We start from the raw sequence: 125,965 nt of genomic DNA on the forward strand, positions 1-125,965 counted from the left end.
AGTATGGCATATAGTAGTTACAGTTATAGATATTTATTAGGTGAATGGACAAATGGACACTACACTCGATATGCTGAATAGGACCACTGTATACGTATAGTGTTAAATATTTCAAACCTACATTTCTTAATCATTAAATAACGTGAATATGTTCATGCCCTCTAAAGAGAACAGAACTCTGCACATATTAATGTACAATTACTGTTTTATTTGTTGAATTTAACATATTGGAAGAAAAATAAAACAAAGTGTGGCCTGTGCAAAAGTTATGGCACGTTTAGTATTTCAGGTTGTATTTAAACTCAGCAAATAAATAGAATTTGTGCACTAAAATTTGCAGTAAAATGGCATATTTATCTTTGTATCTCTGTAGAGGTTTCTCTGTAGAGGTTGTGTTAAGTTATTTTCACATAGAAAATCAACATAACATGTTATTTAACAGAGATGTTCAAACTTTTGCTGAGTCTTTTGCAGTCTGAGTGCCTCTCTATTATACAGCACAGTTTACAGCCATAAGTGCATGTATATGTATGTGTATGGTCGAGTGACTAAAGCCAATCTCTCTGTCTTCCTGTGCCCACGGTAGAGAAGAGCACATCGTGGCCTTGCTGGCTGTTCGGGGCGATGCCACTCGTGATATGAGGCAGATGATCGTTGAGACGCTGAGCCAGAGTAAGCCTTCTGCCTTCAGCAACTCCACACCGGTCTTCAGAGACATCACCGTTCCAACCATCACAGCCATGACTGCCATGAGTGTACCTAAACTGCTGAAATAACCCACGCCAGGACTGATCTAGACCTCTGGGAATTTACCAGATTAACAGTAAGAGAGATGAGAGCTCATGGTCTTCAGGATGCACCGTGGTCTACTCTTGAAGGGACAGCTGCTTATGAGGGCGACAGGACAGGGTTTACAATTATAGGTTACTGTACTTGATGTACAGAAAACTCCTAGCGGTCTTTGTTTGTTGTATTTTAAACACTAAAATCATGCCTCGCCTTCCTTACTTCAACGTTCTCCCGCTTCTCCTAACATTGGGAATCATGTGATTGAATGATGGTTTCCTTGGCATTTCACTGCTTCTGTTTGATTCATTAAAAAAAGAATCAAATTGCAGCCACTTAGTGTAATGGTTGCAGAACCACTGCTTGTTTAGATGCTTCACTCAATGATTTATTCATTAATTCACCAATCACATCCACTGATGAGTATCACACTCATACTCAGCGTGAGCAGTTCCCAAATGAGAGGAAAACACTGCAATTCAAGTCAGAGCTTTGTCAACAGAATAAGAGCAATCATTTCAGGTCAATTCAGATGAATTAAAGGAAGATAATATTACAAGACTGATCCATCGTTGGTTCTACTTTTATATTAATGGTACAAACACATCACTCATGCAGAGGCTGCTAATACACAGCTGCAGCGCTGAATGTCTCTGCGGCACTGTCCGTAAAGCCGGGCTGGGTTATGTGACCCATCGGCTGAGCTCTGGCCACTCCCACCCCTCTACGGTGGCTTTAAAGCGATAGTTTGGTCAGGAAATTAACACAGTATTCCCCTTAGCCTAAATGTAAATGATCAGCCAAGACATGTTTAGTGTCTGATGTATGCTTCTTTAGTTTTGCTCTAGAGGCTAATGCAGCTAACAAATAATGGAATCTTATAGCTACCAATAAGTACCATGCCTAAATTGTCAGACCCTCGCCTCAAACTGAGTAGAGAAAAAGGATAGATTGTTTTTATACCAAAATACCAAAGAGTGCAGTTCTGGGATCAGAAGAGTTGTAATTTTGATTATTACCTGTGTTTTTAAGAATGTCTTAAATTATAAGTAGGGAAAAGTATGTGAACTGCCTGTAGATGCGTTAGACCAATAAGAACAAACCAAACACGCATGTGCTGTGACAACACAATCGCAGCTAACTAGCAAAGTGGTGCATATATAATTGCAGTTTAAATCGCAGTCAGAAATATTTACCAAAAAACTGCAGTTTAGTGTTTTCCCCAAATAGCTCAGCCCTACTGTACTAATATCATAGACTTGATTACATCATTTCTGACACTGTATGACACTGTTATCTATAAACATGGACAAAAGGGATTAGAACTGAGATTAATAATTCAAACAGGTCTATTTGAGCTTTGTTAATAATTAATAATAATAATCAGTTTGAGAAGTATGTGATGACTAAGGCATACAGTTTGCACGATGATAACTGGTGGCTTTAAGCTTCCATTAGCCTCATAGCTCGAGTGCAAAACTGAAGAAGCTTCAGCTGCTGAAAATGCAGAAACCAAACATATCCTGGCTGATTCTATTTAGGTTAAGGATAAAATGCGGTAAGTATGATTTTTGTGAACTATCGCTTTAATTAGAGGTGTGAGCAGAGAGGAGGCAGAGCTCTGCAGTTTTAGGTCACCCAGTGCGACTTCAGTAACAGTTAGGTGTGAGTGCAGCAGGATGGGGGGGGGTGGGGTTATAAATGGGAGGATGAGATTAGAGGAGAGAGAGAGTTGGGGGGGTGGGGGGTAGGTGTGCCTGCGTGTGTGGCAGGGCATCACTTCGCTCTCATAGGTTCACGTTTCATGTGTGTGACAGCGAGGCCGTGCTGCATGCTCTGAGTGGGATGCAGGGCAGCAGCTGATTCCTGCACGCAAACCACACACACACGCACACGTCAGCGGCTGTAACCCCGGGATTACACACACGCTATGGGGCGGAGCCTCTGCTCCTGGTTTGTGAAACTTCCGCCCACCCAGCACAGCCTGTTGGAGATGAAATGCGCATTCTCTCTCTCTCACACTCCCAGCAGTCACGCACCACACTGGGGTTGGACAGCACAGTTTGCAGTTCTGCATCATTTAGTTATTCTTTCAACATGTCAAAATATGACAATCTCAGCTATAAAACATTAAAGGGGAAGTCTACCCATCTTTCAAAATTACTGCCTAATGTATTGATTAAAATGTAGTCATTCAGAGTGGTTTGATGTGAAATGCTACAGAGTCAGAATTCACAGTGGCACTAATAGCAACCATTCATCTGAAGTGTTTAATGCCTCTAAAATCTGCCTCACAGAAGGTTACTGCATAAGGTATTATATGTTGCCCAGTGGCTGAGATATTGTTTTATAATAGTCTTGAGGTTTTGGCCTAAAACATGTTTTTAAAATCCATTCATGGCAGAGAGGTCCCCCTCAAAGAAAAACAAATTCATCACTACTTTACCGAGATCAACATTACATATAAAAACTCAGTAGACTTGTAACTTTATTGCTTTTTTTGGGTAGAGAATAAAATGGTTACATTTGCTCTGTATACACCATAACCTCTGGTTCCCATCACCACTACTGTAAACACCACATCACATCACTCTGAATGAAACTGAAATCTCAGGGAATGTAGAATTTTAGAATAATGGGTGGAATTCTCCTTTTAATCAAACAATTTTCCACTGAGACTAAAATATAGATACAACTATACTCACCTATGGCTTTGTACACACATGCTTGTAATATTACGCAAATATTGGTCTGATGGTCATCTGTGTTACCCTTTCTGGCTATATAATTGGAAACCCCTCCCTTGCTGGTTAGTTAAACTGTAGCCCATCTGTTGATTGGTATTGGCCATCTTTAGGTCACACAGTGACGCCGATGTGTGTAAAAACCTCAGCAACACCACTGTGTCTGATACAGCTGTACCAGCAACACACACACACACACACAACCAACCATATTAGTGTCACTGCTGTGCTGAGAATGATTCACCACATGTATGATATCTGGTCAAAAGTGGTCCTCTGGTCAGAAACTGACCAGCGATGAATGGGTGGCTGATAAATTGTGCGACACTGTAACCAGTGAGTGGAAGTACAAAGAGAGTGTTTGTATTAAAATGGATGCTAAGTGTACAGTGGACGCCTTTGTTTGTAGGTCAGTTACAGTTCAAGTCCTTTTAGCCTGTTTAACACTGCCACCTACTGGCCAGAAAGTATAAAGCAGCAGTGCAACTGAGGGTTTGTTTTTTTTTTTCAACATTTATTGCTAATAACTTGACAGAGAAAATGCTCAATTTGCTTAAAATGCAAATATGATCAGAGATAAACTGTCACCTCTCCAGTACATATCAACATTTACATATGAAATACTGTAAACAAACTCTGAGGCCTAAATAAAAAAGACTCTTTTATACAGTACAGCATCTTAAACCTTTACGATTCTAAAAACTCAACTAATCCAAGTGGCAGGTTTCTGGGTTCAGCCTATAGACTCCAAACAGCTTTGGACAAGCCGTACAGCAATAGGGCCAGAATGACAACAATTCAGCACATGCAGAAGAAATTAAAGGATTATCTATGGCAATGCCCGGCGTAAAAACAAACAGGCCAAGCATTTGCCATATCGCAAATTCTGGATGTGCTGTAACAAGTTAAAGGCCTCCATTTCTTAGTCTTCTTTCTACTGAACATCAAAATAAAAAATTAAACTTTTCTTTTAATCAGAATCAGTACAAAACATGCCAAATTTCTCCATACAAAAGGGGTTTCTCACTGCTCCTTTGGCAATTTTCAGAAATCTTTTAGAAATAATAACCTAGACATTGTATAGTCGCTCTTACACAATCGAAGACTGTTCAAGAATAGTCAAAATGTTCCAAGCTGTGTGTGGCCATAGGCACAAAGAACTGCCACATCTTCTGGAATTAGAAAACGTTTTCAATAAGCAAGCGGGGGTCATTTTCAACATCTGGAGTTTGCCCTTATTTCCACAAAAGGTAACAAATAAAACAAAAAGGTTCTTCTCTCTATTCAGAGACCTGGTCTCTCTTCCTCACTCCCAGCGTCCAACGTCCTCAACAGTCTTTGTGACGTTTCTGTTCATAAGGCTTGAGAAAGGCTCTACAGACCAGTGACCTTGTTTGAAATCGAAATACTTCAAATGCACAGCGTTGTCTGCTCAGATGTGATGTGCGCCTGCTTATTTTTGTGCTGCATGTTTTTTTTCCTCCATGCTGCTGTTGGTGAAATTCAGCTTGAACTCATGCACACACAGCATGCAGCGGCACCCCCTGGTGGCGAAAGGCGGCGTAGGTTCCACACAACTGGAGGCAGTGAGCAGCCGGCAAAAGTCTGCTATACATCAGTGCACTTAGACACCTGGCACCCACCCACACACACACACACACACACATATATATTCACACATACAGGCTTCTTCTGAGAACATTACTAGTAGTGCATCATGTCTGAACGAAAGAAAACAAAAGCAAATCAGCAGCATATAAACAGAATGACCAAAGTATAATGTTCAACTCAGACCAGTTCACAGTATATCTGACTAGTGTAGTTATACAGTTTACATTCAAAACACTCACATTGAAAAAGAAAAAGTGTAATTATGTATTTCTTACCAAAAAAATTAATCTTCTGTAACTATCAGAAAAGAAAATGGTCTCCAAAAAAAGAAAACAAAAATATGTAAATGAAATAAACAGTAAATACAGTTTGTTTTTGTTTTTTTTTAGCTCTTATTAGCTGCTCGTAGCAAGTATAAAAATTTCTGAAACTCTTCCTTGGGCCTCTATAAAATGTGTCCATTTCAAAAAGTAGAGGCTACTAAATACTCAAGTTAAGATTCACAATAACTCCTCCCTCCTATTCTTGGCTGAAACGTGAGAATTTCAGTTGAAATATGATCATATATGGATAAATAAGATATGGAAGCATACAACAAACTGCTCTTGGCATCCAACCTATTCAGTCACATTAAAATTAAATCATTCAGTCTTCATACAGAAGCCCTAGTGTCCTTTTGTTTATGCCTTCATGAATGACTGAAACTACACTGAAAAGCTTTTGAGGGAAAAACAAACAAATAAATTTGCCTTAGTTTGGGGCCGGTTTTTCCACAATCTCTAACTCAAGAATCTTATAAAGATGCCTAATACAAATAACACAAAAATCACATCGCTTTTAACAAGGGGGTTCTGGCCTCTTTACTACAGGGAACAGCTGGAAAGTGAAACAGAGTGCTTCCATGGTCCTCTGCTGTCAATCAGCTTTGTCTAGTGCTTCCGACGAGTGTGGGGCAACGTACTTAAGCCGGAAGCCACCTGAAACACACACACACAAAAACATGCACAAGCACAAACACAGACACACATACGGAGGGGTAGTCAGTGTAACGGCTCAGAGGAACATCAGTGTGCCTTCAGAGAGCACAGATTTGCTGATCTCTGAATGCTCCTTGGCAGAATGCGAAAAACATCCTTTATATATTATAATATTATTGAATATTATAATAATATTCAGTAAAGTACACACTAGAGGTGGGCAATATTACTATATTTTGCTATTTCAGACCACATAGTCAAAATATGATGGTAGTTATAGAAGAGACTGTATGACTGTAGGAAGGGTTTGGGCATTCTGGGCAGCTTCTACTTTAAGCTAGAAGGCCGGACCAACACTTTGATCAACACAGGACTCGGATGACTGAGGAACAGGGAGGAGATGTGGTGCTGGTGGCTGTGACACAAAAGGGTGCTGGACTGGAATAAGGAGGAGCTTCAGTCAGGATCCCTCACGTGAATTATTTCATTACTCTGCTTACTGCTATTATAATAAATGACATCACAATATGCTTCTTCTGAGCATAATGTGGATATCGTCAGTTTGAGTGAGTTGAGAGAAAAGTTTTGGGGATGTATTTACAGTAAAGATTTGGGTGACTATTGACTCAGTTTTTTTTTTTTTAGCATCTGACAGCACTACAGCTGAACAAAGCTGAAAAATGATCAGCTACATCTGGGTTAAGTGGAAACTTCTAACTTCGAATTTTCTCAAACCACTCCTTTAAAGGACACAGACCAACTGCATGTTTCATTACAAAGACAGCGTAATTAGTCCTGTTTAACTGGATTTAGAGCAGTGCAGACAGTTAAGCGTTAAATAAATAAATAATAAAAATTAATAAAAATTACTGTATTCTGTTTTTGATTGTATTTTACAAAACGTGGCACTATTAGTGTTACAATTACCAAAACAGAGAAAAATAGAGAGATACATACATCTTTAAATATTGTGATGCTATATTCTCACCATATTGCTCACCCCTACTATGCTCTAATTTTTTGGCCAATATTTAGTCACTGATATCAATTATGGAAAAATTTGTTTCATTAATTTACTCAAATGCTCATATGACACAAATGGTCATTCCAATAGACTGTAAAGCACTACACTGTTCTGTTGCACAATGAAAGAACGTGCTTGCATAAATGAAACTGAATGATGGCAGCGATGTGATGGGCAAAGTGGGAAGAAAAAACAGAAGGTCGATTAGTAATAAACTGCCGATTAATCAACTAATTGTTGATCACTTAATCAGTTAAAGAAATAATCGTTAGCTGCAGCCCAAACTCGCCCTAAATCATTTCCTAATAGACTGTAATTTTATTTAATCAAATCATTGCCTTCAGAGATTTACAGCCCAACTTGTTCCCACACAAACACTGCATGGAAATGATTTGTATATTTTGCAAGACCTGTGCTGCTCCAATGCACCCTTGGCTAAAACACTGACTAAATCACCGTCTGACCCTGCCGTTACCTGGCTGCCCAGCATCCATGGACGGCTGCTTGCAGTCCTGTGCGTAGTGGCCACTCATGCCGCAGTTATAGCAGGACACTGTTCCGCCCTTCTTCAGCCCCGCCCCTCCGGGCACCACGCCCACCGGGGGAAAGAGGGGTGGGTAGAGGCGGCCGAACGCCCCCACCTGGGGCAGGGCATATCCCGGCTGAGCGGCCAGCAGGTGGTCTGAGTGGGCATGGAGTAGGGCAGAGCCTGCAAAGGCTGCGGTGGGTGAGGCATGGGCATAGAAGGGCAGGGGAGGCGTCCCGTTGTTCTGGTGGGCCTGGCTGGGGAAGGCGGCGGTGCTGCACAACGATGGAGCAAGGTGGAAAAATGGAGGAGGTGGGCCGAACACCTGGCGGGCTCCGTGGGGTGGCAGGAAGAAGTTGTGTGACTGATTGGCTGACTGGTGGGCTCCGCTGCCTCCACAGCTGCCACGACAACCACAGGCATTGCAGCCCGTCTGCTGCTGCTGGACGGTGGGTTGTGTCTGCGGCTGCGTGTGTGAGTGGGTCTGAGCTGGGAGGGGAGTGCAGGGACCAGTGCAGGCGCTGCTGGAAGATAAACAGACAAACATATTGATATAGATAAACGGATAGACAGATATATAGATAAAAGAAAGTTCAAAAAAATCAAACCATGAATTTTTAGAAAATTAGCTGGAGCTGCTTTCCAACATGACATGTTCTCATATTGAGAAACCATGACTTGTCTGAACTCTACCAGATGGCAGTGAAGAACCTGTGTCTTTGATTTTGGACAGGGTTTTTTTCATCGATGTACTCCAAAAAAAGGAAGCACAAAAAGACTACTGCATCTGGCTGATGCAGGTCAGAGTAATGTAGTACAGTTCTAATAGGATTTTCAGCTAATGGCATGTATGCGTGAGTTCAGTACGACAACAAAGCAAACTCTGTCACTCATGAACCTGTTCACTACTCAGCAGACTGTTCAGTTCAGTCATCCTGGCTCATCACATTGATTTGTCAAGTCTACTCAAGCTTTAGCAGGAACTTCAGAGGTTTTAAAGAAGCTATTTTTTTTAGTTACATCTCTACAGATCATAAGCGGATTTTATTAAATATTTAATAAAAAAGCATTAAATGGTGTTTCTTTTGAATATTTTTTTTTATTTAGTGGGTAAGAATTCTAAAAGTATTCTCTTAAAAATGTAATAGATACTAGACGCGCCATTTCACAAATCCCTCAGGGAAGCAGTCTTGGGCAAAGTGTATAATCCCCATGTTAGTGACGTTCTAACATGCTTTTTTGGAAATATTGTGTATGCATGCATACATGCCATGCAAGCATATAGATGCTCCAGAATATATTCATAATTTCTGTTATTTCTATTCTCAAGTAACTCTTCATCTTGATTAAAATCACAAGAAAGTCTGTAACTGCCAGCCCCACAGAAGACAAATAATCCACACACTCGCAGTACTACAGCATTTGCATATTGGAAATATGTTAGTGTGCATTGAGCAAAACCACAAACCACAAGTGTGGACTTTAGCACAGGTCATTTGAATGATGTCAGTGCTATGTTGCTAGCATAATGGTTTGGCTAGTCAATTAATCAAATAATAGCTCCTGCCGTGCTGGATAGAATATATACATGACAAATACACATAACTATGCATATTTACACGTACACACTGTTAATGTAAGACGAAGGTGTCTCGCTCTGAGCCGTGCTGTGGGTGAGGGACGCAGGAAGTAGTGGTCCGGGACCAGTCGTTTGGTTGGACGAGGCGTGGTGGGGCAGGGGCTGGCCAGCGACCCTGGCCTTCGCTGCAGGAGAAGCGATGGTGGATGGAACCTGAGACTGGTGTTGGGCCGCTTCTGGGCAGGCTGGCTGCAAGGGGCACTGGGTGGGTGAGAGCACACTGATGGCACCCATGGGGAGCTGCTGTGGCTGGGGGGTGGCAGGGGTCTCCACTGGGCCCCCAGAGGCTTGCCGGGTGTACCTGCGGTCCTGCTTGGTCAGGGGAATGGTGATGGTTAGTTTGCTCTCTCCAGGTTTTCCTACATCTCTGTGTGCAGGGCTGTACTGCAGGGCGTAGGGGAGGCAGGAGCTCAGGGCCAGCTCCACCACAGCCGAGGAGCGTGGGACGTCCGGGCACGGCCGGTCCGGCTCTGCCACCAGTGGGTTCACCATGGCAACTGCCTTCCGTCCTGCAGCCTTGGGAAGGTGGGATTTGTCTGCCAGATCCTGGGCAGAGTTATCCGACTGACTCTCTGTGTCTGCAAAGAGAGGAAATCGCCACACACAAGCCTTTAGCCTCGTCAAGTTATCTGAAACGTACTTGGTTCTCTGGTTATCGATTAAAAAAAGGACAAGAAAACGGCTGCTTTTGTTGTTTTTAGCTGTGTCACATTCTTTTGTCCATCTTTACAGATAACAGTGTGTCATATAGTTTCAGAAACCACACGCAAGTCTATTTGAGATCAGGAAACACCTTGATGTGGCTTAAGACAAGTGTGTTTTGATTTAGGCATGCAGTTTGTATGTTGCTAATTGGTATCCAAAACCAAATGCTACTTTAATCTAGCGTTAAGTTATGAGGCTAACATTGCTAACAAACACTAGAAGTCAAAGGAAATCACCTAAATCTTTTCCATAAAAATATCTCCAAAACTTCTCTCAACCTGCTCAAACTGCATCCAGCTCTTCACTGATGTCGTGCAGACATATTGATGTGGTTTAAGATACAGTATGACATATTGTGAGCTATAAAAATGAACAAAACTCCACCATGTAGCTCAACAACATCAGGTGTTTCAGAAATCAGGTGTTGTGCCAAATTTAGACCCCATCCCCACCCACCACATGCACAGACGCTAGCATACGGACGCTACAGGTTACGCTCTGAACTTCTGTTGTATATGTTTTTAAATTACTGTTCATCTTGTTTTTTTTAACTGAAGATATGTTTATAAATAGACACGACAGAAGCTGTTGTGATTTGCGTGCACGCGAGGAGGAGCTGGAATCTGTAGGCGAGGTGCAATTCAGCACAACACCTGTTGTCTGTTGTTGACGACAGCAAACACCTACATGGTAACGTATCATTCATTTTTATAGTGCACAGTAAGTCATACTGTGCTCTAAACCACAAAAGCGAGTCTGTGTGAACCTAAGACCTGAATGTGGTTGAGAGAAGTTTTGGGAAAAGATCTGGATGACTATTGACTGCTAGTACTTGTTAGCAACGTTAGCCCGGTAGCTTTGTTAGCCAAATATGTCTGGTGTAAATTTGATTTTTCACCAAACCATTCCTTTAATCTCAGCGTCCAAATGTATATTTACTAGCTTCACAGCTCCATCAGTTGTGGTAGTTTAAGACAGATTGCATACAGCAAACACAGTATTATAAAGGATGTAATGTCAAAGAGTTGACCTTGGGTCTCCAGGCTGCGCTGGTGATGAACAGGGCTAGACGGCACAGAGTTGGAGCTTTCTGATGATGTTTCTCCATAAGTGTCCCTGCCTGTGGCTTCAATGAATCACAACAATGCGCACACACACACACACACACACACACACACACACACACACACAAACACACAGGCTTACATAATACATCCCCAACCAGTTGTACTCATGCTGCACCAGTTCCTTACAAAACAAACACAGCTCCTCATCCAGTGATGACAGACGCATTACATTAGCATACATATAAACCGATTCATCCTCACCAGACAGCATTACAGCTCTACATATATTCTCAGTTAACTTACGATACAATCTATATGCCATCAATAATCTGACTTACACAAATAGCCACCCACACTCTTACCCTTACACACGGCCTGGGTCATCATCTGAACAGCAGGCGCTCGCTGAATCCCATTGGCTACAGAGCTTTTCACAGCTGTGCCTCTCCTGCCTCTTTCCCTGAAAAACACACACCTTTAGTGCTTAAAGCCACACTGTAGAAAAGCTAGTTGGACCTAACCAGTAGTACCTAAAGCTCTGTGCTTTAAATACTCCAAAATATGACTGTTCATGACAGATTTGTGCTTGTTTCTTTTTTCAATTAACAATTCAATGAAACAACCTAACAGCTCACTTCTAACCTACCAAAAATAGCTGAAAATACTGATTTCAGTGGTTATAAAGACAGCTTGTGATTGTGATTCAGTTTGCTTAGTACTACTGAACATAATACATAACTTGTCCGGGCTTTTTGGCTGTCATTTTACATCAGGATTTGTTTGTTTATTTGTTTGTGCTGTATTGTGTGTGGTCTGTGGGTTTGTTCCCACTGCCAACCGAGAACCAGCCACAGTAATGGAGTCTGACGTTTAACTGGGCCCCTGAATGAATGACTTAACAGTGCAGCAAAGGAGTTTGCCTGGGCCGCTGGCCGGGGAGCTTTATACCACAGTGAAAAATATGTCTGCGCTGCCAGAGATGTTTGTGTGTTTTGATTGCGGCTGATTTGTTTTAATAGTGAAGCATTCTTGGTTTTGAGAAAGATGCTATACAAATGAAACTAATTATGATAATCTTTTAGCATCAGTACTGGTGTTGTAGTACTCAAGTCTCGAGATCATAAATTAGTCTCGGTCTTAGACTCATCTCAGTATTGGGTTAAGGTGGACTCTTATAAAATAATACTATTTATTAATGTACATAATATATAATGAGTGATATTGACCATCCAATAAACTACAAATAAATTTCAGCATTTTCAGCACTTGATCTCCACTTTCAGTGAACTAAATCCTTTGCAGTAGCTCTAAGCAGCTTAACCTCCAGATTTACGTTGAGATGGGCTCTTTTCTGCTCTGCTTACAGACTCTACAGAGTGTGGGGGTGTAACGGCACACTAACACTACAAAATGTGCCAGCCCCACACTCAATGGCCACCTGCCGTATCCAACAACACAGCGGTCAGCCAAACATGTCCTGCCTTGCAGTGTGAAAATGGACACCAATCCTGCATTTTTCTCTGCACTATCTAACTGTGATGGAGCATTACGAGCAGTATTAAGACAAGTGACTGGCAAAACATTCAAGTCACCTATGTTGAAGAGAGTGTCAATATATTTTCCTCCCTCACAGCAATGATCCAACATCTAGTATAAAGTCTTCCCAGAAGAGTAGAGGCAGGTAGTTGAGGTGGAAAACTCTCCGTAAATATCAGTAAATAGTGCATTTCTTATGTATTGTTTTTCTTTTATAATTAAAATATGTCACCTTACACAATCACCTCTCATGAGCAATCACATATGCTGAGGCATACAGATTTTAAATTAAACAAAACAAGAGCACTGCTAACTGTTATGAGACTGGTCCTCGGTAGGATCTCCTGAGTACAGGTATAAGGAATCAGTATCAAAGAAAAAGAATGCCTGTTGCATCCTTAGTGGTTTGTAATTCATCCCTAGTGATCTGCAATGAACATGTACCATTTAGTACTGCATTAAAATGTGTCTCATCTCTCCAGAGAACAGCATATTAAACCCACCATCATCTCTTCGGTGGAGTAGTGAAAAAGCTCTTTGTAGCTATATATAGCCCAGTTCACACACAAACTCCAATAAGTTTAGCTCTCAAGAGGCTGAAAATGGGGCTGGGAGGGGAAGATGCTGTTCTGTGGGGAACACAGTTTTCCACTGTGCTACATTTCACTCTCCACCTCTCAACAAGCAAAACAATTACTTTGAAACGGAGGGCGAAAAAAAAACAGTCAGCACTTTCAACTTGATCAAAAAGAAAATACAACATAGCTAAAATGTAAGAGGTTGAGATAAAGCATGGACTGTGTGTATGAGTGTGTGTGGGTACCTTTTGCCTGGCGGCCTCCCTTTGTTCTTCATTGCGTTCCTCTCCTCTGAGCAGTTCTGAGTGGACACACAAACTGCTGGGTTCTCACGCTCCTGCAGTATAAAGCAAAACAGAGACAATGCAAAAAATTAACACTCCCCCAATACTCAGGTTCAAGCAAGTACAGCAGAGACAGAAGTGTGTGTGTACTGTGTAAAAAGGGATGACCAAGGCTGTATAGTACAACAGTTTTAATCAAATTTGCGATTAAAATTAGATATTTCATAAATATAAACATAAAATATTTGGTGCAAAGGTAAGCATTCATTCATTCACATGCATGCTATCATTTGCATTGCTATCATTGAGTTCTGCTTACTTAGCGAGATAAACAAACATGACCCATGTGCTACTAATTGAAGCTGCAACAGGAGACAATATTCTGTTAAACTTATTGTATGTTTCTACTCTGCTATGAAGCATGAGAGTCTTAATGCTAGCTCATTGCTAAGGTTGTGCTGTCAAGAAAGCTTTCTCACAGACGTGCTGTCAAGGAAGCGCCTGAGGTAGTTGGGTTGTTTCTCTAGCAAAGCTAACGGCAATAGGTGAAGTTAAACAGAGTAAAAAACAGTGAAAAGATATTTTTTTCAGTTTTAAATGTTACTTTGAGAAGCCAACATCTTGGCATGTCATCCACTGAAGAGGAGAAACCCCATTTAGGGGACAATGAGTCACCCTCAGCATTTAATATTTCACAATGGGTAAAGGATTTCCCTTCACTTTTTAAGACCGAGCCAACAGTGAATTGTTAGTCAGTACTCTCAAGCAACAGGCAAGGCAAGACGCCCTACATAACCGGCAATCCAATTTTCAAACGCGATAGTGCTCACAGGCACGGCCTGTCAAAAAGACATATCGTATGTGTAGATGTCCATCTTCCAGAGACTCTGCAAGACACTGTAAGACTCAGCACTGCTGTTGTAAACTGGCAAAAAAGTAGGATGAAATATGTTCTTCTGGGGAGAAAAGAAGGCCTGAAGACTCTTACCTGCTGTGGCTCCGCCCCACTCTGCTGGGAGCTTCGCCTCCTCCCTTTCACCTCTCCATTCATCTCACTGTGGACACTCCTTCTGCTGCACTCCCACTGGCTGACCTCTGGCTGCTGCTTACTAGAGAGAGAGAGAGAGAGAGAGAGAGAGAGAGAGAGAGAGAGAGAGAGAGAGTGAGAGAGTGAGAGAGTGAGAGAGTGTGTAAGAGTGAGTGAGTGAGTAAGAGTGAGTGAGTGAGTGACTCTATAGTACATCTCAATGTGTATGAAACTCACCTGTGTCCTGTATTTCTGACACTGTGTGTAAGGTTCCTCGAGCAGGAGACTCCAAAGGCATCAACATCTGGACACAAGAAAAAGTTTCAATACACAAAATCAAATCAGCAACAGCCAGCTAAACAGCTGCCATCATCTGACTGGGTCTCTCTTTCCCAAATGACGAAGACAAACCTGAGCTTTTAGCGAAGGCAAGCATCTGTTAGCCCATATGAGATTTCAATATAGCAGATGTGAGCAGTGAATGCATGTGGGGGTGTTTGTTTTCATACGTTTCCCAGGCAAATAAATTAGTCAGTGTTAGCAGTGTTCTTTCTTTTTTTTCTTTTTTAAATAATAGTCAAATATATGTGCAATTCTTATTATATACAGACACTCGCATAAACTGTATTGTGCAGAATTCAGAGACCACCTTTTCATTTATTTAATTTCCAGTCAAAACAACCATTAATTATAAGTTATTCGATTTTGACATCTGAAAAACTGCAAAAATTTTTTACAGAATATTACACAGTAGCCTCAACATCTAAATACAATATTTTTTTCAGTATTTAGTGTGTCACCTCCATTTGACTTTATTACAGCTTCCATTCTTTTTGTGAGACTTGCTTTCAATTTTTCAAAGAAACCTGCAGGGATTTCTTTTCCAGTTCAGTCTTAAAGTTACAATTTTTGCTTCTCACAATCCAAGTAATCCCAAACAAACACATTCAGTGATGTTTTGGTCTGGGCTACGATGTTTAGTAATCCCAATGACAGTAACAGGGGTGACTGATCAAAGCCTGGTACAGATGAAGAATCTCTTCATGTCACTGGTTTGATAATAAAAACAATAGAGTGGGCGTGGAGGACCTGTGGCAAAAAGCATCACTTTTTTTGAAGATGTTTTTTTTGGTACTGAAGCATGTTTCTGAATTGTAAATACAATGCACATATGATAAACATTTTTTGAATAATTCTTGCCACAAATTCTTAATTTTGGCTGCAAGATTCATTGGCTTGGTGGCCTGAGTGGGAAGTGCAGACTTTTATATAAGCCTACCTTGGCATTATTACTACCTTAAATACATTTATGACAAATATGTACATATTGATACTTGTATAATACATATATGGGAAATATCACTATTAAATACAGATACTTAAACATATTCAGTCGTATTCAAAGGAACACCCCTGGACAAATACATGAAACACAGGAAATCTTAAATATGGGATTCGTTTGCAAGTCTCCTTGGGAAAAACAAAAAACATAAAATTGAATTAAAATAAAACACAATGTCAGGATAAAACATTTTGCGCAAACCAGATTGCCCTAATGTGCTAAATTCAGTAAATAAGCAATAATTGTGCATTAAAATGTAAAGAAGATTTCTCTGTAGAGGATGTGTACTTTTTTAGGCACTTAGAATGGGACCTACAAATGACTGCACAACCTGACACAGTATAAAAATAAGAGTGTATGTGTGTTTGTGTGAGAGAGTGTGTATATCTCACCCTCCTCCAGGCTGGAGGTCTCTGAGCAGTCCTCTGAGAAGCGAGGAGCTGGCTGTCGCATTCTGGCTCCAGGTGCGCTGTTGCCTACAGACAGGAACCCATAGTTAGATATTACACCTCCCTCAGGACACACACACACACAGAACACCTGTCACACTGTACCACATACAGTACGTCTGCATACTGTATAGATTCACTGCACCACAGGCAACAGCCAAACCTAATAATACCCTGCTAGGCCCTGCTGGCAATATTCAAATATAATTCATGTCATAAACTGCCTTGTGAGCAAAGCAGTATGTAGGAATGTGCATGATTTAAACAACACCATGACTGTCAGCCCTTGTGCAATAGCAGACTGATGTCACTGTAGTTACACATTTCCCCCTCTAGATGCAGGTCTGATCTGTGTACAAGAGTGCCAACTACAACACAGCAGAATCAAGGCACCAGGGTATTCTATGAAGTCAGCCTGCCCTACGATAAATAGCTCAAATATGTTCAGTGTTTTAATTCAGTATAAAAAGGATCCATTGTAAATGTACTGAATAAAAATTAAGTGGCTTTTTGGATTGCCAGGACTAAACCTGCTAAGACAACGTTATATCAGTACTGAAGTACTACTATATAGTACCATCCTACTCATATAAAAGATTTTCTTCATGTTTATTACTTCTTTCATCTTTCAACATTTCACAGTAATATACATCACCAAACATTTTTTGCCTAGGGAAGAAAAACATCAAGCCTTTATATGATGTCTTTAGGATAATAAAAAAGAAATTCATTCAGGTGTGTCCAGACTTTACTACTTTCTCCTGTACAATGTCAGGAATACCAGATTTTGAAATTGCTAGTATATCATCTACATACTACCCTAGTTTTACAGAGAGATAACATTGGTTCTTTCTTCCCAAACCCATGAAAAAACTGCATCACTCCATGCTTTGCTATTTTCAAAGCTAGGAACCCTGTAATTCACAGATGCAAAGTACAGGCTCTGCTTGAATGTCTTGGCAGGCGGAGGCTGAATTTTTATGGTGGAATGATGTGCTTGTTGCTGCTGCTGAAGCAAATGTAAGGGGGACTTACAGTGGCTGCAGTGCAGGGAAGACACATCAGGCGGGAAAAACCCAGAAACCTGGCACATCTGAAGAAACTCCTGCGGCACGGACAAAAACATCTCCCTGCACAAGACACAGGCGAAGATAGAATCAGCCAGGGTGAGAAAGTGAGACAACAGGAACAAGTGTAAATGAAGAGCTAAGAAGAAAAATGAGAGCTAAAAAGAGGGAGAGTGAGAGAGAACAGAGGGAGGGAGCGACTGATTGAAGTAGATTATTCAATATTCACCAGGATTCAATATTGTCAATAGGGCTGTATACGATAAACAAAAAAGAAAATTAAATCATTAATCGCAATTATCTATATGAGTTAATCATCAGCTAAAATTTCATGATCGTGACAGCTTTAGTAACAATTCTACATCCTGGTACTGCAGACTAAATAGCTCAGATGAGCTATTTAGCTTCCTAGCTGTTGTTACTGTGTAGCCAACACAAGGTCACACTGACATGAAATGATATACAGCACTGTAGTGCCCACAAGCACAATCACACGTTTCTACAGTTAGACTCGTGTACAGTTTAACCAAAGCTTACATGTTTTTTCTTGAGACTTCAAAATTGCACTGGCTGACTTTTACGAGTTGTAAACATGTGAACATATGTTACAGCGCCAGTTTATAAACTTGTGTTATTTCTCTAAGACAAATAACTTGTCTCAGTGAAAGTGTCTCCTGCTTTCTTTTATTTAGCTGAGCTGATGAAAACACATCCATCTCATATTCTGCATGTGATTTGAAACGGAAAGTAACTGTGGAATATAACCACTGGCCAGCTCAAATAACTGTGATGATCTCAAATAACTGCGATCAGGCAATATCATGGTTAAAGCAAAGAGGGGAAACAAGTATATTGTTCCTCCGTTATTTGATATACCTTCACGTCATGCATCAACTTCAAATTTATACACATAATGTCTTTTGACTTTGTATTCATAAATACGAACAAAAAAGCATGTATTCATAAGCAACATTGTACATAAATGCATCAATCTGCAGGTGGTGATTCAAAGGCTTGTAATAATATTCAATAAAGCATGCACTTTTTAATATAATGCACCTATAATACCTTACTGCAGCTATTACCAATATCAATAACCAACAGCGTTAAGGTAGCTGCTCAAAAAAAGCTATTTATTACAAATTACTAATTGCTTCTCTCAAACTGTGATGGGAAAAAGTAATCTCACTATTTAGTACTTTACCTCTAAGTTACTCTCTAAAACCCATAGTATTTTCCCTATAATTTCCAATTGGCACAGATATGCATAATGCAAATGATACAAATGAATGAAACAAATAATACAAATCTGTAGCAACTCAGAAATACAAGAGAAAAAACAATAGCAGTACAAAAACAGCTGCGTCAAACAAAGATAATATCTTAATGAATAAAATGTAAAGCTTGCAAAGAATTAAAATTGTGTTTTTTGTTTAGGTAAGGTTGTGGTTTTCTCTTGTTTAGCATAGAGATTTTTAGCCATAAGTTTAACATTAGCATAACTAGATGCTTCGACAGATTGCTTGAAAATCTGTAATATAATTAGAAGAATTTAAACTGTAATATGTTACACAAAGGAAAAAGTCATCACATTACTGTAAAGTTACTTTGTACGACATCAGAATTCAGATTATCGGTGTTGGGTGTAACGGTGGATCACTGAATAATTTTAAATAATCAGACATGGCAACTATTGTAAACCTCTTTTTCAGTGATGTGCAATGATGTCGGCTCAGCCATCTTGGTGCATACCTACTTATTTTATATAAATATTATACATTATTAAACTCTTATCCAGAGCTGTTCATACCAGCAGGTTACTGTAACATTAGGTTTCTTGTCCAACGACGCTTTTTGTGAATATGAAAGAATGTGAACTGGATTTGAGATTTCACAATGCAATGAATCGTTTCACCAAGACGTGTAAATGAAGCGCATTACTGTCAGAGATTGGCAGCACTTGTAATAAAAAGCTACATGAGGCAATATTTCAGCTGCCTCTTCAGTTCTGCCTGCACTCACAGTGTGCAAGCCACTCAGAGAGGATCCTGCAGGCTTCTCTTCACTGTTTGTGTTTCTGGCCAGACCGGGCAAAAGCGGTCACATTTCAAACACGCCACAGGAAGAAGAATCCCCCGCGGTACTGACATCAGGCCTGCTGACCTAAATATTGCAGCTTGCCTTTAAGCTCTGAAAGGACACTTTCCATTTCATGCAAAAAGCTCCCATCCTAAAATGATTCCAAACCTTCACACCCACTTGAAATACCCACTGCTTTGCACAGATGGCAAGGACAAGAATCATCACTCTCCAAACCTATGTTTAAGCTCCCGAGGGGTTTTAAGAAAACTGAAATCACTTATTCGGCACACTGTCTTCCGGTCAATATCAGCACTGTAGATTACACAGTTGTGTGATATGAATTGCAAGCAGTCAGTGCAGAAATATAAATAAATGCTGCATTCTACCAGATTTTCACTCAATTTTTTTCACGCTGTGTGTGAAAGAGCTCAGGAGAAGCTGCTTCAGCCGTATTAGGATAATCTGCACAGCATAAATATATGCCAGAAGCATCAGTATAAGAGGTCGATGAACACTACTTCTAACAAGTGAGGCAAGCTGTTATTTGGAACTGGTATGAATTTGTGGGTTATACAAAGCCATGTTACAAGCCAAGTTACAGTATTGAAAAGAAGAGTGAGGATGAAAAGGCAGGAGTGCAGAACCCACTCACCTGAGCATTCTCTCCAGGTCTCTGTGCTCACCCTCAGCCTGATTCAGTAAACCCACAATGCTCTGCTCCAAGCCAGTTGAGCCTTGCTCCTTATTCAGCTACAGAAACAGAGAGAAACAGATTGAAAAAGACAAACGGACTTACAGTGATGGTTCAACCAAAAATCACATTCACACAATTCCCCTTTCCCCAGATTTAATTAGTCAATCAGCCAGGGCAGGTTTTGGTGTCTGAAGTTTGCATTTTGGAGTTACACTATATGGACAAAAGTATTGAGACACACCTCTTAATACACAGAATTCAGGTGTTTCATTCCGTTCCATTGCCACAGATGTATAAAATCAAGCACCTAGTAATACAATCTGCCTTTGCAAACATTTGTGTAAGAACGGGTCGTTCTAAAGAGCTCACTGAATTTGAGCATGGTACTGTAATCAGATTTGTGAAGTCGGTTCGTGAAATTTCTTCCCTCCTAGATATTCCACAATCAACTATGATTGGTATTATTGAAAAGCAGAAACGTTCAGGAACCACAGCAACGAAGTGACAGACCACATAAACTTACAGAGCGGGGTCATAGTGCATAAAAGTGGCCAACACTCTGCTGACTTAGTAACTGCCGAGTTCCAAACCTCCTCTGGCTTTAACATCAGCACAAAAACTGTGTGCCAGGAGCTTCATGAAATGGGTTTTCATGTCTGAGCAGCTGCAAGCCTTACATCACCAAGCACAATGCCAAGCATCAGATGCAGTGATGTAAAGCACACCACCACTGGATTCTGGAGCAGTGGAAACATATTCTGTGGAGGGATGAATCATCCTTCTCTATCTGGCAGTCTGATGGACGAGTCTGGGTTTGGCAAATGCCAGGAGAACATTACCTGCCTGACTGCATTGTGCCAACTGTAAAGTTTGGTGGAGGAGGGATAATGCTATGGGGTTGTGTTTCAGGGGTTGGCCTATTGGCCCCTTAGTTCAAGTGAAGGGAAATCTTAATGCTTCAGCACCAAGACATTTTGGACAACTGTATGCTTCCAACTTTGTAGGAACAGTTTAGGGAAGACCCTTTTCTGTTCCAGCATGACTGTGTCCCAGTGCACAAAGCAAGGTCCATAAAGGCATGGTTGGGTGAGTTTGGTGTGGAAGACTGACCCACACAGAGCCTGTTCTTCAGAATCAGACCAAACGGGCTGCAGCTCACATATTATGTTATAAAAGTTATCTAATGTATGCACTTTCAGTTTTTTATGTACTACAGTAGAAATTTAGTAATAGCATAAAGCCAGTCATGACTTGTCATCCAGTGCACAGCTGAATGACCAATTAATAAATAAATAAATAAATAAATAAATAAATAAATAAATAAATAAGAGCACGAGCAGAATGCTTCTCAACTAATCAGATTGTAGGGGCAAAACTAACTTAACACAGTTTAAGGCAAGTAAGCAAGCATGCATTTTGCATGATGCTAACATGTGGGTACAAGCTCCCCATTACATGTTAGCTACAGTATCTTTGTAGCTAATGTGTGAAACAAAATAAATAAACCTTTGATACAAAACATGGCTGACTGACTTTTTTTGTGCAAGAAGAAAATTTTGTGCAAATCTGTCGGAAACTTCACTTTAACCACGTCTAAAAGCTTAGGTTAAGCAGGTGTAAGGCATCCTATCCCATGACATTAGGCACTTTGCTTTATTCAATGCATTTACTTCTATTTAAAATAGCATCTACTGCCCACTGTTGGTAGACTGAAAAGTGAATGGTTCTATTTTATTATATAACCATGAGGACATGAAGGCCATGCTTTGCTTTCAAAGAAGAAAAAAAATGCACTTTAAGGAAGGCTGATACAATTCAAATGAAATGCACCTGCCGTCCACAAACTGACCACTGCAATAGCAGGAATTGAACAGCACAAATACCTTCGACAGAAAGTCCTGTAATTCACGGTGACTTTTGGTCACAGCAGTAGACGAGGAGTCTGACCAATTCACCTGGAAAGAGAGAGACGGGGTTAGACTTACAGGAAAGTGTTACTCTAAACCGAGACAGATGCAAGGTTTCCTTTCAGCAGGACAGTATTTCACCTGACATGACTAACTTCCCTCCTTATGGTCAGCTTGCATAACTTCTGCCTCCCTACCATTTACTGCTTTATAGTGCTTCATCGTTTCATGCACTATCAAAAGCCAATTTAAAAAGTTTTCTACCACTATGTCATCCCTTTTAAAAGTTAAGTACAGGCTATATAAAGGTCATGGCAAAATTTAGGCCCATTTCCTAAAACAATCTGGCCAGGTCTGACGTATGAGAAACTACAAGCATCAAGACAATGACATCAGCTATGAAGCATGTGCCCAGAATGTTTCAGAATTCCAGTGCGGTTACACCAGCTCATTACAGTTTTACCACAACATTCCTCTACTGTGCTCTTTTTTTGGTGAACAACCAAAACTGCTGCAGTGCCACAGTATCTAGTGTGCCAGACTAGGAAAACCACCTTCTGATGATATACAGCTGTATGCAAGAGTTACGCCATTGCTAGCTTGACTGTAGTTATTTGTCCACAGATCAGTCACTAGGCTAGCCAGCAGCCAGGACTGGGTGACACAAATGGTTGCATGATGTATTTGTGTAATGCATGCTGGGTAGTGTAGTGAGAGAACACTGATGAAGAAAACACTGAAGCCATATAAAACCGTAACTCCAGATGAAGCTTAAGGATATTATAATATAATTAACTCTACTTTTAACCAGGAATGTACCTTTAACTAATCTAGAACATTTACAGTCTTTAGACTTTTCAAAAATGGTTCTTTAAAGAAGCATCCATCAAAAGGTTCTTTAGGAAGCTAAAAGCTTTCAAAGAACCCTCTTTGGTACCTTTATTTTTAAGTGTATAGCTTTGTGCTGTACATACAGGGTTTATTTAAAAAAAGCTGCTTTGTAATGGCAAACCTAATATTCTATACTGGCCTCAATTCTTTCATGCAAAGGCCTATAATGTGCTACATTTAGAACAAAGGAAACAGCTAATAGGCATGCTGTTCCAGAGACTGGAGGCTCCATCACTAAAGCAGATCTAAACTAGATTAGACTGAGGGTAGATTGGATGAGAGAAATATTGTTCCCTTCAGCCACTAAATATGTACACCTTGTCCAAGTCCAAATAGGTGGACAGCTTCGGAGCTCACTGGAAACAAATTAATATATGGGAGTTCAGTACAAAACCCCCTGCTCATTCAGAGCATGGTGAGTCATCTCAGAAGCTTCCAGAATGTTCCAGAACACACGCTAGAGGTTGGACGATGAGGCAAATCAGCATGTATTTCTGGAAACAGCGCATTAACTGCTGACCTTCTGATCAGTGGATAATAATAAAATGTTGCCACACTCGAACAATGTTTGTGGGTTTACAGTGAGGTTGGGTGGCGGAGTGGGGAACTGATGATGAGCTCAAACAAACGGCGGGAAATAAGCGTGGTGATTGTGAAATTTTCTGGCAGATCCCTGTGAAGCGAGAGTCGATAAGAGGATGGCTGTAATTACAGCAATTCATCATTCCCCAGACGCCAACGAAAGGGTGTCGAAGTGTTTATCTGCGACTCTAAATCGGCCTCTTTCAACAGCGAGGCGGCCCATAGCGCAGAGTAAACATCTCGCTCTTAATAAGGGCCAGCAGGCTGTTTTGTCTGGATCCCCACTTGCCAGCAGACTGTTTGTAAGGCCCCCACAAGCTCCGAGTGAATACTGATGTCTTAATAGCAGGCTAACATGCAGCACAATCCTCAGCAGTCTACACATAGGAAGGCGGTGTCAGAGCTTTTTTTCCCCCCATCCTAAATGGTGTATTTTTCATTTTTGTGGTCCTCATTTGCAAGGGCTGTACAGTAGGGGTGGGCGATATGGTAAAAATATAACAAGATTAAGATACTTCAAGACTTTACCTCGATACTCGATATGCATGTAAGATTTAGTGCATTTAAGCATACTGTGATGTAACTTTTCACTATAATGATAAATATTGTCATATTGCCCACTCCCACTGTAAAGGAGCCATATTTGGTGCTCACAAACACCCTCTATACAGCCTTTTGCAAAGCCCACATCACTGTGGTCACAGCTGTGGCCCCTTATTTAAAATTTCCTGACCAACATGACACAAAATATACATATTCACATGCGAATGCATTTCATTAACTTACTGCGCTGCGTTATGCCACTGCAGACAAACATAATAGCTAGTATTAAAAGAAACCAATATGGTTGACAACTTCCCCAAGTACCATACATGCAACCAATATATATAACCAACTTACAAGTTTGTCCCAAATGCCTCCTTCAACGACTCTTGCTCTATATACATAGATGACATCTATATACATAGATGACATCACCAAAGAGATGATTTGGGAGGCCAAATGCAGAGCTTTGCCATGTTGGACAGGCCACCTGTTTGCATTTAACATCAGCAGAAGCCTCAGTTTGAAATTTGAAATGTGAGTTAAGCCCTCCTCAAACTGGATTAGGATTACCTGGGGAGGTACTGTGATTTGAGTGATTACTGACGAGATTTGTGAGTTTAATTCAATATGAATCTGCCACGTACGTAGTCTTCACAGATCTGCTAATTGAGAATTCTGAAGCTCATTACCTTTTATAATTCCCAAAACTCGGAGCTCCTTCGGTAATAGTAGCCCTGCTAGAATTAACCTTACTGTAATGTAATAACATATCCTGATTTTAAACATCAGTTTTGGTAGTTTGGCAGTTTTTCACATCAGGTTGTTTGCAATCGGGAGACAAGGCTACCTGCTAAAATGGAGCTCTTGGCACAGTTCCTTTACCCTCAAGTTTAAAACAGCACTACAGTAAACTAAAATATTTTTAGTGACAGGCTAACTAGAAGGAGAATGAAATTAAACATCTGACAGTACCTCTCCGAAGGGAGAGCGATTTCTGTCCTGTTGTGGAAAATCTGTTAAGTTAAATGAGCCCACTTTACTAGCCTAATGCTACTCTGGTACTAACTGGAAATTCTAATCTGAACACTGAAGTAAACGGCTAGGTTATCCGGGGTAATTTGGGAAAATTACAGAGATACTTTATCCCATAGCAATCAGCCAGTCGAATCCCTTACAAATTACGTCACCAGACCTCTTCTGGTTAAACAAATCCAGCTTGAATAGGATCTATGATGTCTTTGCTCTTCAATAACTGTATTTCTACACCACTTTATGTGTTAGGCTATTTGTGATATGCAGCTAAAGATTTCAAAATTTTCAAATGACAAGTGGCCATGTTTATTATAGCTATCTGGCGAGTGTTAGTTTACTGCACACCAAAGCATGATTCAATGACACAAGGTACTACGTTGTCATATAAAAATCTGGGTTCAAGACAGTGAAGAACATGATGTATAGTATAAAGCCAATTTCACGGTGCGACACAGAACTGGAACCACTCCTTAAAGTTTGTTATTTCACACTGGACGCAACTGCAAGTTTGCTGTTTGTGTGGCGTTCTCATGTAATATAAACATCTGTATTGTCCATTTATTACTCATATAAGCTTTATGTAGATGACAAACAGATCAACAATAAAATCTTGACTAGCGGCCTTGTCCGTTGCTGGCTTTCTCACCAGGTGATGTAGCGCCATATGAAGATGACTGCATGTTCACACCATTAACCTACTCAAGGGATTTCAGTCAAACCTGTAAAACTAGATTTTGTTGATTTGTTTATTAGCCCAGATTGTACATTATAGCACAGACATTGCATTTCTTTACTGTTTCTGTGTAGAAACTGCTGGCATGTCGCACGCGTCAGAAATAAGACCCAAAGTTTCACGCGCTTAACCGTCACGGTGCCACATGGTGCGCATAGCCCGTCTGAAAAGCTACATTGATTAACATAGAAGTGTACTGCGCGTGGCACTGCACGGTGCGTTCTGCAGCATGGTTACCACGTCTGGTGTGAAACGGGCTTAAGAATATAGTGCACTGCGCCTGAACTGAAACACAGGACTAGTGTGGCTAGCATGGGAGAGGTTAGGGAGTTAGAACTCCACTGGCAGTGATGTATGGGCATCTCTGTTTGAAATGCAGCTGGGTGTTTGGATGGGAAAAGTGAGAAAGCCAAGAGCGAGAGGAGATTGCTTCCTGCTTTTTTTTAAGCAAGTAGTGGACCATGCTGCCCTTTCCACCACCCTCTTTGGACAAATGGGAAACAAAGTATTAGCTCAAGAATCTCTACTTGGCAAACCAAGCCAAAAGAACAACTCATCCACTTCAGTGTGAGGCACTTGGCCATCTCCTGCTTGCAGCAATCCTGCAGATTAATGCAGCTAGACTTGAACAGCGTGAGGCTTGACAAGAGGAAGCTATTTGAGACCGTTACCCGGATTATGTAATAGTAGGCTATGTTATCAGACTACATTACTTATGACTAATGCATTCCTATCACACCTGTCAGCCACCGTTTCCTGTTCTTTCGCAAGAAATACAGCCATAGAACATGGAACATATTATCAGTGAATAACTGTATTCAAAGGAAACTGAAAACATCACATATTGCAGGTAGAGCTGGGCGATATGGCCAAAAATGTTATCACGATAAACAAAATTTATATCGTTCGATATCGATACATATCGCGATAAATGTCAAATCTGTTGACAGGTTTGAAGGCTGATTTTTGCTCCTGGGTGGTTAATTGCTGTTTTAAACTATGCTTTATGGTCAGAACACAACAAACACTCACCAAACAGTGGAACATTTCACTAATCTGTCGTGGGAGAGTGGGAGAAAGTGTCTGGTGACCTGTTTTTACCAGCTGGAAAAGCATGGCTATTTTGCGCTTGGCTACCCCATTACAAATGACATCACAGTATTCAGACACCAGCTAGCGACGACTGGATATTTAATTGTAGTAGTTTAAGGGGTGAACCGCAAAATATCAACACCAGACAAACAGAGTCCTGCTTTTAGGTACATGTAAACTGAAAGTGGTGCTTTTGTGTCTTGTTTGATCTACAGTATCATTAATTCGCTGTGTCGTGCGAGTGACAAAGCGCTGCTTCAAGTTAGCCAGCTGCTAAAAAGAGCTAGCCTGGAAAGATAGCGCTCTCCCGCTTTCCAATGCCTCACAGCTTCCTCAGTTTACTGTCGTTTAAATCAGGGCTGTAACTGCATGAACCCACTTCTTTCTTTCACTTTTTTTGCTTTGGAATGCAATTTAAATATGACTGAGCGCTGTAACAGCGCTGTAGTTGTGAGGATTGTGATTTAACGCTGCTAAAGCTGTTAGGATGTACAGAAAGAGGTGAGTTCACTGTAGGACAATATAGTTACACCACTGACCTCGTCACTCACACTCGGTCACAGGAGAACAGATCGCCGGTCGCTCCACTCAAACAGGGAATGTATAACTCTGCGCTTCAGCCGTTGCTAAAGACTCATCTTACTCGTGGCCCCCTCCCTCTCTAATCATGTAGAAAAACTCGGAAGTGCGCCCTCTCCTGGCGACAGCACAGAAGTGTCGCTTTCCTTGCAGTAGAAAACGCCACCAAGGCTTTCGCTGAACGTGGAAGTGCGAGAATGGTGTATTATATCGAACATTTATCGAACATGTCGTATCGCTCTATCGAGGAAAAGTTATATTGCGATAATTATCGTTATCGTTTTATCGCCCAGCCCTAATTGCAGGTAACAATAGCTTAAAGCTGATGCCCCAATTTAGGGCCTACCTGATGCTACACTAATTAGTATATGTTCTCTGTAAAAATCACATTATCATCAACAACATATGAGTAGAGGATAGTGGGGCAAAACCTAATGTAACATGGTGTTTTATTTAATTAAACAGGTCAAAGAAGAAAGTGCTTTTAGTTATGCTATCTTATTGCCATAGCAACATCATCTGCAAATTTTGACGACAGTAAGACAAATATTTCTCATGGTTCTTGACTCTTGACTGTTTTTTTATCATGAAAGGAACCCTTTTCGATTTTAAGGTTTTTTTTTTGTTACTGGGCTACTGAGTTGTGTGTAAATAACTTACTGTGAGAGGCATCCAGGCTAAAGTACAGCCTCCACATGGCAGGGTTAGTTGTAACGCAGTGTTGCAAAGAAGCCTTGAGAAAAGCCCATAAACTCCATCAGATAATTCAAATAGCATACTATAGAGATCACGTAAATAAAATATATTTCATTTTTAGTGTGTCAATATTTGTAGTTCCACTTTGTGGTCAAAAACAAATTAGTCTTTTCACTAATCATATTTGTTTTAATGTACATATTTTTATGTATTTAGGCTGAGAAGCTCATCTAGTTCAAAGAGCATTATAGTGTATGGAATTAATTATGTTTTGTATCAATCTAACAGACAGGAGGGTGAAGGCTAGCACGTTTCCTCTAAGACACGTGAAGCACCACCACATCTTTTCAAATTGCCACTAATGCAGCATTACTGGACAACTCCACACACTTGAAGGAGAATTCTCACTTCTGTTACATTAGCTAACAGACATTCACATTGGCTAGCATCAGGTTGAGTGATGTGGGGGAGAGGAAGGACCATCCTACTGACCTAGAAAGAGAGGCCCAATTTAACAAAATGTGATTTTATACTAATTAGTACAAAAAAAATCCACTATTTACCATGATAAATGCACAGGTAGAATAAAAAAAGCATTTCTCAGCACTTTTCACAAAACAACTGTGTATGGTATTCCATTTTTTGATCATCATTCATGCTTTACTGTAAGAAAACAAAAACCAGCAGGGTTCAGCATTGCCTGATCCAGGGCAAGTAAAACATGGACTCAGGACAGTGGTGGTGAACCCCACCTGCAATGACATTCAGTAGTGGGACAGTTTTTACTTCTTTCAGTGACAGAAATCGCCTTCGTTCTCTTTCATATGCAAACACCCCTGTGCTTATTTATAGTTAAGAAAAAATGTTTTTAAAAGCAAAAAACTGTTCAGGACAGAGAACTTTTTGGAAGAGTTAAGTGTCGAACCGTTGATCAGTATTAACAATGGTATGAATTAGAACAGGCATACTGACGACGAGCATCAGTGACAGCCCAGACATTTAAAATCAGCAGAGCTGAGGGTAATAGACCATACTGACAGGTGGAAACCTTTTGATAAGGCTAAAGACCTATATAATCACCAGAAAATTAGCTAATTTGAACAGACAGTGGTCTATTACTGACTGGTTTTACTAACAGTTTTTGCCATTCAGGCCCAACGACTCCTGTTCAGTTTGTGAGCATGCAGCTTAGCCTGAGCTAAGGAAGATGGATGTTCTGGCAAAAGCACACTCCCACAAGCAGATGGTACTGCACAGCAAGCACTCCCTTTTACAGGCTGCCCTATATGCGTGCATGTGTGAGTGTGTCCAGGCAGAGCTAGCTAGGCCTTTAAAGTAATAACTCAGCAAAATATTAACATGACCCCAAATGTAGTCAATTGACCAAGACATGCTTGGCACTCAAAATTTGCTTTTTTTCTGTTGGAGCTAGAGAACTAATGTAGTGAATAGGTACTGAACACCTATATAAAACTAGACAAAAGCACAGAAATTCAGCCTTCAAAAAGATCGCTATTACCGTTTAGTAGTTATATATGCGGCATATACATGCTGGAGTTTTTAAACACCTCAGTGTCACTGCTGGACTGAGAACAGCCAACAGCGTCCTGTGACCACTGATGAAGGACTAGAGGCTGACCAACACAAACTGTGCAGCAGCAGATGAGCTATCGTCTCTGACTTTACATCTACAAGGTGGACTAACAAGGTAGGAGTGCCTAATAGAGTGGACAGTGAGTGGACACAGTGTTTAAAAACTCCAGCAGCACTGCTGAGTCTGATCCACTCGTACCAGCACAATACACACTAACACACCACCATAACGTCAGTGTTACTGCAGTGCTGAGAATGATCCACCACCCAAATAGTACCTGCTCTGTGAGGGTCCATGGGGGTCCTGACCACTGAAGAATAGAGTAAAAGGGGGCTGATAAAATGGACAATAAGCATAGAAACAAGGAGGTGGTCATAATGTTATGCCTGATCGGTGTATGTACATTAGACACTTTTAGAAACCACAAACAAGTCTGATTACGTAACAACTAGTTCTGGTATGAGGGTAGTGTGTGATAGTTTAGAGATGCAGTTTGCACAGTGCTATTTGGTGAGCTACAAGTTTCCATTATTTGTTACTGACACTAGGCTCACAGGTCTAGCTCAAAATTTAAGAAGTAAAATTCAGACACCAGATATACCCTCAGCAGATCGACTACAATTAAGGTAAGGGGAGGCTGTGTAAATCAGACTTTTTTTTTCCAAGCTATTGACCTAAACCAACTGCAGCACTGGCTATGAATTGGGTCCTAAAAATGAATTCAAGCAAGCCACTCTTACCACCAGACAAGGTAAAACAACAAGAGCCAGGTCTATTTACTCCTGACTGAATAGATCTTATTTTGCTCACGGCATGGGCTGAACTGATTTTCTGCCATTCTGTGTTGCCACACAGTGAACTAATAATGACAAAGAGTGGCGTTCAAGAACACTTCCACCGTAAGCAGTGTCAGAGCTACTCCCATCACTACTCGCTGGTGTTGGCTGAAGCCGGAGGAGGCGGGAGAAAGGCTAGTCACATCCTCACAAGTGTCCTCAATATGTCTCATACACGCCTCCAGCCTCTGAGGAACTGTCGCCAGAAGGATACACTCTTCCCTTTCAGGGGGAAGAAAAGCCAGAGAGAGATATTCTTTTGATCAGAGTCATGGGCTGGATATTTCAAGGAACAACAAATCCAATCCTGCCTCTTTGATATAAAGCTTGTAGCTTCTATATGCAGGACTAAATGCTTCTTAGAAGCTGACGACGGCCTTTTTTGGGGTAAATACATCATCAGAAACAAGAGTTAATTGGCACTTGGGAGGAAAAAAAGAAGAATGTGTGAATTCTGTTTAGCATGGAAATAAAGCTGCTCTGTAATGACCTTTCCCAAAGCCTAACTAAAGCACTAAAAAGCTGGAACGGCAAAAAACGCTGGAAAGCAGATAACACCTCAGACTTTCACCTTCTGATTTCTTTTTTTACAATCTAGGACACTATGATAGAGCTAATGTCTGTTCACCACAAGGTGACATCTTACACACAGTAGGGCTGGGATGTATACCAGTATGTAAGTGAATACCAACATCCCATAATTTTGATTTTACCATATTGTAGGTATTGTGATAAGCTCAAAAATGGTCTAAAAACAGCTTTGCCCCAGTGGTGTAGTCTAGTCCAGTGGTTTGCAAGAACCCCCAGACGGTCCACATTTTTGCTCTATCCCTATGCAATGCAAGTTGGGTCAGGGCAAAAATGTGAACTGTCTGGGGGGTCCCTGAGGACCAATTTGAGAACCACTGGTCGAGTCTAAAGTAGTGGGCATACTATGACTAGCAGCTAGAAAGACTAACTACACCAATTACTGTATGGTATAGTGGGTTAAACTTGCCTGCTATTCCATCGAGAGTTCTTTGGGCAAGACTCCTAATGCTACATCTGCCTACATCTGTAACGTGACTAAAACATTGTAAGTTGCTCTAGATAGCTCGATAGCTGAGTCAACCACCTTTCCTAGTGGGTATACATGCATTTCATGTAGACAGCACCTCTGCTCCACCCCACAAGTTTAAGGCAACTGTCTCACAGATTTAGAGTTAACTAGTTCACCAATGCCCTCATGTTGACTCAAAAAAGCAATAAAGCAAGTTGCCTTAAAATTTCAAGTTGACCCAACTGTTCTCAAACCAGTCATCAGAACCCCCAATCAGTCCATATTCTTGCTCTTCCCCAGCTCCCAACACACTTAAGGGAAGCCATTAAAAACACTGAATACCTGGTATATGTGCACTGGGAGCTGTGTTACAGCAAAAGCATATTCGGGCTATTTATTTATTTATTTACTTATTTCTAATTTTCAACAATAATACTAATAATTTCCTTTTTATTTTTAGCACATTGTGATATACAATTTTCCTGATTAAAACCTGTGTAAAACATATTGTGGTGTCAATTTGATTTTGTATCGCCCACCCCTTATGCCAAGTTATTCCTACAGGGTAACACAGTGCTATTTTTTCCCCCCAAGTTTCAACACTTCTGACTTGATGGCTGGATAATTAGTTGTTGAGTTGAATCTGGCAGGTCACAACCAAGAAAACACTGAACTGTCCTGTGGTCCCCCAGGACCCACAGTGACAAATGTGAGTGACTCATTTCTGGACAACAGCTTTAATGATTTCCAAATGCTGTTTTTGTTGTCGTTTTTAATTTTTCTCTTAAATCAAAACGTACCCACTGTCCTCATGTTTAAAAGTCACACTTCCACTGAACACTAGCAGAGAAAACAGTATCTCTAAGAATTGCTGGGAATCCCTTCCCCTCTATCAGAGCCCAGCAGGAAGCGAGACTGTGTGTGTAAGTGTGTAAGGTGGGACGAGGGGGAGGGGGGGTCTTCCTGGCTAAACTTGCTCACTTTCCCCCCAAGAACCACAACAGTCACCCTGAAACAATGACAGAAGCCATTAGAGAGCCAAAAGTAAAGCCAACACACAAAACACAGGCTCCTTTCCTTTCACTCTCTCTTCCCTCCTCCCTCTTCCTTCAGCAGGCCACAGAGTGTGTGTGTGTGTGTGTGTGTGTGTGTGTGTGTGTGTGTGTGTGTGTGTTTGTGTCTGGCACTGAGCCATCCTCTCTCTCTCTCACTCTCTCGCTCTGAGCCAGGCCAGAGGCTGTCCACTCTGTCAACAACCGGATGTTTACAGCTCAGCCTGTGCATCCCTCTTCACCCAACTGCAGGGAGATGTAAAAGCTATCCCTATTGTGTGTTGCACAGAACTTAAAAACGCAGTTCTAACCTGAAGAAACCCCACTACGTTTGTTACGGTTAATCAGGGTTCATGAACGTCTGCACAGCACAGGTCAAGTTTGAATTTGCATGTTCGAAACTTTCAAGTTTCTCATAGCCCACTCACAGTACGCTGTAGTTATTTGTGTTGGCTATGAGGCCAACATTACAAAATGCTACGCTTTAACTATTTTGCTATGAAATAGTATTATCCCAAAAAAAACATGATTTACATTATAATTGTGGTTTAGGCATACGCGAGTTAACGCCAACAGAAAACAGTATAATAAATCGCAGACAGATTACATCTACCATGATTGCAAATTTTTTTAGTGCTTGCTAATCAGATAAAATTGTGTTGCAGGCACACAAAGCCTTCCCTTGCAAAACATGAATGGTGACTTATTAAATTATTTTGATGTTGTGATTACATAAAGTGATTAAAAGCAAAGTAAAAGACAATGCATGTTATTGTTATTGATAACCTAACAATAATAGGCTGCAGTAACAGTAACCTATAGTCTACTTTCACATGGTAATACTAGCCATTTTATGATTTTTGGAAGTGATTTATGGCCTTTAAACGCATGACTTCTTAAACCTACAGCAAGAACTATCAAAATACAGCAATAACAAAGCTATCCTAAAAGTTCATGATCTGAAAAATGAGCATGTGTTTTTTTTTCTCTGCAGTTCAAGCAGTCTTCTCTGTGCCGTTACCACACCACCTCACATGCTGAAACAGGTTACTGGAGAAAGGTTTTCCATTAAAAAGATCTGCAGTCTAAGTCAGTTGCAGCACCTCAGAGACTATTTGAATTTTTCTTCTCCTGAACACACACCTACACGGTGTGCTGTCGGCATGTCATAGTGGCTCTTTTTTGGAAAGCAGCTCCATCTTGCCAGCCACCATGAACCCCCACATCCCCCCCACAACACAACCTTTCAATCGCAATGACTACAGACCGCAATCGGGCAATAGTATATTGCACATGATCTCACAAGGCTAATTTAGAAAACTACTGGCTGACCTGACCAATAACTTGAGATGAATGTCACTATATTTAAATAACCATGCAAATCTGCAAATCTGTATTCGGAATGTTGAGTGTCATTCAGTCTCTAGTTTTGGAGGCCAGGTTTGATCAGGTTGGACAGAAACTTGCCAGGCTACATTTGGATTTAAATTCAAATCTTGGTGCTGTGTGTCAGCTGGATATGCAGGTATAGAAGGTACTCATGCTGTGTTCAGATTCAGTTCGAAATTTCAGCTCTATAACCCTGTACAGCACTCAGGTTGAGCCTGCGGCTGCAGCACCCATTTTTGGGCCCTTCTGAGTCCCATGTATTATGCAAATGGAACAAGCACAGATGAAGCACGGCGTGAGACTTGAGCGCCAACAGGCATGAGGGACGAGAGTCAGAGTGCCTCTGCATGGTAAAATGGATTTTGATGCTATTTGGAAAAGTACACACAGCATAACATGCTCATTTACGCAGGAAATCAGGCATAACACCTCAAATGACACCTTACAAGGTGTCTGTGAGAGCTGTGAACACATCCTTAACAATATATAAGTGAAGAAACAGAGCCTGATGGACATCAGAGATGTGCACAGGTACTCAAGTACTCTTAAATGCTGGAGGTGCCAGTATTTGAATACTGAAATCAGTACTCGAGTATTCGTTCTGTTGTATTACAGGAAGATGAATAAAACACACAGACCCACAATTTAGTGAAATGCAGATTTTAGGTTTTATCACAATTGTAAAATATGAAAGTTTTGCTTGTCTGTGTATGTTACACTTTGCTACTCCGCAATATGTGTGCCTTAATGTAAACATATTGTTCAAAAAGCGATGTTAAACACGAGACTGAGAAGGCTGAGATAACAAGGCTTTTATCGTTAAACAGGCTAGGCTGATGTTGGATACAGAAATGTTCAAAATATTTTCTCTGACAAACTAACATGACAAGTGTATTCAGCTTCCCGTGTTACTGATTAGCTGTACTTTGCTTGCTTGCTTGTTTTGCTATAGTAAGTGGACCTGATAAAACAAAGAGTGTATTACAAGATGTTCTTCATAAAGTGGTCAGCCAGTGTATACAAAGTACAAATATTATATTTAGGCATGCACAATGATATTGGAATCATATCAATACTGGCAGATAACTAGTTTAAAAAAAACACCAGCATCAGAAAGATTTGACATTTCACACCAATTTATGGTAATATACATATACAGTACCCTGTAAGAGTAGAATGTTTGGCAACACTGGGCCACTGAAAATGTCTGCATTGTATTCATTGTATTGCTTTTGTAGCCCTACAGAAATAATGTGATATTGTCCACAATGCTAATCCAGGTAGATGTAGTAATATTTATGTACCGGCATCACATTTTTTTATCTTCTAAAAGTGGGTTAATCCACAACAAATCCTGTGTCGCTTCACGTCAGCACAACTGTTGCTAAATGCCCACACCCTTTTTCAGCCACTGAATGAATATGAAAGCTTGTAGACAGTGCAGCGAACATACCTCAAAACAGTACTGTCTGCAGTCCCCTCCTAGAGAGATCTCCTTAAGTATGATCTTCTCAATGTGCAACACTGCAACATCAAAGAACAGAAGTATCAGAATTTTGCTGTGAGTTCTGTACTGTTAAGTGCAGCTGCACAATATTGACAAAATTCAATGCTGAGATTATATTACTGGCCCTTCATGAGTCAACAGTATTTCTGTGGGTTTTAAATATATTGTGCCAACTGACTGGCCGGCATTATTTTGGCCACAATTATTTGTTTGTTGGGTCAAGTGAATGCCTTGATCCATCAAAACAAACATAGAAATGACCACATGGAGGGCATTTTCAGGTTGCTCAAAACACAAAAAACATCTCATGATTTCTTAAAGAACTAATTTGCATATTGAACCTTTTTGCAATATCAGAATTGCCAAGGTCAAAACTGCAATAGCAATCATTAACCAACTCATAGACCTACTTCTACAGAACGGTAATGTCAGCTGAATAGCTTTGGTAGAGGCCACCCTGAAAAAGGAACAAGCCATTTTAAAAGTACTGTACCTTGCCTCTGAGGCATGCCGCTGAGGTGCTGGACTGGACCAGGACATGGTGACCACATTCTGCTCCCCTCAGTGTGTGAACAGAGGTAGTCCGGCCGAGAAAACTCGTTCTGCTAAAGCAGCAGAGAAAAGACAATCACTCAGTGGGTTCAGCAATACTACAAACAAACTGTGTACAATGCATGTTCCCACCACATCTGGAGGTTGTGTGCTACTGTCAATGAGATTAGGGAATGAGTAGGCAAATTTAGGTAATATGACTCTGTAACTGCCACCTATTGTGTGAAATGGTCCACATAAAAGTAAACTGAGATCGGAATTGCCAACAAAGCTGATAAAGGATGTAAGTAACCACCAATTTGCATAATGCAAATATGACTGTGCTACAACTTTCATTCACCATTAGCCAGGAAAGCATTTTTGCTTGAACTAGGTTAGACCTTTAAAAGCCACAGTACACTGACCTAATATTCCTGAACAAACACCAACACTAACACTGGCAGTTCTAAAATAAGAACAATATGCCAAAAGAACCAGGGAATATTAGAACATTCTAAATCGGTGTGCCTGAGGATAACTTTCTAAAACACTGTAACTTGCGGAAAACTTTCTAGAAGCATGTAAATGGAAAGAACATTCTGTACCGGTGTAAATGGGGGGGGGACATTCTGGAACACTGAAAATGGGGACAACATTCAAGAAGAGTGTAAATGGGTGGAGAACTTTCTAGAACAGTGTAAATGATGGAAGAACATTTTAGAACAGTACAAAAGAAAGAAGAACATTCCAGGAGAAAACAGGAAGGATATTAGTAATACACTGACCTAACCAATATTTTAAACATTTATCCACTTTACTACATTGGTAACCCTACAGCAATTAATTTATTTCCCTATATAATGCTAATCCAGACAGAGTCTCAATTTCTAAATTTTATAAATGTCTATGTATCATCATTGGCAGATATGTAAATGAAAAATATAGGTTAATGGCATTGGCTGTCAGTTTGCATATCGAAGCATCCTTAGTGAACATTCTACAACCGTGTAAAAGAGGGGAGGACATTCGAGTACAGTGTGAATACAGAAGACAATCTAGAACAGGGTCAATGGGGGAGAGAACATTCTAAAGAAGTGTGAACGGGGGGAAGATTCTAGAGACACCAGACAGGTACGGCACACCAACTCAATATCTGAGTTTGTTGGAGAACGCTGGTTGCACCAATAAAGTCATCAAGAAAAGTAAGCACTATACTCACACTCATTATAACCAGCACGGATGGATCTGTTGCGGAAACAACACAACAATCGCTGGATGGGTGGTTTAAGTGTGTGTGTACCAGAACACATAGGCTAACATCCAAAGGCATTTCCTTTCTATGACCTCAATGGTTTATCCACCATGTCATGGCAAATCGGGCCTGACAGTCACACCAGCTAAAGGTCAGAGTGAAAGCCATGACATCAGTGGGGTTATTCTGAACTCCAGCCATGAATTGGAAAAGCAGCCCACTTGTAAAGAAAGTGACACAAGACCCATGGCATTAAAGGGACGTTGGTGTTATGACAGGTGACTAAAGGCTGAACATTTCTCATTTCAAAACTCTTTGCTACCAAACCAAACTTGTTTGTTAAAATGTGATAGGGAATTGTATTTGCTGTTCCATGAATGGTTTGAGGAAAAATGTTCCACTTTTCTACTCCAGATGTAGTCGATCAGCCAAGACATGTATGGTGTCCAAATTTTGTTTCTTTAGTTTAACACTAGAGCTACAAGGCTAATGTTGCCAACAAACATTAGAAGTCAGCAACCACTCCAGGCCTTCAACATTGTCACAGAGACTTGTTGATGTGGTTTAGGACACAAAATCATTTACTGCAAACTATGAAGATGAACAAAACCTCACTGTGTAGCTGAAAGCAGGGCCAGCCATTTTAGACAACAGGTGTTGTGCTTCTTCTGACTCCCCTTATCACAGAAGCATACGTACGCTATAGATAACATTCATTGTTTCTATCTATAAAAAACTGTTAATCTAGCATCCATAAAAGGGGAGAACTTATAGAACAGCATGAGTGAGGGAGAACATTCTAGAACAGGAATGAGGGTATTTGCAGTAAAAGCCTAAAACATCAGAGATATTACAGATATTATCATAAACATGACAGATATTTTAAATCAATACTGTTTTGATGTGTTTATTGTACTCAGGAAGGGCAGAACGTATAGGTGATGCTGGGTGTATACATGTGAACGGGAGTCAGATTGTGTAGGGGGGTCAGAATTCCGCACAACCCCTGTCGAATAAAGTGGCAGCTTTTATCTACACGCATCAATTTGGCTCATTTTTATAGCTCACCCTAATGAAGACCTGTATGTGGTCTGGGTAGGCTAATTGAAGCTTTGGCCATGTATATAAAGGAAAGATGTAGATAACTACTGACTTGTTTTCTGACTACATCTGGTGGAAGTGTAAAAATATGTAAACTAGATTTTTCATCAAATTATTCCTGTAAGTGTAAGCTTTGCTGTGGACTGAAATAGGATCCATCTTTTCCATTGAACTGGTTGGTTGGAACAGGTCCCGTCTTCATTCTGGCGTTTGATTATTCAGACAGTTTTAGTACCGTCTGCTTGAGTCCTGACCTCGAATGCCTCTTTTCATAGATGAATCCAATGATGGTTAGTGACAGCAGTCTCACTCACAATTAATCCGCATGACCAAGTTTTCCCTCTGTCATATCACTCACAATTCCACAAGCACACAGTTGAGTTACTCTAATGGCATGCTGAAAATTAAACTGCATTAGGCATCTGAATTCAAGTCACTGCATACACAAACAGCGTCTGATAATAGGCACAACACCACAGCAGCAATAAAGACAGAAGCACAGAGCACTCCTAGATAGACCGAGTCATTCCGGAGGCTGTATTGAAACTAAACAGTTAGGGAAGCCCCGTCGGGCAGGCAGCCTGGCCTATTCTAGAGCTGTGCACGGCTCCACGGCCTAGGCCACACAATGCCAAGGCCACAATACAGCCATTCAGCCGAGACGCCCGATGGCTCTGATCAAAAGCATGCACAGAGAATAGCAGCAGACACAGCCAGCACATCACGGCCTGAATGCATGCCTAGGGCTGATAAGCAAGCCATCATCAGGACGATGCTAAGTTAGATGAGTTCAGGAGGACGCTAATGCCTGGAAGTTTGCGTTTTGTTGCACATTCCTCTTTGTTTCTGGAATGAAAGCTTGGAGAGATTTCAAAAGACAAGCCTGTAGAGAACAGTGCTATCAGGAGAGTGCAAGTCTTCTCTTCAAGAGAACACCACAAAAGCCACCACAAATTTTCATAGACTCCCTTGTTCCTTCAGAAGTGCATATCTAAAAAGACAGCATGGCAGAAATGAGCCATAGGCTTCATGTTCACAAATTCCACGAATATAGACAGGACATGTGAGCCACATGACATGGAAAGAAAATGATGGCGTTTATGAAACAAGTGGATAATGGGGAGTCTCTATATATTTCACTTGATAGCTAATCCACAGTGCATCTGCTGTGATAACCCACTAACTTCACAAAATAATATTTGCTCATACTAAGAGTGTAACGATTTCAATACATTATCAAAAAATGTTAGGAAACTGTACCAACCATACTCCCCTCACTCTCTTGAGCATTACTCATTTGCCATCTTTCATGAAAAACACTGGCAATGACCAAAACTAGGTATCTGGGTGCATCCTATCAGAGTAAAGTGGGCAGGAAGGTGCAGAGCTTCTGAAGTTCCTTCTAAATTTTAGGGGTTGGGATTTTTGGGGCTTATTATGTTGGAGGGCTGGACAGCTAAACCAATTTTGGCCAAATCAAACTGGGTAGTTTATTATTAGACCTCTGTAGAATCAAGACATTTGAACAAATAAACTATTGGAAATTTAATCAAATACTGAACTTAGAATCAGTATCAAAACTGAATATTGTACAAATGTACTGCTATACCCTTAACTCATAGCGAAAACAAAGACCTACTACCTTGTTATTAGTAACTAACATCTGTACGGCATACTAAGGGTGGGCAACATGACAATATTTTATGATAAATGACAATATGTTATGATAAATTATATATTATAAATGTGCTCTTCTGGGCTTAAAAACACTGACCAACTGCATGTTTCGATAAAAAAATAGAGCATGATTAGTGCAATGCAGTATATGAACCGCTGAATAAAAATCCCAGTACTCATAACTTAACAATAATTTATATATGTGGCACTGCTGGGCCATTCGGTCTGTCCAAACCTCAGATAAACAAAATATTGTAATAAGTATGGTCTATTGTATAAATGTCTTCTTCAAGTATCACGATACTTTATTTCTGCCATATTTCCCAGTCCTACCTCATACTTCATAACTAGTTATTATGTATTGCAGCATTCAACTCTCAAGCCAGATTCACAGCTGGTACATATCTGTAATCAGTTATGCTTGAATAAATGTCCTCAACACATGGCCACTACCAAAGGCCTCCAAACTGCTGACCTGAAGCTCATTCTTCCTAAACCCATGGGATTTCCCCAGGTATTTCCTATTCACTTATCTGACCAGTAGGCAGCCTCGGGTCGGCCGAGGCCCCGCCCACTCCAGAGGGAGCGCGACTGCTACTGGCCGCCATATGAATGAACGCGCGCTGACCAGCTGTCAGTCATGTGAAACTCTTTAAATCAGTCATCTGATAAAAGAGAGCATGATTCATCAAGAAAGGGCAACGGAGGGGATATGGGCGATTTAAATTCAATGGAGTACACGATGTTTTGCTACTTTCTGTGGCTGTTTTAACCCCAAACAGCACCAGTGAACCAGCCTCAAAAAGTAGATCATGTCTGTAGCTGCAAGTAGGAATTAGAGTTGAGTGATGTGTTTTGGTCAGTCAGCATGCCATGTTACTAGTATGAGGCTACCAGCTTTTCAGTTTTGGGGGGCACCGTGGCTTGTCCTCCACTCTTGATAGAGCACGATTCATCAAGAAAACACAACCTAGAGAATATGAGTGGTTAAAAATGGAGGGAATATAAACGAGTAAACTACGTTCGGCTACTTTCTATGGCTATTTTAAACCCCAAATCCTCGTAAACCAGCCCCAAAAGGGGCCCAAACATTAATTATGTGCGTGGTGGGTAGAAGCAGAAATAAGAGCTGATGTGTTTTGTCACTCAGCTGGCTAATCAGCATGCTAAGTTAATAGTATGGGACTACCAGTGTTTGAGTTTTGGAGCCTCCATGGTTCGCCCTCCTCTCCTCCATTAACGCCTCCACGCGTTCCAGTTGAGCTCTGACAACCTCCCGCTGGTGGAAAGTGAACGCCGGGTGTAAGGAGGCCATGGTGAAGAGCAAAGCCAGCTGCTCCAGAGTCACCGGCTCCGCTGCCTCCTCCAGTCCGGCCTCACAGCTGGGCTGGCCGGGGTGGAGCCCCGAGTAAGGCACCCCACAGCTCCCTATATGCAACACGTCCATATGGCTCAACGTCCGGTACAGTATCCCCGCACACTCCCTGTTCTTGGAGCCCAGCAGGGACAGGCAGACCAGCAGCCTGGAAAACACGACGGGGTCGGCCACGTCCGTCAGCAGCGCCAGGTCGGCGGGGCTGTTCGCCCGCGCCTCGAAGTCCCGCAGGACGTGGAAGTCTTTTCGGGCCAAGTCCTCCAGACAAGAGCCCAGGAAGCGGAGTTCGAGCGGCTGGCACATATGGAGGAGACCGCACATGAACTCCACTCGCTTGGCCGGGCTCAGGCGCAGACCGAACCACTCGAACACCGCCTCCTTGTCGAGTTCGAGCTGCAGCGGGCGGCTCCGTCTCCTGCTGCTCGGCTCCTCGGACCCGTTACAAGCGGCGGAGCTAAAAGCGGAACCGAACGGGCAGTTCGTGCCACACTCGCCGCTTTCCCGTCGCTCCCCGTCGGCCGTGTCGCCCCCCTCCTCCGCCGCTCTCACCGGCAGCCTCATCTTAAGCATTATCCACTCCGTAAGGCGATCTGTTGAACGAGCATCGGTGATATAAGTCTGCAGATACCGCCTTCCCGCCGATTTTTAGACATTCGAGAAGAAATAGTGGCCGAACTGGAACGGAATTCGCGAAAAAAATAAATCTTAGGTTTCTCTCGTCGGGATAGGCGGTGTGGTTGTGGTCAGTTTGCCAGATTACTCGCTCCGCCGTGCCTCCAGAAAATCCTGCCAATCATTTTTGGACTCCTCCCCCCCTCGCCCTGCGAACTGCTGGGTCCTAAACTTCCACTTCTGAAGAAACGAAACTGCATTTGCAACCTGTTTCCATAAAAACGAGACGACAGTATCCTGAAGTCACCGTTAACTAACGTTAGCCATATAAACCGTTACAAATAACGGCCCTCTGCTTGAGAATTCACCATCCGAATTCTAAACACGCGACACTTTGCAAAGCCTCGCGATGATTTAAACTATAGGCTGTCAACCATCCGTCGTTGCCATGACAACGTGCGAATGAAAATTCGATGAATGTTCGCTTTTTCATTTCATATTTTAATTTACAGACATGTGAAGTAATTCTGACATAAATGGACCGGTTCGCTATTATAACCGGGCTGTTGCCATCTAGTGGAAGTCCTTCATTCAACTCTCATTCTTTCCACTAGAGGGCGATGCTTCATCACAGCTGAGCCTGAAAACGCCTGTAATCCTTTGAACAAAACCCAAATCACTCTGTGGCATGTATATGAGGCTCCTCTCGTTCTCCATAATTTCTCATTTCAAAGCTCACAGTGGGTAGAGAAGCCTAAAAACACAAGTAAACACATATGTTGCTACTTCAATGAGTTGGCCTGTTTGATTTGGCCTGCCAGAAAGTTACCCCTCACACAACCAGAGAACAAACATGTTTTTATACTCAATTCAAATGATTAAACTCTCTTTTCTATATTTAAAAAAAATATTTTTGCAACCAAATATTGTAATGTGAAAAAAATATATATAAATTCGTTTTTTTAAATATATTCACCTTCTTCATTTATACTTGTTTTGTCTTTTTGGCCCTCAGCCCACCACAAATATTGCACTTCGGTATTGCACTTTGCGCACCCCTACTGTAGATTTACACTGGAACTTTTTAGCATAGTTTTCTTGCCTTTATTCTTCTCATTTTGTAAATATGAAGGATGAAAGTGGAACTCAGTAAAAAGTAGATTCATTTCCTGAAAAATATACTACAGTAGAATTCAAAAATTCCCAGAAAAATACGAACTCATCGAAATTTAACTGAGGAAGTCTAACCTTGGTCAAAGTTCATACTCTTCCTGTGATGCCACAGCCATCTGTAGCCAGGAGTTCAAGAGAACAATATTGGCCTCGCTGTGTCTGGGTGGGTGGGATGACCCTCTGTCTCGTACTATTACTGAGCACAATGCTAGTCAACACAGGCGTCTGTTACTTAACATAACAGAATTGCCAGTTATCATTCTTGAGCTGTCCAATGATGTTGCATTAGCAACAGGTTGAAAAGATGCGCCGGCTGGCCTGACATGTCTCAGTGGAAGCAGATGCTCAAGGGAGGCCTAGCTAGCAAGTGGAATAGGCAAAGACTAAACTGGGGAGAAAACTGGATAAAAATCACTAAAAGGTTTTAGTCTTTAGTCAGATGGTTTTGCAAGTGTTTTTAGAGCCCATAATCTTGACAACATTGCAGTAGAAATCATTCGACCCTTTTAAAAACTTTGGAAAGATGTGTCAGTGGCACAATAGTAACTTTCCTCATTTCAAGCTGTTCTGCATTTTTACATAATAACTTTGATAATAAATACTTTAGCTTTATTCTGTTCCCCATCCTTGCCACATGCCCTACAGATATAGACAGACCACCCCTACTTGCAGACCTTGAAAGACTTTATATACTTTTATATACATATAATTCATGTTATGTTATGTCCTGCCCTGTTTGAGCTGCCAGGTCTTCTGCTACGGTACCTGAACTGTTTGGGAAAGGGTACGCTGTTGGTAAGCCCACCTTTGATTCAAAATAGCTGTGCTAATATAAAGGTTTGTTTGAACAGAGGATTTGCGTCCCGGGTCTGCGGGAATAAAAATAAACACAGGGGGCCGTTTAAAAAAAGGTACTTCACAGTTTCAGATGGCACCTCTGCCTCATGTGGTTTAAGATGACATTTTTATCCAGATCCATCCTGTCTGCCCCTTATCCTGTAAACATACCTTTTTATTCAGAAACTGTCCAGCTGAGAACGCGGCGGAGGTGGTTATTTCATTGGACGCCTACCTTCAGTAAATGAGAGTAGTAGCCGACACATCTGTGTTAATGTATTCAGCCTTAACTTTTGCAAATATTTTGATGGAAATCAACTGTGTCTGGAGAACACCACAGAGATTGTTTTACTTCTGCACACTCTTAAAAAAGGTGGTTCTTCAAGGGTTCTTTAGTAAAGAAAATGGTGATGAACACTCAAAGAAAACTTTTTGCATGATTAAAGGGTTTTTTGCATCATGAAAGGGTTCTTCAGACTGCAGATTGCAGAGTGCTGTAGATGGTTCTTTTTAGATTCTTTTTGAAAAGGGTTATAGATAGCACCAAAAAGGTTCTTCTATTGTGATTACACTCTTCTATTGTTACGATGTCAAGCCTGTAACAATAGAAGAACCTTTTTTGGTTGTATATAGAACCCTTTTCAAAAAGATTCTATATTGAACCACTTACATTTACAGCATTTAACAGACGCTCTTATCCAGAGCAACTTACAAAAAGTGCTTTGTCCATCTAGAGAAAGTATCTTTGCTAGTTACAAATAGGTTAGAGAGAAAACTAGTCCTGAACCATCTACAGCACATTCTCAATCAATCTAATGATTTTAATGACCATTTAATGATGCAAAGAACCTGTTAATCATGCAAAGGGTTCTTTGAGTGTTCATAGTCCTATACAGTCCTATATTTTCCTTACTAAACAACCCTTGAAGAACCATTTTTTATTGTGTATGTCAAGCCTGTAACAATAGAAGAACCCTTTTCAACAAGGTTCCATATGGAACCATCTACAGCACATACTCCATCAATATAAAAAACCTTTTCACAATGTAAAGAATCCCTTAATCATGCAAAGGTTTCTTTGAGTGTTCATGTTCTATGTAGAACCATTTTCTTTACTAAAGAACCCTTGAAGAACCATCCTTTTTTAGGTGTGTATATCAAGCCTGTAACAATAGAAGAACCCTTTTTGGTGTTATATAGAACCCTTTTCAAAAAGGTTCTATATAGAAACATCCACAGTACATTCTCCATCAGTCTGAGGAACCATTTAATGATGCAAAGAACCTGTTAATCATGCCAAGGGTTCTTTGAGTCTTCATGGTTCTATATAGAACCATTTTCTTTAACAAAGGACCCTATCTTAAGTCTGTAGCATAAACCACATTACACCCTGAGTGTTAGCCTTAAAGGGGAATTCCACCACATGTTTCATTCACTGAGATGTAATCAAAGTCTTTCAGAGTGGTTTGATGTGAAATTGTGCACTGTAGAGAAATGTATCTCTTTACAGTGGTGAAGACAGGAACCAGGGGTTGTGATGTCTGCAGTGCAAATATTACCATTTTATTTACAGTGCAAAATGACCAGTTGACCTACATGTGTCTTGTGAGTTTTTATATGTAATGCTGATGGTACAATAGTAATACATTTGAAACAAAAAAAAAATAGAGTTTTTGTGACTATTTTGCTTTACAATGCACTGCAGGCACCTCTGCACCATGAATGGACCTCTACACTATGAAATGATTGGATGCATTTTAGGCCAAAACCCATAGCAAAAATATCCCAGGCATCAGGCAACATATCTGTAACCGTTTCATGTAACAGCTTGCTGTGAGAAAGCTTTTAGAGCTATTTCAGACGTCTGGTTCCTATCACCACCACTGTGAACAATTCTGACTTGGTAAGTTTCTCTAGAACGGCTCATTTCACATCAAACCACTCTGAATGACTATGTTTACATCTTAACCATTTAATTATGTAGAAATTTTGAAAACTCAGTGGAATTCTCATTTAATGTTTGCGCAACGTCAATAAACTGTACCATATAACAAATGTTTGACAGCAGGAGGTGTAGTGTCAGCTACTCTATTTGTGTCAGTCAGTGGAATAGGCCCAGGCCCCGAAAGCTTGGAGCCTTTTTGGTTTGATTTTCTTTGAAGGTGGTTTTGTGGAGGGGCTGAACCCACACTCCTCCCTTCCTCTCTCTCTCTTTCTCTCTCTCTCTCTGAGCCCTCTCACCCTCTCATTCAGAGCACTGAGGTTATACGTCACTGTCTGTGTAGCTATAAACACAAGCTGCATCTATCCATTCAGCTGTACTTGGGCACACAGGCTTGTGTCAATGATGAGCAGAGTTGGTCCTCTTTCTTAGTTATTCAGCTACTTTTTGAAACTAGCTTAGCAATTCCGGAGCCCATCTGACAAGAGGTGAGTAATCTATTTAACTTTAAGCTTTCTGAATTTATCTTAAGACAAATGAACCAATAGAAGTGGTTCAGGATTACTTGGAGTTAGAATAGTTACATTAACATTACATCACAGTGTTACATTGACTTACATTAAAATCCTTTTCCTTAAGGCTTCTATGAGGTTGTTCTGGCTGCACTGGTATCTTTTGTATATTTATTGGCAGGAATAGGCTTGCAGTGCTAGTTACTTCTCAAAGTAGATGATCTTCATAGGCATATTAGTTTATACTTCAGTCAAGCTGAGTTAGGATGCTGCAAAAAACCCCTTGTTGCTCTGACACATCAGCCTCAGACTGTCTATTCTATTGAATACATAGATACAGTACTGTGCAAAAGTCAGAGACCACCCATCATTTATTTCTTTTCCAGTCGAAATGGCCTTTAAGTACAAGTTCTTCATTTTTCAGTGTTTGGAAAAAAAAGCAGAAAAGATATATTTAACAGAAAATTACACTGAATGTAGAGTGTCTACTCTTTACCTTTATCACACCTTCCATTCTTTTCGGGAGACTCACTTTCACTTTTTTTTTCTCCAAAGTTCAGTCTTAGAAGTTGGTTGCAATTTCTGCTTCTAATGATTCAAGTAATCCCAAACACATTCGGTGATGTTGAGGTCTCCATTCGTTCTGACACTAGCAGCTTCTTTGTTTGATTTGTGATTGTTCCTCTCTTTTATTTATTTCCTTTTCTCAATAAGGGCTTTTTGATAGCTACACATCCTCTTAGACCCCTAGCATTGAGTGGTCTTCTCACAGTGGAAGGATGGACAGAAACACCTGTGGATTTTTTAGATTTTCTCAAAGGTGAAAGCTTTAAGTGCTGTTTACCTGATGGTGGTAGTTTTGGTGGTCTACCAGGTCTTGCATAGTTGTTAGGAGTCCCATTTTAATAATTTCTTGAAACCTTTGGATTATCTTATACTTTCTGAGAATTGTCACCTGAAAAATGGATAACTTGTACTTAATAGGTGTTTTACCTGTTTTGTTGTATGTTCACCTGGCTATTATGAGCAGATAATCACCAAACATGAATAATGTTTTACATACAGGAATTCTTGGATACAGTTTTAATGCCCAGTAGACCTATAATGAGGAAATGGATGCTGGGATTGCTAACGGTCTGTCTTTTCCTGACACACACCAGAGGACAGGATCAGAAGGACACCCAAGCTGGTTTGTTGCCATATTATTTTCCTCTGCTGAAATTTTGTAATAACCACCACCTGATGCACTGTAGCTGTGATGTCCTGAATTATGTTCTCATTACAGTCATATTCTGATATTTTGAAGTGTTACGTTGATGCCCTGATGTACTGTTGACTCAAAACTTATATTTGTTTGATTGAATTGTCGTGAATTTCTCTAGAAACCTATTCCACTCACCGTCCACTTTCTTAGAAACACCTGTCTTGTACGTCCTCTCAAAGGTCACTTTACAAACTACCTACCATATCTACACACCCTACCTAACTTATAGGTAAATACAGAAGTCTACAATTATAGACTGTAGCCCCTCTGTTACTGCACAATTTATCATCCGCCCTCTACTCCATTCATCATTGGTCAATTTTTGACCACAGGACTGCTCCTGGCCAGATATTATTTGGGTGGTGGGCCATTCTTAGCACAGCGCTGACCCTGACATGGTAGTGTGTGTGGATTGTTGCTGGAGTTTTTATACACGTCAGTGTCACTGCTAGGTTAAGAGTGGTCCAACATGTAAAAATATCCAGCTAAAAGAGACTCTGCGGTCAGAAACTGACCACTGATGAAGGGCTAGAGGATGGCTAACACAAACTGTGCATCCACAAATGGTCTACACCATGTAACTGTACACCAAGTTTCTAATCAAGTGGCCGGTGAGTGTAGACCTGTCGGCAAACGCTTTCCTGGACTTGCAGGTTGTAGAACCACTCCAAATGACTTGGTGTACATCATTGATGGCTCTTCAAGTCTGGGGCTTGCGGACTTCGACACGGCCAAGCGTTGGCTCATCAACATCACCAGCAGCTTTGACGTGAGTTCCCGACACACGCAGGTGGCCGTGGTCCAGTACAGCGACACTCCACGACTAGAGATCCCTCTGGGGAAGCACCAGAGCACTCAGGAACTTCTCAGAGACATTGCTTCCATCTCCTACCTGGGGGGCAAGACCCAGACCGGCCGTGCCATTAAGTTCGCCACTGACCATGTCTTCTCCACACCAAACTACACTAAGAAGGCCACAAGAAACCGCATTGCTGTGGTTCTAACTGATGGCCGCTCGCAAGATGATGTGGTGGACTCAGCAATGGAGGCCAAAGCCCAGAACATTGTCTTGTTCGCTGTTGGTGTGGGCAATGAGATCACGAACGCTGAGCTGGTGTCCATGGCCAACAAACCTTCGTCCACTTATGTGCTTCACGTGGAGGACTACACCTCCATTGGGAATATAAGGGACAGGATGGAGCAGAAACTCTGCGAGGGTGAGTTAAGCTCCACTTTTTTGGGCGAGGCATCCCACAGTTCTGGGCTTGGAGGGTGACAGAGGCCCAACACCATCTAATCCTGAGGATGATCTCTGATTTGGAAATGATGGTAGCCATCTTTGAACTCTGTTTAGTAACCCATTTGAGATGTATGTTTGGAAGGAGAGCAGGATGAAAGACAGTTGGATCCTCTGCCAGAGGGACTAATGATTTAATACTGTGCTCTTTCACTGACACGTTTCTCCACATTTATGTTAAGTGCCTTAATTACCTCATTCATTTTAAAGGGCCCAAATCATGGAAAACTGGATTTTCCTCACTTTTTAGAAGTAAAAGAGCTATTTATAGTACTTATACATTGTTAGAGTTTCTAAATGAAGTGTTCACTTGCCAGTTCATACAGCCCATATATGGAAACTAGGCCAATTATGAATTCACTGTTTTTGTGAAGTCACAAATATGAATGTATTCGCATATATCCAGAAGTTTAGCACCACCTATTCACGATGAAGCTATAAGGAGTGTCTCAGCTCAGACTGTCTTTTGGTCAGCCAATCAGAACAGAGATCGTTTACATATATCAGTCTTCAAAGCACAGTACTCGAAACAGGTAAGGGACAAAGCAAGGTGGTTATGTTAAAATGAATTTTTAAAATTAATTTCATTTTGTTTTTGGTACATAAGAACACCCAAATAAGTAGGCCTCAAAGGAAAAAAAAAATACATGAAAAATGTAGGATATGGGCCCTTTAAGAGATGTATAAGACAGTAGCCGAAAGTCAAAAGGAATAGCTCAGTCCAAAATGCTAATGTTGCTAACAGTGAAGAAACTGTGTAGCCAACAATATCTTGCTAATTGATGGTAAGCTGTCAGTCATCGTAAGCCAGGTTAGCATTTTTGGTCAAGCTATTACTTTATGTTTAGTTCCTCCTCTGTCTGCAAGGACAGTGGATTTAATTTAATTCCATTTTTTTGTATTATTTATTCCTATTTATATGCCAATTTTAGATTATTTAATCATTTGAGCTTAAATGCAGTAAAACATTGACTGACTTGTCACATGATGTCATTCCTCAGAATCGGTGTGTCCTTTGAGGATCACTGGTACGGTGAACAGGCAGAAGGGCTTTGACCTGATGAGTCTGATGGACATTGAGGTGGTGGCTAAAAAGGTCCAGGGATCTCTCATTTCAGAAGGCGCTTACCTGCTGAACCCTCGCTTGGACCTCACCCGCAGCACCAGGTAGCTTCTTTAGAAACATTAGTGTCAAAAATACAACCACTACACTGGACATCAGGTGCATTTGGTGTCTTTATGGCTCTTTAATTGATCGAGGCCACTGTTCAAGCTCATACACTCTTAAAATAAAGCTTTCTAAATAGTTCTTGGCTTGGTCAAATTATGTGTTTTGTTGATTTTCTAAGTAAAAATAAGTTAACACCTCTACAGAGAACACATTTTAATGCACAAATCCTGTTTATTCGCTGAATTTAGCATACTGGGAAAAAAATACAAAATGTGGCCTGTGCAAGAGTTATGGCATGTTTTATATTTTATATTGTATGTTTTTTTCTCCCAACATGTTTTAGAACATTTACATTGCACATGCCAAAGAAACTTTATGGCATAGAGTATATTGCTTGTATTGAGAGTGATGATTTGCTTCAAACAGACATTAACCTTCATTTTCACTAAAGTGGCATAACTACCTGAGTGTGGGGGTCTGCAGGGTGACATTCACATTGGGGTACATTGTGATGAGATAAAATCCTTATCACACAATAACTCACACACTCATGACTCACAGAAAGATCCAGTTTCTTACAGTATCTCACCAGTTAGCTTCCATCAACATTACACAGACAGACTTGATGTTTATTTATCTCCATCTTATTTATAATAAATCTCACATATGGTAACTGTTTGCAAACACATCTTTCACAAAATGTTTGCATAATTAAATCATGTAAATAAATATTTAAATAAGATGTAAATAATGTTATTCAGAGTGGTTTGATGTGAAATGCTCCATTTTAGAGAAACTGACCAAGTCAGAACTGTTCACAGTGATGGTGATGGGAACCAGACATCTGACGAGTTTAATGTCTCTTAAAGCTCCTTCACAGAAAGTTATTATATAAAAGTATTACAAATAATGCTGCCTGACGCCTTAGATATTGTTTTATGATAGTTTTGCGATAAGATTTTGGCCTAAAATATACATTTTTTAATACATTTATGGCAGAGAGGTACATGTAGTGTGTTGTAAGGCAAAATAGTCCCCAAAGAATTTTTTTTCAAAATTTACCACTATTTTATCATTACTAACATTACATATTAAAACCTCAGAAGACACATGCAGGTTCACTTGGATCATAAATAAAATGGCTATATTTGTGCTGTAGACCCCTGTTTTCTATCACCACCACTGTAAAGAAATCTGAGTCTGTAAGTTTTCTTACAATGAACCATTTCACAGCAAACCACTCTAAATAGCTGTGTTTATTTAGAGTGGTTTGATGATTACTTAGATCATTACAATCAATGAATATATGAAAATATGTATTTTATCAAAAGTATGCATGCTGCTCAGCAGAGGTTCTCTGGAATCTATGTAACCTTCTTATTTGGCTTGTGGCGTGTCAGACAGATAAATATGACATATAATTATTGTGATCCAAATAGATGGAATCTTTAGTTTAATGTTAGATGCTAGTGGGTGGAGTGGTGTACCTTGAGAGCATTAACTTGTTTGAGACATAATCATGGCGAATAAACAAGCAAATTACAGTCTCATTTTTTTATTCATTGCACTGGGGCCTATAAGATACACTGTTTAAACATACTGATACACTTCACAGAGAGATCTTTCCAGAAGGCCTCCCTCCTTCATACGTGTTTGTGGCCACTCTGCGTGTGAAGAACCCAGCACACCGTATGAAGTTTGACCTCTGGAGGGTGCTGTCTGAGGATGGGATCAAGCAGGTTGCTGTGACCTTTAACGGAGCTGAGAAATCGGTGACCTTCACCAGCACCAGCACAGCGAAGAATGAACAGACAGTCATATTCAATGACCGAGGCATTAAGGTCTGTCAGATCTTTTAAACACATTATTCCTGCCAATTCCTAACGAGGTTAGAATTGCAGTTGTTGTATACTTCAGAGTTTAACACATAGTAAATTACTTTGTATTCTGTATTCTGCTGCTTGGCTTGGATGAGATACAGATATTAGGATATAACTTGCAGGCTGTTTGCTTCCGAGTGTTCAGTTTTTATGTGGTATTTGTTCACTTTTGGGGAAAATAATTTATTTTTAAATTTCTTTGGATAATCTATTTTTAAATTTAAAGATGCACATAATTAGATGCCGCATACATCATGGATCAGATCAGTGTGTGGCAGAGGCGTGCTGGTTTGTACCGAAGTAGCAGCGTAGTCTTCTAGCATCTAACATAGCAGGCCTCAATCACAGAATGTTATTAAAAGATTTTCTTCTGTGTTGTGCTCTTGAAAAGGGAATAATAAAAGAAGTGAAACTAAAACATGGTGTTTCACTTTTGCCATTTGCTCGATGAGTAAAACCAGCAAGAACTTTCTCTTCTGGATAACTGCAGATCTTTAGCAATCAACTTCTTACAGCCTTCTTCTTGCCTTAAATGCAGATCTATTTATGCTTTTTTACCATTGCTGTTTGCTGCTGAGCAAAGTCAAAGAAAGTGTGCTTAGTTCTAAGTTGTTTTGTCTGATTAAATGTCTCTCAGTCATTCTGAAACAACTGTCTGTACAGCCAAGTGAAGACAGCAAGAACAGCCATGCTGTAAGCATAAACAGTGCAGAGCTTCAGAAGACATGAGACTGTAAATTCATAATGAGTCAGTGAAAAAGCCCAGTTGTTAGTGTTAAAATATGTGTCTATTAAATTGAACCAGATGATAAACTGCCAGTTAAACATTGCTATTAATTCCTAAGAGACTCACTTTACCTTTTTTACATGTTATATTTTATTTGCCTTTACTAGCAGGCTGAACAGCAGCAGAAAGCTTTGCTGGCTAACAGACTAACACTACATAAAAGACAGACTTCAGGTTTAAGCTTTTAAATAAAGCGTTACTTAAAAAAAGGAGACATACAAAGTAAATAATGTTACTTACATGCCTGTTAGGCCCAAAAAAAAAAGAGGAAACACTGGTTTTTAAATATGTCTATTGTGTTTAACCTGCATTGCATCATTTTGTGTGTCTTTTTTGTGGCTCCTCGTGCTCCTCATGAGGAAAATGCATATTAATTCCTCTATTCTGTTATTCTGTTTCTCCAAAGAGGCTTTTTGATACAGACTGGCACCAGCTGAAGCTGTTGGTGAAGCCCAAACGCATCACTTGTTACCTAGATGATGTGTATGTGGAGGAGCAGCTCCTGGACCCAGTGGTTCCTATTTACGTCAACGGCAAGACACAGGTGGCCAAAAAAGTCAACATAGAAACCACTGTCCCAGTAAGTGGTTCCACCATTTCATTATTCTGTCCTCAATGCAATCCCACGGCACATTTAGTAAGCCACTCTGCCCTATATGCTAACCCAGCTGTTTGTCTAAACTGGGCTACTTTTATTTTCTACTAGTTTTTTTGCTAGCAAATTTCATTTTACTGTGACTTACTGTGACTTATTGTTATTGTTTTATCAGTTGCTTGATGAGAGATTTTTTTTCTGTAACATGTTTTGTTCCCTGTGAGAAAAAACCAGCAGAAACCAACGAAAGCAAGTTGTGTTTTGGATGCTAATATGCTAGCCAGCATAAATCAGCATAAATTCAATGCTAAGTGACCAGCAAGAACCAGCACAAACTAGTTTGGGTTTGGCTGTTGGTTTAAATGAACTAATATTAATTGAATAAAAAAACAGCTTATATCAGTGTGATGAATTCATGTTTTTTTTCCACAGAGTTAGGTTAGTTAGCTAATATTCTCCCTGCTTGAAAAACTAGCACAGACCAGTATGGCTGGTCACCAGCAAAACCAAGATGTGCTGTGTTTCTGATGCTGGCATGGTGGTCATCACCAGCAAAACCAGCATATTTTGTGTTTTGGATGCAAGTATGCTGGTCAACCAGCATGACCATGCTGAGTGACCAGCTTTCCCAGCACTCCTTCCTGCATGCTGGTCTGCACTGTTTTTTTTTCAGCATGGCAGCCAAACCAAAAGTGCTAATGCTGAATGAAATTTAGCAGAGCCTGTTAAAAGAATGAACAAGCTTATGCGTACTCATGTTCTCATGCCCTGTTTTCGTTCCTTGTTAGCCATATTAGCCTTTTGACTAAGCATTTAAATGCTCTGTTCTGTTCAGATCATCCTGCAGAAGCTGCGGCTTTATTGTGATCCGCTCCAGAGTGAGAGAGAAACAGCTTGTGAGATATACTCTGTGGTAAGACTGTTAACTGTTTACCTACATCATATGCCACTTACAATGTCCTTCATTTTCTAACTTCTCCTTATGTCTCTTCAACACAGGAGGATGACAGGGTAAGTTTTCAGCCTACCTATGGATTTCTGCAGCAGCCTTTTTCGTTCCATGTCATGTCATGCGTCATCTGATTTTTTATGTGTTACATCATCAGTGTCCTGCAGATCGTGCTCTTGCTGTGGAGGGATGCGAGTGCCCCAGTGGCAAACCTGGTCCACCTGGCCTACCTGGTCCTATGGTAAGCCATTTATTTATGCTAGCCCTCTGACAACTGAAGGTGTCACAGTTTATAAACTCTCATCTCTATTTCATAGGAATCTAGTTATATACAGGCTTTTAAATGTTCACACATGAAAGAATACTGTTCTAATATTTTTACAGATTTAGGAAAAATAAATGTTGAACTTTTTGGAATGGCAATTGATGCGATATTGGTATCCCATCGATGTGCCTAAGTTGTGAGAAAAAAACACACAAATGGCTTAAAGCATGTATAGTTTGTGGATAGGTGAGCAATATTAGCAAAAAGTGTTGTTCTATTAATCTGTGTACATCAGAAAATGTGGTTTAATTGATATTGCTCCAGCACTAACTCTGTGGTAAATGCAGGGGTTCAGGGGAGAAAAGGGGCGAGAGGGACCCCCCGGCCCAGATGGAAAGCCTGTGAGTCAAAGTTTCTGCGTTCTGTCATTGAGATGTAAACAAAGTCATTTAGAGTGGGTTGCTGTGAAATAGTTATTGTAAAGAAACGTATGAACTTGTGATTTCTTTACAATGGTGGTGATAGGAACCAGGGGTCATGTGTACAGCTCAAACATAACCATTTTATTTACAATCCCAATGACCAATGAGTCTACATGTGTCGTCTGAGGTTTTATATATAATTTTGCTAATGGTTACATGGTAGTAAATGGAAAAAATGTTTTCTTTGGATACTATTTTGCTTTATAACACCTTGTATGTACCTTTCCACCTTGAATTCATTAAACCGTATATGTTTTAGGCCAGAATCTTAAACCTATTGTAAAATAGTATCTCAGGCATCATGTATTTATAACCATTTCATGCAATAACTTTCTGTGGCATTGCTTGTAGAGGCATTAAATGCTTCGGATGTCTGGATCCTGTCACCACCACTGTGAACAGTTCCGAATCTGTAAGCTTCTCGTGAACAGAGCATTTCACATCCTAACACTCTCGATGACTCTGTTTACGTCTTAATCAAATCATACAGCCATTTTGAAAAATCTGTGGAATTCCTCTTTAATGTCTTGGTTATCAATATCAGTAGTGCTTGTGTCCTTAATTTAGTCCAATAGCATATTAGGAAAAATATGAATCTGCATTTCTTGATCTTTCCTTGATAAGGGGAAGCCTGGAGAAAGAGGGACACCTGGGGAGCCTGGAAGAAATGGGGAGAAAGTGAGTGAAATAATCTTTTAAATAAAGAAGATGACATATTTCTTTGATCGTGAGGCCTAAGGCACTAGTTCACTCACAGATTTGCCCATAATGAATAAAGGGTGCTAGTTAGAATTACACAAATGAGATTATGTTATAATTTATTGTAAGCCTGTTTGTTTTTCTCCCTTCTTCCTCCTCTGTTTCCAGGGTGAGGCAGGTCAGCCAGGACAAAAAGGAGAGAGAGGACTGACTGGTGCCAAAGTAAGTCATATAATCATACCTTAAAGTTAGCAAAAGCTGCCCACATTAGTCATTTTAAGAAGCAGTTACACCTTTCACTTTGCAGTGTATCCCTACATTTTTCATATAAAGAATAGACACATTATAGGTTAGACTGGCTTTTCTGTCAGTACATTTCTAACACACCATTGATAATTTGTCTATACTTTGTCATGCTTTGCAGACATATTACTGATTGTGACATATGCACACTCTTCACAGGGGGATATGGGAATACCAGGACCACCAGGAAGACCTGGCCCCCCAGGACCAACAGTAAGACAAATGTTAAATCAATAATTCAACCAAGAATCAAGTGCAGAAAGTTTTCTCCTTAACCCAGCTGTTCAGCTTGTTTGATGTGTGAAGTGTGCTTGCTTAGTTTTGGACTGGAGCAATGAGGCTAATGAAGCTAATAGTTTAGCACAGTGCTAACTGCATGATTAAATCATCACATACTTGCCCCAAAACATGGTTTCTGACACTGTATGATTTACTGTTATCTATAAAAATGAACAAAAGTATCTTGCATAGTTAAAAACAGTAGTAGCAATCAAACAGTGACGTTCCTTCTTCTTTAGGGCCCCGGACTGTCTACATGGGATGATTCTGGAGTAGAAGGAAGCAAGGTAAAAATATCTTATGTCTAAAACACACAGATCACATTAATGTGTAGAACATCCCAGTGTTCTGCCATTACGCCTCGCCTCACTGATCTGAATGTGTTTATTCTAAAGGAAATCTCAGGACAGCCAGGGGAAATGGGACCTCCAGGAAAACCTGGACCAATGGTGAGGCATTGTATGATCTTGTAGCATTGCTTCTGGTCTTGCAGTATGTTTATGAAGTGCAGCTTTATTGGTGGGGACAGTGCCAAAAGACAAAGTAGAATTGACCAAGATGACACAGAAATTACATACTGATAAGGAAAGAGACAAATGTGGATCATTACTGCTTAAGAAATACATACAATACAAAAACAGGCAAGGATCTGCCTCTGAAAAAGTCTACTTACAAAAGCTTTCCCAACTTCCCATATGTTTGTAATTTTCCGTTAGTTTTCCTCACATTTTTTCCGAAGTGGCAAATTCAGTCAATGAATGAACCCACATTTGGTGTTGCCTTCCAACATCTGAAGTTCTTTTGCTTTTGCTGCTGTGACTGTTCTGTTCTAATATTTCAGTGCGGCCCCTAAAATATATAATTTTGGTGGGACTGGAAGCTCATAATCAAACCAAAGTCCAAGATTTTAGTACTGTCCCTTCCAGGCATGATCATTGTGCATTCCCATTGCGTATGAATATGTGTATCAGTTTCTGACTTGTAAAGCTCCTGTTGACTGACACATTCATTTAGGCTTGAAATTACAGACTGGTGCAAGTCATACCATTTTGGAAGCTTTTTGGAAGATGTTCGGTTAACACTTTATTCTGATGTAGATGCTCAGCTTGTCTTTAGCTTGCATTCGACTAAAAGAGAATTTCACAGATTTTTCCAAAGTGAATGCATAATTAAGCTGTTGAGATGTAAACAAAGTCGTTCAGAGTGGTCGGAGGTGAAAGGTTTCATTGTAGAGAAACTTACATACTCAGATTTGCTTACAGTAGTGGTGATAGGAACCAGGAGTCACATGTCTACAATGCAAATATAGCCAGTTCATTTATTATTATTTATTTATTATCCAAAACTGATTTTCAAAAATAGACTTTAGGCCAAAACATCATCTCAAAACTATCAGAAAACTATGTTTCAGGCATCAGGCAGTGTATTCATAAAAAAATCATGTAATAACTTTCTGCAAGGGAGCTTTCAGAGGTATTAAACTCTTCAGACGTCTGGTTCCTATCACCACCACTGTGAAGAATTCTGAGTGTTAATCTCTCCTGAATGGAGCATTTTACATCAAAGCACTCTGAATGACTTTTAAAATGACATTTAAAAATGACATTTAAAAGATTGAATTATGCAGAAATTTGGCAAAATGCTGGAATTCCCCTCAAATTTTCCCCTAACATACACTCTAACCCAACCCTCAACCCAAAAGCTACATCTAACCCCAATTCTCACCATAACATTACAGATGATCTACAGGGAACCATCCACATAAAGTAGGACTAGTGTTTGCAAGCAGACAAAACGCTGTAATATTTTTGCAGTGGTTCAGAGAGTAACCTGTTATTTAACACTATATTTTCTCTATAGGGCGAGCCTGGTATACCTGGAAAAGATGGACTCCCTGGGCCCGCTGGACCAAAGGTACAGTAATACCTATAATTGCAGATTACAACTGGCTTTTTTTTCACTCATAGCAATTACTATTCCACACCTATCCCTGCTGCTTCAGAAGGCCGTGCCATGAAACAGTGCCAAGTATGCTGATCTGTTACTGCAACCAAAAGACACACATTGACAGACTATTTTGAAGCTAGTCAAAGCCAGCTAATGTCAGAATTTCTCGAGGTCCTGTTAGCTCACATGGGAAAAGTCTATGCAGAGCTATTTTTAAGAGCTCAGGGGCATATTTGTGGTTGGGCCCTTTTTCATCCTCCTCTTAGACATTTTTTGCTGTTTGCCAACATGAAGCAGACATCTTCCCTCAACCCAGCTAAATAAAGCAGCTGTGACGCCCAGATTGTGATGAGTAGATGACACAGTCTTGTGTTTCAGGGCTAGTTCACTGTACATTGGAATGTAAGGCGGGGGGACTGTTTAGAGTCAAAACATTGACGGAAGGTATTTGCTCATTTCTTGGGGTCTGGCAAAGACATTTCTTTGGTCAAGAGTTTTTAAAGTTATGCAACTGAGTGAAAAGAAAAGTGTTGACTAAAGGATGACCGTCAGTAAACGGCTGTTTGAGAGCCTTATTGATTTTCTTTAGATGCAGCACATGGTTATTTTGCATGAGTAGTTGCAAATGGCCATTATTATTATTAGTTGGCAAAGGTGGGCGATACGGCAGAAATATAATATTCCAAAATTTTGTGATATTTATGATAAACGATATGTATCTCATAGAGATGCCACTGATTCAGTACTAGGCATCCGTATCAAGTCTATATTAGGAGAAAATGCTGGTTTGGATATTGGAGGGAATAAAAGAATGTATCCAATCGATTCCTATACCAAATCTAGTCAGAAATAACATGCAGTATTTGAATAGTTTGAGCATAATAGTCTACTTTTAGGTGCACATATTAAAATGAGTTTCAATTAAAAATAGCTCATTTGAAAGCTTTTTTTATTTTATTTATTTTTTTTTGTCAGATAGGAATCAGTATCGGCAGATATTCACAATTTCAGTATTGGAAGTCAGTATCACAAAAGAAAAAGTGGTATTGTGCCACCTCTAGCACCACAGTGTTTTGATTTGAATTGTGAGAACAATGGATGAAATGCACCAGTAAAACAGTTTACAAAAGGCTATGAAAAAACAATACAATACATACTCAAAATACAAAGTACAATTCATTTTTAAGGAAAAAAATCAAACAATTGGTAGATAATGTCATGATAGACTGACATCTAATCTGCTACTATATTACTAATTTATAGAGATGTATGATCATATTTGCATCATATCAGTATCTGCATGTAATAGTTTACATAAATGATCAGCAACAGGTGATCACTTATGTAAACGATTATTTCAAATCGATATTTGATTAATTTATTGTATTCCTGAATAGCAGATTGTTTAAGCGCCGCTGGGTTACTGTGCTTAAATGTCTCTATTTTATTCATTTTGCTGTGTTTTTAACCCTCTACAAATAAAACTTATATGTCTCCATAGTGTTAATCCGGGTAGATATAGTCCCGATTTTTACATTTTATGAATGTGTATATATTTGCATCAGCGTTGACAGATATATGTGTGAAAAATATTGGAAGCCTGCATCAATCAGCAGACAATTCCTACATCAGTGCACCCCCTAATAATTTATGTAGCTACTGTACACTGGTTGCTGTTGTTGTTGTTTTTGTTGCTGTTGTCGTTTACAGTCTTTCTATAAATTATCTAAATTCTGTCTTTTTTATGATTGTAGAAGTACTGGCGTTACGAATGTTTTGGTCATACCCAAGATATACTCAAAAAAGTGTATTGTGGCACAATAATGATAAGATATCGCCACATTGCCACCCCTATTAGCATTTCTTGCAGAGTGAATTTGAGTGTAATTTTATGCATTGCGTAATAACTAAGAAAATTAGCTTGATTTGCTACAGTCTGACCTTTCACTCAGTAGAGTGTGAGTAGAGGGGTAGTGTGTTCACAGTTTGTTTCTTTAACTGAGGCTTTTCCATCATCACTAGGAGCACTTGGGCGTCTTTCACCCAAACCTATTTTGAGCCCTCTGCATCTGTCCCAGCATCTGTGTTGGCTACTGCCCAGGGGGGAGAAACACTCTCTCTCTCTCTCTCCTTGACACCCTCCCTCCTGTGCACTTACAGTTAGTGACATTCTTCCATTTACTGCCCCATTAAGCTATGCACACTTACCAGCAAACAGCTTTGATAAAACCTCTTGGCAGAGTTCAGCGTTTGCTCATTTCTGATAATTGGATGCAGGTCTGTTTGGAAGATGTGACATTTAGAGATGCTGTTTAAATCCAGTGCTTGACTAATTGACTCTCTTAATGAGGAATTTTTCAAAATTTCATGCATAATTCAATTCTTGATACATAAACAAAGTCATTGAGTATATTTTGATATCAAATTGTGCAAAAAGAGAAACTTACCTACTCAGATTTCTTTACAGTAGTGGTGATTGTGAACCAGAGGTAACACATCCATTGCTATTTTATTTACTACTTCAAACCACAAATGAACCTACACAGGTCTTCTTTCTGTGGGAACTATTTTACCTTACAACACCCTGCTTGTACTCTCCACCAGGAATGGGTCTAAAATATTGTTTTAATGCAAAGGCTTATCCAAAATTATTGCAAAACAATTAGGCAGATTTTTTTACAAAACTGATGCAATTCTTATTTCAAGGAATAGCTTGACCTAGCTTAAAGAGGAACTCCACTGACTTTTCAAAATGTCTGTATAGGTCAATCGTTGAGATGTAAACAGAGTCATTTAGAGTGGTTCACAGCAGTTCTGATAGGAACCAGACGTCTGAAGAGTTTATTGCCTGTAAAAGCTCCCTCACAGAAAACTTTACAAGAAATGGTTATGAAGACACCGCTGATGTCTAAGACATTGTTTCATGATAGTTTTGCAACAGTCTTTTGGCTTTAGACATATCACTTTTTATACATTCACGGCGGAGAGAAACTCTGTGAGACATAAAAGTCCTCAAAATAAATCATATATTTTTCCATCATCACTGTTACATTCATATGCTCAGAAAACACAGGTAGATTCACTGGTTGTTTTGGACAGTAAATAAAATCATTAAAGTTGCACTGCAAACATTGAAACTCCTGGTTCCTATCACCACCACTGTAAAGAAATCCAAGTCAGTAACTTTTTCTACAATAAAACAATACAAAATAAACCACTCTGAATGACTTTGTTAACATCTCGACGACTAAGCTTTGCAGAAGGTTTAAAAAAATGGTGGAATTCCCCTTCAACATGCTAACAACGAAAGGAAACTAGCAGCTACAAATTATCTTGACTGCATTTCCAGAAGTACTAATTGGTGGCTACAGAACAAAGCTCTCCATACAGACGTACCGTGAGCTAAAGCATATTTTTGGACTGTATATTTTAAGTTCACCTAATTAGAAATGGTTATCTAAACATTATATATTTTTCCTGAGTTCCTTGACTTGTCTAAATGACTGGTCTATTTTAGCCAACATACACTCTCAGGCAAAATGGAAAATGGGTGAAGCGTCAGTTCAGACTCACTGCCTTAAATGTAGTCAGTGAGCCAAGATGCTAGCTAACAAGAAATGAAAGTTTACCCCAACAATTAGCACCATGCTTACTGTATGCCTAAACCATCACACACTTGCTTCAAACCACTTTGAGTTGGTAAGTAATCTCAAACAGACTTGTTTTTGTGGTTTCTGACACTGTATGGCATACTGACATCTGTAAACATGGACAGAAGTCATAGCATAGCTAAAAACAGCAGCAATCTTAAAATCTGAATTTTGTCTGTACTTTTGTCCATTTTAATAGATAATGCTGTCATACTGTCTATTTGAGATTACTTCACTTGAGTTTTGAGGCAAGTGTACATGTAGTTTTCACAGTACTAATTTTTGCAGGTATAAACCTCCATTACCTGCTGGCTACATTAGCCTTGAAGCTCTAAAAGTAAACTTCAGACACCAAACAGGTTTTGGCTGGTTCCAAACTATTATTAAGCTTATAATGATGTTTCTCTTGGTGAACATTGACCTGTGCTATGTAATTATGTAGAATTTTCAAGGAGAATGTTAAAGTAATAGTCTTTTCTTTGGTGCTGTGAGATGTAGAGTAAAAAGTAAACTACTAGGGACAGGTTTGGGTAGGATAATGTTCTTTTCTGTCCACATCAGTCTTATTGGAGTATTCTCCACCCTCTCCAAGCATCCTCCCATTTTGGCCTCCACCCCGAGATCAGAAAGCCCAGGTCGCGCCCCCCCTGGCTCCCCGTCCCCAGAATGCTGGCTACAGTGGGTGATTAGCTAACCGAGGCGTGGTTTGATGTGGCCCAGTGGATAAAAGCCTGATCGGGGTGGGTTTGCCACGGTACAGCCGGCACAGCCGTCCTGCTGGAAAAGCTCTGTAATCACAGGGTTTGGGAGCATGTGCGGCATGGCTGTAAAACCAACCGCCCTGCTGGTCCTGTGCCCATACGTTACTGGACCCATTGACATGTCAAAGGTTTGTGTTTTCACAAACTAATCTCTATCTGATACATCAGGAGAGTACGATAGATTACCACAGACAAACATGTTTTCCTGGTACTTGTTAAAAGAACAGAAACCCATTGACTCGAAACTCACTTATAATAGAAGCCAGTGGGCAGCTGCTGAAGGAACGGCCCATTGGTGTCTATTTTAAGTGTATTTTGAGTCAAAGAGTTTTCTGTTCCTTTTTCAGTTGACAGTGTTAAATGTGTGTAGACTGAACGATACAAATCTGGCAAATAGAGATTAGGTTGAAAAACACCAAATTCCTTTAAATAGAAGGAGTGCTAACATACAGTAAAATGCAATGGACTTCATCTTCGCTTAAAAAATTCCCCTCAAAATAGCTGTAAGACTAAAACTACGGTGCAGTCTCATAAAACAGCGTAATTGGTGCCCTGGAGTCCGCTCGTGGAAATGATTTTAGAGGGAAGGCAGGGTATAGGCTGCAATTATTGTTGTTCTGCTTTAGGAATACTATATGCTTTGTGTGAGGTCTCTGCATTATCAAAGGCTTAAGGCCATGATATGCTTGCAGCGTTTTTGCGGCAATGAAAGAGGGTTAGATAACACTGTCTGTAGCAGTGATGGACATGACCAGTGAGGGATGCGCTGGGAAAAGGTGACACATGTCATTATTAAAGAACAACTCCTTGTAGTAACAGGCCTGCATACACTCTCACTCTTAGCAAAAAGGATTCAATATAGTACCAAAAAGGTTCTGTAAAGGCTTTTGGATGCTGTATATTCTTTAAGGAACCACATAGAACAGGTTTTCCATCATAGAGAAGAACCATTTAACAATGCAAAGAACTGTTTATGTATTCAAATGGTTCTTTGAGTCTTCAAAGTTCTATATATGACCCCTGCTTTTACTAAAGAACCCTTGAATTGGCTTTTTTATAGGTGATGATGGAATCCATAGAACCATTTGAATACATAAATGGTTCTTTGCATTGTTAAATGGTTCTTGACCTGTTGTATATGGTTCTTTAAAGAATATACAGCATCCAAAAGCCTTCACAGGACCTTTTTGGTGCTATATTAAATCCTTTTTGCTAAGAGTGAGAGTGTATGCAGGAGAGTGTATAGGATTGAGAGTGTATGCAGGCCTTTTACTATATTCAGAATTGGTTTATTTACATCAACATGTACAGTATATATTATTTGGCCCTTGGCTATGCAGCCAACACTTGTATTGCACGCCCCTGCATGCCTACATGTAATTTCTCAGAATCACCCATGGTCTGTAATTGAATTTTTATCAGGTATATGTATGTATTTACTCCTCATGTGGGACTGTAGCACATTGCATGCACATGTAACCAGAAATACCCACGCTATTTTGGAATATATATAATAGGTGACCACAGGCCGCCTAAGGAGGGTCCTCTAGAAACCTTCCCCAAGGTTTTAGCATAAATGTGACTTGTAATTTGGCATTTGGGAAAAGAGTAAAAATGTAGAATCTCTCTCTCTCTAGATATCTCTTTTGGGCGTAGCATATTTTAGATCTTAATAACAGGCTGCCTGAAAGTTCATACTAGCTTTCCAATTAGAATGTGTGCATGCTACCCTTGTACATGTAATTTCTCAAGCAACATTTTTCTTTCATTTACAGTATGTAAAAATGCAACCTAAGTGGCAACTTTCCAAGTTTAGCTTTTACCTAATTATATCCTGCTTAATTTGAGTGTGTATGTTTTTATAGCTCCGTCAGATCCATATCTTCTCACAGGAAAACATAGTATATTTGAGCCTCCAGATGGGCTTGGAAGAGGACAAAAAGCCAGGGTTAGACTTCTATGAACATCCTGACTGAGCAAGGAAAAAATGTTAAGATTGTCATTGCTGAGATTATGGTCAGTAGCCTAGTTTTATTTGGCCAGTTTAGTTCATTAGCACATAGCACTTGCACAATACCACTCCGGTCTTTTAGATACTGAGACCAATACTGAAACTTCAAGTACTGAAACCTGCCTGATACTGATACAATTTTTTAATTGAAGCACTTCACTTAAGATTAAAAATACTTGATAAAAAAAATGCCATGTAAAAATAACTGCAGGAAGAAATACACAATAATTCTAGTAAAGTACCCTGTTATGTCTGGTTGTTCTTAAGGTTTGGGTATATGTGGCAGCTGTTGTTATCACATGATCTACTTCACTTTATGTTATAATATGGAACAAGCAAATCTGATATTTCATGATCTGATCTTTCTTAACTGATTTTTCAATCTAACCCAGTGTTTTCTGCTGCCATTTCTGTTAGCTCAACCTGATTTTGACCCTTACGAGGCAAAAAATAAAAACAAAAAACAAAAAAAACAGTAGTAGTAGTATAAGAAACTATAAGATTTCTGGGGCTCCAGAGTAGGGTCACAGTCAGGAGCGTACCTATGTTCCCAGGGCCCAATGTTTCCAAGATCTTTTGCTCCCAGGGCCTGTGTTCCCAGGGCCCAATGCTCCCAGGGCCTATGTTCCCAGAATCCTATGTTCATAGGGTCTTATGTCCCCAGAATATGGAAGGACTTTACTGAAGATCTTTCAAGGAAACATAGGGCCATTGGAACTCAGAGCTGCTTGGACATTTCTGTAAGCAAATAAAGCACCTTGGGAACGATTCTACAGCCACCTATGCCTGGGAGCCCAACGCAGCATAATTCGCCTCACTCTTTCTGGGTCTTTCCTCTCTCTCAATCACTCAGTGTGATACCAGCCAATACAGACATCTGTTACAGTAACAGCATTTCTTCTCCAAGCACGTTGAGCTATCTAATGATAATTTCACTTTTTGTGTCTCAGAGAAAGCATGCGCTAGCCTTCACCCTCCCAGCTTGGAAGTATCACATAATAAGGAAGACCTAGCTAGTGGGTAAAATTGGCAATAACTAGAATGGGAAGAAAATTTAAAAAAACATAGAAAAAAAAAAATGAACTGCAGAATTTCTATAGTGCCGTATAGTGCTTCAATAATATTCTAGAAAGCTTTGAACTCATATTCCTGAAATACATCTTTATAGTAGTCTGTATTTGTCTTGTAATAGACTAAAATAATTGTCTAAATTTACTATAATATGCTCGTAGAAAGCCTGTAATATTACTATAAATCTTTTTTTTTTTTTAAAGAGACAAAGTCTCAGTTCTCATCAGCTCTCACACTGCGCTGTGGTCAGACTTCTCAGATCACAGTTGAAAATGTGTCTTCCTTAATATTTACAACTATTACCGCCTACTTTTAAGAGTCGCTACCACCTTCTTATTTTCCAAATGACAGGGTTAAACGCTTGGGTGCTTGTCAGAAGTTGAAGCCAGGTTTGGCACTTCAAACAGCACACAGGCAAGTGGCAAACCTCAAGAAGGGCCCACTCTTTTGTTTATTGCTGAAGGTGACACATGTCATCTGTGGTGAGTGTGTGTGGTTGCTGATGGCATGTGTTTTAGTTCTTAGATGCTTCCAGACCCGCTTATCATAACAGATCAAGATTTTTGCAAGTTGTACCTTGCACATTTAATCGAAACTAACACATCGAGTCAGTGCCCGTTTGGTTGGGGAAGTCACGTAAAAACACAAATAACTGTGTATGCTTGAGTTATGATGTTAAATGTAATTGTGCTTCCATTGTGTCATAAAACAACCCTATTTCCAAAACTGTTAGGACACTGTGCAAAATGTAAATAAAAACAGAATGTAATGATGTGCAAACTCTATTTTTAATTGAAAATAGTACAACATATCAAATGTTGAAATAGAAATTTTACTGTTTTTTATAATATATAACTATTTTGAATTTGATGCCAGCAACAACAATATTTCAAAAAAGTTTTGCAAAAGGGGCAACAAGACTGATAAAGTTGTGTATAAAACACCTGGTGGAGCATTATTTAGTTCATTGGCACCAGGTCAGTAACATGATTGGGTATAAAAAGAGCATCACAGAGAGGCTGAGTCTTTCAGAAGTAAAGATGAGTTCACCAAATCCCTGTATGCAAGGGACAAGGCCAAAAACCAGTATTGGATAGCCATAATCTTCGGTCCCTCAGGCAGCATTTCATTAAAAACAGACACAGTTCTGTACTGGAAATAACTGCATGGGCTCAAGAACACTTCTGAAAACCACTGTCTATGAAAACAGTTTGTTGCTGCATCCACAAATGCAAGTTAAGACTCTACTATGCAAAGAAGGGACCATATATTAACAGGATCCAGAAAAGCTGTCGCGTTCTCTGGGCCCGAACTCACATAAGAAGGACTGAGGCAAAGTGGAAAAGTGTCCTGTAGTCCAATGAATCAAAATTTGAAATTCTTTTTGGAAATCATGTCCTGTCTTCTGGGCTAAAGAGGATGGGATGGCATCCCATCAGCACATCTGTGAAGGCACTATTAATGCTGAACGATATATATACAGTTTTCGGAGCGACACATGCTGCCATCCAGACGTCATCTTTTTTAGGGAAGGCCTTGCTTATTTCAGCAAGACAATGCCAAACCACATTCTGCACATATTACAACAGCATGGCTCCATAGTAGAAGAGTCCAGGTGCTAAACTGACCTGCCTGCAGTCCAGACTTGTCACCCATTGAAAACATTTGTCGCATTATGAAATGAAAAATATGACAAAGGAGACCCCACACTGCTGAGCAGCTGAAATCCTATATCAAGAATCTCACTTTCAAATATAGCAGTTGGTCTTCATAGTTCCCAAACACTTAGACTTAGTGTTGTTAAAAGAAGAGGTGATGAAACACAGTGGTAAATATGCTCCTGTCCAAACTTTTTTGAAATGTGTTGCTGCCATCAAATTCAAAATGGGCATATATTTTTCAAAAAACAAACATAAAAAAACAAACATAAAATATTTTCAGTTTCAACGTTTGATATGTTGTCTTTGTACTGTTTTCAATTAAATATAGTGTTTAAATGATTAGCACATCATTACATTCTATTTTTATTTACATTTTGCACAGTGTTCCAACTTTTTTGGGAATGGCGTTGTATATGCATAAGCTTCTTAAGGTATTTTGAGAATGTATTTGCTGCAAAGGAGAACTGAAAAAAAGAGAGACAGCTAGAACTCCAAAGAATCTCATGAATACTAGTGGTTTGTTGTAGACAGCACTTCATCATTTTACTCTGGTGGTAAAAAGACACAAAATGACCCTCCCTGAAACCCAAAAGGAATATTAAAAGAAACTGCTTAAGCAAATATGCTAACACAGCTAGCAGTGAGGCAGATAATTAGCATGTGAGGCCAATTTGCATGTAGTCATTTGTGTAATGCTAACTGGTATCATATCTTTAAGTAGTATATTTGTAGTATATAGAACAGAAATTCCACCAATTTCTTACAATTTCTGCAGAATTCAGTTGTTGAAATGTAAACAGAGTGATTCAGACCGTTTTCATGTGAAATGGCTCACTGTGGGCAAACTTGCTGAATTTGATTTTTTTTATAGCGGTGGTGATAGGATCCAGGGTTTGCAATATCTAGTTTATTTACTATCCAAAGCCAGTACCATCTAGTGACTACATGTAGCTTCAATTTAATACCTTTCTATGATGTAGCTTTTTAAGGCATTAAACTCTTCCAATGTCTGGTTTCCGTCACCACCACTGTGAGCAATTCTGACTAGGTAGGTTTCTCTAGAACAGGGCATTTCACATCAGACCTCTCTGAATGGCTTTGTTTATGTCTTAACAAGTAAATAATGCAGATATTTTGCAAAATCTGGAATTTCCGTCTGTTGTGGCTAACAGTATTAGCCAATATGACTACTGTCTGTCTTAGTCAACCAAATGCTCAGCATTTTCTGTTCCTCCTTCAACAAGATGTTGAAATCAGGTTGTTTGGTCTATGTTCCCTTTGTCCCTGTATGAAGATCAATAAGTCATGGATTTGATTTTTTTATAGAAAGTTTATGTTTTTTACCACAGGGTGAAAAAGGGGATGCTGGTTTTCCTGGAGCAGATGGACAGAACGGGATTCCAGTAAGTTGATGCTTCGGTTATTTTTCTTCTTAACAACTTAGGCCAGTAATAGCAATCATCATTATTGTCATCATCATTACCATCTCATCAACCAGGCTATCGTTTTCTTTTTATCCCTTTTTCTCCAAAGTCCTTATTACTATTTTCATTTCAGAACAACATACATTAGAACCATGCCTGAAGCCATGTGAGCATCATTAAAGTCTTTTAAGTTGCTGTAGTTCCTCTGTTTGACATTATTCCACTCCAAATATGGAGACAGTGTGGCCACAGTGTTTACTGTCTCCCAGAATGGACAGCTTGGTGGCAGAGCAGTACTTCTGCAGACACATGAGGAAACTGAGTGCCTTTAGACCTCATGACAAACTCAGGTCACATGCTATTAATCAGCTTTCAGCAACCTCTACGGTTACCACATAAATACGCAAGATGATCCGCAAGATTTTAAACAGATTAATGACATTAACAACACAGCTGGCTGAGGTGACCCAAGCCAAAATCAGCTTGCATCAGAGAGCAAGACCTAACCTCACTTGTTTATCATAGAAGTTAGCACCTTTTAAAGCAAGATGAAAAAAACATGAAAGGAAATTTGCAAAAAAGGCATATGTCAGCGAGATTTGCATTCGCGAACCTCCTATTTACAATCAGGTGTGGTTTCACTATGAATATAAAGTGTTGAGCCCTTATACTGATGGCTTATTATTCAGTTACCGATCATAAGACTTAATAGTGAAGTACAATGATCCAGTCTCTCCTAATTATTTAGTGAGTTAGATATGTCACTTGAGAAGTCCAGCGATGAAAGTCATCCATCTGATGCCTGTCAATACTAATCTAGAGTTCACCTGTTGGGTTTTAGTTACTTAGGCCTACACTCTTAAAAATGGTTCTGAAAGGGTTCTTTAGTAAAGGGAATGGTTCTATTTAAAACCATGTGTTCTGTATAGAATCATTTCAGGCTTAAATGGTACTTTGCATGGTGAAATAGTTCTTCAGATTGATGGAGAATGTGTTGTATATAGTTCTATATGGCACCAAAAAGGGTTCTGCTATTGTTACGAATTTTACATCGTAATAATACAAGAATCCTTTTTGGTGCTGTATAGAACCATTTTTAAAAAACATTCTATGTAGAATACATAGAATATGCAACACATTTGAGGAACCATTTCATCATGCAAAGAACCATACCCATAAAATTGTTCTATATAGAACTCTTGGTTTTATATAGAACCATTCCCTTTTACTAAAGAACTCTTAAAGAATCATCTTTTTTAAGAGTGTACCTGCTAGATAAGAGAGTTTAGTAATTCCTTACAGGGGAGTAAGGAAGGAGTTTTCGAAAAAGAATCCATCATTGTAAACATACAGTTGCACTGAATTTAAAGTGGCAGTACATTTAAAGTGGCAGCGATTTTAAGGTGGCAGTAGATTTAGAGAGGAAAGAATTTAAGCTGGTAGTGAATTTAAGTTATCAGGAAATTTAGGGTGGCAGTGGATTTAAGATATCAGTAAATTTAAGGTGACAGTGAATTTAAGGTATAGGTAGCAATGAATTTGCATTAGATTTAAGGTATCAGCATTAAGTGAGCAGTGGTTTTAAGGCAGCAGTGTATTTAAGGTATCAACAGAGGTAGCAGGGGATTTAGGTTGCAGTGAATTTAAGGTGGCAGTAGATTTAAGGTAGCAATGAATTTAAGGTAGCAGTGAACTTAAGGTGTAAACAAAGTCATTTGGAGTTGTTTGATGTGAAATTGTGCTTTGTAGAGAAACTTAACGGCTTCTTTACAATGTTAGTAATAGGAATGGCAATTTGCTTTACAAAGGTCTGCATGTACCTCTCTGAGAACAGATTTAAAAAAAAAAAAAAATACAGTTTATGCCAAAATCGAATCTCTAAACTATCATTAAAAATGTCTCAGGCGTCAGGCAGTGTATTCATATCCATTTCGAGTAATAATTTTCTGTAAGTTAGCTTTTAGAGGCATTAATCTCTTCAGATGTCTGTTTCTCATCACCACCACATGCTGACAAAGCTTCTCTAGAACAGCACATTGCACATCAAACCACACTGAATGGCTTACGTCTTAACCATTTTATTGTTCAAGAATTTCAGTGGAATTCCCTTTTACACCGCAGACGTCTTATTCAGCTGTTGATCTTATTATACAGTAAGTACTACGAATAAATTGAAAATAGTATGTGAGCTATATACGTTATATAGTCATGAGAGTAAGGAGCTGAAGTGCCCTTGCAGTTTTAGGGTTAAGTCCTCTTAGCTGCGTTCAACGTTTATTCATTCTGGCAGCAGGCTCTTGCGGAGAGCTGTTGGCTGGAGAGAGATTTTTGCTTCTCGTTGAAAGCTGTTAGCCTATATGGAATCTTTTAGGTAGATGCCTAGATGACTGCTTTGTGTCGTGCTTCTGGGCACTATTTTAAGTATGTCTTTGTGATTAATCTGGTGGTTAATACAGACTCTGCTGTGGTGAACCTCTGGACATTCTATCCCTTTTGCATGTGGACCTTTACTGGGCCAAAACAAATCTCAGCAGGTGAAGACAGATATTTCTAGAAGCTAATTCTGAAATGTCAATAAATGTGCCCTACCTCGCCCACCTCAGGCCACCAAGTCCATCTGTGCCCCCTTTCTCTCAACCACGACTCTTTCACTGCTTAGCCAAAAGAAGTTGAAGTCATAGGCAAAGTAACATATTGCAGTTTTCTGCATACTGCAGCATGCTTTGCTATATAATTCTTGATGTGACAATTCTGTGATGGTTAAACACTGGCCTGCATTAGTTTGACCAAAATTACTCATGTTTATTAGATCTCGTGAATGTGGAACATCTGGGACTTGTCAACATGTTCATGGAACACAATCCAATGCTAGAGTTTTTTTTTTTTTTCCTACACATTTATTTTCAAGATCCACTATTGACATTAATAAGTTAATTTATAGACAGTTAAGTTATATAAGAAGAATTCATCTTTTACTACAGTATAGAAAATAATATAAGAATGCTGTTAATAGCACCTTAAACCAAACCTAAATAATGTTTGGTCTTTCAAATGTATGAATAATAGTGTTGCATTTAATTATTGCTTAGCTGGAAGAAAGGTAGGAATTTTTCTGTGAACCTCCAGAAGAGGGAGCTCTCTTAGGTTTCCTTGTTAATAAAAGGACAAAGATGCTTCAGTTTCATGTGTTTTATGATGTCCTATTGAGGGGTAACTCAGCAGAGGTATCAAGAAATTCTCTGATAAGTCTACCGTGGTTTGGACACTAGAAGACTAGAGATAAGTTAGAAGCTGCTCCTCTGGCACAAGCCAGCTCGTCTCTGCTACGCACTGCAATATCACACTGTTGTATCAATGAGCGGATCTGTGCAAGATTTGGTATCTGAGTTTAGTGCATGTTTACATTTGGGTTGGGTTAGATTGGGTATTCAATTTTCGCTACACACTTAAAAAAGATTGTTCTTCAAGGGTTCTTTAGTAAAGGCAATGGTTCTATTTTGAACCATGAGTACTCTATAGTACCATTTTCATGCTAAATGGTTCTACAAGGTGTAATGAGTCTTCAGATTGATGAAGTTGTATATGGCACTATATAGGACACTTTTGAAAATGGTTCTATATGATACCGAAAAGGGTTCTTCTATTTATACAAGCTTGACATCATAACAATAGCAGAACCCTTTTTGGTCCTACATAGAACTATTTTCAAAAAGGTTCTATATAAAACAATGTACAACACATTCTCTGTCAATCTGAAAAACTATTTCACCATTTAGCATGCAGATGGTTCTATGTAGAACTCATGGGTCTAATAGAACCATTGGCTTTTCTAAAGAAGAACCATCTTTTTCATCTGTATAACACAGAGAACCCTGAATGCTAGGAAGCAAATGTTCCTGCAGTACATGCCAGATACATTCGTGTTGGTAAATGACTTAAATCTGTCATTAATGTGAACAAACATGCGTCCTGAAACAACCAGCATGCATGAGTCCTAATCAATAATGTCACATGAATGAACCACGAAAACAACAAGCTAATCCAGTGGAACAAGGCAGAGACAACTGCAAAAACAGCTCTCTTCTGTTTATTATTTGTGTAAGACAAAGACAAAAAACAGTCAGATCCATTGCTTTTGCACTGATTACTTGCACTGAGTTCAGGTTAGGCACTGCCGCCACGTTAACGCTGAATGATGGCGCATGCACAGTGAAAAAAAACAACACAAATTCCAATCTGAGCACTCTCATTAAAGTCGTGTGGCCATGAATCAGAAATGTATCCGGTATGAAATCACATATGAAGTGGATCTGACTTGTATGTTCACACAGCTCTGCAAAACTCACATTAATGCAAAAAAATCAGATTAGAGCCACTTCTGTCTGGTAATGTGAGCACAGACCTAATGTCTGAATCTCGTCCAAGCTGGACGGCACATGCGCTTGCCTGGGTGCCCCGTTGTGTCATCATTCTGTACTCAGCATCATGCCCATATTAGGAAATCAGGACAGTTTTCCTCTGAACGTTTTCAGATCCTCCGAATTATGAGGTTTTCAGGAGCCTAAATACGACTATTGTGTCCTTTCAGTAAACAGGACTGCTGGCTTGCTTGTAGCATGTAAGAAGCATTGTTTGTATTTTGACTGCTAACAGCCTTGTAGTCATAGAGAAATCTGCTTAAACCCAGAGTTCCTAATACGGGCATGACACTGACTACAGAATGACGCAAAACTTCAGATTTCCTTTGTAGGGGAAGTGCTGCAATAAGATGTTTGGTAAGACTCCTTTGCATTATTTGTCTTCTGCAATATCAGTATTGCAAATGTTGCCATAATGATTAGCAAACAGCATATTGCTTATACAGTGATATTGTGTCGTCTGTCACAGGCCGTGCTACAGAACTTGGGAGCTGTGGCTATGCAAAGCGGCTTTTGAGGGGCTCCATGCTCCCATGTTTGGAAAGATACTGATGTTGCTGTTGTTGTTGTTATTAGTGTAGTTGTGTTGTTTGGAGTACTTGTGAAACGAGGAGAATTGATTTACAGTGTGTTGAAATGTCCACCCACCATGGATGTTGTGTCGTCTTGCATTACCTCTCCCTGGGTTTCGTGTTGGTCTAGTGCTGGTCTCGGCATTTCTTGCTGCCTGTTGAAAATATAAGACCATTCGATTGATACACTATGTTTTCTGCGTCTTCTGCTACACCGACACCACAATATACAACTGTGTACATGCCCAGCTCCCACCCACCAACATGCACATACACACCCTCCTCATTTGGATCCGGCACCAGCTAACAGAAATACTGGACTGAGGAAATTTTCTACTTGATTGTTGAAGACTCCTGCACTCATTCACTTGGGTGGTGCTTCCTGTTTATGATAAACAAAGCTGGTTCATTTGAAAGAAAAATCTTTAGCAATCGAGTGTTCCTAACACTGTTAGGGTGGGGGAGCTTTTTGAAGGTAACGCAGCTTGAACAGCTAATGTGGTGCTTAAAATTTTCTCCCTCTCTCCTCGATCTTTAATCATGCGTCCCTCGTGTGCAATTACCGTTCTAATGAGGGAGTGCTCCAGTAGATGAAACAAATAACAAGCCTGGGAGGAAACACTGAACACCCAGAAACCTTTTCATAGTCAGAAAACATAAAGACGTTCGCTGTTGTTTTAGTGTTTTGCATCTGATTGTGTTTGTGTTTGCTCTAAGCTGTAGTGAGAACTTGATGTTATGGTGGTCTGTGTGTTTTTCAGGGCATCAAAGGATTTCCAGGAGAAACAGGGCCTGTTGGACCCAAGGTAAGAGCTCACAGGGACCATCATAACACTGCTAGTCAGAGTCATAACTACAGTACGGGCAAGGCAGGCAACTTCCCCGGGTCCTGAAGGTTGCTCAGTGAAAGGACATCATTTTATAGGCAACTGAATTTTCTACACTTTTTTATGAAATAGTAGAGTTGTATTTAATATGCAGACATAGTTACATATTAAGTTTTAAAATGTACCATTCAGGCCCCAATCCTTATATGGATATTAAGCAGAAAAAAAAAGATTAAAACATTTTCAATTCATTATTTTTGTGATGTCATGAAAAAACAGTACATTTTCATACAGTAGTGTGTAAAAAAATCATGTTTTGCTGATTTTCTAAGTGAAAATAAGTTAACATCTCTACAGAGAACACACGTCTGCACTTTTTAATGCACAGTTACTGTTTATTTGCTGAATTTACCATATTGGGGAAAAAAATCATAAAATGACACCATTACAAAAGCTTATCAAATATGTTAAATTCAGCATATAAATAAAATTGTGCTCTAAAATTTGCAGAATACTGTCATATTTAACTTTGTTCATTGTAGAGGATGCCTTAACTTATTTTCACTTAGAAAATGAACAAAACTGGTTATTTGACCAGGGCTGTATAGATACCTGTTTGGCTTATAGCAGTTTAACCCCACCCCTTGACACTGAAGTAATAAGGAGTGACTGAGCAGATTTTTTATTTGTTTATTTATTTTTTGGTCAAAAGTGGACCTCAGGAAAAAACTGAATAATGTAAAAGCCAACCCAACGAGGGGTTTGTGGTTCCAGTAAGTTGACACCTGGTTTACATCTTGTTCACATGTCCATGATTTATGTGAATTTATCTAGCTGACAGAATATAAATTCTTTTTCTGTGGAATATGGAAGTTATTTTTTTACCTGAAAATGTATTAAGTTCAATAAATTGTGTCACGTCACCAAGTCAGTGTCACTGTAGTGCTGAGAATGACCCACCACCCAAATAATATCTGTTCTGTGGTGGTCCTGACCATTGAAGGACAGGGTAAAAGGTATGCATAACAAAGTATGCAGAGAAACAGATGGACTACAGTCTGTAGTCCATACAGTCTGTAGTATGAATTTAATGAAGTGGCCTGTGTATATATTGGTCAGAAAGACCCCATGCATTTTTTTTGCATGGTGCCAGCACAGTTTGTAGAAGCCTAATTAAAATATATATACACCGATTAGGTATAACATTATGACCACCTCCTTGTTTCTACACTCATTGTCCATTTTATCAGCTCCTCTTACTATATAGGTGCACTTTGTAGTTCTACAGTTACAGACTGTAGTCCATCTGTTTCTCTGCATACTTTGTTAGCCCCCTTTTGCCCTGTTCTTCAGTGGTCAGGACCCCCATGGAGAGCAGGTACTATTTGGGTGGTGGATCATTCTCAGCACTGCAGTAACACTGACGTGGTGGTGGTGTGTTAGTGTGTTTTGTGCTGGTACGAGTGGATCAGACACAGCAATGCTGCTGGAGTTTTGGAGAAACAAGGATGTTGTTATGCCTGATCGGTGTAAAATGAATGTTGGTTAGGGAAACAATAGTCGGTCAGAAGTGCCCCATGCATATTTTTTCACCTTGGGCCTCCACAGAATCTAGGCTGTTAAACTCAACATAAGCATGCTGTGTAAACGCTGTGTTGCTGTTTGTAAACTGTAACAGGGCGAGAGAGGCCTACCAGGACCAACAGGCTCGATTGGACCGACAGGACCTCAGGTATGTAGAAAAGAGAATGACACTACACTTACTTCATCCAATACTAATGAATGATGTTTCTAGATCTCACGATTTAGTCTGTCATCAGTACAGGAGCTCACTGATACAGAACCGTCCCTTCCTGTGGAGAGTAGTTCGAACCACCATCTGCCACACTTGCTCCAGATAGTCCTTGATTCGTTGATCAGAGGTATTAGTGTAGGTATGGGGAGGGGGCAGTGTGTTAGATGCAGGTGGTTATCTAGGAGGGTTAGTGACCACTCTCCTAAAGGCACAGTGCTGCTCCCTGCTGGTGTGTTTTGGTATTGCATCTAAACTAGCAACTAGTATCTAACAGTCTGCTGAATTCTAATTATGGAAGCAATGAGAAAAAGGTTGATGCAGACTTGATTTATTATTGTGATATATTATTAGTGTAAGTTTAGTGTAGATGAGATGAGGAAAGAGAAAGTGGTTTATCCCTATAAGACCCTTGAGCAAAAACAAAAATGAAGGCAAATATTTTTCTTACCACAAGCTCTTCTTCTAAACCACAACCTAGCTTCTTCTAAATTTGTTTCATTTTCCTATTGACTACCTCTCTTGTCAGCTTCTTTGTTTCCACTTCCTGTGATAACACTTAAAAAAATGCCCTTTTGAAGTGCTTTAAAAAAATGAACTGCCCTGTGCTAATCATCATACATCACAACATGTGTATACAGCTTGTATTTATTTTGTTTTAAATGGTTTGGTAGGACATATGCATTGATTTAATATGTAACATCTAGTCAATTTCTTCATTTCAGGGACCACCAGGACCAGTTGGACCACCTGGGGCAGAGGGTCCAGTCGGTCCAAAGGTAAAAAATCATTGGTCTGAATGTATGCATATGTAAATATGGATGTGTGTATGTTGTAATGTACATAACGAAAAATATATCATCAAAAGAGAACTTTGGTCACTTTTTATTTTTATAGTTTAAGGTGGAACAAAGGATGCAAGAACTCAGGGTCTTTGGGTTCAGCCTGTATTGTAATTATTAAAATTACATTCTGTGACATTTTTATTGGCACCCAAGGACTTTTTTTAGGAGTTAGAACTCTGGGGTACACTGCTTCCAATGGGGGAGCCTAGGCCTACCTGTAGCGACATCCCAATTAACTAAATAGCAAACCTCATCAATGTAAGATTAATGTGCATGTAGACATGTATATTTAATTCCAAGTACTTTTGGACAATTTCTATTGGGCAGTTCATCATGAAACATTCACATAACTTAAAGGACAGCTGAAGTATTTAAAAGATGTGAGGAAAAAAAAGCAAAACAAAACAGAGTAACACTGTTTTAATATGACAGTGATAATACTTAGGACTGGATATGTGTAGTTTCCTGTGTATGTAATTAAGAGATTGGTGTATAATAAACAGGTTTGAATGCTTTGGCAACACTATACATGAATATGTAAATAAGTAAATAAATGTAAATATTCTTTTAAATTGAGTTTGAGGGAGATTCTGTTCCACCTATATTTATCTGACCTACTTTTTGTCTTCCTTTGAGTGTTGATATGAAGTTCAGAATTGTTTTTTTTTCCTTGCAGGGGAACTTTGGGGCTCGAGGGCAGGACGGCCTCCCAGGAGCACCTGGCCCTAAAGTGAGTACACCGCCAGTTGTTGACAAAACTTGGGGTTTTTCCCGTACTAAAGGTGAGAAAATGAACATTTCCTCTCTATCGCCTTCATCCTCCTCCTCGAAGCTTAGGAAATGACTTTAAATAGAGATTACATCTCTGCATTATCGCAATAAACCTAAAGTTCACTTAAAACCATGTTTCCTTCAAAGTTCATTTGGCTTGGAGCCAGTGGAACATACCCAGTGCTGTGTGTTAAGTTCTACTTTGTGGAACATTGTAATGTTTTTAATGTCAACTACCAATTGTTAAGAACTGACAGATTTGCTGCGTCTGCCAGGATGCTTTTTTTCCACTCAAGAACGGTTCTTTCAAGAATTGTCGCCGTTCTAAAAATGTGGCGACTTCCTTTTTCAGCTGAAATTGATGTCATATCTGATTATCATTTTCTTATTATGAGAACAGCTCATATAGCTCCTTAACACCCTCATGTTTGTTCCTAAAACATGGCTATGGTTGCAAGGGCATTTAAAATTGGGTTGTGTTATAGTAAAGAGGAAACATTGTTTACCCCTTGTCACATTTTGTGGTGGGTTTTGTGAGTGGGTCAGAGGCTTTATAGTACAGTGCCTGTCAGATGTGTGAACACTTATTCGTAGATGTTTTTTTCTTTAGTTTTACTATTTAATGTTGTGGCAAATCATGACTATCATCATAAATGAAAAAAAAAAAACTAGTTCAAAAATCAGGGAAAAACACCTTTGCAATAATGCTAATTTCTAAACTAACAGCGATTCACACGAACCGCGGACGTGGCTGTCGCAAGTTAAACATGGACATTTGAAGCTTATAAAAGACGTTCCATGTTTTATGTGAAGCTTGTATCAGACATTTACAAACAGTCATATGCCAAAGTTTGGGAACGCCTTTTCAAAAGACGTTTTGTTGACTTTCTAAATGAAAATAAGTTACCACATGAAGTGGCCTGTGGCCTGTGGGTCATTCCATACCAACTCAGCTAGCTCCCCCCCAGTTCATGTTGTGGATTTTCTTGAAAAAATCATGTGAAAACATCTATTAAACTCATTGGTCCTATAGCTCTAGTTTTTAGTTATGAATTTTTGAAGTTTGGCCCTTTTCATCATTGTTTGCAATTCTTTGTATGTGCACTCTGAGCCTCACCAGTTTTTTATTTTTTTTTATTTTTTTTGCTGGATTGGGTTGAAATTTGTAATTAACATCCAAGAAATACTAAGGCTAATTTGCATAATTTATGTAAATAGTAAATTTGTATGTACAGGGAGATTCACTCGAAAGAGGCCCCGAATATTCTGTAATTACTCTCACTAGGACGAAGCAATCTGAATGAAACAACATGCAATCTGTTGCTCAGTATACAGAGCTTCAAACAAGCTGGAATACCCCTGAGTCGGAGCAATGAGGTAGGCGTTGTACAGCCGTTGCGACGTTTAACCTCTCTAATGCTTGCCGATACGTTTCTCAGGAACATGGGGTGCCACGTCGAAATGTGTCTGCTCCTTTTCTGCTCCTTTTCTACATATCACTTCCAGCATGGTATGTAATGCAGTCGATTACACATACGTCAAGGTATGTAGCGTATTTTTTTGGTTCAGATTGCTTCATCCTAACGGGAGTTACAGCAGAATATTCGGGGCCTCTTTCGAGTGAATCTCCCTGTATTTATGTAAATAGTTGTTACTGAATGTTTCACAGCAATCAAGTTATAAAAAAAACCTAAACGAAAAATAATTAATTTCAAAAACTAATATTTCTTTGTACTTTCTTGCAACCACATTTTGATTCTTTGTAGTATTAAGTAGAATTAAGTTCTATCACATCTAGAAGTATTTTTGGCCCTGCATAGAAAGTGCCACAGACCCTGCTTAATATAGCTTCAGAGCTAAAAACCCACTAATTGAGATATTTTCACTGTATATTTTCCCAAGACGGAAGGGTGTGAATATTCATTGCAGATACATAAAAATTTAAAGATGTTATATTATTATGTCTTCATTTAATAATTTATTAAAAAAGCTAATTTTTCCTATTTCCTTTTCACTGGCTGTAATCTTACATTCAGTGGTTTTATTTCATAGGTAGATATTTGTACTATATTGATTTCAAGGTTTTCTATCTCTTTGTGACACCTATTGAGCCTGTGCTTCATTGCATTCAGGAAATTTGCAAGCTACAGCTTGTAATGGCTTTATTGTTTGCATACTAGATGATGTCATCTTGTTTACGTTATACACAGGAAAAGAGTTTAAATTCCTTGTGCTATTAGTTGGGGACTTCCCACAGCAGGCAAACCTCTCACTGTAAGATGCAAGTACTCATACCTAACAAACTGTATGGTCTGTAGGTCAAACATTCTCTCGAACAGCTGCTTGAGGAGACACCTGGGATGCTTTTCCAAAAGGCTTGAAGAAGATATACATATACTGAGACCATACATGTTTACTCCCCCATCTGCGTGATCCATATATGGAAACTAAGCTGCTAAATCAGCCCATTTTGAATTAGTTGTTTTTGTGATGTCACTAAAACAACATATATGAATTCAAGCCGAGGTTATAAGAAGTGTTTCCACCTGGACTGCTTTGTGAATGAGGCTCAATAAAAGGCAGCCAATCAGAATTGAGGTTATTTACATAAATCTGTCATAATGGCCTAATAAGAAAAACATCCTGTTTAATGGTACGGAGATGCATGTGAAATGGTCATGTTAAAATGAATCATGGCTGTTTTTGGTACATAAACCCACACAGATGTCATAAGTAGACCACAAGGAAAAAATACAGAACAAAAAATGTTTATGTAACTTATGTGCATCATTTTGTGTGCATTTTGCCCAGGGATCGGACGGTGAGCCTGGGATTCAGGGGCCTCGAGGAATTCAGGGCCTACCAGGTTTAAAAGGCCAAAAGGTGTGTCTTTCATTAATAATGTCAAAACAAATTGATCTTTATAAGTAATTATCTGTGAATGCTTATCAAGGCAACTCTGAATGCAAAAAACATTAACTCAGCATGATGCGATGGTTTGGCCAAAAATCTAATTTATACAGTTCCCCCTTACTCCAAAAGTAATTGATCAACTAAGACATGTTTGCTGTCCAAAGTTACTGGAGCTGCGAGGCTAATGTAGCTAACAAGCACAGGAAACCTATAGTCACCAATTAGCACCGTGCCAACCGAGACTTGTTAGTGGTTTTTGACACTGTATGACATAGTAATGTCTTAGAAGTGGACCAAAATATGCAGCATAGCTAAAAACGGTAGCTTAAAGCCTACTTTTGTTCATTTTTATAAAAACAGTGTCATGAAAATGTTTTGGCCCCTTCATGATTTCTTGTATTTTTGTCACACTTAATTTTTTCAGATATTCAAACAAAATTTGTTTTAAGACAAAGACAACCTGAGTAAAAACACAAGTTAATTTTTAAGTGATTCTGTCATTTTCTGAAGGAAAAAAGTTATTCAACACGCAACTGGCCCTGTGTGAAGTAATTGACCTCTTACTCAATCAAATAGCTAACCAAATTAAGTTGATGATTGGGATCAATTAAACTAGAGATGCCCAGGCTTGAATACTGCCAGACCTGTTGAATTTAAACAGAACTTAAACAGAACCTTAAATAGATCAAGCAGCACATTATACCACAATCAAAAGAAATTTTGGAGGAGATGAGAAAGAAAGTTATTGAAATATATCAGTCTAGGAAGGGTTACAAAGCCATGTCTAGGGCTCTGGGACTCCAGCAAACCACACTAAGAGCTGTTATCTGCAAGTGGAGAAAACTTGCAAAAGTGGCTGAATGTTTCCAGAAATGGCCAGCCTACCAAAATTCCTCCAAGAGCACAGCGATGACTCATCCAGGAAGTCACAAAAGAACCTAGAGGAAGATCTAAGGAACTGCAGGCCTCATTTGCCTCAGATAAGGTCAGTTTTCATGATTCCACCATTAGAAAAAAAGACTGAGCAAATATGGTGTCCATAGAGAGCTGCAAGGTGAAAACCACTGCTAACCAAGAAAAACAGCAAGCCTTGTTTCACATTTGCCAAACAACACCTTGAAGATCCCCAAGAAGGAATCGAAAGTGGAACATGTTGGAAGACAGAGGTCCGAGTTACATCTGGCGGAAAGCTAACATAGAATTCCACAATGAGAACAACAGTGAAACATGGTGGTGGAAGCATGAAGGTGTGGGGATGCTGTGCTGCTTCAGGGCCTGGGTGACTTGCCATGATTGACAAAACTGCTTTGTACCAAAAAAAATCCTGCAGGAACATGTCCGGTCATCAGTCCATGATTCAAAACTCAAGCACAATTGGGTTATGTAGCAAGACAGCAAATCTGAAGCACAAGAGCAAGTCCACCTCCACTCACATGTTCTTTGTTGTGTACACATAGGCATCCAAACTCATAGACATCGATGACCTGGCATGTGTGTATCTGTTAACGATTTCCTGTTGTAAGTCAGGAGACCCAGAAAAAAAAGAAAGACATGTCATCAGTTTTAAGTGAGCTTTTAATTAAAACTAAAGGAGGAAAATAAAATATACCACAGCCTCATTGAGATGCTGTGTCAGGACCTTCAAAGGGCAGTTTATGTTCCAAATCATCAGTTTCTCCAATGTAGCTGAATATAAGCAGTCCAGCAAAGAAGAGTGTGTCAAAGTTCCTCCACAGCAACGTGAAAGACTGATCCCCAAAAGAAAGCATTTGGTTGCAGTTGTTGCTGCCAAAGGTGGCACAACCTGTTATTAAGTAGGGGCAATTACTTTTACATTGTTGATATAGGCGTTGCAAAACGTTTTTCACTTCAATAAATGAAATAATCACTTAAAAACCGTTTTGTATTTCCTCATGTTCTCATTGTCTTACTTTACATTTTGAATGAGGATCTGAAACCGTTTAGTGTGACAACTATGGAAAAATAGGGGAAGTGTGCAATGTAGGCAAGCATTTTGCTTGATGCTAATTGAGAACATAAGCTTCCATTACTTGTTGGCTACATTAGCCTCGTAGCTCCAGTTCTAAACTAAAGAAGCAAATTCTGAAGAGATGTCTTAGGCAAAGTGTGTACATTTGATTTTTGTCAACCCATCATGGTAAAGTAGAGATGCATGATTGGAATCGGCAGATGTAAATAAGTTTGTGCTGTATTTGAATGACCTAACAAAGTATTGTAGCAGAATGTACTCTGAAGAGTGCTAAATAGCATGTAGCCTTTATCTGATTCATGTTAAATTAAAAGGCAACTACAGTTTATGTGGAAGTGGTCACACTTATGGTCAACTTACATGTTTTGTTATACAAGTTAAAACATATGAAACTCCAGAGATGATAATGAGTTAATTATCTTGTGATCTCAAGATAACAATCCAGAAAATCATAACTACCTCATGGCCTCTCTGGACTTTACGGAGCCCTGATGATGACATCCTGTATAAAGAAAAATAATGCCTGGCCACACCTTATTAACACGTAGGAACAAGATCCTAATGCATGGCCACAACGCTGTTATCTTGAAATAATGAGTTAGCTGTCTTGTTATCTCGAGATAACAAAAGTTGTTATCTTGAGATCACAAGACAACTAACTTGTTATCTCAAGATAAGAACTACAAATTAAAACATACTGAAGTCCTACAGAGCCCCGCAGGTGACATCCTGTATAAATAAAAATAATGCGTGGCCACAACTTAGTAAAACGTGGCCACGACTTAATCATCGCATTCACACGCCTTACTAAGTTGTGGCCACGCATTATTTTTATTTGTATAGGATGTATTTTTGTTATCTTGAGATAACAAGATAGCTAACTCATTATTTCAAGATAACCGCATTGCTATCTTGAGATAACAAGATAATTAACTCGTTATCTCAAGATAACAATCCAGAAAATCATAGCAACAGGTCATGGCCTCTCCAGACTTCTGTAAAAACATCCTCTACAGAGAACATACTTAAATATGGCATTTTTCTGCACATTTTAGTGCTCAATTTCTATTTATTTGACAATTAATTAATTAACTAATTTACACTGGAAAGAAATAAAACATAAAATTAAAAAAATGCATTTTTTGTTTTGTGTTTTCCTCAGTATGTTAAATTCAACAAATAAACTGTAATTGTGCATTAAAATGTGCAAAAGTGTGTTCTCTGTAGAGAATGTGTTCACTTATTTTCACTTAGACAGTCAAGAAAATACATACATTGACCAGGACGCCCAATTTTTTTGCACAGAAGGTTAATTGTTTGTTTGCTGTTTATATTATTTGTGTTGCAGCTGTGGCTAATAGGGAGGTCTGGAAAAGTGCTGGTGTTATGTGTTCATTTAGCCCACACATTATGTGCTTTGGGTTAAAAAAAGAGTGATAATAATTATAGGAAAATCAATGACAATTATTACAATTATTGTGTTAAAAAGCTTTTATTGGAACATGACTATGGACCAAAACTCTGTCAATACATTTCAGTGTGAGCCTCCATCAAGGAGAACAGTTTTTTTAGCTCAGTGAAGAGTACCGTGGATTTTTTTCTTAGGTTTGAGAAGCCCTGGCCATAGAGCACCTTTAATATTACACGTCGATTTTCCTACTAGCAGCACTCTTTATGTATCTATTTTTTCTACACATTGCTAAAAAAATTAGCCAAAAAAAAAGGATGAAAAGAAGCTGAGAATTGGCCTTCCAAAAGTCATGATCGGTGCATCCCTACTTTAAAAACGTATTGTATTTGTTCTGCATTCTCACAGCAGAAGTAATTGAGAATGAGTAATCATCACAGTCATTAATGCTGTGTGACCTTGTCTGTTTTCAGGGTGAATCTGGAGCGTCTGGGCAGAAAGGAAGTCAGGTACTGTGGTTGCTCTGCGGAGGGTGACGGAGTGTATGTGTGTTTGTGAGGGGGCAGTTTAGTCTCGTATGAGCCGAAAAAAGCAGCTCAGAGAGAAAGATGGAAACAGGGATAGAAAGTAAAAAAGAGAGAGGGAGAGAAAAAAGTTTCTTCATATAAAGCAAGAACATCTGAGCAGAATTAGCTTTAACAAGTCTTCTCCGCCAATGATTGGCATTAGCTGTTTCTCTAGCACAGACGGAAACTTAGTCACTTCTTTTAACCACAGAGCATGCATTAGTGCACGCACACACACACACACACATCCTTGGTTAGAGCAGGAAAGATGTGGATGCTGATATATATGGTGCAACCAATGTGGGGTCAAGAACGTGACCTTTGCTTGGCCTCTCACACATCCACACAGATGTAGTGCATAATGTAACATGGTCATCATTAGCCTTTAGTAAAACAGCCGTCTAGCACAGTTCACCACATACAACATTTCACACATCACCGTGTGTGAAAATGTGCTGAGAGCAGGAAAAAACAAAACAATCGAGCAAAGGAACATTTCAGTTTCACTTACTAAGATACTTTTGTCTTTCTAGGGACAAAAAGGCAGTGACGGATCACCTGGGGTACCTGGAACACCTGTAAGTAACCTACAACACATCTGATCTAAGAAAATTCTTCATTAATACAGAATTTCATACAGTTTCTGTGCCCAAACGTGCAACCCAAAGTGTGGTGTTTGATTGGACACTCATTCAATGAGAGAACAAACATATTTACACTAGATACAGTATAACTTAAATTTTTATTTTTCTTTTAAAGTTATTTTTGATGTGTTTTAGTAATAAAATACAGTGCATTGTTACAACATACATTTTTTAAAAACTCACTTTGAAACCTACACCTAAAAAATTACTGCAAAATTTGAGGCAAAAAAGGTAAAATACATGTAAATAAACCATACATGTTGTATTTTAACAGTACTGTTGTTAATTTACAAAAATAGACTTTAACTAGACAAAAAAAAATTATCACCATTATTTCACAGACACTTGCGTTTGTTTAATGATTGTAACTGTTATTGTTAAGGTAAAATACTGTATGTAAGAATAACTATTTGAACTAGCGACACTGGCTGCAGTATTTCTAAGAAATTAAACGACTGTCATTTTACAGATTTTTACCATCATTGAGAAAACATACTTTTCTGTTAATTAATAAGCTTTGTCTGGCACCCCGGCTGTTGGACTTTATACCATCTTTTTACAGATTTTTTACCTTCTTGCTTTGTATATTGTTTTACCTTTTTGGCCCTTTGCCAAAATCAATACTTAAAGCGATAGTTTGGTCAATTTTATCCTAAAATGTAAAAACTATAGGCTCAAATTGAACTGCAGTTGATCAGCAAAGACAAGAGATATTTGCCGTTCACATTTTGGAGCTACAAAACTAATGTAGCAAGCTAGTAATGGAAACTTAAAGCCACTGTGGGTATTGTACAAACTGCATGCTTAAATCATCATACACTTGCCTGGAACCATGTTAAGTAATCTCAGATAGGCTTGCTTATGTGGTTTCTGACCTTGTGATCTACAAAAATGGACAAAAATACATAGAATATGCCTTTAATTTTATCTATACTTTTGTCCATTTTTAAATGTGATTTAACCCAAGTGGTTCTCCATAACCCATCTTAGAATTTGGTTCAGGACCTCTTTATTTAAAAAATAATGTTTATGCTGTGCTTTATATGAATTTATATTGCACTTGATAGGCAGATAGATGTACTGAACTGTCTTCTCTCTTTGCAGGGTGAACCCGGCCCCAGAGGGAGTAAAGGAGAGGTGTGCATACTGAATGCAGCAGCATTTCCTGCTGATTCACAAACTAGGGGGGCTTTCAGTTTCTGTCATCTTTAGTGATATGTGGAGTTTTGATGTTAATAGTTCAGTTTATCACCTGAGTGATTGGTACCATGGCTACAAACAACACCTCTACATCAATGAAGAGATGTTCTGGAAAAATGTCTCTGATAGACCCATATACTGTAAAAGTTATGCAGATTTTAAATTAAAAAACTAAGTAACTGGGTTAACGTAGTCCATTAAACTTGTAATGATAAGTTCACAGAAGAATAATTTCTGTTTTACATTTGTTAACATTTGTTAAAGAGTGCAACATTTCAACTTACTTTTTTAAGATTAAAATGCATTCTTTTATAGCTACTGTTGCTAGATTGGACAAGTTTTCCAGAACATTGGCAAAAATCCCATTTAACCTAATGAGAGACTATAGCACATAACCTCTTGTTACTATTGTGTTGTGTTACTAGTTTCAAATGATATTTATTTTGTATGCATGTGAAAGATCACACTGTTCGGATAGATTGGGTGTATTATTTTGTTGTGTAATGAAGCTAATCTTAGCACAATGAACCATTTTGTTAGTGCATTACAGGTTCACATTGGGTTGAATGGCATTTTTGCCAATGTATTGTAAACTTTGTTCAAACTCTCAATATGTCAACAGGTCAAATGGTCTGAAAATGGACCATATTATTTTTTTATGACCTCTCTCTTTTCTCTCTGTCTCTCCCCCCCCACCATCTCTCACAGCGAGGTACAGCTGGGGATCCAGGTATCAGAGGGGCTGATGGAAAAATGGGAGACATGGGACCGATGGGACCAGCAGGGCCAAGAGGCTTCCCGGGTCAGGACGGGTTGCCAGGACAACCAGGGGTCCCAGGTTACCCAGGGAAACCAGTGAGTGACATTTTTGTGGGAATCCCTGTACTTCAGGAGTGAGGGACAAGGTAGGGTACTGTAACATGACAGAGCCAGTCAGACGCTCGTGGTAAAAAAACAATAGATGAGGCTTTAATTGAAAAGGGATTGGCAAGAATCGTAGTGGTAGTACAGGCGTAGGTCAACTCCAAAATAGCAAAAACGCAAAAGACTGCAAATATTACCAGAAGGGCAAAGACAAAAAGGCAGTGACAAGAAATCCAGAAATAGAGTCAAATACACAAAAACGGCAACCAATAACACACAGAAAACGCTCAGTAGTTCTACAAGAGAAACAATACCTTGCAACTATTCTAGTCTAAGGCCTGGGCTTATATACTAAACTATAGCTAGTCATGTGATAAGCAACACAGGTGTAGTGAGTTAGTATTCAGGAAAACTGGAGCGATGTTTGGTTGAATGAGGAGGTTCAACGGTCACAAGGGGTTATGGGAAATGGAGTCTCTGTGCAAGTCGAGGCTGGATGGATGCGTGACAGGTACTGAAATTGGTTTCTCACAAATCACTGACCGAAACATATCAGTGCTGATATTCAGAACTAAAACGCTTAGTATGGAATTGAAAACAAAATTATTACAAAAGTATTACTTTTTCTCAGAAACTTGGTTTAAAGCAGGGCTGCCCAAAGTTTGGTCTGTGGGCCAAAGTTGACCCAAGACGATTTTGATTTTGTCCAACCCCTCTATTTTTCTTTCAAAGTTGTATTTTTCAATTATTTTATGAACAAAATTTAGTGTAATGTTATAAAAAACATTTTTAAAGACTTGATTTGAAACCTGCCTGCCTTCTTTATTTGTATGTTGTTGTCTTTTTGGCCCTTGGCTCACCACAAATGAGAATTAAGAACTAATATTCTTAGATTATGAAATGGTTTCAGTGTCTCCTTTGTTTTTTTTTTTTTCCTCCAAGTTAATGTTTACTTTTCACTTTTTTTTATTGACAGGACTGTAAAGGCTAAACAGATAGTGGTGTCTTTTCTATACTAGGCTATTAAGAATGAAAGTGTGCTCTCATGCAAAGAAGGTGTTTAAAAAAGTATGGTTTTGGTATCAGTATCAATTTCAGGGTACTGGCACTGCTCCCTGCATTGAAAATCTGCAAGCCACAGTGATTAATCTGCAGCGTTTGATGTGTGTTTCAGGGAAAGCCACCTTCAGAGGAACACTTGATGAAGATTTGTGCTTCAGTGCTGCAGAGTATGTTTTCCCATTTCACTCTCCTTTCCCTTATGAACTGATGCTTTCCTTTGGCCAAGTTTTGTGTAATATCAAGTCTTAGCTGTTTTGCCAAACCTTGACCAGGCCTTTCTACAGGAACCACATCTCTACACAAATGATTGTTACTACCTGTGTTCATGTGACACTCCATGTTGTACATAATTGACCACGCACAACTCGAGACTCTTAACTGAATAAAACTGCCTCTATGTGTGGTCAGTTGGCTGTGAGTCACTACGTACTATGATTGCGTATGTGAGCATGATGGCTAAAGTCACAAAAGTCAGTGTTACTATGTGCACTGAGCTGTCGGTTAGCTGCCCACTGGAAACATCTGGAGAGATGGGAGAAGCAGTGAAGCTTTCAGTTCTTCATTTTAGAGAAAAAAACACAAATCTGCTTAACGGGTGCAGTTGCCCAATCCCTGTGTCTCAGCACGATGGGCTATTTTTGATATCCATGATTACATCGTCTCAACCAAAATCTTTATACCCAAACAAAGTATCAGTGTTAAAGGCCTACAGCAGAAACAAACTGTCGTCATTTTGGAATACTTCACTGGGAAATGCTGAGGTGACAAACCATGAAGTCGGTGAACATGATCCAATTTGTATATTTTCTTCAATTTTATTATTAGTTATTTTAACTTTAATTTCATGACTAGCTTTTGCAGTGTTAGCTTCTCTGGGTTAAGTGTTTCGTTAGCATGTAAGATTATCTTCAGTCCACAGCTCAGAGCAGCATTTTAAAAGTATTAGTGCTTGTTTAAACATTATCCAAAAGCTTTGCTTAGAACACAAACCCAAAAACTTCCTTTTGAGAAATAAATTACTTGTCAGTAATTCATCCACCCTCAACAGATCAACTGCCACAGCTCCTTCAGGTGATGTCACCCACTAGCTGTCAACACTGTGAGATGGTCAAGGGACCCCCAGGTAATCCAGGCCCCCCTGGACCCCAGGGCCCAAGTGGACCTCCAGGCTATCCTGGCAGGCCCGGGTCTCAGGGATACCCAGGACCACCAGGAAGTAGTGGACCTCAGGGCATGAAAGGTAAGAACAAGAAAGCACAATCTTTCTCATAAAGGATTTCTGTATAGTCGATAGGGTGATAATGTGATTACATTAAACAGATGGACTAGAAGTAAATCTTTTATTTCTGTCATATCAGCCTTTGTAGTTGTGATTAAAATTCAACTGTGATTGTTGTTATAATCAGCAAGAGTGAACTGTGGGAGTGAATGCAACACTGATGTATATAACGTTACCTTGTGGACAGTGTGCCTAAAATTCAATACTACCCTTATGTTACAGGTGACATGGGGCCAATGGGCATGAAGGGTGCTAAAGGACAAGGTGACATTGGGTTGCCAGGTCCACCTGGCCCACCAGGTACAATAGATTTCCATCTCAGACGCAAATACTACGTAAAACTAATAGAACACACTTGTTGCTTTGTATCTTTGGAATGGAACTCTTTTAAAAGAAGTTCTTAACTTGTATGTAACAAGTCATTTTGAACGATTTAATTTAATGGGTTGCTAGTAGGGGAGCGGGAAAAAAACGATTCTTAGATGCATCGCGATGCGGACGTGCACGATTCTGAATCGATTCATTCAACCTCAAAAATCGAATTTCTAATTATTTAATTTATAACGTAATGTTGACGGAACACAAAGGGCGGAACTTGGAAGTTCGGAAGTGCAGCGCCCGGACAGTCTGTGGCGGCACACAACAAAAACACAACGGGATAAGCGAGAAATCCGACCGGCTCCCTCTGCATTACAAGCCAGGTCAGGTCAGGAGTCACAACACAAATGATAAGAAGAGACATTTTGTCCTTTCAACAATAATTTACCACCTTGGGAGCCACAACATTTAATGTCCAGTATGTCTCAGGGTGTGTTAATGTCCTAGTATATACTAAACAATATAAACGAAAACGCAGACTTACTCTACTCTGCTTTGAGCTTTAGCTATAGCCGCTTTTCTTCCATCTCCGCCAGAAAACTTTTCCTCAAAAGTTGAATAGTTTCTTGTAAAATGTCTTTCAGCTATCGGCTGTTTTACGAGGCTGAAGTCGCTTCTCATTCTCCAGCTTCTTGCTGAACTTTCCCGTTCCACCTTAAATTCTGACTTTTAGTGTTTGACAGTCTCTCGTCGCAGATTTAACGTATCAGGAAACCAACTACGTTGTTTATAAATGCGAATAAGTCCATTCGTCTCCAAACGTTCGTCTGTCTTTCTCTTTTCCTTTTTCAATCTCAGTCGTTGCGAAACAGGTCTTTCTCGCTATGTTGCACACGCCCCACACATTTTCTCCTTTCATAAGGAGGTTGCACGTTTATGGCCTGGTGTAACAAAAATAGTTGATAGTGTCAAAAGTTGACATAATAAGCTTAAACTTGCACGCGCAGAACTTTGTACACACACAGTGTACATGTGACTAAATTTGCATAAGAAGTTGACACTTGCCTGTAGAGCAGTACAGCCAAATGTTTTATTTAGCTAGGCTGGAGAGGAAGACGGTATAGTATGGCAAGAATTTAGCTAGCTGACATGGAGCCAAAAAAAAGACTGCTCGATTAACTTTACATTTTGAATTGCGGCCATTAAGAATCATTTTGTCTGAGAATTGCTGTAACATTATCAGTCATCCATCCAATAGGGCTGTACAACAGATTCAGTAGTATAAAGGAAATCAGTGGTAAAATGTGACAAAAAACACCATAAATAGTTTGCAGGATTTGGCTCAAAAAAACACACTTTTTTTAACACACTTAGCTTTTATTGGCTACTGTGCGTGCACATTTTCACAACGTTCCTGTTTGTGGCTTAACTTGTAAGCTTATTGGCTCATTTTTTTTGAAGGGCGTGTTGAGCGTTACAAGCTTTCTCGTTCATGTTCCAACCAGTGAACAGTCTCCTCGTATTATAATGTCTCTTCCAGTATGTAACCAGATCCATCCTGGTGATATATTCAATCACAATGGTTGGTAAACTGTTATGGAAGGGCTGAAAGATGAGGCGAGTGTTGGGATTGGCCCAGCAAGTTCTACCTCTAATATTGGTAGAGTCTAGTCATGCCTCTGCCCTGCAGTACGGTAGATGGTAATTGTGATGGTGATCTTAAAAATAAATGAAAAATGGTGCTATGAGGTTTTGATATGACTGTGATGATAATCTTCCTCTGTTAAATTGGCCATTAGATCTGTAAAAATGATTTCTTTCCTCACAGGTATGCAGGGTCCTCAGGGAAATGAAGGAGAGGGATATCCAGGACCCCCAGGGCCTGCTGGGAAGCCTGGCTCACCCGGCATCCCAGGCAAACGGGGCCCTCCAGGAGCCACAGGGGTTTGTGATCCGTCCTCCTGTTACCCGGCATACGGTCTCCAGGACAACCACTTCATCAAAGGGCCTAACTTTTAGCACACTGCCTCTCTGGCCTTTATTCTGAACCCGTCACAGTGATGATGGTTTAAGAGGCCTACAACCACTTCCGGAGCTCCATTTTGACTCTGTATTGACTTTCAAGGGTTCCTGGCCTCAACTTCCATGTTCGTAGCCCCAGTAGAGGGCAAAACACCCGAAATGACCAATGTATTATTTTTTTTTTCCAGGGAATTATTTGTTATACCTTATATTAACCTACCTGTCTGAAATGAATTCCGTGTATTAGTTTTTACTTGAGTTACATGTACTACTTCTTATTCTTATCTAGAATGATATTTATAATCTAGTGTAGCAGATATTTTTGCTTTTTTGGCAGCCTTTAACATCCTAATAGTATGTGCAGTGTGCAGTGCAGTACATGAGAGTACATCAATTTTAAACATTAATATCAGATATAGTCGATCAGCAGAGACATGTTTGGTTTCCAAATCTGATTTAGTTTAGCGCTGGAGCGACAGGGCTAGGCTAACGTAGGTAACATTCACTAGTCATCCAAATCGTTTCTGAAAATAGATCCCCAAACCATCTCTCAACCTGTTCAAACCGCATACAGGTCTTCATTAAGGTCGTGCACACTGTTGATGTGGTTTGAAATCCAATACAACTTAGTGTGAGGTGTCTGACCACTGCGTTTAGCCACACTGTGAAGTTTTGTTCATTTTTATAGTTCACAGTAAGTCATACTGTTTCCTAAACCACATCAGTGAGACTGCACAACCTTCATGAATTTGTGAGCAAAGTTTTGTGCCTGTATTTGGACCATTTTAACAAACTGGTTCAAAGTCAGAGAACACATTTCAGACTTTTGACTGACTTTCTACTGAACTTTAGACTAAAATCCTCTTGCTTTGAATGACCGCATACCCTAATTATGTTTATTTTATTAAAATAAATGAGTGGGTGCTTCAGTAGTGACAAGTTTAGCTAATTTTACGCATGTTCTAAGAATGCTAGCCAGTACATGACTAGCAACAACAGCTTATAAAGAATTATAATATGTAAATCATATAAAATCATAATATTTTTCAGTAAAATAGTTTACTTAATTGCAGAAAATGTGTTTTGGTAGTGACAGTTCTTAAGGTCACACACTGATTTGCAGACTTTGGGACACTTTTATTTCAAAACAATGGGGTCTAACTGCTCACCATGTAGCCATGAGGGGCAGGGATGCAGTCTCACTTACTGCTCTAAAATACAGGGGTGTGGCTAAAATAGGGCTCCACCTATGGGCTAAAACTCCTTGTTGTTTCAGTAGTGACGTGAAAATGTGGGACAACATTTATCGTTTATTTATTTATTCATTTTAAAAATTAACCTCATGTTAAATCTTAATATTTTAACTTCATGTTAAAAGATCTTTTTTAAAACGACATTGAAAAGAAAAACAACAAAGACATTAAGTAATACTTTCACAAGTTAAAATTTAGGGGTACTCCCAATAGAAAGTCACCTTTAAATGGTAATTTTGTATATATTTAGCTTATTACTATCTCAATTAATGCTAGGGGTTTAAATAAATCATAATATAATCCTTATAAATATCTATGGTCTGAATACTTATTATTTTTTTACTGTTGGTCTGCAGCTTGAACTAATTCAGTAAAATTGTCCATTTATGGAAAAAAAATTGGGTGACTGTTGGCTTCTGTGGTTTTTGAGCTACGCTAGCCTCATAGCTGCAGCGCTAAAGCAAAGAAGCAAAATCTGGGCACCAAACATGTCTTGGATGATTAAGTCAAGTAGTTTCAGCAGAAAAACAGGACGATAGGAAGAACTTGCTGAGTAAAGAAGGTACGTTTCATTTTGAGTAATTTGGCAGCAGTCCACAGTGTGTCTGCCCACAATACCATTTGTTTTAATGTCACATCGGTGCTCTCAAAGGAGAAAAGGTCTTCAATCTGTAAATAGACCTACATTTGCACTGCCTTTGAAAAGCTACCTCTGTACTAGTAGTGATGTATCTGTGTTTGTTTGCTAGATTGTAACACTTTTGAGTGTTGTTTCACTCCTGTTGTTTGTGTAGATCTCTGGTTTCTGAAAACACATTCAAAGTCCTTTATTTAATGTGGGATAGGCTGAAATCTGAGGTTTACTGTACTTCATCTCTTGTGTGTGTTGTGGACTACTACATTTGATTTTTTGATTTCTTTTTTTTTGAATGTTTGAACAGTTCTCTGGAAGTCACTCGTCCCACCACCTCAGCTGTGTGGTTTGGAAGTGGTTTTGTCAGTCGTGTTGGTCACCCTTTTGTGCTTCAACTGGAACTATCAGTAACTCGTGTTTATTTATTGCCTCATTTTAATGCATGGACTCTTGTGATAGCCATGAATGTTTTTTTTAAAGAACTTCTTTGTTGGTTGACTTTTTTTCTTGTTTCCATTTATGTACTCATTGTGTTGTTTACATTTGAACTGTTTAAAAGTAACATTGATTAAATACACCTTTTTAATTCCTTGTAAGACTTTTGCTGAGGTTTTATTTCATGTATATGTTGATGACATAAGCTCTACACCCAGTAGTGTAATTGTAGACTATGTTGATCTGTCTTTGTCTATGTGCTACACAATATTTTTTTTCAACTGGCAGATCAGAAGAGAAAGCTGAATTAAGCTCTTCCAATGAAGTAGCCTGCAGTTCCTCTTTTGGGTGGTGTGACGGCTGTGCTACTTGTCGAAGCGTCAAGTCTCTGTGTTAGTCTGATGAAAGCCACTGAGAGTTTCACAGCTTGGCACAGCAGTTCTCTCCAAGCTCGCTGAGAATCACTTTTGTGTGCGCAGTGTAGACTTCAGACCCTTAGGGTCTGCTGAAACTAAGCCACTGCGTTTTTCTCTGTGCTTTAACAGGGACATTTTCCTTTTTCTCTTCATTATTGCTGGACTTTTCCAACTCACAGCCATGGACCCCTATGAGGACTTCTTCAGCAATGACACCGAATATGGAATCACTGAAGAATACATCACGGACGAGGAAGTGCCTCTGTGCATGAAGACCGACGTGAACCACTTTGGTGCCCATTTCATTCCAGCTTTCTACTATATGAACTTCTTGCTAAGCCTCTTGGGCAACAGCCTGGTGCTGTGCATCATCTACAAGTTTGAAAAGTTGGGCACAGTCACCAACATCTTCCTGCTCAACCTGGTCATCTCGGACTTGCTCTTTGCCACCAGCTTGCCTTTTTGGGCCGTCTACCACAGCTCTGATTGGATATTCGGCCGCTCGCTCTGCAAACTAGTGGGCAGCTTGTATTCGGTAGGTTTCTACAGCTCCATCTTGTTCCTCACCCTCATGACCTTCGATCGCTACTTGGCCGTGGTGCATGCAATCACAGCTGCCCAGAGCCGCCGGAGAGTGTACGCGTTCGCCTCGTCCGGAGTTGTCTGGTTCCTCAGCATCCTGGCTAGCATCAAAGACATGGTCCTTTATGATGTGCGGGACAGCAAGACGGAAGGTCGTCTGTGCGAGGAGACCGGCTATGCTCAAAAGACCATGGTCAAATGGCAGCTTGTGGGCTACTACCAGCAATTCGGCTTGTTCTTCTTGCTGCCTCTCATTATGGTCTTCTATTGCTACGGCCGGATCACCGTCCGCATCGTCTCCACGCGCATGAGGGAGAAGTGTAGGGCCGTCAAGCTCATCTTCGTCATTATCCTCACCTTCTTCATATGCTGGACGCCCTACAATGTGGTCATCCTCCTGTTGGCAGTCAAGCTTTCCTCCAGAGACAACTCGTGCTCGGACGGCCTGGACTACGCGCTGTACATCACACGGAACATTGCCTACCTGTACTGCTGCATCAGCCCGGTGTTCTACACCTTCGTGGGGAAGAAATTCCAAAGTCACTTCCGCAAACTTCTGGCCAAGCACATACCGTGCCTGAAGATAACCATCCTGTCATCTCAGAGCAGCAGGACCACATCGTTCAAGAGCCCCAATACAGACTACTAGTGACCAATGAAACTCAATAATCTGGTTTGGGTTTTTTTTGGTTTGATGCTGCACTGATTCAGAATATGAACAAGTCTATAGCGCGATTGCTTTGTGTTGGGGGTGTCGGGTCCCCTGGGACAAAAATGTTGTAACAGATATGAGGTTTTTGCAATTTTAAAAGAACGCCTTTTCATGTGTGTTCTTCTTTGAGTGGAAGCTGAGTCAGAAAAGAAAAAGGAAGTTGGGTATTGAACCCACTCTTGAGTGTATGCCTTGTTTCTGTGGTTGACGCTGGGTATTTAACATAGCAGTAATTAGCAGCTTTAGATTATTCAGCAGATCTCTGTAGAACATACGTTAAATATACAGACTACTAGAAAAGATATATGCATTAGTTTTGTGTTTTTTCTATTTTTTTCATCAGGGGTGTCCAATCTTATCCACAAAGGTCTGGTGTGGCTGCAGGTTTTCACTCCAACAAAGCAGGAGATCATCTGATCAGCAATTTGAAGCCCGAAACCGACTGAGTAAACAGGGGGAAATCAGGTGTGCTCCAGCTCATTTTGAGGGAAAACCTGCAGCCACACCGGCCCTTTGTGAATAAGATTGGACACCCCTGTTTTACATCTCACTATTTTGTTGTTAAGTAAAAAAAAAAAACGGAAGCTGTCTGATATGTCTTTCAAGTTTGCAGTGAAATACTGATTTGGGGTCAGACTGGTCAGAGTGGAGAAGTCAGAGAAGATGTCCTTTCTGGTAAATAAAGTGCATCAGCATTATTGATTCCTTGACTCTCTGTACCTATTTTTATAGCATATTTTCTGCAGATATATGCATGTGTTTGTTTTTTCAACCTGGTTATGGGCATGCTTATAGAGCTTAACCACATCCGCTGAATATTTTTACAAATTTTTTTTTCACACACAGTGTGGTTAAAAGCAGTCTTTTAAGCAGTGTTTGAAACCTACAGACCACAGTATCCTGGGGAAAAAGCCAGAGCCTTCAATAACATTATTAACCTATGTCAGTGCTGAAATGTTTCCTTAACCTATGTGTGTAGTTAGGTTTACATCAAAAAAGGGAAAAAAGTGTGTCTTTACAAATTTTTTCTCAGTTTTACTGTTATATGTAATCATGTGCAATTTGTATAGATCTGTGCTTTCCTGAGTATTTTCAAGAGATTAAACCCTTTTGTTTTCTAAGCATTTGTGAAGAAAGCAATCTACTTTTTACTCAGTACTCAATAATAATCATTAACATTCAGCTACAAACTCATTTGTTTGTGTTTCATTTCTTTATATTATAATGTGTTATATATACACTTCTCACATTCGAGCTTTACTATTTCATCTTAGACTAAAAGGAACCAAAAAGAGAAGTACAAAGCAGTTTCTACGCTGACAGGTGCTGGATATAGTTCCATGGCAGTTCTGTCAGGAAGTATTTTGACCTGGGGTTGGATTCACGAAAGCTTTGCTAAGAAACAAATTGCGAAGGTTCTTATGACAAACGCTACTATGTTCATAACATTGGGCCTCATTCACCAATATCTTATTAAGTTTTTTCTTAAATTAGTTCTTGAGAGTTCTTGGTCCTAAAAAAGGCTACATCAGATTTATCACGTGTTCTCTAACCACAGAGTTGTTCACACCTTTGTGCTCTTCAGTGTGTGTAGATTCTGTTATTACCTAAGAACAAATCTCAAATAAGAAAACACTGGTGAACGTCAGAATCTTCGTGAAAGCTGCGTAAGTTTAAGAGGAAATTTTGTTGAATGAGGCCCAATGTTCTTAAAACAGTTCTCAAGCATGTTTTCAAATATTCTCTTTTCCATAGAAAATATTACTTGTTTTTTTTTATGTAGGGTATCAATAGCTTGTTACATTTCACAGCCTACTATAATGACACTTTTTGAATTTCAGCCCATGCCTTCAACATAGTATGAGGGAAGATTGAGTGAGGGAGGGGGGAGAACTCTGAGAACTTGGGCTGGATTTCTAGGCAGCTTCTGCCTGTAGCCTGAAGGCCAGACCCCCTTATAGCTGTAGTAGGACTGATGTAGGACTGAGGAACTGGGAGGAGATGGGGTGGCGGTGGGGTTTGCGAACACGTCGTTATGGTAATGGAAGGTGAGGGTGTGAATTTATAGGGCGTTAGATTGGAAGAAGGAGGGGTTTCAGCCATGTTCCTCCCCCCAAACCTCAGTTATAACATGACTACATTTTGGATTACTTGTTCTTTCTGCTGACTCTGCTGGTTACTGGGCCTCATTCACCAAGCATTCTTAAGATTAAATCTCTTCTTAAAACCCACTTACACAGTTTTCACGAGCATTCCACCAATTGTTCACGTTTCACCAATGTTTTATATTTGAGATTTTTTCTTAGATAAGAACAGAACCTACACACACCCAAGAGCTCAAAGGTGCGAACAACTCTGCGGTTTAAGAACCCGTCATTAATCTGACGTAGATGTTTTCTTAGGACCTTTCTCGAGAACACATTTAAGAAAAAACTTAAGTAAGATATTGGTGAATGAGGCGCTATGAGTCTAATCCACTCAGCACAACAAAAATCAAACAAACTATCTAACAAGCATTAGGAAATAGGAAAAAAGTGGTCTATTTTAAAAATTACATTTTGTGGAACAAATAGGACGTTACAGTTTTAGAGGCCTACCTTGTCAACTCTTACAGTATAGGACAGCTGAGATGCTGCCGTAAAGTTAAGAAGAAATCTAAGAACATTGGGCCTCGTTCATCAAAATCTTCTTAAGTTTTTTCTTAAATTTGTTCTTGAGAAAGAACCTAAGAAAAAGTCTACGTTAGATTTATGATGTGTTCTTCATCCACAGAACTGTTCCCACCTATTTTCTCATAACAATAAATCCCATTGTCCTCATAGGTAGCCTATATGCCCACCAGTGCCCATAAAAGGGCATTGTACTGCACACAGGGAAAAAACACAGACAGAAACTGCAAACCAAAGCTGAGTGAGAAGTGAAAAACGCTGAAATAAAAAAAAATAAAGAAAATGGAGTATTGGATTCTCAACATAAGCAAAACTTTACAAGTTCTGAAGTGGAAGTACTGCTGTGGGAAGTGAACAGCAGTAACATTTTCCCTGCTTCCAACACACCTGAGCCAACTAATCAGCACATTAACAGCTCATTATAGGTTAAAGAGGCTGTGTCCTGCCCTCAGTTAAGGCAGGGAAAGCATTAAAATGCACAGGACAGTGGGCCTCCAGGACCAAGCTTGAGAAACACTGTCCTAGGCCATGTCCTGTCTCAGAGTCAGAAGGTAAGCTTGTTTTTCAGAATTAATACAATTTGGCGGTACATTTATCTAAAAGCTGTACCTGATAACATGTATACAACTTTGTAAAACCTAATGGTGGGTGATTATTTTTGTGTCCATGTGTTTAAAGTGTTTAGTTTGTACTTTTTACAGACAAAACATTTCAGAATTGAGACCCCAAAAGTAAAATGTCACAACTATGGTTTATGTCATTTATTTACAGATGAACTCCTGCTGCGGCCACCACCCTCTGAGACGCAACCTGACCTCAGAAATGGGCCCGGACTAACAAGTGAGAATTGCCCAAACACTTTCACAGGTAGCCTCAACACTGACCACAATCTTGGAAACACTTTTAAAGAAATTTCGACATGTCTAAAATAAGGAAGATTTACATGAAACCTGTTTCAGAATCAACAAAAATGTATAAATAATCACACTGTAAAAGCTGAATTCATTTTAAACCCTATTTTTACAAACCAGCAATTAACTGCTGTCAAACTTGGGCAGCAGATCTGTTGTGTGGTGCCAAGAGCAGGTCAGGACACACATCCTCTTGTTGCTGTGGTGGCTCAGGGGGAAGTGGTACACCGCATTTCATGGCAGAGCTGTGCAACACACAGCAGGCCATGATTACCCTCCAAACTTAAAATGATAAAAAGATGCCTGAAGATGATAACATGCAAAAGGTTATGGCTGAGGTCGTCTATAGACCCTCAAATGTTTCTGCAAGACTAAAACAATTTCTCAGCTGTTCTCTTTATACACACCTTCTCCGGTTTGTAAAGCAGCTTGCCACCTGCTGTGTCCAGACACATCCAGCGTCCTTTTAAGATGCCATTGGTGTGCTCAATGGTGGAGTGAGTATGTGCGTGCTGCTGATTTTAGGACACCTTCTGGTCAGTTTGAGGGTTGGTGAGTGGCGTCACTAATCAGGGGGCCAGGGCATATTATCAATCTCCCAATAAAACAAGTCATTAAAGACATAGAAGCCCACTGTTGCTGGAATTTATAATTACTAAAAGATTAGATTTACAAAAGATTTATAATTACTAAAAGCGTATGTGCCATGAGTCTCCAGCAGCTCCTTGTTTGAGGCACATACCCAAAGAACTGTTTTGTAAAATGTAGGGGTCGTGTGCACCTCCTGGGAAGCAGGAGGCCACATTCAGAAGTCACAGATGAGTTGTACATTTATGGAGAGATATCTCTTGTGGTTCGGATATGGGAGTGGATCTGGAGAGGGTGTCTTAATGTGAACGTGAGTGCAGTCTGTCGCGCTGATGGTGTTGGGTAGACCAGCAATTGAATGGAAGCCTCTTATGACCGGGACCTGTGCTTCTGCTGAATAGGGGAATTGTACTGATTGTGTGGCCAATTGATTTATCCCATCCACAACTCATGGGAGAGCATGACCAATGGATGCCTGTGATATGCCCACCCTGTCTCCTCTGAAATGTCCTAGTGGCTAAAAAGCCCAAGGTGGACAGTACCTGCATGTGTGGTGGTACAGGGTTAGACCGTCTGGTATGGCTCCTCAGTGCTGGCTCCAAACCATTGCAAAGCTCCACGAGGACAGCTCTTGGGAGCCTAAAGCGTCCCAAGAGTTACTCGTCACTCTCTGCAAATAGATCTATGTGGTCCTGGAATATGCGTATGGAATATGATCTGTAACATCTTAAAGCAGCAGTAAACAAGCTATCAGACCTAGGAAGCAAGTAGGGCTAGGATGCAGAAATAGGCCTACTTTGGGCCATAAAAATAGCATGATCAATCACTTATTATTGGATGGCATGGTTCCCAATTAACATAATTGATGTCAATTGAAGTGCTAGTGTAGTGTTTATTTATATTTAAAGACCATAATGCTTTGTGCAATAATGAAAGAAAAAAATGCAAATATAATAAATGATGAAAAAAATAAAACAATATACAATATTATACAACGGTAGAATTGAACAAAATGCATTAACCAAGGATTTTGCACAAACACATGAGCACTCAAATGAGCAGAAGTGTGCTTAGATTCCTTTCTTACCCAAGAACAAATCTCAATTAAGAAAACTGCGTAAGACGCGTTTTGTTCTTTTGACACTTTTACTCCCACCTGAGTCATTATTTCACAGAAATACCAGTACCTTCTGGGGTTTGGCTTCTTTACACATCTCTGAGATGTAGATATGAATGAAGCTATGAAATGAGTAAAGAGCTTCGTTGAGTGCTGCGTTGGCCAAAAGAGGCCTGAACACTAACCGATAGATGTCGCCAGCGAGCAGCCTCTTCTACCACTCGTACCTGGAGATTTTGTTCAAACAGCTTTACTGACTTTTTAAGCTGAAAATAACGAAGGAAGTGCGTGAATTAAGAAAGCTGAGGTAAAATACCTTCATCTCCGCTGCTCTCAGTTGTTTTTCGGCTTCTCTACAATCGACGATAAGCACACATTGCTGTTTGACTGTTAGCGTCACCCAGTCAACCGACCAATCACCAACAAGCTTCTGTGGTCCGTTTTTACGTCATTTTTTCTCCCGATTTTTTTTTTTTTATTATTGATTTTTAATTCTTGTACTTAATTTTTTAAATATATTAAATATTCAGAACAATTACTATTTGCAGTACTACAATTAGTAAATGGTAAATTAATTAACAGGCAAAGAAAATGAAAATAAATAATTAAATGAAAAAAAATGAAAAAATGTGTAAATAAACATAGAAGATAAAATTAAAAAATGTAAGAATTTTTAATAAATAATAAAAAAATCACAATGACAACAATCGTCACATCTACCCTCATATTGAGAATAAAATACAAGGGCATTAAATACATTGAAAAAATCTTCAAATATTTGAGGAATGTAAGGCATCTTATTTTTGATTATTTTAAGAAATGTAAAAAAAAAACATAATTTTGGGATAGACGTCGACGTCAGGCTGTTTTGTACTGACTGAAGGTTTACTCTGGCTCGCTGAGAAAGTTATCAGTTCTCTCATAACCAAAAAAGCCTTTTGTTCTTTTGAGCAAAATCGTTATTCATTATAACTTTCTCCTGCAATAACTGCACTGAAATGATAGTTTAAAAAACTTGATTTTATAACGTTTTTTGGTCGTTTATTTTTGCGAAATGGAATATTTTTTAAAATTGGAATGAAGTTGGAGGCTCCGGCGACGGTGCGTGTGCCTGCGTGATGACGCAGTAGCGATGGTGGGAGGGGTTTGAGGTGGTGAAACAGCGGCAGCATGCCATTGGCTGCAGCCTGCTGGTGGTAGTCTGGGAAAATAAAGGGAGAGGAGGATGCAGCATCCCTCCATCAGCGGCCGAGCGGACAGGGCGATGCTGAGCAGGGGGAGTGTGTGTGTGTGGTGATGCTGAGCAGGAGGAGTGTGTGTTCGGGGTGTGTGTGAGTGCCGTGACGGAACATGGGAGCGCGCGCTTGAGCGGATTTGCGTTTGGAGCATGATTCACCGCCAGGTGATACTGACCCAGGTAAGCGTGCGCGTGCGCGTGTTGTGTCGGCTCGCTCGCTCACGTTTTGCTCGAATGCAGCAGATTCGATTCGGTGGTCGTTTGGGATGTGTGTGTGCGCGTGTGTGTGAGCGAGCATCTCAGCAGGGAGAGAGGCCTCGATGATTGTCCTTTTGTGTATGCGCGCGCGCGCGCGCGTGTGTGTGTGTGGGATGGGGGATGCGCGTGTGGTTGTGCGTCTGTAGGAGGGGGGGGTCACTATGTGGAACCTACTGGATTGTATTCTATATAATGATTTTGTCTCATAAGCAGTATGTGTTTACAGCAATTTATGATTTGTATGAATCTAAACATCTCAACACTGTAAAGCACAGCCTTAAAAGGTTCTTAGTGAAGGCAGCTGTTATATCATATATAGACGACAAATCAAATAACCATTTCAGTGCATGGTTGTGATGGGGAACCTGTTGTAAACGGTTCTTTAACCCCTTGAACAGGCTTATTACTCAGTAAATAAACTTAAGACGTATTTAGACAGCGTGGTCCACATACAGGCCCTTGCAGTAACCCTTAATACGGTTAAAGTATACACTTAAAAAAGATGGTTCTTCAGGGGTTCTTTAGGAAAGGCAGTTGTTCTATTTAGAACCATGAGTTGTAAATGGAACAGTTTGCATGCTTAAATCCTTCTTTGTATGGTGTGAATGGTTCTTCAGATTGATGGAGAATGTGTTGTATATGGTTATATAGAGAATGTATGGTTCCTCAGGGGTTCTTTAGTAAACACAATGGTTTTATTTAGAGCCATGAGTTCTGTATAGAATCATTTGCGTGCTTAAATAGTTCTTTTCATGGTGAAATTGTTCTTCAGATTGATGTAGATTGTCTTGTATATGGTTCCATATAGAACCTTTTTGAAAATGCTTCTAGATAGCACCAAAAAGGGTTCTGCTGTTGTTACAAGCCTTGCATCCTAACAATAGCAGAACCCTTTCTGGTGCTGTGTAGAACCATAAACAACACTTTCTTTATCAATCTGAAAAATGATTTCACCCTGAAAAGCACCATTTAAGCATGCAAATGGTTTTATTTAGAACTTGTGGTTTAGAACCATCTTTTTTAAGTGTGTACCTTCCATGTAGCACCGCTTTTGTTAGTATGGCTTACTAAGCCATGGAAACCTATTTCTGCTACTGTATAGAACCTTTTTTGGTAAGAGTGTAGGATTACTGTGAGCTGTAATTTGAGCCAACATCCAACTATATGGTCATCAGTATCATTAGTTTATATCATATACAGCAGACTGTAAGGTCAGTATTACACACAAAAAGATAATAACACACTAATAAGACATTTATTACTAAACAATCTAAAAACATACGGTAATAGCCGACCAGGCTTTACTCATGATGTCATGCTTTGTGGAATCAGTATTGATAAAATGAGTAGCCGTACACAAGGTCATGCACAGAATTAACTTAATTTGAACACAATTTAATTTGGAACAATTTTTGCATGAATAAAATGTATTACATCACCACAATGATGTCATCCAGTTTACTTTTAGGTAATAATAGTGTTGAGATCATATGGTTTGTTAATGTGGAGATGATATACACATTAAATCAAGTCAGCTGAGTGCATCACCTTTTCAGCGTCTGAGGCCTGTGAGCTGTCATGTCATCCTCATTCTGGTCCATCCTGAGCTGTTGTTGTGGTCATCTCCTGATTTTCACTGTTTTATGCTACACAAAAGTTGTGAGACCTTTATTCTGTTACCAAACAGTGCCAGCTCACTACCACTAGTGACAGTTCTATCAATGATGTCATGTTTATTAAAAGGGATTTTTCAAAATCTCTGCATAATTCAATTGTTCAGATGTAATCATGGTTATTCAGAGTGCTTTGATGTGAAGTGGTTTGTTGTAGAGAAACTTGCTGAGTCAGAATTGTTCACAGTGGTGATAGGAACCAGACGTCTGAGAAGTTTGATGCTTCTAAATAAGCTTCCTGATGTCTAAAACATTTTTACTTTTATGATGAGATTATGGCCTAAAATATGATTTTTAAAACATGTTAATGGTGGAGAGGGACATGCAGGGTGTTGTAAGGAAAAAACAGAAAAATATTTTTACAAATATACTACTATTTTACTATTATTAGCATTACATATATAAATTCAGAGGACACATGTAGGTTCACTGGTGGTTTTGGATAGTAAATAAAAAGGCTATATTTGTGTTGTAGACATCTGGATCCCATCACCACCACTGTAAAGAAATCTGAGTTGGTAAGTTTCTCTATAATGAACCATTTCACATCAGACCACTTTGTTTAAATCTCAACAATTGAATTATGCAAGGATGCAATGTAATATATCTTACACATGTAATGGCATTTAAATCAAGTCAAACAATCAAAGTAAGTCTAATAAAATGAGTGCAAAAGAATCACTATAAGAAAGCTGCTGTGTGAACAACTGGATGTATTAATGTAACTTCACTGTACATTACTGTGATGGGATTTTTTTCCCCAAGCAATTTTGGAACATTTCTGTTGGTCTGCTTTCAGTATGGAAGCGAAGATCTTTATGTATATAGTATTATTATTTTATGTATGTTAACATTAAAATGGACTAAAACACTAGGCCATTTACTTGCACTGTGACATTTATGAATAAATGCTAAACATACTCACTAGCCGTTTACATGCAGTCTAATAATCCATTAATAATCTGACTAACAGCTCAATCAGAATAGAATACGTCCATGTTTACACCTCAGTTGGAATAGGCCAATCCGACTGAGGCCAGTCGGAATACAATTCCTATCTGATTGAACGAGGCGGGTAATCCTGTAAATAATCCATTAAATAGAAGAATAATAGCCGTGTAAACACCTCTATCTGATACATTCCTAGTCTGAAAGTTTAAGTACGTTCTGCTCGTGTGCGTCACGTCATAGCGAAAGTTTATATTATTCAACATGACGGAGCAGAAACTGGTCTGCAGAGGAGACGAAGTTTATGCTTTGATCTTTAAATGACGGTGGTGGGACGGACGTCCAGCTTATCTGTCTCAGAACACGACGTCTTCCTCTGGCACTTCTTTAATAAGTACATGTGAAGTACTTTTTCCTGAGTCTGACATCATTTTAAAGCCATTAAAAACATAAGCACTGCTTACTGCTGCTCGTCTCAGGCTGACTGGACTCACATGATGCTGGTTGTCATGGTAACGTCTACACTAAGCGGTTCTCTACTCGTATGTAATTTTGGATCGGATTACTTGTAGTGAGCATGTAAACAGAGATTTTCCATCAGATTGTTGAGTAGAGAGAGAATATAAACACCTCAGTCTGTTTCTATAATTGAAATGTATTTAATCAGATTGGCAAAAATCTTTGCATGTAAACACAGCCAGTGTTATCAGACCTGTTAAAATTTGAAGCCGTGTGATAATCATCACAATATATCATTGTATTATCATAAAAACAGTAAGTGTCTAATCTCTATTGCTGATCTTTGGAGAATGGAGTGAACGGAGGCGGTTCAAGTCTAAAATGCTGTGGACGTGTAGCAGGCTTAGTGTGGATTAGCATTGATTGTGCCGTGACCCTTCCTGTAAGAAAGGGACTGTGTAGGCCCTTCGGACGCGCTGTGTATTGATCTGCTCTAAAATCGGCTCTGAGGGAGCGCGAGGCTTTGGGGAAGAAACAGAGGCATTTTTCGCTGGCAGACCAACGCATTTCCTGCCAAAAGAGCGTCCGCACCACGGCCCAGAATAGAGATCAATAGGACTTCTTTTGGGTGTTACATGCTGTATGTTTAAATTCCCACTGCAGCCTGGACCACCCAGGGGTTACAGTGCTTACGGAAGCAGCAGATATATCAGCAGGGGTGGCCAGATTGATTAAATCAATAGAACAAAGGCAGATGGGTTCAAGTAATTTATAAGAGGTCGGATGTTGGCTCTTATTCTGCTGCTCATTGCCAGAGACAATTCATGGTTGTCCATATTCAGAATTGTTTAATATTGAAGAATTGGTTAATAGTAAGGGGGAAGCAGTTTGAATACAATATCAAACAACTGAAAAATTGTTAGAAATTGAACACTGTACCACCAAAATGCCCCTTTCTTAATTATCGAAACTACACACTTCTCAACCACTGACTAGGCTGCGGACCAGGTAGGGAGCAAAGGGCATCTCTGTGGTCCTGGGGCCAATGCTGAGGAGTGGCCAGTGGTCCATAGAAGGCCAGTGATGGCACATTGTTATAAAAGTCAGTGAAAAAATATTTGACTTCACAATAAAAAAATTACAAAATATTTTTCAAACAGTAAACAACATTAATAAAACCCTGCAAAAATGGCGCACAAGGGCAGCTTCTTCAATTTTTAGCTTCTTTGCCCCCCCCAACATTTCAGTTGTCCACTCACTGCTAAAAGACACAAAGAAACAGTGTTGTAGACACATTATATAGTACATAAAAATGATATCAGATCTTGACCTCAGATTCAAAAACCGTATCAAACCTGAGAATGGCATTACGTTCATATTGTTTATCCAAGTGTGTTTTCACATAAAAGGAATTTTAGGCGGAATGCTCACCTATAGCTGACCCATATTTTTCTTTTTCTATGTCTCTCTCTCTCTCTCTCTCTCTCTCTCTCTCTCTCTCTCTCTCTCTTCCTTTCTTCGTCTCCATTTTTGTTCAGTTTAGTTTCAAGCAGTTTCTCAGTTTGAAAGGTTCAGTGCTCTGTTGGAGGGATTTATAACACCAGATTGCTCTCACAGCGTCCTGTTGTTTAGAAAAGAAATATCACAAACTCTCTCAGCACACTCGACCCTGTGCTGCAAACAGTTTATAATGCAAGCTTTCATTATAATTTTTGTACATTGTATGAATTCGACTGCATTTTGTGGTCATATACAGATGTACAGATGACTCTGTAATGCTAATCCAGGTGGATTTAGTCCCAGATTCTACATTTATAGGAATACATTTATATATATGTACATGTGTATGTCATCATATGTCGGTGTGAATTAACAAAGCTAGATATCTGTCCGATGCTGCCGATACCTAAATGACCCGATGTCGTCATTCATCCCTACTTCATGCACCTGCAGTCATTTATATTGAATAACAGAGCCAAACATCCCAGCAGCCTCTGACGCTGATTTCTGTTTCTAGGCCTCCTGTAGAAACAAACTGAAATCACTGATTGAATAGTCTTGAATAGTCACTTTTGTTGGTGGCAGCAGAAGTAAAGATAAAAGATGTTATGACAGATTAAGAAGCACTGGCTCACTGCCCTGAACCTTTCCTCTCTTTCACTCTTTTTACTAAATTTACAAAAATGATCATACAGTATTGTGCCATATATGCAAAACAGTAATGTAATAGGGCTGACACTGCCAGATATGACACATTATATCAGAAAATGATGTAATAGCCAGCATTGGGATCAGGTTGATCAGGTATTGAACAAATAGGGGTGGCAATATGATGATATTTGTCTGTATTGCAATAAATTGCATAACATTACCTCACAATATGCTTCTCATCAGTCTTAAAGAACACTCGCCAACTTCATGCTTCATTGCAAAGAGAGCATAATTAGTCCTTTTTAACTGGATGTTTTGTAGTACAGTATGCAAAACGTTACGTAAAAATCACTGAACTCAGTTTTTGCTAGTATTTTTTGAAATGCGGCTCTGCTGGTTTATTTTTGTCTATTTTAATTTATCAAACCTTAGAAATATTAAATATTATGATGCAAGTTGTCTGTCATAAAAAGCTCTTTTAGTAGTATCGTGATGTTATTTTTGCAGTAAAATGTTTATTATTTTGCCATCCATGTGCAGAAATAGTATTATTAAATAAGTGTTATTTTACAATTAAATTCATTTATATTTCATTTGCATCGTAAGAGATACTTTAATTTTTAAAAAAATAATTGCTAGCGATATTAATTGATTCTCCAGTTTTCAGTATCGGTATCAGAAAAAAAAGTATTGTGTCTTCTCTAGTAAACCGATATATCAGTTCAACTTCAAACTTACTATAGCTTATTAAGTGTAGAAGGTTGCTGAGTCGTGTGATAAAACACATGAAATTAAAAAGACGCTCACGGCATAATCTAACAGTTTCCACAATGTAAAACTGACCAGTGCTGTAGTTTAGAATAAACTCTGATTTCTGAACCTAGGACCACCAACTGACCGCTCCGTGAAACAGTAAAGCTGTTCGATAGCAACTCAAATACCTGAATACCTAAGAATAGCTGTGTATGTGTTGAGCTGTGGGCTACTGTGTGTTTTGTAGGTCAGAGAAAAGAGCCGAGCCTTTCTGAGCAGTCTGTCCACACACACTTTAAATATGCATGGAGTCATGAGTCACACTCTCATGCTGGGGATGAAGAGATGGTGACGAGAACAGAACGCTGCTCATTTTGGCTGAAATAAAGACCGCCAGAGTGGGCAAAGGAGGAGGAGGAGGAGAGAGAGAGCAATAGAGAGAGGATTAGGTGACCTGAGGTATGTCAGCCAAAGCACGTTTATTGGCGATTAGTTTCTAGAGCTATCCGTCTCTGGGGTGGGGCAGATGGGATATGAGATGAAATATAAAATAAATACAGTTGTTTACAGTTTCCAGACCTTGTTTTAAAATGGTGCGGTAGGGATGTGTGTAAGACCAGCTAGTAGTGGGTGGTATACTTGTTCATCCAAATTCTACAGATTCCGGCAGTGTCTGATGGTGGTGGCACAAATGTGTGGGACGCATGTATAAGACAAATGACTTTAGAAATATGACGAAGCTAAAGTTGGCTTATATTTGAATTTCACAAGTTACATTCAGGTTCATGTACATATGCCAGATTGCAACTGCTGCTCCATTTAAGGTGGAATGGAAATTTTGAACAAAAAGCTGACATATAAGAGGCCAACTTCAGCCCTATAGAAATTCAGACGTGAAACATGCTTCACTGTTTTTGCCAGGCCTGTGGGGCTAGTGTTAGAAAGCAGTATAGACACAGGTTTATTTGAGTTTCTACTCTTTTGCGCAATAAAAATATTTCAGATTGGCTGTGGTTGTTAAAGTAGTCAAGGGATGTTCCAGAGTAATAACATACAATTAGCCAACAAAAATTGATATACTTAAGCATATAAAATGATTTTATTAAAATATATATACATATATATATATATATATATATATATATATATATATATATATATATATATACCGTGATATACACTGGAGCCATCAGAAATGTTTATTTTATTGTCATATAAATTTTTGGCCATACTGCCCAGTAGTAGGGCCAAAATGAACTATTATTGCAAGGTGGCTATTAGCTAGAACTGTGGAAAAGTCTTAGGCAGAGAAAATTGTTTAAAACTATTTCTTTGGGTGGCAGGCATGCTTTGGCTTTAAAAAACTACAGACGAATGACAAATTAAGTGTCTTTGCAGTGACCCAAGTGGACCCCCAAGTGGACAGCAGAGCCACCACTGTAGGGTTCAAGCATTCAGGCCTGTGCTGTTCTTTTGGTGTATGCCACACATACACTTGCTCACTTGTGGAGAATATGGTGAAGAATGAAGCATCAGACTGTATCACTGTAGACCACAGAGCTTTCAAATGTGCTTTTGTTTTTATGCACTGCAGCCAATATATATAAAATAATATCCAAACCAAATTCCAAAAAAGGTACAGTAGGTAAAATGCATTTAAAACAGAAAGCAGTCATTTAGAAATCAACTTTGACCTTTATTTAAACAAAAACAGTACAAGAAGACAAGATATGTTTTACCTTTTCAACTTTTTTTTGTAAATATACATTTCTGAAATTAATGCCTGCAACATGTTCCAAGGATTTTCAAGGATTTTAGGTATTTCGCCCTCTACAGTGCTTAATATCTTCAAAAGATTCAGGCAATCCAGAGAAATCTCTGTACATAAAGTAAAAGGCAGAAAGCCACAAATAAATGCCTATGACCTTTGACCCCTCAGATGGCGCTGCATTAAAAACAAGCATGCTTCTGTGATGGATATCACCAAATGGGCTCGGGAATACTTTAAAAACTGGTTGTCTGTAACACAATCTATTGCTACATCCACAAATGCACATTAAGACTATTATTCACAATGGAAATGGTATGTCAACCATGTCCAGAAACACTGCTGCATCTGAAATTGCCTGATGCACAGTGGAAACCTGTATTGTGGTCTGATGAACCAAACTTTCAGTTTATTTAAGTAAATAATGGACGCTGTGTTCTCTGAGCCAAAGAAGAAAAGGACCAGCCAGACTGTTACCAGTGTAAAGTGCAAAATCCAGTGGCTGTCATGGTATGGGGGGGTTATTAGTGGGTAACCTGCACGTCTGTGAAAGCACGATTAATGCTGAACACATTTTGGAGCAGCATATGCTTTTTCAGGGATACCCATGTTTATTTCAATACCACTAAAAGTTCTGCATGTGTTGCAACAGCTTGCCTGCATAATCAGAGAGTTGATCAGAGAGGTGCTAGACTGGCCTTTTTGCAGAACTGTCTTCCTTTGAAATTGTGTCTTATTAAGCTCAAAATAAGACAGCGAAGGCCTGGTTGCACAGCTGAAGACTTGTAGAACTTGTAGAATTTCTGCTTTCAAAACCTGCATTTGGTGTTTTTAGTCCCCAAACGATTATTAAGTCCTGTTAAAAGGAAAGATGATGTAACACAGTGGTAAACATACTCTTGTCCCAACTTTTTTGGAACGTGTTGCAGGGATCAAATTTGGAATGAATGTATATTTGAAAAAAGCAATAATGTTCATAGAGTAACCCATCAAATATCATGGTTTTGTACCATTTTCAGTGTAATATAGAATTTACTATTCACTGCTTTCTGTTCTTATTAGCATTTCATTTACTGGCCAAACTTTTTTGGAATTGGGTTTGTAGTTGAACACAGGCTGTTCTTGCTGATACAGGATACAGTCTGGTCACATCCTGCATTAATATTCTCAGTCAGCTGAGGAACAGCTGTTCTGTTTTTCCCTACATATCGCACAAATGCACATGCATCACAGTCACTGATTGTGTTCTTTCAACCATAATTTCCTGCCCTGTGTACTGATGTCTTTCCAATAAATGTAAATGCAGACGTGACTTAAGTCACTGTTCCTGTTAAAAGAGCCGGTTGAGCAGTCTTTGTGAGCGAAACTCCTGCTGTCTGTTTTCCGATAATGACCCCACTTTCAAAGTCACTTGCCATCTTCTTGCCATCTTGATTTAAAATCGAGGTCGTTTGGGCCTGCTCGGCATTTTTGTACATGCCAAAGAGCAGAGCAGGGTGGTAATTGTATCATGCAGTTCACCTGTCTAGAAGCACCTACACACGTTATGTTTCTCCACTCATTCTTTGAGGACGATCCAAAACCATCCACTACCAAACCTCCTTCAAGCTCACCTGAGAATACAGAAGTAGCCACAGCAGCCGGCGATATTTATTTTTAATAAGAGTCTAGCCATGTGTTTACATTTTCAGAGTGATTCTGAAGTGACCTTAAAAACAATTTTTAACCAAAATTCAAGTCAAGTGCAGTGCAAGAGTGAATCACACAGTGGACGCTGTGAAGGCAACTTTTGAATGCAATTGACCTTAGTATATTTCAGGAACTTTGCTGAGCTGGGACAAGCTTATTGTAATATTGTCAAGCTTGCACTTTTTCTAGCAGCTACAGCAGTGTTAGCTCAGTTGTTTACTGACAGCCTGCCTCAGCTTGGGTTTTCTGTTTCTGTCGAGTGTCCACAGAAATACTGCGTTCCAGGCTGGATTTGATGCTGGTTTCAAAGTCCAAACTTTAAGTCTTCTGAATCTTCTGGCTTGATGTGTTCATTGTTGCATTTCATTGCAGTTTGGGTTCTTTATAGCAGCACCTTTTTAACTTAAAGTAAGAGTTACAGTTAAAAATCTTATTAATTCTAGAGAAAACGTAGATCTTTACTGAAGTTCCAATGTTACGTGACTTATTATATAGGAGGGACGTGGTGATGCACTATCAACATAGCCTGCTTTTTAACTGTTACCTCTTTTAGTGACTGGCGATAAGCGATTGGCTTTTCTTTCTTCGCACAATGGCATACCGACTGACTTAGAGTAAAAACAATTGTTAATTCCACAGAAAACGTAGATCCTTATGAAAGTTTCAACGTTACATGGCTTGTGATGTGGGAGGGGCGTGGCCATGCTCATGCAGTGCCAACATAGCCACACCTCCACCAAATTAAACAGTGCAGATGAACTCTAGGAGATTTAGAGAATCGTGCTTTATAGGGCCTAAAATAAACAGTTCAGTATCTCTTGAACTGCCCTGCAAAATGTCATGAAAAAAGGTTGAGCAAGATTATTTGATAGTGTGACTGGTCCACTTTAAAAAGCGTTATTTGCATCACATAATCCCATTTGAACAAGCAAACACTCGCACAGAAAGTATTGCAGTGCATCCAACAATAAGGGCAGCATGGAGCTTCTTTTCTACAGTGATAAACAATACAGTAACACACTGAAAGCTCCAGTTCCACATACTGATCTAATTAAACATAACCAACATGCATTTATACAAACTGTTCTGAGGGTACATTTTAATGATTTAAATGAGACAAACACTCTGAATGGGTCACCAACAGTGAAGAATGCTGTCATGTTTGTAAGCCTGATGTTCATCTGTCACATCTGTAGCACATTGTTAGTTACACTGACAATAATTTACTTATACTTAGAAAAGTAATTTGAATTTATCCATTCAAAACTGACTATTGCAAGAGAGCTTTGTGTCAATGAGTTTTCTGTTCTTTGCTAAGCACAGCTGTTGTCCATATTTGCTGATGGCACAGTACAGACGATGCAGATAGAGATTAGGTTCATCTTATCTCTGTCTTATCTCTATATATTCATTTTAACATTAGCACTTTCCACACAAGTAAACACTTACTGCCCTGATTAATACTTTAAATGTAAATTTCTCAGGTGGTTTAAGACGTTTTATCAGTACTGTGCCCACTATAGTCTTGTTTATTTCCTGAGAGAGATGGTCAAAAGGCCTAAATGGCCAGTTATGTAAGACATAGCTGAGATTCCTCCACACCCAACACGCACCTGCGGTACCGGCGGCCTGCGGGCATCTGGCCCTGCGCGTGTGTCCACGTTACGGATCCTTGTGACACAGCAAGACATGAGTGGCTTCTCAGCCACGCTTAACTCAGCCTGCTCCCGTGGGCTTAATGATCATAATTAATTTAGCAGAGGCTGAGGCGATCGCTAAGCACGCAGGAAAAGCTTCCATTAGGCCTGTCCACACAAACCCGCCCACTGGAGCGGCCAGTGGGTTTCAGCATGTCACAGCTTAATGTGTGAATCCTTTGTTGGTAAACAGAACAGGGGGTCCAACAGTGCAAATGAGGAATTGCTCTGTTTCCTGACACCACGGGAACCAGTCAGAGCTTTCTGAGGTCGAGATGAATTGTTTGTAGAACTGGCATGATTGTCAAATTAAATTTGAACCTTCAATTAAATATAATATCAGTTTACTCAGCATTTAGTGTGTCCAACTTTTGCCTTTGTGCAGCTTCCATTCTTTTCAGGAGACACGCTTTCAGCTTTTCAGAGAAATCTGCTGGGATATTTTTCCTCTAGTTCAGTCTTAGAAGTTGCTTTTCATGATCAAAATAACCCCAAAAAACATTCAGTGATGTTGAGGTCTGGACTCGGGTGGTCAGTCCGTTGTTATCAGAGCACCAGCAGCTTCTTTGTTTAATTTGCAACTTGTCTTCTTGTCTTTTTTTTGTTTGTTTCCTTTTCTCAGTAAGAGCTTCTTGACAGCTACACATCCTTTCAGACTATATCGCTGAGTGGAAAGATGGACAGACACACTTGTGGATTTTTTCAGACCTGAAGCAAGAGTGGAGATTGATTTTCTCCTCTCTCTAAAAGATGAAAGCTTTGTTTATCTAATGTGGACAGTTTTGGGGGTCTGCCAGGTCTTGCATGGTTGTTAGGGCCCAATTTTCTCTGTATCTTGTATTATTTTTGAACTTCAGTTATGGAAACTGTTTTCAGTTTTTTTACTCCTCCCTTTGTTATGCAAGTGGATTATCTTATCACTAATATCTCCTGAAAAACAAATAATCTGTACTTAGTGGCTGTTTTGGCTAGAAATGAAATAAATCAAGAGTGGTCTCAGGCCTACCACTGACTTCTTTTAGCTGTGAGCTGAAGTAGTTTGAACAGTACTGTAGCTTTTTACATTTATAAATTTAGCGCAAGCTCTTTTCCAGAGCAACTTACAAAACATGCAAACAGTGGAAGCCAAACTGATACCTGGTATCTGGAGATACCGCAAGATTCCCTAACCTAAGAGACAGGAGCCCTACCCTAGCATAATCTAGTTAAATAAATAATGCGCAAATCTGTTTTTTGTCTGGATGCTGTGCAAAGGTTGAGTACGGTATAATATTCAATATTACTCACATCTCTAACAAAGTGCTCTACAATTAGATTCTCTCCCACGCGCGCTGTCATCCGATCCCAGTCTGAGTGTGACCCATGACATGCTGTACTGCGGGCCAGAGTGTGTGTTCAGTATCCTGCTGGATGTGTTGCTGATTCTGACCACTGCTGTGTCCAATGCTCCACTGCCCCTGCAGTAACCTCCATCTCACCTCATCCTCAGCCTCCTCCTGGCAGCGTCTTCTGCTAGCTTATCCTGAAAGAGTTCCATAAACAGAATGTATTGCTTTCATTTGCAGCTGGTGTATTTTTTCTCCACTTTGCACCATGTTTGGGTCCAATTGAGTGACCCCTTAAACTTTAAGGGCTTGTGTGGGGTCACACTTCAGTTCCTTCAATTGAGTTGCCAGTTTATTATATTCACCTACCTTGTATCTACATTCATTGGCCCTTATTTATTAAAGCTGCGTAAAACGAGTGCAGATTTGATGATGTATGAACTACTCTGCGACTGAATTGTGACATATGATGTGGAAATAAGCAGAATTTTAAGTGGAAATGGTGAGTCAGTTTCCATGCGTGAAATCTACCAGCCTCCCAGCACCTCATTTACATATTATTTACATGAAGCATGCACTAATTCATGCAGATGTTTTAGTAGACGACAAAGTTCAGCAGTTATGAGCCAACGGCTGTGCTCGTAGGCGGAGTTTGAGTTCGAGCAGAGGGTGGGCTGCTCCCCCCTATTGACCAAACATTTAAAATTATGTTAAAATTAAAATTATGATTACTGGAAAAAATAAAATGTGAATGTATTTTTTTAAATGCTGTATTATTGTAGTGTATGAGGTGCTTCTGCACATGTGGTTTGTATTGTTTATTTTTTGTGCGGTGTCATTACTGTAAAACAAAAGCACAGTGTAATATCTCTTTCCATTTAAAGACATATCACACTGTGCTTTTGTTTTACAGTAATGACACTGCACAAAAAATAAACAATACAAACCATAATTGTAATTATCTTCTTTTTCTATTCCTATTAATAGTTTTATGAGTAGTTTTGTTACTATTTAGTAGTAGTGTTGTTGATAGTGCAGATGATATTGATCGTAAATTTGATTAGTTAACCACAAATCAAGCATTTTTTTCCAGATTATTAAACTGGGGTGGGTATTATGTCGATAACATGAGCAAAATTAGGCCTGTTTAATTGGATTTAGTGTAGTGCAGTTTGTGAAATAGTGAATGAAAATGATTGTTATTTTTATATGTAACACTACAGGTTCTATTTCTCTGTCTCTCATGATGCATATCGTCTATCGTGAACATGTCTTGGAAGTATTTAATATGTATTTTTGCCATATAGCCCAAACCGTTACACTCAAATGTACACACACTCCTATCAGACCAGTTTGATCATACAGATATTAAAGAGGATATAGATGAAAAACAAAACTGTCTTGCGCTCATTTTACAATCAGATTTGATGGCCATTTTATCAGAAACACCTACCATATAGGTGCACTTTGTAGGTTTACCATTACTGACTGTAGCTTGTCTGTTACTGCACAATGTATCAGCCCTCCTCTACCCTCCATCAGTAGAGAGGGACCACCATAGGACCACCACTGACGAGATATTATTCGGTTGGTGGACCATTCTCACCACAGTAGTTATATCAGCATGGTAGTGTGGATGATTCTGGTATGCGTGTATCAGACAAAGTCAGGTTGCTGCAGTTTTTACACCCATCAGTGTCACTGCTAGGTTGAGAGTGGTCCATTAGCCAAAAAGATCCAGCCAAGAGTGGCTCTGTGGTCTAAAAACTGACCATTAATGAAAGGCTTGAGGATCTTAAACAAAAATTGTCTATCAATAGATGGGCTACAGTCTCTAAATGTACACCAGCAAAATAAGGTTTATATTAAAGTGGCCATGTGTAACTTACATATTAATTTCATTGCAGTTATCAAATAATACAATAACTGAATAGCTTTCAGTAAATATTTCAGACTGTATCGTTCATGTAAGTAAACAGAATGTCCCAGAAATGTCTCCTGAATGGGCTTAGCTGTTGGCCCCAAGCCTGTGGTGCATCACTCCTATCCGTCAGAGTGAAGGCCTTGCTTGCTCTGTTTCTGCACCTGCATCATCTCCCAGCAGACATGCAGTCTACATTTCACCCTTTACCAACTCATTAAAAAATAATTTTCCCTCTCGCCTCAAATATAGTCAATCAGTGATCCAAGTTTGCTTATTTAGGTTCACACTTGATTTTATGCTTCTTATGTGGTATTTGACCCTGTTCTGATACTGTTATCGATCAAAATTAACAGGGTTACACTGTACAGCTAATACAGTAGCCGTCTTGAAGCCTGCATTTTATCCAGTTTTATTTTAGAATTGAATGCCTCTGAAAGCCCCTCACAGAAAGTTATGACATGAAATGATTATGAGTACACTGACTGATGAGGTTGGTTTCTTATAGTTTTCAGATATTATTTTGGTGTTAAACATAAAAACATAGCTTTTAAAATTCAGTTAATGGCAGGGAGGTACATGCAGGGCATTGCAAGGCCAAATAATCCCAAAGAAAACCTATTTATTAAAATTCTCCACTATTTTACCATGATCAGCAATACGAATAAAAACTCAGAAGACACATGTAGATCCACTGGTCATTTTGGATACTAAATAAAATTACTACATCTGCCTTCTGGTTTCTATCACCACCACTGTAAAGAAATCACTGTATTTCTCTGAAATGCACCATTTCACACCTAACAGGTTCATTTATGCAGAAATTTTGAAAAATGGGCAGAATTCAGGCACAGGCATAATAACGTCAAAGAGAGTTGACGGGTGTGTTATGAGTTCTGATAGGATTAACGCAGTATGACCTGTCCTGTTAGCCAGATTGCATGATTACAAGATTGCATTAACGAGTGTGACTCACTCAAGTCAAACAGAGGCAAAGAGGAACCTAATCACACAGATTTAGTCTGTAGTTTGTGAATAGCAGCTCTGAATGTGGATTTTGAGTCTTTTGTTTGAGAGTTTTTATGTTTTCAAGGACTGTTTAAGAACTCTCATGAAGCCTTTATTAAAACTGGTTAGTGGCTTTAATAGAAACACTGTATTTATAGAGGGCTTTTTGGGTGGAAGAGTCGGAGATTGGGAAAGACTTTTCTTCATAATGAGTCATCACTGTACACCCTGCGCTTATTCATACTGAAGCTCGTGTTTACTGCACAGTGGAAAGACACATCTTCCTCTTCTCCTCCGCGACAGACGCACAGACAGGAAATGTGGCCTTGATGAGACGTCCACTAACACCTACGAACATGGCAAACAAAAATGTAGAGTTCTAACTGGCCACTAATTGGTATTGGTTGGCTTCATGCTAACTAGCTCCCCATAGCCTTCATTCATTGTTAGCTACATTCAGGTGAAATATTAGAACATCATTCTGCAGCCACACTCATTTATTTCCCATACTGAACTAAAAGGAAGTGTAACTAGGGAAACTCATAAAAAAGGCAATATTTTGCCCGATGGTTTAAACCTGATTTAGACAGGATTAAATTTACATAGGATCCTTGGGTAATTTCTTCTTTTACAGGTGCTACTCTGTGAATTAATTTTCCGTCCACATCCATTTTTCCCCCAAGAAAATTACAGGTTGAATGACCAACCGTACAAATCTCCAGATTTGTCCTTGTGTAGGGGTGGTTTTTGACTGCTACTACTAGCTGTATTTAAAGGCAGACTATACGATTCTGGAGAACAATTGTTATTATTTGAACTTTGAGGGATAAAAAGTTCTCTGTCTGCTCCTCCTTCTGCCGTGCTGTGGCTGTACCTGATAAGCAACTTGCTTGAGTAAATTGCAGTGACTCTGTTTCAGAGTGCACATGATAACGTTACTGTACATGTTTAATATGCAGTGTACCAACTTGTTATGGATACATGCTTATCTGCAACTTTGGATTTCTTCTTCCTTTTAATTTGTGGTATGTTGTATTTGAATTTAATTCAACAGAGATGCTCTGTTTTGACATATGGTAAACTATTAGGTGAAAATCTCCAATTAGGAGAAAAAATGGACAGATGCACAAGTGTAGACAGGGAAGGACAGGCAGAGGAAAAACAGAGCACACAGATCAGGTGGTGCATGCAACACAGGGAGAGCAGAAAGACAGCAGAAAAGCAGACTGTGACACACACACTGTTTGGGGTTGAGCAGGGCAGACAGACAGAGCTGAAGGATGCCTTCTCACTCAGACGATAGAGCGGCTCTTCACAGATCTCCATAATCCAAGTGTGTTTGTTTTAGAGGAGGCATTGTCTCAGACTGCAGTACAAAGCACACACTGGGCCTTCTCTCTCTCTCTCGTCTCTCTCTCTCTCTCTCTCTCTCTCTCTCAGACATGCTGTATTTGTGCTACTTCACTGACTGTGTTAAAGCAGCTCTGCTCCAGAGAGGACTGGCATGCTTACCTTTACCCCGTCCTCCAATTTAGGTTTGTGCATCTCTCCATGACTGAATTAAAAAGGAGCCCCTACACTGTCAGAAAAAAGAGTAGGAGTGAGTGCCAACGTTACAACTGACCTCAAAGGTGGGATTAATTGTAACAGATGGAGGGGCCTGTTGTAATTTAACGTATATTAAATTGAGGCCAAATACAATTATTTCAGTACAGTTCTATGCTGTTTGAACTAGAGATGTGCACGGGTACATGAGTACTCAGTTAGATGTATCCATATTCATTGTGGTTAATCAGAGGAAAATATACAGACAGACAATCCAGTGAAACGCCAATTTTGTTGTAACTATAAAATGTAAAAGTTGTGCTTGTGTTTGTGAGTAAGCATGTTCTACTTTGCTACTCAGAAACATGAGAGGCTGAACGCAGGTATGTTGCAAATGATGTATCTGAGAAGGCTGAGATGCTAACTAAGCTGAATCTGCTAACTAAGATGATTTTGGGTCCAGAAACAGTTGAAGTATGTTTCTCTGACAAGCTAACTTATTTGCACATCGTCCACTGAAGAGGAAAAAACGTGTAGGTGATAGCAAGTCTCCATCATCATGCAGTGTTGTAGCAGTTAGCTGTTTTAGCTCATTAGCACATCTGAGGCAGTCTCTATTATGTTACTCATCCAATACCAAACCTACCGATTTGCCTCGGCTATTTTTGATAATGAAACGTGTTTGGAAATGTATTTCTCTGCAAGATGCTGAATATTTGCACAACACCAGTGCTGGCACAGCTCCACATTGATTTCAGCCGAAATATGTTTTTTCTTTTTTTTCTGGATTTTTTTTGCCAATTTTCTCTCCAATTTAGATGTATCCAGTTCCACCCCTCTTAGGCCTCCACCAATCACACAATACCACCAGCGCTAGGAGGGCGAAAGCTAGCACAGGCTTCCTCCGAGACCTGTGAAACGAGCCACAAGCAAGCCGCATCTTTTCAAACTGTTGCCTGCGCCGGCTAGCACTGCGCTGAGTGATAGGGGAGATGGTGGGGCCAACCTACCCACCCAGAGAGAGCGAGGCTAACTGTGCTCTCTTGGACTCCTGGCCGATGATGGCAGTAGCATTGTTTTTTTCCTGGGCGGCTCAGTGGTGCCGTGGGTAGTGCTGTCGCCTCACAGCAAGAAGGGCCTGCGTTCTCATGTTCTCCCTGTGTCTGTGTGGGTTTCCTCCCACAGTCCAAAGACATGCAGTCAGGCCAGTTGGAGATGCTAAATTGCCCCTAGGTGAGAATGTATATGTCTGTATGTCTGCCCCATGATGGACTGGCGACCTGTTCAGGTTGTTTCCGGCCATCTGCCAGATGAACGCTGCGATAGTCTCCAGCACCCTCTGTGATCCAGAAGGATAAGCAGCTTAGAAAATGGATGGATGATGTTTTTTCCTTCTCCATAGTCATCCTGATATCTTTTCATGAACTCTTCTCATACTTTCACACTCAAGTGTGAGAATTAGTCAGAATCCCTAGTAGAAGAAGCTGTGTTGAATGTGGCAAATCTGTTTTTGACCACAAGGTAGAAAAGCAAAAATCAGCAAAGATCTTTAGTACGTTTGATGAATCTTTGCATAAAAACTTCCAGTAAAGTTGTTCTGAATTTATATGGGAGGGTATGGACTCTCATTGTTTATGTAGGAGGCTTAGTTGTAGCACAGTGTTAAACTGACCACAGTGCTTTAGCCTGGCTATCTCTCACTGTGAGTTTACATGCTTTGAGGTGATGCTGTATTACAGCCCCACTCTACCCCGCTATACAGGTACATTGAAAGATACATGATCCTTAAGGTCCAATTGTGTATGGCATTCACACTGCATATTTCTAGGGTATTAAAGACGCGTGTTTGCACCCTTTCAAAATGTTTTTAAATAGAATAATAAAAATAAAAAGCTTGGAAGTAAGACAGTGGTGGACCACGCTCAACCTAGCAGTGACAATGACGTGTGTTAAAAACTGGACCTGATACACTTGTACCACTACCACCATATGCAGTACCATGTCAGTGTCACTGCTGCTCTGAGAATGGACCACCACCCTAAAAATATATGGTCAGTGCTGGTCCTAACGTGCTCCATTTTCACTGATGGATGAGGTGGAGCTGCTGATAGATTATGCAGCGACAGTCAAAATGGCCAATGAGTGTAGATACAATGTATGTTAACCTTTTTTTAGATCACTGTACTGGTACCAGCACACTTCTGTTGAAGCGTCCACTTCTGGTTTGTTTTACATTGCCTCTGTGCATCAAACGCTAGCAAATCTGTGGGTTCTTACCTTCAAAGCCTTGCTTCTATCCACAGAGACATCATAATCCAAAACATGTGGTCTTGATAACACGTCGAGAGCCAGAGATCAGTTTAGAGATCTATGAGTCAGGCGGAAATAAACTCCTCCAGAGCTTGTTGCTCTGTGTCAGTATTTCATAGAATTATTCTGATGGTTGGGAAAAAACTTGAGGGTGTTACCTTTCAGATGAGACCAAGATTATGACTTTTACTTTGGTATGCTGTTTTAGGCAAAAATAGGGCGGCAGTTAAAAGGTTAACCTAATAAACTGGCACCTCAGTGTATTTCTATTAGAGTGGATTCAGTCATTGTGACTACTGTATGGATGGGTAGGCCTCAACTCCTCTGGGAAAAGGGATTAAAGGTGGGAACGAAACGCAAGGTTAAGAGGAATATTAAGCATGTCAGGATTACAGTGGACAATAGTAGTGCTCTGTGTTTTCTGTCGTCTCGTGGGCAGTAAGAGATAGGGCAAATTACAAATGGGACTTTGAAGTGACAGAGAAGACGGACTTAAATTTAATACCTGTCCAGTTCTGTTTGCATGTCATAGAGTTCTGTATGAGTCATAGAGTTATTTTGATGATTAAATAACCTATGTTTTTTTTTGGAAGGCCAAACAATAAACACAGGCACAATAATATATTATGCAGCGTCTTTCAAACAAGAGAGACTGGTAGAACAATTTCAAATACGCATTATTTCAGTGTCTGCAGGTACCAGCAAATTGAATTTTATGCATTTTAAGTCATTGTAATAGCATTGTAATAAGAAATCATTAATGCTGTCTTTTGCCAGTCATTTCATGAACATCACATGGCCATGGTTTTCATTTTGTTTACTGTAGCATGCACCACCTCCATTACGATAATACCAATATCCGCTAGCACTTCTATAGGACTTTCCATGCTAATGGTGCGGTCGAGTTACCACAGAGGGTTTAATACTGCTTAGGCCAGCTCTGCTTAAACACATTTGAAGCATTTGAAGCTTATAACAGACATTCAAATGTCAGATTCTTTACTTTTTTGTTGCAGTTTTCCTGCAGTAAACTGAATATTGTTGGAGTAGTCAGTTAGCCTGTTAGCTGAACAGAGCCTTTTACTTCACACACACTTTCACTTCATATACTTACAATTTGCAGCATAAAACACTGACTTTAATTTTACACACATAAAATTATAACTACAGAACATATGTGTCGTTCGTGAGATCCTACTACTGTGGGTTTCCTCTCTTTCAGTGGTGCAAACAAAAGTGACTTGAGGGCTAAATAACTGAATATTGTTGGAGTAGTCTGTTAGCCTGTTAGCTGAACAGAAACTTTTACTTCACACACACTTTCACTTCATATACTTACAATTTGCAGCATAAAACGTTGACTTTAATTTTACACACATAAAAAATAGAACTAAACAACATGTGCATTGGTGAAATCCTGCTAGTGTGGGTTTTCTCTCTTTCAGTGGTGCATACAAAAGTGGCTAATAGCTCTTGTGGAGAATCTTCACCCTGAGAAACATGGCTTTGTTATGACCTGCAGATACCTTGGTTATCATTCAAATTGCTGATTAATCATTTTTAAAATAAACTGGCTTGCTTGAAGGACACCTTGAGAGAAATCCCAAAAGTTGTTCCTATTCCAGATATTAATAAAGCCAGTTGTTCTTAGGAGTATGTGTGGGCAATCTGGCAAAAAGATATCTGTACTACACAAATCTAGATCTTTCTGCGATATACAGTACATATATTTTTTGATATATTTTTGGGGGGGTTGGATAAGTTGGAAAAAACACAATGTAGCAGCAAAATAGTAGTGCTAGTTTTAAAAATATATATAAGTACGATGATATTTTAATTCAAAATGTACATGTCCTAAGAGTTTTTGGATTTACAATACCTACAATATGCTTAGAAAAAAGAATTGTTCAGTTCTGCAGGCCTGTTTTTTTTGCCATTGTTTTCCTTGCTATAAAACACTTGATTCCACTCACTGGATAGTTGTTAGCAAGCTGATAAATGCTGAGTGAGGTGCAAAATTAGGCCGTGCATGAAGCCTGCAGGACTAAGATTGAGAACCACTGGTTTAAGCCTAGTCTAAAAAAGATTTTCACTGCAGCGCTCCCATCGGCAGGGTAAGCCTAGGCTTAGAATCAAGAGAAGAGGACCTTAATGCACCTGATCCTTTCTCTGTTGCTATCAAACGAAACAATGCACTTCCTCCAGTTGCCCAGCTGTGGTTTCTTATCCCTTTCTCAACTCTGTCCAGTTTGCGGTTTCCTGTTTCATTGTTTCATTGTCACAGGTGCTAATGTCACAGTCTTGGCAAAACTATTATTATTTATTTATTTGAATAAAATAAATTCAGTGTATAACGTGTAATATGTATGTACAGTAGTGTATAGTATGTGTATGAATACACAGATAAACTAATATCACTGCAATGGTTCACAACATTTATGCAACATAAACAACGTAAAAAGCCAGCTAATAATGATGAAAAGTTAAAGTGGTTGTAGACTTTCTGCTTAATTGTTTATACTGTGTATATGTACTTTGGGGTTATTCAAAGCTGAAGGGGTTAATGTTGTTATTTTGTAGTGTAAACAGTGGTTGTTATGGTATTTCAGGTTGCCAAGATTTTTCTAGGCTGTTGCTGTTTAATTCTTGCTTGTTTGCTAGAGTGTTGCTATGCTATCCCAGGTGGTTGCTAAGGTGTTGCTTGGTGTTTGCTATGGTGTGCTAGATGGTTTCTAAGGTGTTGCTTGGTGTTTGCTATGGTATCCCATGTGGTTGCTGAGGTGTTGCTAGGCAGTTGCTGTGGAATCCCAGGTGGTTGCTAAGGTGTTGCTTGGTGTTTGCTATGATGTGCTAAATGGTTTCTAAGATGTTGCTTGGTGGTTGCTATGTTATCCTATGTGGTTGCTGAGGTGTTGCTAGGCAGTTGCTATGGTATCCCAGGTAATTGCTATGGTATCCCAGGTAATTGCTAGGGTGTTGCTAAGCCGATTTTAGGGTATCTCAGGTGGTTGCTAAGGTGTTGCTTGGTGTTTGCTATGGTGTGCTAGATGGTTTCTTAGATGTTGCTAGGTGGTTGCTGTGGTATCCCATGCAGTTGCTAAGGTGTTGCTAGGCAGTTGCTGTGGTATCCCAGGGTTGCTAAGCTGTTGCTAAGTGGTTGCTATGGTATCCCAGGTGGTTGCTAGAGTGTTGCTTGATGGAGACTGTGCCCTCCCAGGTGGTTGCTAAGGTGTTACTAGGCTGCTATCAGAGTATCCCATTTGGTTGCTAAGGTGTTGCTAAGGGTATACTAGA

General features: G+C 39.6%; 4 protein-coding genes across 6 annotated transcripts in view; 3 read left to right on the forward strand and 1 right to left on the reverse strand.

Moving 5' to 3' along the window:
* The window catches only part of exoc3 (exocyst complex component 3), a 15,811-nt gene extending 14,460 nt beyond the window's left edge, over positions 1 to 1,351 (forward strand). Inside the window, exon 13 of the mRNA XM_036556250.1 lies at positions 587 to 1,351. Within this exon, the coding sequence (XP_036412143.1) occupies positions 587 to 776 (190 nt within the window). The 3' untranslated portion in view covers positions 777 to 1,351. The remainder of the gene's footprint in view (positions 1 to 586) is intronic.
* A 3,937-nt stretch (positions 1,352 to 5,288) lies between these two features.
* On the reverse strand, positions 5,289 to 42,387 carry zcchc2 (zinc finger, CCHC domain containing 2). 2 transcript variants are annotated; one of them, XM_036556344.1, is made up of 15 exons: positions 41,364 to 42,387; positions 36,107 to 36,218; positions 35,560 to 35,630; positions 22,022 to 22,093; positions 20,097 to 20,194; positions 17,331 to 17,425; positions 16,239 to 16,322; positions 14,742 to 14,808; positions 14,466 to 14,586; positions 13,439 to 13,530; positions 11,442 to 11,539; positions 11,043 to 11,138; positions 9,294 to 9,885; positions 7,618 to 8,192; positions 5,289 to 6,118 (listed from the first exon to the last, which is right to left on the reverse strand). In XM_036556344.1, the coding sequence occupies exons 1-15, from the start codon at positions 42,117 to 42,119 to the stop codon at positions 6,057 to 6,059; spliced, it is 2,991 nt and encodes a 996-aa protein (XP_036412237.1). In that variant the 5' UTR covers positions 42,120 to 42,387; the 3' UTR covers positions 5,289 to 6,056. The 2 variants fall into 2 exon arrangements, with proteins under 2 accessions (XP_036412237.1, XP_036412236.1); XM_036556343.1 differs by having other exon boundaries at positions 11,442 to 11,554.
* Positions 42,388 to 46,436: 4,049 nt separating this feature from the next.
* Positions 46,437 to 95,090, forward strand: si:ch211-106n13.3 (vWFA and Collagen domain-containing protein). 2 transcript variants are annotated; one of them, XM_036556219.1, is made up of 30 exons: positions 46,437 to 46,601; positions 47,691 to 47,814; positions 48,543 to 49,106; positions 50,188 to 50,353; positions 51,973 to 52,198; positions 53,431 to 53,604; positions 54,455 to 54,532; positions 54,619 to 54,630; positions 54,726 to 54,809; positions 55,181 to 55,234; positions 55,940 to 55,993; positions 56,183 to 56,236; positions 56,477 to 56,530; positions 56,836 to 56,883; positions 56,992 to 57,045; positions 58,457 to 58,510; positions 69,047 to 69,100; positions 74,873 to 74,917; positions 76,617 to 76,670; positions 77,456 to 77,509; positions 78,252 to 78,305; positions 81,158 to 81,229; positions 85,131 to 85,166; positions 85,757 to 85,801; positions 86,972 to 87,004; positions 87,776 to 87,922; positions 89,106 to 89,160; positions 90,042 to 90,233; positions 90,495 to 90,572; positions 92,419 to 95,090. In XM_036556219.1, exons 2-30 carry the CDS (start codon positions 47,712 to 47,714, stop codon positions 92,607 to 92,609), a joined length of 2,889 nt encoding a protein of 962 aa, XP_036412112.1. In that variant the 5' UTR covers positions 46,437 to 46,601; positions 47,691 to 47,711; the 3' UTR covers positions 92,610 to 95,090. The 2 variants fall into 2 exon arrangements, with proteins under 2 accessions (XP_036412112.1, XP_036412113.1); XM_036556220.1 differs by lacking the exon at positions 48,543 to 49,106 and having other exon boundaries at positions 46,438 to 46,601.
* A 172-nt stretch (positions 95,091 to 95,262) lies between these two features.
* Positions 95,263 to 97,346, forward strand: ccr12a (chemokine (C-C motif) receptor 12a). The gene has a single exon (XM_036556221.1). It carries the CDS (start codon positions 95,532 to 95,534, stop codon positions 96,579 to 96,581), a length of 1,050 nt encoding a protein of 349 aa, XP_036412114.1. The 5' UTR covers positions 95,263 to 95,531; the 3' UTR covers positions 96,582 to 97,346.
* The last annotated feature ends 28,619 nt before the right edge of the window (positions 97,347 to 125,965 follow it).

The sequence above is a fragment of the Colossoma macropomum genome, unplaced genomic scaffold (genome assembly GCF_904425465.1).
Source record: "Colossoma macropomum unplaced genomic scaffold, Colossoma_macropomum, whole genome shotgun sequence".
Lineage (NCBI taxonomy): Eukaryota > Metazoa > Chordata > Actinopteri > Characiformes > Serrasalmidae > Colossoma > Colossoma macropomum.

Excerpts from the sequence above, each read along its gene's own strand:
- si:ch211-106n13.3 (XM_036556219.1), top strand. The coding sequence starts at position 47,712 with ATGCCCAGTAGACCTATAATGAGGAAATGGATGCTGGGATTGCTAACG. Across the intron at positions 54,810-55,180 it reads CTGGCCTACCTGGTCCTATG|GGGTTCAGGGGAGAAAAGGG; the intron begins GTAAGCCATTTA and ends TGGTAAATGCAG. Across the intron at positions 56,884-56,991 it reads CTGGAGTAGAAGGAAGCAAG|GAAATCTCAGGACAGCCAGG; the intron begins GTAAAAATATCT and ends TTTATTCTAAAG.
- zcchc2 (XM_036556343.1), bottom strand. The coding sequence starts at position 42,119 with ATGCTTAAGATGAGGCTGCCGGTGAGAGCGGCGGAGGAGGGGGGCGAC. Across the intron at positions 14,809-16,238 it reads GACCTCCAGCCTGGAGGAGG|ATGTTGATGCCTTTGGAGTC; the intron begins GTGAGATATACA and ends TCTTGTGTCCAG. Across the intron at positions 14,587-14,741 it reads GTCAGAAATACAGGACACAG|TAAGCAGCAGCCAGAGGTCA; the intron begins GTGAGTTTCATA and ends CTCTCTCTCTAG.
- ccr12a (XM_036556221.1), top strand. The coding sequence starts at position 95,532 with ATGGACCCCTATGAGGACTTCTTCAGCAATGACACCGAATATGGAATC.